We start from the raw sequence: 143221 nt of genomic DNA, 5'->3' as shown, positions 1-143221 counted from the left end.
CTGTTTATCCTCTCTAATCAAGTTGTTTTTTAGGATCTCTAACTGGTCTTTCTCTTCAGTCAGATTGTTGTACCTAAGCTGTAACTGCCCTACTTCTTCAGTTTTGGTGCACAGCCCTATGATGACAGCCAAAAGGAGAATACACAGCAGCCCAAGAAACACCACAGCCAGTTTATAGGGACCTGAGGAGAACATCACATATGAGATACATTGTGCAGAACAATAGAATATGAAGGGACTTGCAGAATAATGTAATGCATAATTACCATGGTTATGACCCCCAGAACAATCCTGGATCTCGCTGTGCTTCATTCTTTGCTGAGACCTTTTCGGAACTGCATTCATGTATATATTTTCTGTGTTGTCGCATGGTCTTATATTAATACTGGAAGAATCTGGATCTTCATAAATGTCTTCAGACATGTTCGTTTCTCTCTGCTATCTGGTCAATGTGGAGTGTTGACCTGCTGTTCTGTACCAGTAAGGAGTGAGTGTTTAACTGTGCAGCAGGGCATGTCTAATATCTAAAGAAGAAGTCACAAGTGTGGTGTACAGTAAAGGAAAAGCAAAAATAACTTGCACCCTTTCTCATGAGGAGTAAAAATAATCTTTCATTTGACAAAGTTCAGCAGCATTGCAGCATTTTAGTTCATACTGTAGACTCAATAACTAGAGTGAAAGATTATGTTCTCAATAGCAACTAGTCAAAGACTATGTTCTATCAAATGACACAATAAATGACCTAATACAAACATAAGATTGAACTTAACAACAAAAATGCATGTTCAGCTTCTGCCATTTGGTCCAAGGTTGGCCCCTCAGTAACTGGATGAACTGTGGCCCCACATTCACTCCCACCACCACCTCCCTGACCAGTCTAAATTTAGAGCTCCACACCTGATAGAGCTTTCAGTGAGGCCCTATGACCAATGAGGCATACTGTTTATGCTTAAACTAGATATACCGCAAAGCGGTACAAAATATGACCACCGCTCAGTGCTGCACATTTTCTCCGTAAAAATAAACATTGATTTTCAACTTATCTCCATCTCCTACTCCATCCTCTACTCTTGCACCGTTTGTGTATGTTAATGTGTGTGTGCATGTGTGCATTTGCTTTTTGTGTATATGTGTGCCTGTTCACTTGTGTGTGTGTGTGTGGGGGGGGTAATGGTGTGTGAGTTTATGTTTGTGTGTGCATGCATCTGTGTGTGTGCATGTGTTGTGTGTTGATGCATGCGTGCCTGCACGTGATTGTGTCTATGTGTGCGTGCCTGCTTGTGTGCGTGCCGTGTGTGTTTGCATGCATATGGGTCTGTGCATGCGTGCCTTTGTGTGCATGTGTGTGCATGCATGTGTATGTGTGCATGTCTACTGTGTGTGCATGTCTGAGCATTTGTATTTATGTGTGTGTGACTGTGTGTTTGTGCATATGTGTGTGTGTGTGTGTGTGTGTGTGTGTGTGTGTGTGTGTGTGTGTTTGTGCTTGCATGTGTGAGCATGTATCTTTATGTGTGTGTTTGCATATGTGTGTGTATGCGTGTAGTGTACAGTCACTAGATGTACAAATATATTAATTTATTGTATTGTCCCCTATGAACCACGAAACTTGGGATACTTTCAGAGGGTGTCATAATGATCCTCCACTTCAAATTCAGCCAAAGACTGCAATTACAACACCTCATTTCTGCTTTTTCGTTTTTAACTAGGTGGCACCATACATCAAATGAGTGAATATGGGATGGGTCAACATGGTCCCTGGAGGCCAACGCACAAAAACATTTGGTCATATAGGCCCCATAGTTCTAGAAAATCCAGCCATATAGGCCAATTGGTGTAATTCTATGGACCCCATTGGAAGTGAATTCCATAAAACCTGGCATGCGTTTTTATGAAATGCAAACCACATAATGAAAACATGCAGTTATACCAATATTTATCACCACATCACAGGGTGTAATGAGGCAGAAATTACTTTTTAACATAGACAGGAACATTGCAAAGGTTTATGTTAATTGAAAGTTCGTCATCTATGATTTCTAGAAGTTTTATGGAAATGGTGTGTCTTGAAAAGAACAAAGATCTGCCTTAACCCTCTCTGAAAAGAATGAGTCTGTCATTAAGAAAGTTATTCAGGCTTGTTGCAGTGGAGTGTACAGTGATGTCAGTCCCAACTTCAGTTAGCTGCAGAGCACAGGCTCTGAGTACAATAACATGTCCAGGATACCATGTGGGTCATGGGACTGATTCTCATCACAAAGATAGCACATGCACATCACATGAAACTGCAGGTCCTGCACTATCCAATGGTGCTGATTGATAAGTGGAGAGTTAGTTACTCTACTGTCTCTGCATATTCTGTAGTTCCCCATTTTTTAAAATGTGTTATGTCTCTATTTAGAGAGGTTGCTAGCTTGTGTTCTAGATTCACACCTCCATGTTAGGAGGGGTGGTCTGTGGGGTTGAGGCTCTGAGAAAAAAGGATATGAAAGGATAGGACCTGGTCGGCTTTAAAAGAGTCATACAGCACGCACGCAGAACAACTGAAAATAGTGATGTGCTCAAGTGAGTGTGTGTGTGTGTGTGAGAGAGAGAGGGTGTGCATGCCTGTGTGTGTGTGTGTGTGTGTGTGTGTGTGTGTGTGTGTGTGTGTGTGTGTGTGTGTGCATGTACTGTAGGGTGAGGATCAAGAAGGGCCTTGACAAAAGGTCAAGCAAAGAAGAGTTTGTAAGAGGCGATGAAGTTGTGGCTCAGGTCTTTATAAATGTTCTGCAGGTGACCCTGCAACTTTATAGATACGTTTTCCATGGTCTCTCCTTAATGTCTATGGCCGCGTTTCCCAGATTCGTTAAGAAGCTCTTACAGAATGTTAGAACGTTCTTAGAGCACTCCTAAGAAGTTCTTAGCACTCCAAGAGCTTCTTAACGAATCTGGGAAACGCGGCCTTTGTTAGTCTACGGTACCTCTTCTCTCTTTCTCTTTAATTGTCCTTGTCAGTTACACACACACACAGTTTTGCCAATAAAATGGTCTAATGATTAATTACCAAAGTGTCAATATCATAGAAGTTAGTTACAGTGTTAGTGTTTTGTACAGTGCTCCCTGCCATAGGGAAACGTCTGTACATCCGTAACAGTAATCTGTATGTTAACCTTTTGCAATCGATTGCAATTAATTATTTCCAGGTCAATAGAAACTAGAAGTACCTCCAACAACCTTGTCTTGTGCTCTTTGATCTCTGACCAGAAGTGACCAGCGACCAACGACGAACACACAAACTGAGTACTAGGCATATCGACATGCACAGCATATTTATCAATACCGAAGAGATAAGTACGAATCCACAGAATCCACTGTCACATATCTTCCCCAATAGGTCAACTATGGGCCCTATTTTTTATGACATGCAAACCGCAGTGCACATTAAATCATCATGCCACATAATGAAAACATGCAGTTATGCTATATTTATCACCTTATCACAGGGTGTAATGAGGCAGAGATGACTTTTTAACATAGACAGGAACATGGCAAAGGTCTATTTTAATTGAGAGTTTGTCATCTATCATTTTTACAAGTTTCATGGAAATGGTGTGTCTTGAAAATAATTAATCTGCTGAAAAATTCCTCTTCAGTGTGCTGACCCAATAGACAGCATGATGTTTTGTGGAATTATGTTAGTAAAAAGATACTTACTGTACTTACTACAGTAAAAAAAATCCCTCAATATGTTGCCAAATGAACTTCAAGCGTGTGCGAGTGGACTTCAAGCGTGTGTCTCTGTGAACATCCGCCGGTCTTGGAAGTTATTCACTTGGAGTTGAGTCCAAGAGAAGCTGTCCCCTCGGACGCTACACTGACAAGAAAGCTACAGTAGCTGTCTGTGCTTTTAGCTCGATTTGCATGCTCGACTCCGATCCAAAGTTTCTGTTTTTGTTTCAAGAAGAAAAACTGACCAATTTCATTGTATACCTGTATGTTGAATAGAATTTGGAAATAACATTACACAAAGTGCAAAGGTTTCATTGTAAATAATACATTTATTGTCCATGTTTATACAGTCTATGATTTGAGCAAATAAGCAAGCAAAATCTGTTGTAGTATATTACTGTAAAAAGGCTACTGATTATGGTGTAAAAGAAAACACAGAAACACTTCCTTTTATTGTCTTGTGTGGTTGACAAGATCTTGAGCTTAAAAACTCAAGCACTGATGTTACTATAAATTACCTGAGCACTTGAATACATTGTACAATCATATAAATAAGCAAATACAAATGGGTTTATGAAAGCGGTGAGATTAATTTGCATGAGATCAGAATATTTGGGGTTTAGCATTATGAAGAAATAGCTAGTTTATTTCTTAAAGACCCCCTCCGGTAAAAATCAAGTTAGCAATCTTCTGTATTATATCTACAAGACAAATAATTAGCAAAGCAAAATAAGCAGTCACTGTCATGACCGAGAATTTCTACTTTCGATTGATGGCCAATCCATTAAAGTATCAGTATGCGACAAATATATAAACCAATTTAAAGACATGGGGGGATTTTCCATGAATGAGAAGAACCTTCTGAGATATGTAAGGAGGAGCAGAGAATAGATTTAGGTGTGCATTATCAAGTGCATTAAGGAATGTCAATGTCAATATGGTTTACATTGAATCTTTTATTTATTAATTTATTGATTTATTTCACATTTCATTTATTTACACAAAAAACATTCAATATGTAGCTATAAAAGCACTCCGAGAGCGCAGACCTCCGCCTGTATTGTTCTTCCTAGGTTGTCATACATTTGAACCTAAACTATTCAGATTGCCACCACGCCAATCCCGACGGTGATAGAAAAATGTCATTAAAATAACAGACAAACAAACAAACAAACAAACCCCGATGAAAACATAACCTCCTTGGCGGAGGTAATAAACTGCTCAATTCTGACTTTAATAAAACATACAGTACACCATCATTATACATTACTTAATAGGGCAGATATGAACTGAGGAGATGATAAGAGGAGCGGAGTTCTTTCCTCCATGATTAAGATTAGGACAGAGGACTGGGTAAAGTTTCTCAGTGAAGGTAACATTAGCATAAGAGTAGAGATGATACCAACAGTCTGCATCATAAAAGGAGACCAGACCTGCCTCATAATCCACAAACACCCCCACCCTCTGGGGCTTCTCTTTCAGGGAGAGGAGAACACGGGTACTGTCCAATGCCTTATACTCAGTCCCATTACGCAGCCATATTGTCCAGTATCCATTCTCAGGGCTCCAAGTTATTTTTCCCTTCCTGATCATGGACTCTCTGCCCACTCCTAAGGTCCACTCAATCTTCCCCTTGACCTGAACCTCATAGTAGAATTTGCCCGTGGAAAAGCCCTGTTTTCCCAAGACATTTACAACAAGACTGAACCTTTTGGGGTTGTCAGCGACATTCTGTCGTGTGTCGCCATGTCTCACTTGTTTCCCATCAGCAGACAGGATGAGGGAGGCATGTGCTGTGTCAGGATCCAGAGTCACATCCACTAAGACAGAAAAGACATGGCAGCTGAAAATGTATTTAGTCTGAAACAAAATGATACATGCTACGAAAAATGTTTGTAAGAAATGTTTTATAGAAACTGTCGTGACAAGTGTAATTTGGAGACTATGTAACCCATGTAACCTGTGTGTGCATGTTCCAAATTGCCATTATTACAGGAAGACAGTGGGCGCGTAACTGAAGCGCTCTATTCACAACGCGTAAATAACTTTTTTAGAAGACTGGTCTACTTTTTTTCTAACGTACGAGCTGCTATTACGTCTGGTGTAGCCAGTTCCATTGATCACAGTGGAAACGTATTGCAGCAGATGCAACGTGAACAGAACACTTCCGTAACGTGCCCAGTGTAGCCTTCCTGTTAGTCCTAATGTGTGCTATTAAAACCCATTCTCTTGTTGTGAGCTTCTTGGATGTCCGCCTCTGGTGCTATTAAATAATTTTCATAGTTTCATAGTTTGATAAGCACATTTAGTTTGGTACCAGATTGCGTAATACCTTCAGTGACTTCTAGTGCCGTGACAAGTTCCCTCATTCACAAAGACAGACATACCTGCCTCGGTCTTCTGTTCAGAACATAGTGATAATACAGGTAGACACCGCTCATTGAAAAAGCCCAAACACATGGAAAATCCCTCACAACAGTTTGTAATTCTATACTCTTTTATGGGTCTTTCTTTTTCTAATTATTTTAACATTGTAGAACAGTGATCCCCAAACTACGGCCCGTCACCTTATTTTTGGGTGCCCCCCAAAACATGTGTGGTATGTAGCATCTGACACCACCAGACTATAATCTCAGTAATTCCCCCATTCGTTCTCTATGGCGAGTCTTAACAGTACTGTCACGGCCCCATGTCGCTGTGGGGTGCAGAGTTCCACCCTGGCACCAGGTGTCTCTGTCTTTGAGTTTCAGGCCGTTGGAGAGGAAACGAGCTGGCTGCTGATTGGCCTGCACCAAGGGCCCGGTGTAGGTCAACCTTTTAAATCTATGGAGCTGCAGTTGTCCGGTCTCTTCTCTGATGCCTGCCTGAGCCTATTTGTTGGAATCGGTTGTGTTATTCTTTATCCTTAGTAGATCTACAACGTTTTTGTTATTGTAAATAAATTATTCATTTGTTTTTATTGCGAACCTCTCGTGTGTCTCCCATCTTTGTCCCAGTTTGTGAGCCAGACTGTGACAGTACACATAAGACTGTTTGGTTGTTTTGGTGCTGTTTCAAGTTAGCCATTGAAAACAGAGTGAAATAGGCCTACTGTATCTGCAAACAATGTAAGATAGGCCTATGCTGACTGCATCAGTGTTGAACGTATTCTAAAAGTTTATCAATTGCTAATAGGCCTAACTTCTATTCAAGTCATATTTCTGGGGCTTTCTGGTATAATTATTTCTATTTTTTATTGACTTGTTCAAATGTTCACACAAAGACAGCAGAACTCACACTGTTCTCACTGGGTGAGTGAAAATTAGAATGGTGGTCATTTCATATGTTTTTCTTCCAGCACTTCATAAAGCTCTCATATAGCCTGACTACTTTATATTTTAAATCCATTTAGTAACTGCAGTTTGAGAAATTAGTTGAAATGTGTTTAGGAGAAGTAGTTCTACAAGCACGGGCGAAAATGATAGTAGCAGTAGTATAAGCGGGATAATCAACTCCGCGCCGTGTATTTATAGGAAAACTGCGGGAAAACTGCGGCGTCGGGACCTTATTATTACCACTTCGAACGTGCATTATTTTCCTATAAACGCACGACGCATCGTTGATTATCCCTTACATAGCCTATCGCTTGTTCACAATTTGAGCTGTACAGTACGCAAAGACACAGTGTTCAGAGTCCACACATTTTGAATAAAATATACAGTAAGTGGGAATGCTAAAGTCTTTTTTATTAGTATTTCATTTGAGCTATTTCAATGTTGAAGTACATTTTATGTCGATATGGCATAATGACGCAGTTACTACTGACAGACTTTGAGTCTCTGGCCCTCTCTTTGAGCCAGACATAGAGAACTGGCCCTCTGAAGAAAACGTTTGGGTGCCACTGTTGTAGAACAAAACTGAAAACTCTTAACACATGGGGTCATGTATTCAACAACAAAAGAGTATGCCTTAACAAAGCAACATGTTTCATATTTTAAACTCTTCAAAACAGCCAACGTTTTCTATGAGGACAGCATTGTACACTCTTGGGATTCTCTCAACAACCTCAGTTAGACACTGGGATTGGTTTTCCATCAGTCCTTAAGGAGTTCTCATACATGTTGAGTACTGGTTGACTGATTTTCATTCACTCATGTTAATGGAGAAGCATTCCATATGACATTTCTTTTACTCATGTCGAGAAGCATATATGACCATATGACTGCTTTGGCATCATCATATCCAGTGTCATGGAATGGAAGGTCATGAAGGTAAATGGAAGCAATTTTGAAGAGTCTAACACAATATATTACAATTCTTAAAAGAAAAGAACAAAGGATGTTTCATGAGTCAACAATACACAATATGACCATTGTCATAGTTTTAGAAAGTACCTGCATGACTTTTAATTCTCTTCAGGTCATCTGATTCTGTGAAAAAATAAGAGTAAATTCATGTCTAGTCAAAGACAAATCTTCTGGATTGAGATAGTTGTATTAGCGAGAAGACAAAGTGCAGAATAAATAAAACAATGCGGTAACACTGTATCAGCGACACATTGAAATAAAGTGTTGCCCAAGATGCTTTTTCAAGTGCAGTGGACCAGGGACATATGTTTGATTTAGAAAGTGGTGAGGACAGAACGTTGGGGGGTCAGTGATATTGATAATTCACCTTTTTTCAATATCCCTTTGGGCCCCATAGGCTATTCCATGGTAATCTATACACTAGCTTTAAAACTCTTACAGTATTTTGGTCATTGTTATGGTTATGGTTATGGTTATGGTTGAATGAATGGATGCAGAGCTGCATGTAGAATGCAAAATGTATTTGAAAATTCAAAATGCCCAAGTACCAAGAACGCAGCTTACAGGAGTGCTACTCCACTAATATACTGTACACTGCTCAAAAAATTAAGGGGACGCTGGTTCATAGGAGTAAAGCATAAAGTCAGTCACACTTGCGGGATGTTGATCGGCCAGTTATGTAACAGAGGTGGTTGTGAATTAAGTTCACCTGCTTTGATCTCAACGAAATGTACTACAGGTGTACTAGAGGGCCAACTATAAGATGACCCCCAAAGTAGGAATGGCTTTACAGGTTGTGGCAACTGGACATTTTTCCATCTTTATCTTTCTTGACTGATTTTTCACGAGCTTTGCATTTGGTTTGGGTCAGTGTTACTACTGGTAGCATAAGTCAGTATCTGGAGCCTAAAGAGATTGCACAGGTAGTCCAACTCCTCCAGAATGGCACACCACTTCCCATTGCCAGAAAGATTGCTGTGTCTCCCACTGCAGTCTGAAGAGCATGGAAGATATTCCAAGAGAGAGTTGCTCTAGGAGAGCAGGACAGGGTGGTAGAAGGTCCTTAACCCAGTAGCAGGACCAGTATCTGCTCCTTTGTGCAAGGAGGAACAGTAGGAGCCCTGCTAGAGCCCTACAGAAAGACCTCCAGCAGGCCGCTGGTGTGAATGTCTCAGACCACACAGAAACAGACTTCATGAGGGCCTGATGGCCTCTAGAGGAACCTGTGCTCACTGCCCTGTTCTGTGCATCCCTCCAAGGGTATGCCTCCACAGACCATTACTGACTCACTACCAAACTGGTCATGCTGAATGATATAGCAGGCAGCATAACATTCTCCACGACATCTCCAGACCCTTTCATGTCTGTCACATGTGCTCAGGATGAACCTGCTCTCATCTGTGAAAAGCACAGGGTGCTAGTGGCGGACCTGCCAATTTTGCTTGCTATGGCAAATTCCAGTTGAGCTCCACGGTGCGTATGAGTAGGCTATGACAGTTTTGTGGATAAGACCTAAACTTAAAGGAAATTGACATTGTTAAAAAACAACTGAACACAAATAAATTCAAACCCCCACCAACACTTGGCTACATACAAACATAATATCCTAGTTCTAATTAATTTATCTCATTTTTATTCATCTCATGCCATATGCATGTACCAATTCTTTCTCTCCTATTGTCATATTGTAAGCTTCGTTCAGCTGTGTCGAGTTGCAACCCAGTCTCACGATTTGTCGTGATCCACAGACAAACACTTACGACACTGTGGCACACAGAAGAACTTAGGAGAAAGGTAAGAAACACTGTTTGACAATCACACAGGTGTAATCACTCAATCACATGAGCAGAAAAACAAACAAAATGTACAACTGAGGATATCTAGTGGCAAAGGATAGTAACTGCAACTGGGGCCTGACAGGTAGTGTTATTTTAGGGCCTCAAGGGATAGGGACAGACTAGTTATGACAGCTAGTTCTATGAACCAGTAGGCCTATAGTGCATTTTGACCAACATTACATCAGACATTGGAAAAAAACAACAAAAAAAACAGGACATGAGAGTGTACCCACTCACTAACCTTTCCACTAAGCAGAACCAGTACATTAGATTTGAGAAACTGTCAGGAACCTGCCTGGACTTTGGCTATCCCGGTGGCCATTCTGTGTACTACCTTGTGTTGCGTCTTGTTTCCCTGGTGCCATGTGTTCATGTTTACTTGTCATGTGCCTTGTTCTTGCTGCTTGTGTATTTCCTGGTTTTGTTGTGTGATTCAGTTCTTCATTGGTTTCCTGTCCTGTCTTCCTGTTCCCACCCCTTGCCATATTTGGACTTCCTGCCCTCCTGTGTGATGGTTGTCACCTGTACCCTGTTAAGTCCTTGTTGCTCATTGCCTAGCTCGTCTTGTATTTAAGTTTTGTGTCTGCTTTTGTTCTCTGTCAGATCGTCGTCTTTACTGTGTGTAGTTGTGCCTGTTTTCCGCGTATTGTAAGATTAAAACCTTGTTAATTGTCCTTTCTGGCGTCCTGCATTTGGGTCCTCCATTCCAAACCCTGACAGTACGATCTGACCATTATGGACCCAGCAGTCGCTAATATTGACGAGGAGGACTTTGCAAGAACCAAGGAATTTCTTGGTAGGCTGTATGCCGAACTGCAATCCGCCTCTGACAATGGCCGCCAGCTAGCTGTCTGCATTGTTGCTGGAAGGTTCATCGCCACCAAGCCTTGGCTTAAAGAGCTCCCAGTGACCTCTGAAATGACCACCCAGGTAACCAGCTTAATGGAGACTCTACAGGTCCTTCAAACTCCCCGAGACTCCCCTGGCTACCCTGAGGAGGTATTAGGAAGGCCTTGCTTGTCAACCCAAGACCTCTCATTGTCTTCTGACCCGTCTGTCCCTGATCCGTCTGTTTCCAACTCGTCTCTTCCTGGTCTGTCTGTTCCCAATCAGTCTTCCTCAGTCTTTCCTGTGGGCCCTGACCCAGTGCCTGTTTCCATCGAGCTCTCTGTTGAACTAGAACAGGTAAACTATGCCTTTCAGAAGCTGTTTAATGTGGTCTGTACTGACCAGGATCTCAATCGCCGGCTAGCAGCCGTTGTTTTGATGGAACAAACTTTTGTGTCCAAGCCTTGGCTGATTGAGCTTCCAACTATGCAGAAGTTTGCCTCACAGATTGGAGACCTGAGGAGAAGCCTGGAGACTCTCCTTGATTCATCTGTCCCTGATGCTGAGCTTAGTATGGAACTGCCCCAACCCCAGCCAGAGGTTCGTGCAGTTAGGGTAGGTTTCCTAAGCTTTCAGCCAGTTCCTAACTGTGTGAGTACACAGTTGGCTGAGACTCCACCATCCAGCCAGACAGTGGACCGACCATCATGCCACACTGACTCCAGTAGCCCCCTGTCCCCTTGTTTGGAGGAGTCCTCTTACTGGGGTACGCTACATCCTGTCAAGCCGCCCTCCCGAAGAAAGCGAGGATCTACAAAGAGTCAGACATGTCCATTGCCAAGCGCCCAGCCCAACGCCCAGCCTGCAGCCGCGTTCCCCGACGCCCAGCCTGCAGCCGCGTTCCCCGACGCCCAGCCTGCAGCCGCGTTCCCCGACGCCCAGCCTGCAGCCGCGTTCCCCGACGCCCAGCCTGCAGCCGCGTTCCCCGACGCCCAGCCTGCGTCCGCATCACCCAATGCACTGTCAATTCCCGACCGTGCTACTGCCTCTGTTTCTTTGATTCCCTGTACCAAATCTCTTCCTGTTTCTGAGACTTCTCTCCTGTATGTTTCTGCCTGTGATTCAGCTAATCGGTCTTCATCTGTTGAATGTGTGTGTGAAACTGTAGTGTGTGAGTCTGACTGTCTGTCTACAGAGAGTATTTGTGCATCTGTGTCTGCATGTTTGGTGGACTGCATGCTTGATGGTTTGCCAAAGGCTGTGGGTGTGTCCGGGAGTAAGAATGAGTCTGTGTTAGAGAGAGTGTGTGAGTATGACCGTAGGCTTCAACGAGTGCATGAATCCTCTGAGCCCGTGTCTGAGTTGGCTCCTAAGCCTTCCCCTCGATCTGTGGTGTCTGAATCTGATGTATGTGTCTCTGCTCCAGAGTGTGGGTCAGTGTCTTGTCCGTCTGCCTGCCAGCCCAGATCTGCACCCAGGTCTACTCCTCTGCCTAAGGCAGGTTCCCCACCTAGTCTGCTTGAGGGTCTGTCTCCATTCCCTTTGCCTAAGCCCACCTCCCAGCCAGAGTCCCAGAGTTCAGAACCAACCTTCATCCTGAAGTCTGTCTCTGTTCCTGTCTCTGTTCCGGTCTCTGTCTCTGTTCCCGTCTCTGTCTCTGCTCCTGTCTCTGTTCCTGTCTCTGTCTCTGCTCCCGTCTCTGTTCCTGTCTCTGATCCTGTCTCTGCTCCCGTCTCTGCTCCTGTCTCTGCTCCCGTCTCTGCTCCCGTCTCTGTTCCCGTCTCTGTTCCCGTCTCTGTTCCTGTCTCTGCTCCTGTCTCTGCTCCCGTCTCTGCTCCCGTCTCTGTCTCTGCTCCCGTCTCTGTCTCTGTTCCCGTCTCTGTTCCCGTCTCTGTTCCCGTCTCTGTTCCCGTCTCTGTTCCTGTCACTGTTCCTGTCACTGTTCCTATCACTGTTCCTGTCACTGTTCCCATTTCCGTTCCTGTCACCGTGCCCATTTCTGTTCCTGTCACCGTGCCCGTTTCTGTTCCTGCCTCTGTGCCCATTTCTGTTCCTGTCCCTGTGTCAGTTGTTGTTCCGTTCACCATTCCTGTTACTGTCAAAGTCACTGTCCCCATTACAGCTCCTGTTACTGTCCCCGTCACTATCCCAGTAACTGTCCCCGTCACTGTCTATGTGCCCATCCCTACGACTGCCCCAACCACTGTTCCAAAGCCCAGTTCCGTGTCCGAGTCTGTCTCTGTCGTGTCCAAGTCCGTCGTGTCTGAATGTGAACCTGTCGTGTCCGAGTCTGTCTCTGTCGTGGCCGAGTCTGTCTCTGTCGTGTCCAAGTGTGAATCTGTCGTGTCCAAGTCAGTCATGTCTGAATGTGAACCTGTGGTGTCCAAGGCTGTCTCTGTCGTGTCCAAGTCAGTCATGTCTGAATGTGAACCTGTGGTGTCCAAGGCTGTCTCTGAATCTGTCATGTCCGGAAGGGAATCTGTTGTGTCCGAGTCAATTGTGTCTGAATGTGAATCTGTGGTGTCCAAGGCTGTCTCTGAATCTGTCATGTCCGGAAGGGAATCTGTTGTGTCCGAGTCGATTGTGTCTGAATGTGAGTCTGTGGTGTCCGAGTCTGTGTCTGAATGTGAATCTGTGGTGTCCGAGTCCGTCTCCAAATCTGTCTTTGGGAGGTCTGTTGCTCTGCCAGGGACCGGTGACCGGCTCACTGACCAGTCTGAGTCCACTGACCGCCCTGAGACTGATGTCCAGCCAGAGCCTGCTGACCAGCGCAAGCCAGAGTCCGTTGACCAGCCTGAGCCTGCAGACCAGCTCGAGCCTGGTTCTGCCGACCATCCCCAGCCTGAGCCTGCTGTCCAGCTCCAGCCTGGTTCTGCCGACCAACCCCAGCCTGAGGCTGCTGAGCGGCTGGAGCTTGGTTCCCTGTCCTGTTTTACTTCCCTTCCTGGACCTGCTTCCCGGCTCTCCCTTCCTGACATGCGCCGCTCTCCTGCCCTGCCTGGCTCACCTGCCCCGCTGGAGTCTGCCCAGTCCTTGTCCGGCAAGCCTACATCTGTCTACCCTGCCATGTTTGTACTTGCCCCTTCCTGACCAGGTCTACCTGCTTACCTGCTAGAATCCCTGTCTGTCTGGTCCCTCCTTCCAGACCCCCTCCGCCCACCCTGGTTGGACTTTCAGGGGACGCCAAGAGGCGTCCATTGAGAAGGGGGTACTGTCAGGAACCTGCCTGGACTTTGGCTATCCCGGTGGCCATTCTGTGTACTACCTTGTGTTGCGTCTTGTTTCCCTGGTGCCATGTGTTCATGTTTACTTGTCATGTGCCTTGTTCTTGCTGCTTGTGTATTTCCTGGTTTTGTTGTGTGATTCAGTTCTTCATTGGTTTCCTGTCCTGTCTTCCTGTTCCCACCCCTTGCCATATTTGGACTTCCTGCCCTCCTGTGTGATGGTTGTCACCTGTACCCTGTTAAGTCCTTGTTGCTCATTGCCTAGCTCGTCTTGTATTTAAGTTTTGTGTCTGCTTTTGTTCTCTGTCAGATCGTCGTCTTTACTGTGTGTAGTTGTGCCTGTTTTCCGCGTATTGTAAGATTAAAACCTTGTTAATTGTCCTTTCTGGCGTCCTGCATTTGGGTCCTCCATTCCAAACCCTGACAGAAACACTATCTAGCTAGTTTCTATGCTCTGATGATGTGAAATATAATGGGCTGAACTAAGAAAGTTGACACTCTGTTTTACAAAAGGCTGTAGTTTCTGGTTAATCTGCACAAAAATCATTACTGTGAGTAAAAACAATACAAATATTCTCTCTGTTATAACAAAGCAGATTGATATCGGTACACTCACTTTTGTGATGTGGATGGAGTCAGATGACAGTCTGCTTGCCTGGCTTTAAGTTTATGGTTTCTGCCCAAAATTGCATGAAATTTGCACTCACCAAGTTTCCAAAGCCGTAGTTTATCTCGCTCGCCAGCCATGGCACTGATGTTAGTTTCTAACCTAAGCCTTGCCTCTTCAGTTTTGATGTACAGCCATATCAGGGCAGCCAAAAGGAGAACACACAGCAGCCCAAGAAACACCACAGCCAGTTTGTAGGGACCTGAGGAGAACATCACATATGAGATACACTGTGCAGAACAATAGAATATGAAGGCACTTGCAGAATAATGTAATGTATAATTACCATGGTTATGACCCCCAGAACGATCCTGGATCTCGCTGTGCTTCAGTCTTTGCTGAGACCTTTTCGGAACTGCGTTCATATAATCTGTGTTGTTGCATGGTCTTATATTAATACTGGACGACTCTGTATCTCCATAAATGTCTCCAGACATGTTGGTTTCTCTCTGCTATCTGGTCAGTGTGGAGTGTGAACCTGCTGGTCTGTACCAGGAAAGAGTGGGTGTTTAACTGTGCTGCAGGATATGTAAAATATCTGAAGAGGAAGTCAAGTGTGTGTACAGCAAAGGCAAAAATAACAGTGCACCCTTTCTGAGGAGTAAAAATAATCTTCAAATGTCAGCAGCATTGCAGCATTTTATCCAACAGACTCAATAGCTGTAGTGAAAGATTATGTTCTCAATAGCAACTAGTGAAAGACTATGTTCTATCAAATGACACACCTCACATAATACTGAAATTATCAAAAATGCTTCAGCTTCAGCCACTGGTCCAAGGTTGGCCCCTCAGTAACTGGATGAACTATGGTCCCACATTCACTCCCACCACCACCTCCCTGACTCACTCACCTGCTGGGGACCAGTCTAAATATAGAGCGACACACCTGATAGAGCTTTCAATGAGGTCCTATGCCCAATGAAGCATACTGCCTATGCTTAAAGATGTACCGCAAAGTGACAAAAATATGACCACTGCTCAGTGCTGTACACCGCAATTATAAATCTCGCTTGTCAACTTATCTCCATCTCCTGCTCCATCCTCTACTCTTGCACAGTTTGTATATGTACTGTAAATGAGTGTGTGCATGTGTGGATTTGCTTTTGTGTACAGTACACGTGTGCTTTTCTGTGTGTCCGTTCGCTTGTGAGTGTGTGTGACTTTATGTTTGTGTATGTGCGTGTCTGTGTGTGTGTGTGTGTGTGTGTGTGTGTGTGTGTGTGTGTGTGTGTGTGTGTGTGTGTGTGTGTGTGTGTGTGTGTGTGGGTGTTAAGCTGGTCTTGAGGTGGGCCAGGACCAGCCTCTTGAAGCACTTCCTGATGATGGGGCTGAGTGCACCTGGACAGAAGTCATTAAGGCTTGTTGCAGTGGAGTATTGTTGCAGTGGAGTGTTGTTGCAGTGCAGTGTTGTTGCAGTGCAGTGTTGTTGCAGTGCAGTGTTGTTGCAGTGGAGTGTTGTTGCAGTGGAGTGTTGTTGCAGTGCAGTGTTGTTGCAGTGGAGTGTTGTTGCAGTGGAGTGTTTTGGCACCAGCATAATGACGGTGCTTATAAAGCATGTGTTGTTGCAGTGGAGTGTTGTTGCAGTGGAGTGTTGTTGCAGTGCAGTATTGTTGCAGTGCAGTGTTGTTGCAGTGGAGTGTTGTTGCAGTGGAGTGTTGTTGCAGTGGAGTGTTGTTGCAGTGCAGTGTTGTTGCAGTGGATGGTGTTGTTGCAGTGCAGTGTTGTTGCAGTGGAGTGTTTTGGCACCAGCACAATGAAGGTGCTTATAAAGCATGTGGGGACAGCTGCCTGGGCTAGTGACAGTGATGGGCAGTGATGTCAGTCCAAACCTCAGTTAGCTGCACAGCACAGGCCCTGAGACGCGTCTGGGATACCATGTGGGTCATGGGACTGATTCTCATCACTAAGATAACGCATGCATATCACATGAAACTGCAGGTCCTGCACTGCACTGTCCAATGGTGCTGGTAAATGACGTACAATGTACATATTTACATTCCATTCCTTTTTTCCTCTTTGCCTTTGTGTGTGTGTGAGGAGTGGACCACTGAAGTAAAAGCTCTGAGTTATTTACTCTACTGTATCTGCATACTCTGTAGTGCTCTGTTTTTTAAATGTGTTATGTCTCTATTTAGAGAGGTTGCTAGTTTGTGTTCTAGATTCACACCTCCATGCCAGAGCTGGTGGTCTGTGGGGTTGAGGTTCTGAGAAAAAAAGATATGACGGCACAGGTCAGCTTTAAAAGAGTCCTACAGCATGCATCAACCAGGATGTGAGACTACAACTAAAAATAGTGACATGCAAAAGTGAGTTTATGTGTGTGTGAGAGTGTGCCTGTGTATGTGTGTGTGTGTGTGTGTGTGAGACAGAGAGAGAGAGAGAGAGAGAGAGAGAGACAGAGACAGAGACAGAGAGAGAGAGTGCATGTCTGTGTGAGTGTGTGCATCAAGGCAGGGGCACCTGCAGGATTTAATGCTATGGTACGCACAACTTTCTTCTCATATAGGATACATGTACAGTAGGAGGAAATCTCAGACAGATCCACAACTCAATGGCCCAATCCATCTGCCTAGGGTTAGTTATAGTACAGTAAGGTCATTTTTAGTGTCAGAAAGTTCAAGTAGTCCAGTGTAGGGAATAAATTGTACATAGGGATTAGTAATTTTCTTATAATAACGGGTCGCTAGGATGCGTGGGCCAGGAATCCGGGCAAGGGTAGGCGATGGTAGGGCAGTCATAGGGATGGGACTTCAGGTGTGATGAGGGTCAAAAAGATGCCTGCATTTGAGTGTGTATTTTATGTTTCTCTGTGTGTATGTTCACTTGTGAATGTGTGTGTGTGGGTAATGGAGGGTGTGTGTGTGTGTGTGTGTTCGCATTTTTATGTTTGTGTGTGCTTGTTTGTGTGTGTGTGTGTGTGTGTGTGTCTCTGTGGATGTGTGTGTGTGTGTGTGTGTGTGTGTATGCATTTGTATGTATCTGTGTGTGGATGTCAGTGTGTGTGTGTGTGTGTGTGTGTGTGTGTCTCTGTGTGTGTGTGTGTGTGTGTGTGCGTGTGCGTGTGCGTGTGAGTGTGCATGTCTGTGCATGTGGATTTGTGTGTGTGTATACATTTGTGTGTATCTGTGTGTTACGGGCAGACGGACACCACCCGCAACATAAATGGGAGAACGCACACAGATCGGCTCGTTGAACAAAGTAGGGGTATTTATTAACAAAACGGGTATCAAAACTAAGGCTTCAGGGATCAAACAATGGCTGGTAGCGGACACGTGCAGCTTCGGGGTGGACAGCTAGACGATTCAAAAGTCTGGGTACCCAGGAGTCTCCCTCATATAGTTCTGAGAGGCCACGCCCAGGTGCGGCTCACCTGCAATTAGGTAAGGGAAACAAAAATGCAGCACCCAACAGGGGTCGCCAAACACATCTGTAGGCGGACACCAGGGCTGGGGGACGTAACACTGTGTGTGTGTGTGTGTGTGTGTGTGTGTGTGTGTGTGTGTGTGTGTGTGTGTGTATTCCTGCATGTGTGACAGTATCATCTTAAACTAAAAAAGCACTCAGAGAGCGCAGACCTCCGCCAAGCATCAGAACAGGCTAATAGACCTACTGGAAAAAGCACCATGCCAATCTCTAGCTATGGTGAAGGGTATGTGATGCTGTGGGGTTATTTTAATTCCAACGGCCAAGGGAACTTCAGCTATGATTTTTACTACTTTTTTTTAATTAAGTCATTAAGATCAATTGTCAAATGACGATTTTAGAATCCTCTTTTTAGGCAACTTTAGCATGGTATCAAATACATTTTCTCCCCACTGTGTGTGTATATCTATATACAGTATATACACACACATACAGTATATGTAATGCACAACACATTTACAAATATTTATTTGTTATGAGAGAGACATTGTAAAAAAGACATTATAAGAAGAGTCTAAAATCTATTTCCTCGTTTAGACCAGGATAGTTAAAGGCATTGAATTTGTAATAATCTTTTTAATAATCTGTTGAGGCAATCACCTCCCCTGATGGGTTTCTGGATGAAATCGGTTGTTTTTTTACTCCATGACTTAAATAAGGTTTTTTTGTTCAAATCTAATTTTTTGAATAACTCCAAGTACTCCCCTTATCTGAAAACAGGACAATCTTTTGTCTAAGCAAATTAACTAGTTTATTTCTTATAGAGAACCTTCTGTGAACAAGTTTGTAACATTGTTTTGAATGATACTACAGTTTACATCACAAATAATAAGCAAGTCACGACAGAAAAAAAAAATCTGCTTTGAATATGGTCGACTGATCACAGCCTCCATATATGAACCATTTTAAAGCCATTCCATGAAAAAAACTTTCTGAACTTATGCTTTTGAGGAGATTAAGGGTGTAATAAACTATTGGAGTCTGACTTTAATAAAAACATCCACCATCATTATACATTACTTGATAGGGCAGATATGAACTGAGGAGATGATAAGAGGAGAGGAGTTTTTACCTCCATCATTAAGCCCAGGAGAGAAGTATGGGTAAAGTTTCTCAGTGAAGGTAACATTAGCATAAGAGTAGAGATGATACCAACAGTCTGCATCATAAAAGGAGACCAGACCTGCCTCATAATCCACAAACACCCCCACCCTCTGGGGCTTCTCTTTCAGGGAGAGGGGAACAACGGTATCAACTAGTGCTGCATAAGTACCATTACGCAGCCATATTGTCCAGTATCCATTCCCAGGGCTCAGATTTATTTTTCCCTTCCTGGTAATGGACTCTCTGGCCACCCCTAAGCTCCACTCAGTCTTCCTCTTGACCTGAACCTCATAGTAGAATCTGCCAGCAGAAAACCCCTGTTTTCCCAAGACACTTATAATAGGACTGAACCTTTTGGGGTTGTCAGGGACATTCTGTCGTGTGTCGCCATGTCTCACTTGTTTCCCATCAGCAGACAGGATGAGATAGGCATGTGCAGTGTCAGGATCCAGAGTCACATCCACTAAGACAGAAAAAGACATGGCAGCTGAAAAGGCATTTAGTCTGAAACTAAATGAAACATGCTACATACTAAATGTTTGTAAAGAATGTTTTACAGAAACTCATGTGACAAGTGATTTGGAGACTTTGTTAGTATGTAACCTGTGTGTGCATGTTCCAAATTAACATTATTACAGGAAGACAGTGGGCGCGTAACTGAAGTGTTCTATTCACAACGCGTAAATAACTTTTTTTTAGAAGACTTTTAGAAGTCTACTTTTTTTGGTTCTGGATATGATGATGCCAATAGTGTAAAAGTGTAAAACAACGCAAAATGTGATGATTGTCATAGTTTAAAAGGTACCTGCATGACTTTTAATTCTCTTCATGTCATGTGATTCTGTGAATGAATAAGAATAATTGAATGAAGTCAAAGACAAATCTTCTGTAGGATTGAGATAGTTGGATTAGAGAGAAGACAAAGTGCAGAGCAAATGAAAAGATGCTTTTTCAATTGCGGTGGACCAGGGGCATACAGTAGGTTTGATTTAGTGGTGAAGTACCTGAATCATCTCTTATGAAATTGTAAGACATACTGTAGGCTACAGAGAGTCTGCATGTTGTCTTTTTGCGTCGTGATGTTGCTATTTTCAGTTGTGGCCTGGTTAATGCATGTTGTCTGTTTTAAAGCAGACCTGTGCTGTCATATTCTTTTGTCAGAGTCTCTAAACCCCACCGACCCCCACTGGTATCTGTCATGAAGGTGTGAAGCTAGTGCACAAACTAGCAATCTCTCAAAATAGAGACATATACAGTATAGAGACTTAAGGCATATCACATTAACAAAAAAAACAAGGGCAATACAGTAACCTGACTCTCGCCACATCCTTGTAGTTCGCTGAGCTCCACACAAGGATCTGGGAATTCTGAATAGGAGATGTATTTCAGAAGGCGGGGCCTTGTAAAACAATCCTTGTATGTGATTGGATTAACCACTTGTCTGTTATCTTGAATGACGTGCTACTTCAATTTATTTATTGATTTTCAAAGTGTTTTTATCCCACAATAATACAGGACATATTAACATTCAGGATTATATCCCATTGGTACAAAATCATAAATGTCATCATACAGAAACAAGTTTTAAACCCCAGGGCCCAGGGCCCTCCCACCCCACTCCATTGACCTACACAGGACTACAACAGGAAATAATAATGACAACAACAACAAAAAAAGACATTGAAGTTACAAACAAACAAGCTAACAAAAACCCAGCAAAAATAAGTAAATAAAACACGAAACAAAACAAACAACAAAACTTGTTCTGGGGGAAAGGGGGGGGGGGTGCTCTCTGCTGAGGGGATGTGACTTAATCTACATCAAGGGGTTCTTGTAATGAGTCATAGAAGTCAAAAAAGGGCTTCCAGACCTTATTAAAGGTTTGTGCAGACCCCTTAAGTGTGTACTTGATTTTCTCTAATTGTAAGAAATATAGAACATCCTTGATCCATTTGGAAAATGAAGGTGGTGTGTGTTGCTTCCAATTTTGAAGAATCAGGCGCCTTGCAAGGAGTGTGGTAAAGGCAATGACTACATAAGCTTTATTTGGTAGATTATCACGGGAATGCTCAGGAGTCAAACCAAAAAGGGCGCAAACAGGGTTAGGGTCAAATCGTGTTCCAAACATTTCACTAAAAGCATTAAAGATATTCACCCAAAAGGATGAGAGGTTCGGGCAAATCCAAAACATGTGTATTAAGTCAGCTGGTTGGCCCCTACATCGTGGACATAACGGTTCAATACTTGGATAAATCCTTGCCAATCTAGCATTGGATAAATGAGCTCTGTGTACCACTTTCATCTGTATCAAGCCATGCAGAGCAGATGTGGATGATGTATGCACCAAGTCTAAGATAGATTCCCATTGGTCCTCTGTCAAGACTATCCCTAAATCTGTGTCCCATGCTTGTTTCAAATGTGCAGTAGTACATGGGTCAATTTTACCTATATAATTATAGACCTGGGATATTAGTCCTTTACAGTCTGAATTGAGCTCAAGGATACAATTGTAGTTTGTGTCTGTGGGCTTATCTGGAAATGAGCCAAAGTTTTTTTGTACAAAGCTCCTGATCTGTAAATAACGAAAGAAATGAGTCTTAGGTAAGGCATAGGTTTGTGAAAGTTGAAGGAAAGAGGCAAACACATCTTCAATAAACAGGTTTTGAATTGTTCTAATCCCTTTGCTAGACCATGCAGCAAATGCTGTATCAGTGCAGGAGGGAGTGAACATATGATTTGACTGGACAGGGGAAAGGGTGGATGCAGTTTGAAGCCCAAAATGTCTTCTAAACTGAGCCCATATTCTTATGGAGTTATTAACTATAACATTTGGACTATGTTTACTGCTAAGTAGTGGCAAACCTGCACACACTATTGAGGTCAGATTGTTTGGGCTTGATGAGATCTCTAACTGTACCCAATCAGGTTTTTCCTCATTAGGTATGTCTTCCACCCAGTGAATTATTTTCTGGATGTTGCATGACCAGTAATAGAAAAGAAAGTTAGGTAAAGCCATTCCACCAGAGCTTTTAGGTCTCTGAAGTTGGGCCTTGCTAATCCGACATGATTTATTTCCCCATATAAAAGGCGTAATATTTTGGTCTAATTTTTTAAAGAAAGATTTTTTAATTAAAATTGGTATATTTTGGAATAGATATAAAAACTTTGGTAGTACTATCATTTTAATCAGGCTGATTCGTCCAGGTAAAGACAGTGGCAAAGAGGCCCAACGGGACATGTCTTGCTTACACTTATTTAACAAAACAATGAAATTCCTTTTGAAGGTAGTTGAAAGATTGAGAGTGACTTCAATGCCCAAGTATTTAAAGCCATCCTGGACCCTTTTAAAGGGGAACAGGTCAGAGGGGAGGGCCGCTGCTTTTGAATTTATCGGTAAAAGCTCACTTTTTTGTATGTTTAGCTTATAACCAGAGACTCCTCCAAATCGTTTCAGAATATCTAAAACATGGGGAAGTGATACAGCTGGGTCAGACATATATAGAAGCAGATCATCTGCATAAAGAGAGACCTTTAACTCCTGTCCCACTCTTAATACTCCCTTAAAGCCTTCACAGAGTCGAAGGGCGCTTGCCAAGGGCTCTATGGCCAACGCAAACAAAAGGGGGGAAAGAGGGCACCCCTGTCTCGTCCCTCTTCCCAGGGAGAAATATCTAGACCTACTGTTATTTGAGACTACAGCCGCCAGAGGGGAGGAGTACAGTAATTCAATCCAGGAAACAAAACTTTCTTCAAAACCAAACTTCTTGAGTGTGAAAAATAAATATTTCCACTCAACCCGGTCAAAGGCCTTCTCAGCGTCTAGAGATATTACTACTTCTGGGCACTCCAACCTGGTTGAGTGGATAATATTGAACAGTTTTCTCAAATTTGTGTAGGAGTGTCTTCCCTTGACAAACCCTGTCTGGTTAGGTGAGACTATTTCTGGGACCACACTTTCCAGACGTTTTGCCAAAACCTTGGATAATACTTTGAAATCTACATTTAACAAAGAGATAGGACGGTAGGATGAGCAAAGTAGTGGATCTTTATCCTTTTTTGCTATCAATGAGATTGAGGCCTGTCTCAGTGTCATAGGCAAAATACCAGATGTGCGTGCCTCATTGAACATTGCTTGGAGAATTGGGGCCAATTGTGAGGAAAACTTCTTATAAAATTCAGTTATGAAACCGTCAGGTCCAGGAGACTTACCACTTTGCATACATTTTATGGCTGCAATTATCTCAGAGGTTGAAATGTCAGCATTTAGGGTGTTATTATGCTCCTCTGATACAGGGGTTATGTTAAGGTTTTCAAAGAAAGCCTCGTTACTGTCTGTACTACATTCAGACGTGTATAGGTCAGAATAAAAATCCAAAAAAGCCTTGTTTATGTCGTCATGGTCTGTCAAAATTTGTCCTCTATGCGACTGAATCTTAGTAATAGAGCGAGAAGCCGCAGCTTGCCTCGCTTGCCGTGCCAGCAGTCTACTCGCTTTGTCCCCAAATTCATAGACATTATGTCTTGATTTCATAAGAAGACGTGTAGCCTCATCAGTGGACAAAAGGTTAAATTCAGATTGTAGCCTTAAACGATCCTTGTAAAGTTCTGAATTTGGGGACTGAGCATATTTTGTGTCAATATCAAGTATTTGTTGGGAAATATCAGATAATTTGGATTTCTTTTCTTTTTTCATTTGGGAAGAGTATGCTATAATTTGCCCACGTATATATACTTTCAAAGTTTCCCAAATGGTTGCGTATGAGATGTCAGGGGTGATATTTGTCTCTAGGAAGAATTGAATTTGGTTGGAAATGAGTTCTACAAATTGGTCATCTGCTAAGAGGAGAGGGTTGAGTCTCCATATTCTATTAGGGGGTGGCCGGTTTGGAATATTAAGATCTAGTAAAATGGCACTGTGATCAGAGATTACAATACTGCTATATGAAATGGTCTTAACCTTAGGCAACAGTCTATTATCGACCAGGAAATAGTCGATGCGGGTATAGGTATGGTGTACATTAGAGAAAAAGGAGTAGGCTTTGGCATGCGGAAACTGAAATCTCCAGACATCTGTGAGGCCACACTGAGTCATGAAGTCCTTAACAACTCCAGATGACCTAGAAGGGTTTTGGGATTTGTTAGAAGACCTGTCCAAAGTCACATCTAGTACTAGGTTGAAATCTCCACCTATCAAGAGAAAACTGTTGTCTAAATGAGGAATGGTGGAGAACAATTTTTGAAAGAAGGTACTGTCATCAGAGTTAGGAGCATATACATTGACTAAAATCACAGGATTGGCATAGAGTTGTCCAACTACAATAATGTATCGTCCATTAGGATCACTAATTATCTCTTTGGATTGGAAAGAGATATTCTTGTTTATTAGGATAGCTGTACCTCTTGCTTTTGCATTAAATTTGGAATGGAACACTTGACCAACCCAATGATGTTTGAGGCCTTTGACACTGTCATTACAAAGATGGGTTTCTTGCAAAAACGCAATGTCTACCTTCAACTGTTCAAGATGTGACATAACTCTTCTTCTTTTAATTATATTGTTTATCCCTTTCACATTCCATGATATAAACTTGGTAGGATAGTCTGTCAACGCACTAAATCTACTTGTCATGACGATCTACAATGAGAGTATAATAGGTAGAGAGCAGAGATGGGGTGGGGGTGGAAGACTAGGGGGGCACACACAGAAAAGGAAAACAAAATAGGGGGAAAAAACAAAAACAAAACAAAAAATACACATGTATTCCTGTGGGACTAGAGCAATCCCTTTTACCATTGTATGTTTGTGCTTACTTTTACTCCGCACTTTGAACTCTGTCTTTTTATATAAAAAACTAAACCATGAAATAATAAAATAAAAATAAAAATATATGTTCAATCTTTAGTCTACAGTGTACAGTGGTAGACCAAACCCTTTAAGTCTCAGAACAGCAATGCAGTATTTTTTTATTATTATTTTTTTTTTTTTAAAGAACATAACATGTCATCTGTATGATATGATCAGCAGCATTGAGCTTATAGCTTACTTGAACTCTGAACGAAGATAGAGGCAATGTGAAAATAAAGGTATATATGTTATTTAGGATTGTCAGATTTCAACAACATAAAATGCAATATATATGTTGCAGTACAAGTGTGGCACGTTTGTTGACAAAATATTTCCATCTGTAAAATGGTTTGGTGAGCTAAGTGCACAACCTATAACAAGATGGCTTCAGAGCGTGGCAATATACTATCATAACTTGCTTCTGGGGCTATTTGCTGCCCTCGCCCTGTTGTTAATGTAAATAAATGTAATACAAATTCAAAAGCTAGAAAAACACTCCCACCAGTAGCCTATTCAAACTCAAATAATAGCGTATTAGCTATACATGTCAAATGAATTTCTGAATAAAGTAGCCTAAGACTGGAGCCAATATTGATACACAAAGAAAAAAAAATATCATATTATCCAGACATGTAGGCCTAGCTATAACTTGCCAGGCTTTACACATACAAACTCACCCAAGAGGTAGCTGTGCTTGTAGGCTATAATGGGCTAATAGCCTAGGAAGGAGAAGTCTCATTTGAATCACTTTGCTGCAGACGTCTGCTTTCCAAAAAGGCTGAAGCTTCGGACGGTGTGTTGAATTCGTGCTTGTTACCATGGACGATCACTCGGAGCTTCGCAGGGAACAGCAGGCTGAAACGCAATCCATCCTTTTTGAGCTGGGCTTTGATGGGGGTAAACATGGCTCTTCTTCTGGCCACCTCGGCGCTGTAGTCGGCATATATGTGGATCTCCGACCCCTTGTAGTCCAGGGAACCTCTCTCACGCGCTAGCTGCCTTATTCGTTGCTTCACCTGAAAGTGGTGAATACACGCTATGAACGGACGTGGCGGCGGTGTAGCACCACTGGTTTGCCTCTTCTGGACGGCTAGCCTATGCGCTCTATCAACGGTCACAGTGCGGGAGAAAGCCTCAGCTCCAAAAACGTCCTGCAGGAAGGATTCTATGAATGAGGTTGGTTGTTTGCCTTCTTCTTCCTCTGGTATGCCGGTTATTCGTATGTTGCATCTTCTGGATCTGTTCTCAAGGTCATCAACCTTAGATTTAAGCTGCTCGTTTTCTTTGGTTAAGCTGCTAAGGGCTGACTCCATTGTAACCATTCTCTCGTCAAAGTCATTCATCGCCGTGTCGATTTCCTGAATCGTCTGGTCGTGTTTGGCGATTGTGGCATGATTAGAGGAAATCTGCGACGTTAAATTGGCAATAATTCGCTCTTCCATGCCAGAGAGTAATTTCTGTATTTCAGTCAGCGAAACCGGGCTGCTTTCTCCGTCATCGTGGCTAGCCTGATCGGAGGCTAGCTCTTTGCCACTGCTCTTGTCGGTTTTCTTGGTTTTAAGTTTGTCCTTACTGCTCATTTCAGCCTACTTTTAGCACTTAGTATGTCCAAGACATATACAGGCGGGTCACCAAAGACTAATAGTGGTTTTGAACCGAATATGTGGAATAAATGTCGAATTAGGGCAGAGCTCTTCCGATCTGCTGCTTACTCCGCCATCAGCCAAACCGGACGACGTGCTACTTCAAGCTCTTGCCAAACCCGGTCAGAAGAAGAGTGAAAACAGCCTTGCCACCAATAAATGCCTTCAAAACTGCTCTCTGTTCATCATTTTAAGAATGAATATTCGATAGATTCAACAAAACAGTTGAAATAGCAGAATCAACTCCACGACTCCTCGCTGTGTGCCGCCATTGTTTTTGAATCAAACAGTCGCTTCGGCGCTACGTCACATCTATGAAAAATAATGATTGGTTCATTATTTTTTGCTCCCTTGAAGGAGTTTGCATTGCCCTCGGTCCCAGACCCTTGTGTGGAGCTCAGCGAAAGGCCTCTGGTGGAGCATGGTGGAACTACATGGATCTGGTGAGAGTCAGGTTAGCAATACAGTGGCTGGCCAGTGTGCTGTGTGTGTGGGGCAGTGGTATACTGATGATCAGAGGGTGGTGGGCAGTGTGTTGTATGCAGTGTTAGGGAGTAACGCATTACATGTAATTGTGTTACGTAATTCAATTACAAAATAAAAGTAACAGTAATATATTACAGTTACTGGAGAAAAATGTGTAATTTAATTACAGGTACTTAATATTTAAAAAAAAAAAAAAAAAAACAATTTCAATTACATCTCAATATTGTCAGCAAAACCTTGCAAAGAATATTGTATATAAAAAGAACTGTTTGCCTCCACAGCCATAGCTTGATACAGACCTTCTGATAGGCTCTATCACGTCTACAGCACCATATAAAGGGGAAAAAGGGCTGTGACCTATCTGTATGTCAACTCAGATTGATTTTACAGTAGAATTTACTGTAAAACAGTAAAAGTCTGACCTTGTGGTGATTATCATTATATCATAAAAAATGTGATGCTAATTCATGTATTAGAAGGGGCTCAATATAGCCTGGGAATGCCCATGCTGCCTTGTGCGCTTGTACAGAACTGCTCTGCAGACTGGAGACCAAGGCCAAAATCTTTGCATGGATTTGGGGACTATCATTAAAAAGTCAGAAAAGTAATCAAAAAGTAATTAGGTACGTTGCTCAGATAAAGTAATTCAAATAGTTACACTACTAATACATTTCAAACAGGGTAACTTGTGGCTATATTTACCCTTGCTTTTGGCTCTGTCTATATAACTCTCTGGTTTTCTTATCCTTACCGGTCCTATTTTATTTTATTTAGATTTATTTGTTATTTGTTGATTTTAGTATTTTCTTATTTTGGACTTTTTAATATATATATATATAATATTTATTTGTCTATTTATTCATTTATTTTATGTCTTATCTCTAGTTTATGAGCATTGTAACCTTTATTCCTGGCTTGTGCCTTATTGCATCTTAACATTTTTGCTGTATATCTTCCCTTTTTTATTTTAATTTTATCTGTTGAATCTCCCTCTTCTGCTTTTTTGTAAGATAGCTTTACCTGTGAAGCACTTTGGGTCAATGGTTGTTGTTTTAAATGTCCTACAGTATATACATAAAGTGACTTTACTTGACTTGACTATACATTCTGACGTTATATACATTCTGTCTATCACATATTGATATGCTAGACAGACTATGACAACCAGTTATGACAGATAGTTCAGGGAACCATAGAACATTTTGATCAGCCATGGCATTCAAAAAAAAAGAAACAGCATCTACAAAATCAGTTGCAGGGAAACAAAGCATTGCTATTTATTCAAGATGGGGAGAAACTATGTGCACAAGTGATAACATGATATGGACTGTAGATGATTTGTATTTTCCAGTTGAAATTTCTGTTGGGCCAGCGTGATGGCGTGTGTCTCTGTGTCATTTCCTGGTTCTCCTTGTTGTACCTCTGTAACTGAGAGTTCTCAACATGCAGGTTACTGAAACTCTCCCAGATGGTCCAAAATAAAGTTGGGCATCTGATCCACTGATCACCAACTGATCATCAACCTCCACTGACCTGAATCAAGTGCCCTTGAGCAAGGCACCTAACCCCTCACTGCTCCCCGAGCGCCGCTGGTTGGGCAGGCAGCTCACTGCTCTGGGTTGTGTGATTCACCTCACTGTGTGTTCACTGTGTGCTGAGTGTTCACTAATTCGGTTAAATTGGGTTAAATGCAGAGAACTGAATTTCCCTCACGGGATCAAAAAAGTATATATTCTATTCTATTATGTTCTATCAAATTCCATTGACTAATGCTTGCCTCTACAGTGACTTCTGGATCTCTTCCTAAAGAATATGCGGAGTAGGCTAATGGACAGGGTATTTTTAAATAATGCACACACATCACATCTCAGGGAAATGTATATAGTCTAATTTAATGCTAGTGTCGTCCATGTCTGGAGGCTTTGAAACCAAGGGATGTTTTTTGCAGGGTTTACGGTGGCGTACAAGTGTCTAGCCTACACCCTGGACATTATGAGTAAACTCTAGACTATTGCTATTCTAATATATCATTCTGAAATGTCTATTTATGTATTGTACGTGGTTTCTCAAAAGCAACTGAGCAATTGGGTTATACTAACTCAACACTTCAACCATGAAATCGACTGATATATATATTGACACTAAATCAAGTTTAGAGTGTAGCACAGTAAGCACACATGTGCATCATTTATAGTGGCTAGCATAGAGTGTAGAAAGTGGCAGAAAATGTGAACCGTGGAAAAGTCAAAAGATTACATAAGATAGTTTGCTAGAAAGAAGTCTAAATATAACTGCTTTATTCCAGCTTGCTCTAAACCAAATAAAAATGTGCAAATGCGGCAATGATGGATAACTTGTGTGAAAATTTACTTAGACTAGAAGAGTGATTTTACGTAAAGCTTAAGTGTGGTTTTGTTTAACTTTAGAGTGTGTTTTTGCTTAATCCTTTAAAGAACGATTGTTTAGCCTTTAAAGTGTTTTAGTCAAGCGTATAGAGTAATGCTGTGTTAGAGTTTTAAGTGTAATAGTTTCTGCGTAGAGCCATGTATAGGCAACATCTGCGTGCTGTGTCGGAATTTTAAGTGTGAAGAGTTGTGGGAAGCCACCAGAAAAAGAAACAAGAGATAGACAAACAGCTGACTGTGATAAAAGGTGATAGATTGAGGTTCAGCTGGGGAAATACAAAAGCGTCCCGTTACACACACAGAGCTCTCCATCACCCCTTCGGGACTTCACCTACTTCACCTACCTACTTTATTAAATAAAGTCAGAATCCTAACCCTTGGTTAGGGATTCTGTTAAAAGGCAGCAGTCCTTTTGAGTTTTCTTTGCCTCCCCTGTGTCAACGAGAATGCTGAACTTCTTGCAAGAGGTGCACGCCTACAGAGGAGACCAGGCGAGAAGCTGGTAAGATTGTCCATTTGAGGGCTTACTTTCTAAGACACTGTCAATGGGCAAACACTTACTGCGCAATGCACTGACTTACACTGGAGTAGCGAACTCAGCTGTGTATTTAGGAAGGAAAGTCCTATGCACCAATGTGGTCACAAAACCAACCAGACTTTATTTAGCGGGCGTGTTTCTGTAAAGAATAAGGTTCGGGGGCCTTACAAGGTCCAAATGCACATCACACAAGCAAAGATACGGAAATCTGTTTTTAGTAACTAATGTATGTCAAAATGGAGTACAAATTATCCATTAGATCTGTTATACTGTATGCCCTGAGTGCTATACAGATTTGTCCTAGGAAAAAGTCCATATTGAATCACTTGGCCCTGTGAATAGAATTAGTCTATAGACTAAGTTTGTTGCATGTTTCCGTTGGGATAAGGGAAACTGTTTCCCCCAGCCGTGTCACACAACTTACAATTAGGAACCTAGGACTCCCTTAACCAACTATTCACCCTCGTCACGAGGAGGAGAATATTATCTGAATTCCCAATCCCAAATTAGATTTACTAGTTGTTTTCTATATCATAGAAGTCTGTCACTAGAACAGTTATGGTTGAATTTTTCTGTGACCACGAGGAATAGGTCCCCTTTGTCACTCCATTGATGGGCGACAGCCCTTGTAACAGGAGTAAGACTTTTAGAAATCATTGTCACAGATTAGCTTATGCAGTAAATAGCCCAGTCCCACTATAACAAGAGAATCACATAATTACAAGCACGATTGCAGGTAATAGGGTTAACATGAAACAGATATATGGAGAGCCTCCTATATAATGTCTACTTGTTGACCCTGCTTAAGGATTTTGATTCATAAACAGAGAGAGCCTCTCCCTTGTATCAGTCCTTTCGTGCATCCTAAACCCATTGAAAAGGGGCCTTTGCAACAGACACGACACTGATAAATACTTCCTCTTTGTTCGCAAAGCGAAAGCCTCGCCGAGTCAAAAAAGGGAAGTAGCAAGGTGAAGATCTCGCCGAGTCTAAAGACGGTGGCACCCACACCCCCCTCTCAGCAAAGTGAGAGCCTCACAGAGTCTAAAAGGATACATGCACACACCCTGAGTAGCGATCTCAGCTGTGATTATAGGAGCCCTGTAGTCACCAGAAGGATACCAAACGCAACATGGCGCCCAACGTGTAGGCAATGATTGAATAAGACGAACAAGTCACCACACTAGCTTAAGCGCTCGAACCCACAATAGCTGGAAAAGTGTATAGGGTACAAAACATGGGGGAGTTTCTTTTTTCAGAACTCAGTAGTGGCCACGTTGGCAAAATCTAAAAAGGCTCACAAACTGCACAGGAAAGTCTAATTACTGGCCCTGAATCACTTAAGCCAACAGAGGCTGACTGTCAAAGACCTTTCAAATATCTCTCTGAGATCAAAGCAGATTTATTTATGAACAGTGTTACAAGTTACTTCAAAATCGTAATACATTATGTATTACTTGTTACTTTCATTTCAAAGTAACGTGTTACACTACAATATTACTGTCTCTGAATTGTAAAGAATTACACTACTACTCCGAGTCCTGGACTCGAGTACTACAACACTGTTATAACCTAAAGCCAAAGACCTACAAGATACACTTTTTTTGCATTTCTATTCTTCTTGAACCTCAGGAAGTAAGGAGACTTGTGGCAGCTACTATTTATTGCTAATGTTTATTGTGTTTAACAGACATTTTTGTCTGGATCACAGATTGACATGATGTTGTTATTTAGGGTAGAACCTGTTGAGGCAACAACACCTTACCTTGTCATTGCTAGTCTGGACGGGGGTCTTGCTAAAAGCTGGAGACTCCACTGCTGACAGCGGATGCATATCTTCAACCATAGGCCACAAGTCTCCTTACTTCTTGAGGTTCAAGTGGCATCGTGGAACGGGATAATTTAGCTGCTTTGTATAGTCTCCTCTTGTCCTCAGTTTGCTTTCTTTTTACTCACGTATAATGTTAGCCTGGTATCGCTCTAAACGTTTCGTGAAATTACTTGTGCTATTGCGGTAGATCTTTTGGTTTCGCACATAAAGTGCACTATGTCCCATCCTCATATCTTTGTCTCTAACAAACTGAAAATAATGAAAGTATGTCCATCTTGTCCTGGCCGACGTCGAGCCTGCTTCAGCTTCAGCCATCTTTTACAAATAAGAAAAAAACGTTCTAGGCCTTTATTTGAGCGGATTGTTTCTCCTCTGCTGATCTCGCGTGGCGATTGTATAAAAACAAAACACCACTTAATTGCAATGTAACTTGCGTTACTGACCTTTGTACCGAGTTCCATATTACCCATTTCGATTTTGGAATGCCTTACATTACCACGTTACAGCAAAAAGCAATACATTACAGTAATTACATTACTTTTGTAACTCGTTACTCCCAACACTGTTTATGAATATTCTCACTTATTGTGAAGTCCAAGTCCCATGTCAGTGTTTATGTTTTCATGCATGCAGTGTGTGGCTTAGAGTCAGACGACAACTGGCTTTAAGTTTCTAGTTTCTGTCCAAAATTGTATGAAAATTGTACTTACCGAGTTTGCAAAGACGTGACTGTAGTTCATCCCGCTCACCAGCCAGGGCACTGATGTGGGTTTCCAGCGCAGATTTCTCAGCACTCAATTGTTTATTCTCTCTGATCAAGTTATTAAGGATCTCTAACCGGTCTTTCTCTTCAGTCAAGTTGTTGTACCTAAGCTGTAGCTGCCCTACTTCTTCAGTTTTGGTGCACAGCCCTATGATGACAGCCAAAAGGAGAACACACAGAAGGCCCAGAAACATCATAGCCAGTCTGTAGGGACCTGAGGAGAACATCACATATATAGTAACTTTTGCGTAGAACAATAGATTAGAAAGAGAACAGAATACTGTACTGTATACTTACGATGATTATGACCCCCCAAACTGTCCTGGACTTGGTTTTGCTGAGACCTTGGCGGAATTGAATATATATCTTCTGTTTTGTGGCATGGTCTTGTATAGATTCCGGCAGAATCTACATCATCATACCTATCGTCAGACATGTTTGTTGCTCTCTGTTATTTGGTCTAAGTGGAGTGTGAACCTGCTGGTCTGGACCAGTAAAGAGTGAGTGTTCAGCTGTGCTGCAGTGCATGTGGAATATCTAGTGAGGAAGTCACAGGTGAGGTGAGATGTCAAGATAATGAGTGTATCAGCCCACTTATTATTACACAACTTCACAGGCCATTTCAGTTACAGTTGTACTGTAGCACTGTAGCTTTATTGCGCTCATTTTTAGCTTTTCAGCATTTTAGTCAACATGGACCAGGGCTGGATTAAACCTCCAAGGGCCCCTGGCCACACAGAGCTCATATTCATTTATTTTGTATTTGGCTTGTTATGAAATCATGTATTGAAGAATTGTGAAACGTAAAGCCCAAATTGGCTGCAAATTCAAAACCAGATTACTCTGATATATATATGTGTGTGTGTGTGTGTGTGCGTGCCTGTGTTTGCGTGCCTGCGCATGTGTGTGTGTGTGTGTGTGTGCGTGCCTGTGTTTGCGGGCTTGCGTGTGAGTGTGTGCGCATGCCTGTTTGTGCATGTGCATGTGCGTCTGTGCGTACATGTGTGTGTGTGTGTGTGTGTGATCAGCAGATTAGTAACATCGTTCACTGACTGTTTTTTTTTTTTAAGGTCTTCTTTTCATTATCTTTTCCCTTAAAACTGCTCATCTTTTTTGTTTTAACCTGTAGCACTTGAGATCTATGATGAAAAGGGCATTATAAATAAAATGTATTATTATCATTATTATTATTTACTGTATTTATGTACCTGTATGTATGTATGTATGTATGTATGTAGGTATTAGGGTGCATCAAGTGCCCCTCTTTCTCTCGAAAACTTTTCTATGGTGGATAACTGTGCGTTCAGACCAAAACCGTCAAAAGCGTCAAAGTCGCTGGTGAAGCTCATAGCCCGACACTCAACCCAGTTCAGCGCCGAAAGCGTCAAAGCCATGACGTGAAACATTTGGACAAACCACAAGCAGCAATCCTGCGAGTTTGACATTCTGATTAGTTGACGCCGAACCGTGTCATAGCTAATTAGCATAAAGTTAACTGAGGCTCAACTTCTTTTTGACGCCGGTGAAGCTCATGAAGCCACGCTCACGCCCAGAACGCTTTTGACGCCGGTAACGCCGACTCTTCATAGAAAATGAATGATTTCCGGCGCTCTTGCCGCTTTTGACGGTCTTGGTGTGAACGCACAGTAATATGTAAGGCATAACGGCCGACGAGGTGACCGGTTCGATGGAAATAATGGCTAGGTGGAGGTCTAGAACTCCGGCGACGTGCGAAGCACGGAGACGGAGTTACCTCCGCCGTGCCATTATTTCCATCGAACCGGTCGACCTCGAAGGCCGTTATCCCGCTTATCTCCCGTTTGTATTCATAACCTGTATATTTATAACATAGTTTTATTCCACCGTTGCGTCCGTAAACATCGCTAAAACTGTCTTGACTGTGGGACTACTTTCCGCCACATATCAACTTTCTACTTGCAGGACAAAACTGCCGTTGCTAGTTCTAAATGGATGGTTGCTATGGCCAAAAGCCAGTCGTTAGTTCTAAATGGCTGGTTGCTACAGCCAAAAGCCAGTCGTTAGTTCTATCTCTCCCGTTGTCAAGCGGGCATATCCCAGGATTCTGATTAACTTTAACTTTGAAAGATCGCTACTTTTATAGCCTACATGGCATCCAATCCACCTCCGTCATATGCTACAATGTTACTATGGTTCTGCACGTCTGTATTTCAGCTTGGATGCAACGTGACAGTTCATTTAAACTTCGCAACGAGTTTGGCGAATTAATATTCAAGTGTGATACGGGAACTACTTCAAAGGTAGCAGGTTATGTAAGGGATAATGTATAGAACGCCGGTCATTATCGGAAAATAATTCCCGACAGGATGAACTGAACCCCGACGCGCAGCGGAGGGGTTTTGCTTCGTCCTGAAGGGAATTATTTTCCGATAATGACCGGCGTTCTATACATTATCGCGCTTATTAAACGGCTACTTGCCAAAACGAGAAAAGAAACTCATCTCAATGTGTCTTTAGCAATGACTTGGCTACGGTTTCGTGGCTTCCGCAACAACTAGCGGAGTGAACCCGTTGCCATTGTCATCTATCAAGAAATAATGACCGGTAGAACGTTGGGAAATCCCATTCATGTCAATGGGCCGTTCTACTTGCATTGTGAAGAGCCGTATAATAAACGAAGTTAATGGCCACCCCATCAGCCAATCAGAGAAGAGAATTCCATTGTTGAGGGAGATAATATGCTAATTAATATTATATAATGTGTGTGTGTGAGTGTGTGTGACAGTGAAAGTGATTAAACATGTCAGTCCAAACCTCAGTTAGCTGCACAACACAGGCCCTGAGTACGCGTCCAGGATACCATGTGGGTCATGCCACTGGTTCTCATCACAAGGATAGCACATGCATATCACATGAAACTGCAGGACCTGCACTAAACTATCCAATGGTGCTGGTAAATGACGTACAATGTACATATTTACATTCCATTCCTTTTTTCCTCTTTGCCTTTGTGTGTGTGTGAGGAGTGGACCACTGAAGTAAAAGCTCTGAGTTATTTACTCTACTGTATCTGCATACTCTGTAGTGCTCTATTTTTCAAATGTGTTATTGAATGTCTCTATTTAGAGAGGTTGCTAGTTTGTGTTCTAGATTCACACCTCCATGCCAGAGGTGGTGGTCTGTGGGGTTGAGGCTCTGAGAAAAAAGGATATGACGGCACAGGTCAGCTTTAAAAGAGTCCTACAGCATGCATCAACCAGGATGTGAGACTACAACTAAAAATAGTGACATGCAAAAGTGACTTTATGTGTGTGTGTGAGTGTGCCTGTGTATGTGTGTGTGTGTGTGTGTGTGTGTGTGTGTGTGTGTGTGTGTGTGTGTGTGTGTCCGTATGTGTGTGTGAGAGAGAGAGACAGAGAGAGAGAGTGCATGTCTGTGTGGGTGTGTGCATCAAGGCAGGGGCACCTGCAGGAATTAATGCTATGGTATGCACACTTCTGACCACCCCCACCCCAACTCTTGCGTGCAACGATGACAATATTTGTCCTTTTTTTTACTTAGGTTCGTGCATTGGTCTGCTAAAAAGTAGCCTTTAGTACTAACAACATCCACATGCAATATCTTATAATACAACAACAATGCCTAACTAGGACCTATTCATTAGCCTCATACAGCCCTGTAAAGGCTAAAGTTACCTTTAGTTTTGTTGTACTGTATGGCGTACCGTTAACATCATTTCAATTTCAATTTCAATTCAATTTCACCTAGAGCGGCAAAACATTACACATGTCTCATGGCGCTTTACAGAGAGTTAAACATTCAGACAGGGCTCATGAGTAACAGCGGCAAGGAAAAACTCCCCAGAATTGGAGTTACATATAGGAAGAAATCTCGGACAGATCCACGACTCAAGGGCCCAACCCATCTGCCTAGGGTTAGTTACAGTACAGTAGTAAGGTCATTTTTAGTGTCAGAAAGTTCAAATAGTCCAGTGTAGGCAATAAATTGTCCATAGGGATTAGTAATTTTCTTATAATGGGTCGCTAGGATGCGTGGGCCAGGAATTCCTGGCAAGGGGACCACGGCAGGCGATGGTGGGGCAGTCATAGGGATGGGACTTCAGGTGTGATGAGGGCCTGGCACAAGGCTGATGACTGGTAATGGTTTACCTCACAGGTGAGGTATAGGGGAAAAAAGACATATAGAGTGGGTTAGTATTACTATAAGTCATGATGGTTAGTATTAATAAGCATATCAATGGTGACCACACCACACCACCACCATTTTGCACATTTTGCACAACTTTGCACGTCTGTTCTGAAATTGAAAAACTAAAGAAATTAAATTGGTTAACTTGTTACTGTAAATGCAGTGTCTTGTCTGCTGATAAAAGTTAGTTTATGAAAGCGATGAGATTCATTTGCATAAGATCTCTAAAAAAAGGACAGGACAGGGCTTATGAAAAATAACTTGTTTATTCTTAAAGACCCCTTCCGTTGAAAGCCAAGTTTGTAATCTTCTGTATTATATCTGCTACATTTTACAACACAAATAAGCAAAGCAAAATAAGCAGCCATGACCAAGAATTTCTACTTTGGATTAATGGCCAATCAATTACAGTATCAGTATGCAACAAATATACATATAAATTATTCTATGCTATGAGGGGATTTTCCATTAGAAAAAAAAAAAACCTTCTGAGATATACTAAGAGGAGCTGTGAATATAATTGTAAGGGGTGTAATAAACTGCTGCTGACTTTAATGAAACATTCACCATCATTATACATTACTTGATAGGGCAGATATGAACTGAGGAGATGATAAGAGGAGAGGAGTTATTACCTCCATCATTAAGACCAGGAGAGAAGAATGGGTAAAGTTTCTCAGTGAACTTAACATTAGCATAAGAGTAGAGATGATACCAACAGTCTGCATCATAAAAGGAGACCAGACCTGCCTCATAATCCACAAACACCCCCACCCTCTGGGGCTTCTCTTTCAGGGAGAGGGGAACTGGGGTACCAACTAGTGCTGCATAAGTCCCATTACGCAGCCATATCGTCCAGTATCCATTCTCAGGGTACAGAGTTATTTTCCCCCTCCTGGTAATGGACTCTCTGGCCACCCCTAAGCTCCACCCAGTCTTCCCCTTGACCTGAACCTCATAGTAGAATTTGCCAGCAGAAAACCCCTGTTTTCCCAAGACACATACAATAGGACTGAACCTTTTGGGGTTGTCAGAGACATTATGTTTTGTGTTGCCATGTCTCACTTGTTTCCCAGCAGCAGACAGGATGAGATAGGCCTGTGCTGTATCAGGATCCAGAGTCACATCCACTAAGACAGAAAATAAGACATGGCAGCTGAAAATGTATTTAATCTGAAACAGAATGATACATGCAAGTGTAATTTGGAGACTATAACCCATGTTACCTGCATGTTCCAAATGGCAATTATTACAGGGAGACGACACTGGGCACATAACTGAAGCGTTCCGTTTACAACGTTGTAAAAAAAAAAAAAAAGCATATGCACTGCTCTCGTCTGGTGTAGCCAGTTCCATTGATCATAGTGAAAACTTATCGTTGCAGCAGACGCAACGTGAACAAAACACTTCAGTAACGCTTCACGTGCCCAGTGTAGCCTTCCTGTTAGTCCTAATGTGTGCTATTAAAACCCCATTATCTTGCTGTGAGCTTCTTGATAAGCACATTTAGTTTGGTCCGGGTTGCCTAATACCTTCAGTGATTTCTAGTGGCGTGGCAAAGTTATCTCTGATTCACAAAGACAGACGTACTGTACCTGTCTTCTGTTTAGAACAGTGATAACACAGGTGGACACTACTCATTGAAAATAGCCCAAGCACAATAAAAATCCCACACGACATCCTCAGTCAAAGGTTTGTAAATATCTACTCTTTTATGGGTCTTTCTTTTTCTGATTATCTGATGTTGTGGAACAAAACTGAACACGCCTACAGTAATGTCATGTGAGGTTATCTACTGTATTACCGTAAAGAACAACAGAGTAGGCCTTAACAGAGTAACATGTTTTATATTTTAAACTCTTCAAAACAGCCAACCTTTGCTGTGAGGACAGCATTGTATACTTCTGCCATTCTCTCAACCACCTCAGTTAGACACTGGGATTGGTTTCCCATCAGTCCTGAAGGAGTTCTCATACATGTTGAGTACTTGTTGACTGCTTTTCATTCACTCATGTTAATCGATATATTGAAAGAGGACATATAATGCATTAATCAAGTATAGACTAAAAATAGACTCACCCTAGCGGCCAAAAGTATTTTTGCCTAGCGGGATGGTCTAGGGTCGCACCGTTGAGGCCAAGCCTGCGTTCGACTCCAGGCCAGTCGGCCTATTACGTGCAGAGGCAGTTTGAAAGACAACTGTTCATTCCACCCACAGGCTTCAGCTCTGTGAATGGTCCGACCCCAGACTATACATTTCTTTATAGTTTGGCTTGCCAGGCTACAAGTATTGTACTGTGTTCTTTGATGTTAAAATAGTATTCAACTTTGATTTCAACTCAATTGCATTTTTACAAACCCAATTAAAACCTTATATTTAGGCTGGGTATTAAAATGGTCATATGAAGGAGGGCACAACCATGCCTCATGTAGCTTTTTGACTATGCGCAACCTCCCCTAATTCATCAAAACAAAGACAAACATGGTTTCCGTTCTATGTCACCTTTAAGAATCTAATACAATACATTATGTTTTTTAACAGAAAAGAACAAAGTATGTTTGATGAGTCAACAACACAAAATGTGATGATTGTCATAGTTTAAAAGGTACCTGCATGACTTTTAATTCTCTTCATGTCTTGTGATTCTGTGAATGAATAAGAATAATATAGTCAAAGACAAATCTTCTGTATGATTGAGATAGTTGGATTAGAGAGAAGACAAAGTGCAGAGCAAATAACCTTTGTACCTGGAACCATCACTTAGAACTTATGAAATGGTAAGACATACAGAGAGTCTGCATATTGTTTTTCTATGCGTCGCTATTCTCAGTTGTTGCCTGGTTAATGCATGTTGTACAACTCTGTTAAAGCAGACCCGTGCTGTCATATTCTTTTGTCAGAGCCTCTCAACCCCACAGACCCCCACTAGAGCACAAACTAGCAACCTCTCAAAATAGAGACATACATGGCTGAAAGTGTTGGCACCCCAAGCTAAAGTTGACTAAAAAGAGGAATATAAAATCATCTTTTGGACATTGATCTTAATGCCTTAAGTAAAAAAATGAGGATAAATCCAACCTTTAAGGACACCAATCTTTGTGAATGAATATATAAATACATACAGCGCCCTCCACAATTATTGGCACCCCTGGTTAAGATGTGTTCTTTAGCTTCTGATAAATTCATTTTTTTTTTCCAAATAATATAGGACCACAATGAAAAGAAGTGTAAAATCCAACCTTTAATACAAGTGCATTTATTTAGAAGGAAAAAAATCCCACATTAAGAAATAATTATTTTACATCAAATCATGATGTGTGCCACAATTATTGGCACCCCTGATGTAAATGCTTTGTACAACCCCCTTTTGCTAATAAAACAGCACCTAATCTTGTCTTATAATGTTTCACAAGATTAGAGAAAACAGAAAGAGGGATCTTCGACCATTCCTCTTTGCACAAAATCTCCAAATCATCCAACGACCTGGGTTCTCTCCTCTGCACTCTCCTCTTCAACTCAACCCACAGGTTTTCAATGGGGTTGAGGTCTGGGAACTGAGATGGCCATGGTAGGAGCTTGATACGGTGTCTGGTGAACCATTTCTGTGTAGACTTGGCCATATTTTTAGGGTCATTATCTTGCTGAAAGACCCAGTGACGATCCATCTTCAGCTTTCGGGCAGAGGCCACCAGATTTTGATTTAAAATGTCCTGGTATTTCAAAGCATTCATGATGCCATGCACCCTAACAAGGTTCCCAGGCCCTTTGGAAGAGAAACAGGCCCACAGCATCACCGATCCTCCCCCATACTTCACAGTGGGCATGAGGTGCTGTTCTGCATACTCATCTTTTTGTTACGCCAGACCCACTAAGAGTGTTTGTTGCCAAAAAGCTCTGACTTTGTCTCATCTGACCAAAGCACACGGTCCCAGTTGAAGGCCCAGTACCGCTCCAGACGTTTGTGCTTATGATTTTGAGTGAGAATTACTAATTAAATGTTCCTACATACTCTGATTGACTTTGTAAACTACTGTAGAAATGACAGAAATGACAGAAATACTTTAATTACATTTATTTCTTAGAAATTGTTAGGGGTGCCAATAATTGTGGAACAGGTGATTTTATGAAGAATAGTTATTTCTTAATGTGGGATTTTTTTTTCCTTCTAAATAAATGCACTTGTATTAAAGGTTGGATTTTACACTTTTTTTCATTGTGGTCCTATATTATTTGAAAAAAAAAAATAATTTATTAGAAGCTAAAGAACACATCTTAACCAGGGGTGCCAATAATTGTGGAGGGCGCTGAAAATGTTTTTCCTTAAAATACTAGGGTCATAAGCATTGGCACCCCTATGTTAACCCTATGTGCTCAATTCCCATAGAGGCATGCAGCTTTTTATTTTTAAAGGCCACTTATTTCATGGATCTAGGATACTATGCATCCTGATAAAGCTCCCTTGGTCTTTAGAACTAAAATTGGCCCACATCATCACACACCCTTCACCATACCTAGAGATTGGCATGGTGTTTTGTTCAGTTTTGTTCAGTTAGCCTATTAGCCTGTTTGATGCTCATTGAGCTCAATGCAAGTCACATAATAATGTAAAACCCTTTGTTATGTGACTTGCCATTTTTAAAGCCATATCAACATTAAGATTACTTTATTATATCCCAAGTTTGTTGTGGACAAACAGGCTGCTACATCACATAACACCAGAAAGTGCTGACAGTGCAAAGTGCCTACATACATGCATACATTGCATTACAGTAGCCTACAGGAAACCTCTGCTGACGGCCTGAAGTCAACAGGTTAACAGAGAGTGGAATAAATGAGAATTTGTACCGGTTCAAATACCTTTTCTTATTTTTAACTGGATTGTTGTAACGTCTGCCAGAAGATAGCAGTTCATATTCTGGGTTTCAGACATGAGAGGGATCTGCAATAGCTTTTATGGCCGGATGTGTACTCCTCACCATTGCATCTGGTCTACTGTAGGCCTAAGATGGGGTGTTCATGAACTATCTATTTTTTTTTTTCTAACAACAGCCTGTTCTAGAGACGGAAATGCCTCTTTGTTATGAGTAAGTTATGGCAGTTTTGGGGAAGGCTTTTTTTCACCCATCACTACCAAAAACAGAGGGCAGTCAGGTCAAAGTCCATTTGAACAGGTCAGCCAAAAATTCAAAGTAAAAAAACCTCAGAAAGAGAAAGATTAAAAAAAAAAAAGTTTTTCCAAGAAGTGGCTCAAGTTAAAGGGATTATCCGGAGTAAAATGTACTTTAGATCAATTTACGGATGATTTGGAGTAGATATGTTGAGTTGACATCAAATCATGTCATTCTGATGTGTTTTGACAAAGTTCGATTTTACCGTTTTTAGCCAAAACTTGTTAGCCTGGAAGTGAACGGGGCAGGTCCTTTCGCTGCTACAAAACGCTATTTTTATACCTCTTCTACTGTTCCAAACAACATTACACTTACGTGGTAGTGAGTAGAGGGTCCCTAAAGCCAAAATCGAAGTATCCCCAGGTCTTTATGTGGTCGGATAGAGAATCCAGAATGAATTTAATCGAGTCAGTACCTTTCCGGAAATGTTGCTGAAGTGTTTCTCAGCTGCAGCAGCGACATTTCCGGAAAGGTACTACATGATTTGATGTCAACTCAACGTATGTACTCCCAATCATCCGTAAATTCATCTAAAGTGCATTTTACTCTGGAAAATCCCTTTAAGCGTACACTTACCGCACGGGTGGCACACAAAATAACTCAACAAAGGCACTAACATACACATGCTCTTTAAATACCCTGACTCATTGGCCCCAGCCGTGGCGCAACTGGCTGGGGCACCTGCACCGCACGCCGGCGACCCGGGTTGGATTCCCGCCCCGTGGTCCTTTCCGGATCCCACCCCTCCTCTCTCTCCCACTCGCTTCCTGTCATTCTCTCTACTGTCCTGTCCAATTAAAGGCATAAAAAGCCCAAAAAATAACCTTAAAAAAAAAAATACCCTGACTCATTAACAATCACAGAGTATCACTCAAACACACGAGCAGAGGAACTGTCCAAAAATGAGAAACAGACAAAAATTGTACAAATGAGGATATCTAGTGGCAAAAGGCAGTAACTGCAACTGAAAACTCCCTGGGGCCTGACAGCGAGAGTGTTATTTTAGGGCCTCAAAAAACCTGTTTGGTCTCTACTTCTCCTGCTAGTGCTCTTCTGAGCATGAACATCCTTGGGTCTCCTGCTCATCTATTCTATCACTCTCTCTGGCTCTTTCCTTCCCATTTCTCTCACTCGTTCATTCCAGGGTTGGTTTTCTTCTATAACTCATGCATTCAAGTTTCTGGTGGAGGCTTCATATAAGCCAGCCTGGGCTTACTGCCTCTTCCTGCACTGAATTGGTATTTGTTTTCTTCTTTGTACTCTCTGACTAAGCGCTAAATAAAAAAGTAAAAGTAAAAAAAGTAATCTCCATCACAAGACTGAAGAACTGGTCTTCTTTGCCAGGCCTTCATAACAGTTGTTCTCAACTTGGGATCCTTACTGATTGACCAAAGTAATTGCAATCTGGGGTGCCACTCAACTCTTTGTATATGCACTTGTAATCTCTTGTCTTGACTATTGTGCCTAATATCAGCTAACAACTAGGGCTAGTATGGCCCCGCTGTCACTCCAGCCCCAGCTAGTGGCGTATAATTGTAGGCTTTGTGGATAATTGTGGAGCTCTGTAGGCCCTATGGCTTTAACATTGCTCGCTTTGTGCATGCTCTATTCTGTCCTTAAAACACCCCTAAAGGTTAGTTTTTTAAAGTGTGCAGCTCACAGAGTGGTTACTGGTCTTCAACGATCGTGGTCGAACAGAGAGTCCAGAATGAATTTAATCGAGTCAGTACCTTTCCTGAAATGTCGCTGTTGCAGCTGGCAACGCTTCAACAACATTATAATAACATTTCTGGAAATGTACGGACTCGATTAAATTCATTCTCGACTCTCTATCCGACCACATAAAGACGTGGGGATACTTCGGTTTGGCTAAAAACGGTGACCTCGAACTTTCTCAAAATACATCTGAATGACGTGATTTTGGTGTCAACTCAACGTATGTACTCCCAATAGTCCGAAAATTTAATTTAAAGTGCATTTCACTCCGGATTATCCCTTTAAGTTTAGAGTGTAGCACATAAGCATACAGTAGCCTATGTGTGCATCATTTAAAGTGGTTACAGAAGTATAGAGCAAGCAATATATCATTAATGTTTGACAGTGCCTATATCTTGCTAACTTTTACAGGCAGGGCTTGAATAGCCTACTATGTTGCGACCAATGGCAAAGCTAAATTTGAAGGAAACTATCTTCTGTTAATAGGGAGGGAAAGTGAAAACCAGCGCCCCAAGTGGTTGCGTTCCAATCGAAGAGCAGCTCCAATGTTAAAGGGATATTCCGCCATTTTTGGAAATACGCTCATTTTCCACCTCCCCTCGAGCAAAATAATCGATATTTACCTTGTTCCCGTTCATCCAGCCATTCTGTGAGTCTGGCGATACAACTTTTAGCTTCAGCCTAGCATAGATCATTGAATTGGTTTAGACCATTAGCTTCTCGCCTGCTAGCTTCATGTTTAAAAGTGACTAAGATTTCTGGTAATTTTCTCATTTAAAACGTGTCTCCTCTCAAGCTAGAAAGTGCAATAAGACCAACTGAAAATGAAACCTGGCGTTTTTCTAGGCTGATTTGACATGGAACTACACTCTCATCTGGCGTAATAATCAAGGCAACTTGCACACTACTGGCACTACTACTGCTTGTTGTCTATGGGGACTATTTTCAGATGCTGCGTACGATATCACTGCGCCTATGGTACGTTTGGAAGTTGCCTCGATTATTACGCCAGATGAGAGTGTAGTTCCATGTCAAATCAGCCTAGAAAAACGGCAGGTTTCATTTTCAGTTGGTCTTATTGCACTTTCTAACTTGAGAGGAGACACGTTTTAAATGGGAAAATTACCAGAAATCTTAGTCACTTTTAAACATGAAGCTAGCAGGCGAGAAGCTAATGGTCTAATCCAATTCAATGATCTATGCTAGGCTGAAGCTAAAAGTTGTATCGCCAGACTCACAGAATGGCTGGATGAACGGGAACAAGGTAAATATCGATTGTTTTGCTCGAGGGGAGGTGGAAAATTAGCGTATTTCCAAAAATGGCGGAATATCCCTTTAAGTCCCATAGACCGACTTTTCAAAAAAATACTACGCAGCTATACCAGCGATCTTATCCACCAAAAATATTTTTCAGTCTGCATACTGTAGTAATCTACTAACTGTGAAAATATCAGACCCTATTTCGCCTTATTTTAAAAAACCGTAATTGCTCGTTTCATTTCATAAATGGACTACAACTTCAAGTGACGTGACACCCTTCGACGACGTTACTCACCTAGCATGGTTTGTTTATTAGCCTGTTAGCTAGTTGGTTAGTTAGTAGACAATCACACTTACTGCCAGCTCTTGTGTGAGTAGGAGCACAACACAAGTTATCCCAACATAAAGGTAATTACCACGCGGTTTACATCGCTCTCTGTTATTACAAAAATATGATAAGCCAGTTAAGCAAATTGCCGTTTTGATCAGTTGGAGATGAAGCGCCCAAACTGGTGATGTCAAATGCTACTGTAGCTAGCTACTGTAGTTCGTTATCACCATGTTACAAACAAACTCAAAACAATTAAACTGATCCTAAAAAATAAAGTATGACCACTAGAAGCAATAGAGCTGACCTACATGCATGGCATATTGAAGGCATTTAACTAACTTCCCATCGTGGGCCGAGATACATTTTTTCTAAAAGAAAATCCCATCCACTCCCGCTAGCCTCTAGGAACGCAACCACCAGATGACGATGAGATTACTTTCCCTCCCTATGTGTCAGCAGATGAGACAGGACGTGAGTGCCACCACCCTTCCACTAAGCAGAACCAGCACATTTGCTTTGAGAAACTCTGGCTGGCTAGTCTCTACCCTGAACAGATGTGAAATACAATGAGCTGAGAAAGTTGACGCTCTATTTACAAAAGGCTGTAGTTTCTGGTTAATCTGCAAAAAATAATTTCTATCAAAAACCTTGCAGATATTCTCTCTGAGATCAAGGCAGATATTTCTTTGGATGTCTTCACTTATTGTGATGTTCAAGTCCCATGTCAGTGATTATTTTTTCATGCATGCAGTGTGTGGCTTGGAGTCAGATGTCGGTCGGCTTGCCTGGATTGAAGTTTATAGTTTCTGTCCAAAATTGCATGAAAATGGCACTCACCAAGTTTGCGAAGACGTGACTGTAGTTCATCTCGCTCACCAGCCAGGGCACTGATGTTGGTTTCCAGCAGAGATTTCTCAGCACTCAAAGTTCTTTCTCTTGCCTGTATGTCCATTCTCTCTAATCAAGTTGTTATTACGGCTCTCTAACTGGCCTTTCTCTTCAGTCAGGCTGTTGAACCTAAACTGTAGCTGTTCCTTCTCTCCAATCAAGTTTCCATTACGGATCACTAACTGGCCTTTCTCTTCAGTCAGTTTGTTGTACCTAAACTGTAACTGTTTATCCTCTCTAATCAAGTTGTTTTTTAGAATCTCTAACTGGCCTTTCTCTTCAGTCAGATTGTTGTAGCTAAACTGTAAATGGCTTGTCTCCTGCGTCTTAATGCACAGCCCTATGATGGCAGCCAAAAGGAGAACACACAGCATCCCAAGAAACACCACAGCCAGTTTGTAGGGACCTGAGGAGAACATCACATATAGTATGAGAATATTTTGCGTAGAACAATAGAATATAAAGAGACTGACAGAACAATGTACTGTATACTTACGATGATTTTGACCCCCAGAACGATCCTGGATCTCGCTGTGCTTCAGTCTTTGCTGAGACCTTTTTGGAACTGCATTCATATATATATTTTCTGTGTTGTTGCATGATCTTATATTAATACTGGAAGAATCTGGATCTTCATAAATGTCGTCAGACATGTTTGTTTCTTTCTGTTATCTGGTCAATGTGGAGTGTGAACAGAGTGAGAGTTTAACTGTGCTGCAGGGCATGTCTAATATCTAAAGAGGAAGTCTTAAGTGTGGTGTACAGCAAAGGAAAAGTAAAAATAAAAGTGCAGTCTTTCTCATGGGGAGTATAAAGATGTACCGCATAGTGGTACACATTATGACCACTGCTCAGTTCTGCACGTTCTCTCCACAAAAATAAATGTTGCTTGTCAACTGTCAATTGTGCAGTTTATATGCATATACATTATGTCCTACTCTTGCTGCTCATGTGTAAGAGTAAGAGATATATGTGTTCATGTGTGAGTTTGCTTTTGTGTATAAGAGTGTGTCAAAAAAATCTTCCCAATATTAAGACACAAGAACCACAAACAAGTAGTATAGTTTTCAGCAACGACTCCCGGCCGAGAGGAGAGAGTGACCAGAGAGGAGAAGTCTCCCCTCTCCAAAGCAGTCTCTGAGCTCTTCGACACAAGAAGGTTCTTTTATTAAAGAAAAGCACAGAGTAGAGCAAAACAAGTCAGCATGACCTTGGTCGAAACCTCCCTAAATTCTTCCTCTCGCTCATCCCTAGTTTCTTATCTGCAGGTGCATAGCGTTCCTGTGAGGCTCCCATGTGAAACTGTGTATAACAACTTTGAACACACATATATGAAAGTGTGGATTATAACTTTGACGCACACAAGTGAAGTTCATAATGATAAATATGTTTTATGTATTTCTTTGTCAGAGTGTATGTGTGTGTGTGTGTGTGTGTGTGTGTGTGGATGCACGTGTGTTTCTGTGCATGTGTGTGTACGTGTGAGTGTGACAGTATCATTATTAACTGCAACCCTTCGCTTAGTTGCACCATCTGCAGGCCGATGGGTGTACACTGTACAGTCACTAAATGTACACATAAATGAATATATTTTATAGCCCCCCATAGATGAAATTCCACAAAACTTGGCATACTCCCAGAGGATGTCAGGTTAAAGGTCCCATATTATGCTATTTTTCCAGAAGTTAAAATGGGTCTATGAGTTCCAGAAAACATGTTCCTGAAGTTGTTTGCTGGAAATAACTTGTAGGAAAACATTATTACCCACTTATAATATCCTCTAATTCAGGCCCTTTCAGAGTGTGCCGTTTCTGCTGCACATTACATATTTATGAGCTGCTGCTCATTTAGACACGCCCCACTAATTAACTGTTAACTTGGTCATTATGTGCCCAATCAACAGATGCCTCCCACCTGGCCATCTTGGATTTGCTTCATACTTTGTCAATAATGCTAAATATTACCCAGCACCTACTGTGCAAAGTTTTAACCTTGCATCCATATTATTTTCTTTATTATAATGAATTAAATTCAACGTTATCGTCATTGGGGAGAATAAAAGTAAAGACAACAAGTAGAATATTTTCTTTTCAACACCCAAGTGTGTTTGAAGTTGGACTACTTTCTACTGTTCGCATGATGAGAGGCTGGTCACTTTGAAGTTATTTTACAAATATCAATTACCTATTGAAATTCACAGCCATATATCAGCCACTACAAATCAAAACGCATTGAAATAACACATGAACTAAGGAATAAAATTGATATTTGAGAAAAAATGTTCTAAATGTCTTATAGAATCTGCTATAACTATTTGAAGACTTAAGACATCATAGTGATGATGCTGATCATCACAATTATAGCTTAACTGATTTTGTCGCAAGAGTAGCTTTACATGCTAGACTTCTCCATCATGGTGACCCATCTCATAGCCACACCCACACTCACAGTTTGCATTGCCCCAACCAAACAATCATCACCCAACCAACAGAACCAGTTAAGATACATTTTAAGATTCAAATTGTTGTTATACTGATCATTTAGATATTTGTTCATCTAAATTATATAATATAAGATGTGAAGAGCTTGTGTACAGTGGCTTGTTTATGTTGGCACACCCTCTCATCACCCTCATGAAGAAGTCTAGCATGCAATGTCAAGAGCTCCACGTCTCCTCTTGAAGATCTAGATTAGCCTACTGTAATTGAAGCCTGTAAATAAACGAATGTGTGATTACAGCTATTGATGCTGAAAGTCTTCACCTTCTGAACTAACTGATAACTGCAAATTGCACATCCCCGTATCTTCCATAACTTTTATTAGGCTACAACAATGTTACACATCACTATACTTAGAACTACATTTTCTCAAACGAACTTAGTTATATCAAAATAAGACTAGGGGCTTCTAAATATGCCTACACTGACTAAATGGCATTAGCGTTCATAATGTAAACAGGTGTAAACAATCTTCAGATTCAGGTGGATTCAATCATCAATCAGATTCATTTCAATCAAAACAAAAATGTCCATGTAAACGTGGCTATTGACAGCTAGTCATCTAGCTGGCTAATCTCCAATGTAAAACGATTAGCTTGCTAGCTAACTGTAACTGTTATCTCACTTAGTTGTAGGTAATACATTTGTATTACAAGTGATGGAATTATAATTAGTCCCAAGAACACACAGATAACTCTTACACCAACCTTATTTTGTGCCTTTTATTCATGTTCAAAGATCCCCACTCACTTCGATGCACCTCCATTGAATTCCATTGTATGCAAAAGTTATCGAAATCTAGACGCACCCTAGCGGCAGGAATTGCAATTTGCAGAGTTTATTGAAGTGGGTCTGGCTCATTAGGCAATCCAAACGTAATCATTCCCTAAAAGGACGTGGTGGGTGGGAATATTTAAATGTTTATACTTGTGACGTGTAAAACCTTGACGATTTTGAACAGCTCACCTTGAGGGCTGAAGGCAGGATGCATTCAGAAACACCTATCTCACTCAAAACAGCATGGATCGTTTTTTCCCCAAGTTTTTATGTGTGTGGAAGCACCAGAGACACACAATAACACATCAAATCCCAACAAAAGTGATTTTTTCATAATATGGGACCTTTAATCATACAAATACAATTTGGTGCAATTCATAACATTTCGTCTGAAGATAGGGGTGATTTAAACAATATAATATTGCATTTTTATTGCAAATCACAAATGACTGGTTAGAAGCTAAGTTGGTACCAACTTGAGACCAACATACCATAAACCAGGCATCACCCTTGAGATTCAATTGGCCACCCCAGGTGCCACCCCAAAATCCTAGTAAAGTAGTTACTATAACTAGAAATGCAATTCCAAGGAATTACCAGTGCATGAAAATGCAAAAATAGATAGATAATGTAGATATGGTTACTAAGGTGTAGCTAGGGTAAACATGGTGGTTGCATAGTTTACAGAGTGTTGATAGTGTGAAGGTAGACAGTTTAAAGATGAAACATTCCAGTTCTAACTTAACTAATGATTTATATTCATGTTAAAATGTTGATTAGCTAACTTAGCTAATGATTTCTAGCAGTTACGTAAAAAATGCTAATTATGCTAGCAATGCTAACTTTACTAACAATTCTAACCAGGTTGATTAGCTAACTTAACCGATGATTTCTAGCAGTAATGCTAAAATGCTAACTATGCTAACAATGCTACATTTGCTAACAATGCTAACCAGGTTGATTAGCTAACTAAGGTGATGATTTTTTGCAGTGATGCTAAAAATGCTAACTATGTTAACAATGCTAACTATGCTAAAAATGCTAACCAGGTTGATTAGCTAACTTAGCTAATCATTTTTAGCAGTTATGTTAAAAATGCTAACTATGCTAACAATGCTAACTATGCTAACCATGCTAACTAGCTAACTTGCTAGTGAGGACTTTTATTTTGAAACATTTGTTGCTAGGGTATCCATGGTGGCCACTATCAGGAAACAAGAAGTTACTGCAGTATAATGATGTTGGTTGCTATGGAAACGGTCATAAACGCTTAATTTTAATGGTTGCTATGTTGGTTGCTAGGTACATGGAGGTTTCATATAGTTGACCGGAGGCATGGCTGATGATAACTGACAGTGGGAATGGTTGAACAGTTAAATAGATTAGTAGTTTCAATGGTTAAATGATTTAATAGTGTATTATTGCAGTGAGGACTTTTATTTTGAAACAGTTGTGGACAGAGGAAACAGTTTAACAGGTATATGTAGTCTTCATAGAGAATGTATGCTTAAAGCCTGAGAGAGAGAGAGAGCTGCTGCAGCTGGCCTGGCCACCTGGCAGAAGATTCTAATTGCCCTATTATGATGTCATAATCACAATGTTAAGTCTATGGGGAAATTGTCATTTTAATTTATTAATAGTTAAAAAAGTATAAAAGTTACAAAGTTGAAAAATACAAAGCCCGGATGGCCTAAGTAAGACCTACGCAGCGCAGTTTGAATGAAGTTTCTACGTTAAACGGTTGAAGCTCCATTAAGTGCGTTAGAAGAAGAAGAATAATAACTAGAAAATGTAATTCCATGGAAGGAATTACCATTGCATGTAAATGCAAAAAGGTTGATGTGTAAAACATTGGATTAGTTAAAAAGACAATGATACATTAAATAAATAACAATAACCCAATTACAGTCCCAGTGTTTTGACAGCAAAATTGGACCGAATAGCGAAGTTGTGCCTATCATGAATATGATAAACTCATAAGCATTTTTTTGCTGATGTAAAAGTTAATAGCAGTTAATATTAATAGCCTTGATTATACATTATGCAAGTGAAGGGTGTATGTAAATACTGTAGTAGTCTAATGAATTTAGCTAACTCTTTATTAACCTTTATGTCTGACAATTAAACATTAAACCGCCATACGCGCAGTTTACCTTGAGATTATCCACTTTTAGTTATATCACTGTTTTATTAATACCATATTAGCCCTATCTTGATCAACAAACTTGAATTGTTTATCAATGTCTTATTTATACTGTTTGTCATTATCATGTTTAGAAAACAACATTAAAAACCATTTTGAAATTAATGCTACTATAAGTATTTAGTAAGGTATTAGATATATTTAAGCTGTTGTCATGACTTACACAATAACATTTTCATATATCCAAAATGGTTTATTGGAAATGTCAATAAAAACAGAAAATCAGAAATCAGAAATCAGAAAAACTTTATTATCTGAAATGAAATTATCTTCAGTGTAGCTCAACAATATCAACAACAAGGACACAAAGACCACAGACAAACTGACACAAAGAAACAGCATTCCTGAAATAGTGGAAAGTGGCTGGTGCAATCAATCAATACTGTATGTGCAATAAATAAATAATACATAATAAAATGGGCATCTAAAATAAGGGAGTGTGTGTGTGTGTGTTTGTGTGTGTGTGGGTGGGGGGGGGGGGTCAATAAATACATGTAAAAATGTATATATACTGTACATTGTTTGCAAACGAGGCAATGACCATGTTGCATGTGTAGTTACAAATTTATCAACTAATAGTTATGTAATGGATTAGCTTAAAGAGAAACTATGCAGGATTGTCGATTTCATCTCCTGTTTTGCTTTCGCTTTTCGTTTTCGCTCGTTTTATGCTTTTATGCTTTATGCTTATGCTTTTATTTAGGCTATATACTGTATATATTTATAAGTATATCTTAACTAAAAACTTATTTTTTCTTTTGACCATAAATATAACTATTGTATATCCTCACTCAAAATGTTCAGTTTATTTTATATCAGATTTTGTTTTCATTCTGTAGTTAACTCTTAACATACAGTATAATAGGTTACAGCAAGACAGGTGGTGAATTCAATGATCAAGTTAAAATACAAAATACAGGATCATGGTAACTGTAGTATGTTTGAAGGACACCTGAATGGGCACAATGCTGGGGATCAGAAATGAAGATATTGTCCAACAGTGTATTTTTCTCAGTGGTTGCGGTGGTTATTAGATTTGTGAACCCTCTAGACTGGAACAACTCAAAGATTGGTTTCCTTCCATTGGCCAGCAGGTCCTCGTTGAAATCCCCACAGACAATAACAGGGCCATCAGCTATGACATGTAATGAGTCCAACAGATGACAGAGATTTCGCATGAATACGTTTGTGCTGTAATCTGGTGGTCTATATATCACTGCAATTAGTGCTGGAACTGGGGTCGTCACTTTCACTACCAGGAATTCAAGGTCAGTTACACCCTGTATGTATGGCACATGATGGGCTTGAACATGGCTTTTCACAAACACAGCAACTCCCCCACCATTCTTCTGTGCTAGATGAGAAAGAGTAGAGTATGACATGTGTCTGTTGCGCTTATACATACGATAGTTCTCCAACTGGATGTTTTCTGGGACAAATGTGCCAAAAAGGTGTGTCTCAGTAAAACACAGTATATCTGCAAGGCACATTTCATGGTGTTTCTTGACATCCTCAATATGAGCTGACAGTCCCTCTGTGTTATGGTGAATAAGTGTCAGACCTGATGATGAACTGTTTGATTGAACATGGTGGAGAAGGGGCATAGCATTTCCAAAATCTGCTCTCGGCATACTTTCCACAGAGATTGATATTTCTGGATCTGAGTAAATCTTTTTTTCGTCAAAATCAATTATGCGCAGTCCATGCAATGAGGTAGTTCTGCTTAGACCCACATATGCCATACCTGGTTCAAAGATTCGGTGCAATGACACAACGGCTGAGGCACGAGACATTCCCTGGCATTTGTGAATGGTCACACTATAGCATAAAGAAATCCCAAACATAAATCTAATGACACCTTTTTTGCTCAGACGTTCCTCCATTCTTTCAATATACACCAGGTTGTCTGATCTGCCCGGGACTTTGTTGCGATGTCTCTGGCCTGCGTTTGGATCATCTAGTTCAATGCCTATCATCTTCACATCTGTTTTGCCATTTTGGACCTGGTAAACGATTTTGCCAATCTTTCCAAATGAGCCATTCACGAGTCCATCTTCTACATCTATGTTTCTGATGAGCATCACTCGGGCACCCTCAGTAATTTGCAGTCTATCAGGTAGATCTCCTTTACGTCCTTCAAAGGGTGCTTTCTGCCTCTCCATACGGCCAGTTTGAGGATCTTTTCTGTAGTCATGGGCTTCAACATTGACCAATTCTGAGAATAGACCAGAGATGGTGTCTGCATTGTGTTTATTCACTTCTTTGTTTGTAGCAAAAACATGTAGGACGTCTTTGGGACAATTCTCAGCTTGACATATGGCCTGGGAAAGTAGAGATCTGTCTGCTTCAGTCAATGGCTCATCCTTGCGTTTCACTCTGATTCTGTTCAGCAGCTCAGCAAATGGCACATCATCTTTTTGGCGCATTATTTCTGTGAGAGTGACCATTTGGAAGTGATCCTTCCAGAAATCAATAACATGATCCTCGTATACGCAGAGTGGTTTAGCTTTACCTGGCGCAGGGAGTTGGTAAAAATCGCCAACGACTAGCACATTCACACCACCAAATGCCTTTCTACTCCCTTTTATTTCTTGTAACCTCCAATTGACATATGCAAAGAGTGGTTTTGATACCATGGACACTTCATCAATGATAATAATCTCAATGCTGGATAAGGTTGCTCTCAATTCATCCAGACAGTTTCCAAGGCACTGGTAAGGTGGCTTAAGGCTTCTTGGCAGTTTCAGTACAGAATGCAGTGTCTTGCCTGATATGTTAAAAGCTGCTGTGCCAGTAAATGCTGTGAGAAGGACAGTGGGCATGGACATGTCTCTTTCCTCTGTGATGCGGGGTAACTTGCGGAGTATCTTTGATGCCTCTGTGTAGATGCATTTGATGAGGTGAGATTTACCAGTTCCTGCTCCACCAGTTACAAAGTACAAAAATTGTTCAGCACTCTGTCCACACACACGTCTCATGCACCACTTACGCACTGTATAGAATATGGATGCTTGCATTTGATTTAGATTTTGGTACATGTTTCGGACAACAGTGGGGTCTATTTGAGGAGCCTCAAACATTGGTACCTCACTTCCTCTGCTTGTGGTACTTGTGCTGTATTCCGGAATATCATCTTGTTCATTGATATTGTCTGAGGTTATTTCCTCGCGCTCTGAAATGCACTCAAGGCGAAGAAGCTCTGTCTCAGGAGCGAGGGTTGTCCATGCATCCTCTACAGGCCCATTTTCTTCCAAACTCTCCATGGCTTTCTCGATGGCCTCACTATTTTTTTCAAACTGTGATCTTCTCTCTTTCACAATAGAAAATACATTCTCTGGATCGTCTTTTCCAGGAAGCCTTACAGAACCTGTTTTGTAAAATGACTCGTACGTTGGAAAACCTCTAGGTTTCAACTGTGAATCTGATCGGTAAGGGAGGTACAGTTTGAGCAACGTGCCATAGAATTTCTCTGGAGTTTTTGTCTCCGAAAATCGGGCGTATCTGATGATGGCAGTTCTACCAGTTCGCTTCTGGATAAATCCCATCTCATTCTGGAGAGGTAAAACTTTCTTTCCTTGTTTTTGCCTTCCGTACGCCACTCTGTATGTGGAAGCAAACTCAGCCAAACACATTGTTGTAAACTCTTCAGTATCGGGCCTGTTTTTGTATTTGTCTGCCAATCCAGACATCCAAACATTCTCTGACTCTGGAATTCTGTCATTCAAAAACCTTAAAGGGACGCTCATTTTCAAAGCATTGTCATCCGTGGGTATAAATATCACATTTCGTGTGCAAGATTTCAGTTTCAAGCAACAGCCTCTTGAACACTGACTTCTCTGTTTTTGGAGTATGCTTGCATGATCTGTTTCATTTCGTCACAATCAGATGTAGTGGATTGAGAGGTGTCCGAGACAACTCGTTTCAGATACTCACTCATCTCATGTTCAGCTTTGGAGATATACGACAAGATGTACAACAGACAGGAGTAAGGGTTTAGGATGAACTGAATATCCATGTTTGCATTCCATGCCCTCAGCAAATGTGGGTTGTAGCCATTTATCCAGCAGTCTTTTGGTTTACGCTTCATCACCAGTGTACTAGACGTTGTTAATGAACTGACACAGTTTAAGTATTCTTCATAGTTTAAGTTGCATTGTGCAAGTAGCTGTGGAATGCTTTCACATGATGTTGTTGGATCATTCAGTAATTCCCACACAGGCTTCAGTTTTCTTTTGGCATCTTCAGGAGACATGTAGGGACGGTCACAATCTGTCTCATCTTCAGGTGACATGAAGGCATGGTCACAATCTGCCTCATCTTCAGATTCATTCACATGCTCAGCTGGCATTGGTCGTGTTATGAATGTCTTCTCTACCGGCTGTTTAGGAAATCCAAAACGACAGTGCTTATTTCCCTTCTTACATGACTTGGAGTGCCGTTTGCTGTGGGTCTGCACTTCTGTAACTATTTTAAAAAGCTCAGGGTCTGTGTTTGGATCAGGCAGCTGGCATGTTATGTACTTGTCAACAAATTCACACACTCTCTCATCTGGGTCCTCCTCAAATACAGGTGCATTCTTACACCAAACCAACATATGTATATGTGGTGAGCCTCTAGCTTGATACTCCACCCGGAAAAAGTAGTCAACAACCTCGCCAATGGCCTGTGCTGGTGACAGGATCAGGTGTCTGAGTAGTGCATCAACACGTTTGTCAAACATGCGCATGGTGGTGACAGGGTTGCTACGCAATATCTCACATTTTGAGGCCCAGTCAAGCTCAGAAAAGTCAACATGCTCTCCTTGCTGTGCCTTTATTGTTTGTATGACCTCTGGCCATCTCATTTCGGCAGCACTAAATGTACAGAAGAATGTTGGGGTACCCAGCTGTCGAAGCATTGCAAAGAGGTCTCTGAGAGTCTTTTCCCAGTATGCAGGTGTCCCCCTCAAAGGCTGCATGAACCGTGTTGCATGTCTGCTTTGCACCAATTTCTCAACCTCCCGTTTGTCTTGTAACATTCTTGCTGTTATTTTGCGTCCATCTCTGGTCATGGGTTTTCCTTTACGGAGTTGAATCGACATAGAAGACTTGGCCAAATGCATTTCTGTGACAAACTGTGCAAAGAAAATGTAATTGGAGTCGAGAGCGAATCGATTGTCAACAGAAAAAAGACGTGCATTGAAGTATCTGCTTGGCGATAATTTGCTGAGTCTATGTGTTTCATCTAAAGTGTTTGTTCCGGTGGGGAACTGCACAGGGAAAGCCATTGCCTCTAGTTTAGGAACTCTGAAAAAACTCACTGGCCTGTTTCCTTCAGCTGGTGCCACAGTGAATATGCCCTCTCCAAATGTCATAATTTCCTGTGCAATATCAGCTGGCTGTAAGCATGAATCTATTGAGCAACTACCATTCTGCTGACTTGTACCCTGCTCACTGTTGGGTGAATCTTGGTCATCGTTTAACTCCTGGTTTTCAATATTGTGCTGATTGTCTTCAATATTTCTCTCCAAAGGTCCCATTTCAGTCATGTCACAGTCGTCCAATGCATCTGTTTCCATCACACTGAGCTCATCATTGATGTCATTCTCATCTGTCATGCCACTCATTCTGTCCTCAAAGACCAGTGTATCATCATTTATACTTATATCCCTGTATTCAGAATGAATCTCTTTCAGTTTTGATAAGGCGTGTAATACTTTGGTCATGTCAACAGTCTGGAACTGGTAATGCCCTGTGTAGGTCATTCTTCTTTTCAACTTCACTTTCAAAAGCTGCGACTGGCTACTGGGCCTCGGCAAAGCATTGACCGTTGATTGTACCTCTGAGGGAACACATACAACTCCACCATGTATTAATTTCTGTTGGCCTTTGGGGAGACTGATTATTTTCGCAAATGGTATGTACTTTGCTATTAGGTGCCTCTCAAGTATATTCATATTGCTTAGTTCTGGGGGAATTGGTGAGAGTTCTAACATATTGATGACAGCAATCGGTGGCATTTTTCCTATTTTCAAGTTCTCATGGCAGCTATAACAAATCCACTCTATCTTTTTTTCGGGTGAACAACAAGATTCAAGGGAACTGCACTGATCGCTACACGTGTGTACATATTTCCCTGTCAAGCATCTCTTCACCATGTCTGGGTTCCTTTGATAAGATTCATGATTGCACTTTCTCACCTGATTATAAAACAAAGCTCTGTGACATACTGTGCACACATGAGTAGGGCCGTTCTGTACAGCCATTCTGAAAGATGCAATACTTGAATGCAAAAGGGGGCTTTCTGTCGGTGTTGACTGAGTAGGCCTAGTGTCTTGCTCAGAACGATGTGATCTGATCTGATGGTACTTGCGCTGTATATGTAAAGCACAACGCATTTTATGAAGAATTCTCTGGTCATTGACAGATTTATTTCTCTGTAGATAACGATAATATCTGAAATGGGGATCATTTCTGTATCTTTCAGTAAATGTTTCTCTCTTTTTTTGTCTGTAATTAAGGACGTGTGCATAATGGCTTCTCATGGCCAATTTCTGCCTTGAGCGGAAATCACTTTGTGAATAACGCTGCTTAATGTAAGCTTGTTGCTTCAAACGGTAATTTTCATCACAGTTGTAATGGTGCTTCATGTAAGCTTGTTGCTTCAGACGGTAATTTTCATCATGGTTGTAACGGCGCTTTATATAAGCTTGTTGCTTTGATCTGAAAATGAGATCCTGAGCGTAACGACTAGTGATGTATGCTTTCTTTTGCAATTTATAGGTAGGGTCATGCATGTATTGGCGTCTGTGGTGACTTTTCTTACGCTGATTGTATTCAATGTTGTTTGCATATCTGTTTCTTGCATACTCCAGCTTTTTTGCCCGGTTCTTTTCATAATACTTTTGATGTTTTGCCCTATTCTTCTCTTTGCATGACATTTTTCTTTGACATTTCAAAGCTTTACTTGAACTTTCCTCTCTACTATCTTTGTTACGTTTACATTTAGTTGACGAAACAGTAGGCTGCACATTGTTATTAATGGTGTCTGTCTGTTCATTGTGGATAGTTGACGATACAGTAGGCAGCACATTGTTGTTACTGGTGTTCGTCTGTTCATTGTCGATAGTTGGCGATACAGTAGGCTGTTCATTGTGGATAGTCCTATCAGATGTGAACGATACTGGCATCAACTCATAAATCCATTCATCACTTGAATCAACCAGGGCCCAGAACAAAAGCAGCCGGTCTACCATATCTGTAAAATTACTAAAGGTCAACATTGCTGCAGTACCATTCTCAACTTGGAGTCCATGAGCTGTCCTACTGTGAGGATCAAACCACCCATATCTCTCACAGTTATCTTTAAACAACGCAATCGTAAGACTTCCTACAGTTAGTAATGCATAGTTGACATCATTTGATAAACAATGCAGTCTGTCAGCGAGCTTTAAGAAGTCTGCAAGATCAGGTCTCTCTTGTCTAAGATAACCATACCGCGATAGGTTCTTGTGAACATGATAGACCTCTCCGTAGATTTCAACACTGTCAGGTAGCTCATCCATAGCTAAATGAGCTGGTGCCATATTGCCACCTCTGCTTAACGTTATATGTACATCACTATACATTGAGTTACCTCTCTGCAAAGCGTAGTCAAGATCATCACGATTCAGCACAGATCTGTGATGAAGAACTGCAAGAAATGTCAAGGAGTTGCATGTGCACTGCTTGTTGGCATTAACACCATACCTGTTATGAGCTTGGCTATGTGATGCCATTACACAGAAAATGCCATTCTGTTCCATCTCCCTTTGGGCAACACTGACCTCTTCTCTGATCTCCAACTCATGTTGTGTAAATGAAGACTGACCGGTTGTTTCAACTTCAGTGAGGGCCAACTTTTGCCATCGTCTTTTTTGAGCTTGTGAACGGCGGCCTTTTCTTGGCATGCTTGCTTCAAAATAATATTTGTACTAATATGCTGTACTATGCAACTGAATGTATTGGACAAGTGTGTAGGCTGAGTGACCGTATACTCAAAATACTATAATATATATATACAAACACACACTATACAATACAAAATGGGTAGGCTATCCAAAAGTCAGCTTTACAAATTACTTACAGTATTGTTAGATTACATAGGCCAACAGTATACTTGAAAACCACTTACTAGTTTAGAATATATGATAGTCAGTACAAATAAAATGTAAATTGAATACTGATCAATATCCTTTGTTTTAATACATGTGCTTGGGCCCAGAAATGAAATGGTACTTTCGAAACAGCAGCACAATGACACTCCAGAATACACAATGAAGATACAGAATAATTTAATGGTCAGGGAGAGATCAGACGGTCAACAGAGTTAACAGAGGTCTTCGTTAATGGTATTTGATGTAGATGTTAAAATCTTAAATCCTCACACAGTTCAGGTCTAAAAGCAGAGGTTTAACAACACAGCTAAATTTCACAGATTTCACAACAGTCTCAGAGTATGAATCTCAGTATCAATCTCAGTATCAAATCTCAGTATCAATCTCAGTATCAATCTCAGTATCAATCTCAGAATCAATCTCAGTATATCTCAGTATATCTCAGAATCAATCTCAGTATATCTCAGTATATCTCAGTATATCTCAGTATATCTCAGTATATCTCAGTATATCTCAGTATCAATCTCTCAGTATATCTCAGTATATCTCAGTATATCTCAGTATATCTCAGTATATCTCAGTATATCTCAGTATGTCTCAGTATGTCTCAGTATGTCTCAGTATGTCTCAGTCTCAATCTCAGTATCAATCTCAGTATCAATCTCAGTATCAATCTCCGTATGTGCTCTGATATGTGCTCTGATATGTGCCCAGCTTTTGTCTCAGATATTGTCTCAGATATGTTTGCAGGTATGTATATTAGTAGGTTATGTTGTTATGTTGTCAGTGTGTGTTGTGCAGACAGACAGGCACCCAGCCACCAAATTGATCTGGTCTGGTCTGGAACAAGCCTGAAAGACAAAAGCCAACAAACAAGTTAAACACTTCTACAGTACCAAAAACAAAGAATGCCTACAATTGTTCATAAGAACTTAAATATCTAAAAGTAATGTTGTTGCACCATCAAGCTGTAGTGGTAGTTCAATATACTACAACATTTCATTGCCTCTTCATTGCTCAGTAAACAAAGCACAATTCTGTGTATAATTCATTTCAGTTTAAGGCAGGTGTTGATGTAAAGATGTAGGTCAGCGAGATGAGCAAGGCAAGGGCAAAACTAGCTTAAACAGCTTGCTAGGTCTGTCAGTCACATTATTTTCACTGATCACAATACACAAACAATGAGTGGGAGAATGGTAATGAAAAAGCAGCTTTAGGTCAGGCCAATTACATACTTGTGGGAGCACTCTAAGACTAAAATAATTTGTTTAGAGAGTTTAGATACTTTATTGATCACCAAGGGGAAACTAATTATGCGCCACTGACAAAGTATAGACAAACAACACAGTAGGTCTAGGTGTTAAAGGTGAAAATATTTTTTTTACTTCATACCTGAAATTCAAGTCTGCAACACACACCCAATGAAGACGTGAATGGAAAGAGTCTTGAAAGTCTTGAAAGTCTTGAAAAAGACTATTACTCTGTGCTGTAAACAAAGACATGTGAGAAATTGTAACATTTGTTGTAATATTGCAATGAAACATTACATTATAGTTCAAACAAAATTGGCATGCAGTATTTCTGAAGCTGCCACAAACTGGGACCACATTCCCATCAAAGATGATTCTCTGGTGGCAAATTTGAGGCGAGGCCAGTTAACAAACTATCATGTAATTGAGCTATTGATCCTAAATATTTTGTTTAACAAGCTGAATGAGATGTAATGCGGATATAGTAATAATATATCTAATAATTAACTTCTTAACATACACCTTCATTGTCAATGCATTACAATACAGGTGAATAGGATTGAAAATATATCTCAATTAAATATATCTCCACCTAGTTTACGACTACCTTTTTGTGTTAGCAGCTACAGGTTCTGAAAAAAAAAACATGTTGAGATGTAGCAGGCTGTAAATTAGCCTACACAATTCAAAATACGTAGCCTAAACGTATCGGTCAGAATGATGTAGAAATATGAGTAGCTTATAGGCCAACTGAGTATTCTGTAGCTATGTTGACAATACTCCAACGTCTGTATCGTGTGTATTTTACCTTTGTATTCATGGCTTTCATCAGGTCCCTTTACACAGGTGTAGAGAATCAAGCACCTTGATAATTGAAAACTGCATAGGCCTAGGCTAGTGCTTGATTAATTACACCTGTGGCGAGGGACCAAATGAAACCCATGAATCACTAACGTTACCAAATGCCGACCGAGATTTGGGTCGCACTAACACTTCGGTGTTAAATAAAAATAAAAAAGGAGCATATTTGTTGGCTTTTAGGCCTAAGCATGTATATATGTCTATGGGCCTAAGAGTCTACACGTCACGAGGAAATATCAATAACGAGTAACGTTTCTAGCTTCTAGGCTTGTAGCAGCTAACTTAACCACAGCCAGAGTAAGCATGTTATTTGGTTAACGTTAAACCACTAACAGCTAATGGGTAGTAGCCTAGGCTTAATGAACAATATAGTGCTAACGTTAGCTATCGTTAGGTTTGATATTAGAAAATAATCAGTTAGCAGTGAAATAGCCAATCAAGTTTAGCGTTAACGTGATAGCAGTGCTAAAGGTTGCTAGCCTGTCAAATTCAACCCGCATCGCGATGAAATGTGTGAAATAGGCTACTATTCCGACCTTACATAATAGGCTATACGGCCACCCATTTCACATGATACTAACTTAACGACATACATAGGTCAAATACAAAAATATGTAACACTTACCTTCTGTAATTACAGAAACCCTCTCAAAGTTCAGCAAGTAGCAAGGAGTATCCTACGGCAGGCGACAAGACGTACCGTTCAGGTTTAACCGCAGCTGTGAATGGTAGTTCTACTTCAACGGTAGCAGCTAGAGATTGCTTCTAGTGTTGAAATGTTGACAGCTGTTAGGCTTAATTAGCACAGGCGCGTAACAATTATTCTTTGCCGCCAAAGCGTCTCAACGTTAAGTCTATGGGATTTTTGAACTCTTTTATCGTAAATATCTCAAAAAGTATAATGTTCACAAATGTGAAAAACAATAGAACAAATCTCCATATAAAGACCTTTGTAGGAGTGCTTGAATGACGTCAAACGGTTCAGTGGTTCTAGAGCCTTTGATGTTTGATTTTGGTCGGAAGCAGAATAATAAAGATAAGAAGAACAGGGATAACAGTACATTGCATTTGACATGCAATGTAATAATAAGAAGTTTTGGAATAACAGTACAGTGCATTTTCATGCACTGTAATTACATTGCATGTTAAATGCAATGTACTGTTATCACTGTTCTTATCGGGATAATTATTCTGCTTCCGACCAAAATCAACTATCAAAGGCTCTAAAACCACTGCACCGTTTGACGTCATTCAAACACTCATACACAGGTCTTGTAACGGAGATTTGTTCTATGTATTTTTCACATTTGTGAACTTTATACTTTTTGAGATATTTACGATAAAAGAGTTCAAAAATCCCATAGACTTAACGTTAAGACACTTTGGCGGCAGAAATTGATTGTTACGTATTAAGCTACAGCTGTAGCAAAGAATCCTTAGCCATCTGCTCCGCTTTAACCCTCTCTGGCTGTAAACACTAGTGACTAGGAGAAGCAATCTAACGTTGATACCATGCCACGGAACGTCTTCGTCTTGTCTCCTGCAGTAGCCCACTCATATCTTGCTTCGTTGCAGTAGGCTAACCGGTTAGCTCTTACGTGACGTTGGGACCATAGTCAAACCCTAACGTAAGCACTAGGCTATATTTAGCTAACGACAGTCAAATTTAACGTTAGCTTCTAGCCACGCCAGTCTTAACTCAGCGTCCAACCTGATAGACATGCCAGTTGTAGGCTACCATTTAGGTTTAAGCCTTCTCAGTCGTTTGTACAGTAGGCTACAAGCTACATTGTTATCATTCTCATCATTGCCATCATGTTTGTTGTTAGCAAGCTAGCTAACGTTATATTTGCTATATCATTTCCTCAGCCTACCTGTTGCTGCATACATCATACGTTGGTGAACTTCAGTAGGCCTAGGCCTACTAAACAAAGTGTCAGCGCTTGCAACTCGTTTGAAGTTGGCAACTTTGTTTCAGTCTATTATTTTAATAAATGAAGATTTATTTTCCAAAATACTATCCACAATTTTAATGCATTTTCATGAATCACTTTTTAAATGTGGGTTTCCAAGTAATTTCAGTGGAACTGTAAAGTGAGTTGTTATTCATCTATTCTTATTGTCATACAGCCTGTGTCTTTTTAACTAATAGCCTACAATGTTTTACACAGCAACCTTTTTACATTTACATGCAATGGTAATTCCTTCCATGGAATTACATTTTCTAGTTTTAATATATAATTTTAAACGGAAGTTGGCTGCAACCCTGAATATTTGAAGTATGCTAGAATATTAACTTAAATTGAGGACAAAATAAGACAGAAGCCCTAGTGTGGGGTGCACATGAGAACATAAAACCATCTAAACTAAAATGCCACATGGAAACAAGGCACCCCTAAGACAAGCCTGTTGAGTAGTACTTTGAAAGGTAACATCAACAGTTGAAGACTTCACTCATGTAATGCCAAACATCTCCATTTTCCAAACAAGTAGGCTAGGCACTTTGCGTGTCTTACCATGTAGGCTAGTTCACCATATATGTCGGCTTGAACGCTAAAAATATATATACCGGTATATACTGTATATTGGTCGCAACTTTATGAACATGTGAAATTGTGGGTTCCAAAACCAGAGCAGTTAAAAACCACTGGCAAATGAAACATTTCACACTTCCACTTTTGCTCAAATAGCCTATAGTTTGTTCAAAGCGGAAAATGCAACTGTTTTTTGAGGACAGATGTAGGTTATTGCTAGTGACAATATGTTAGCTTTCAATGTGGTACAATCTGTTTGTAAATGACGTGTAATTAAAAAGTCTTTAAATCGTCCTGGCTGTCACCTAACCCAGTGATAATGTTATGGTTATGGTTATGGTTATGGTTATTTAGCAGACTAATAATGTAGATAATTAACTTTGACATGTTTGTTTATTTGTATTCACATTTTATCCAAATATGTCCTTCAGTTTATGTGTAGCCTCTGCTGTTTGGTGCAGGGTTTTACTCAAGCATGTGTGCTAATTTAACAACTTGAGCCTGTTTCTGTTTATCTAGATGGCACCTTTGAATTAATCAGTGCCCCACTAGGGCCATCCTTGTTAAAGGAGAATTCCGGTGTGAATTTGAGCTTAACTGTACCGAAACATGTTAAGGTGTACTCACACGTGTTGTAAGACGCACTTTCGCTCACCCCCAGCATTCCGAACTCCTCCGTTTTCAGCCTAGCTTGCAGTAGGCTTGAATCTATTAGATTGGGCAACACGTAGCCCAGGGCTCTTCAATTAGCGGCCCGCGGGCCGGATCCGGCCCCCGAGATACTTTGTAGTGGCCCTTGAAGTGTTGGCTGATGTTATATAAGCAAATCCTTATATTCGGTAGAGACGTATATAGCTGGTGGAAAACACAATAATGGAGGTACAGCGATAGGCTACACTGCGAGTAGCGCCTATAAATAATGTTCTGTGTGGTGCGTTGCCGTTGTAGGCTACTGTGTGACTGGGTATTATGCAAAGACGTTACTTGTGCCTCGCTTCGTTTTTACGCAGCGTCACCAACATGTTGACGTGCGCCAAGTTGTTTTCCTCAAAGCATGAAGCATTTTTGGTGCATGAAATCTCAGCGGTAGTGTGCCTCTCCAGTCCAAGCATATCCTCGCGAAAACATTCGCCACTCGTAATGTAGCTATTGAGGCAAATAGGAGTCGGTTTAAAAGTTTAACTTCGGTGGCATCAGTTCTGTTTCATGCGCTCACTCGCTCGGAAGTCCTGCAGCCACTGCACCTTAGCCAATTGCACGTAATGTTTAGAACGAGTTGAACATAAGTTCCATTTTAGCTTAGTTTCAAGGTAAATTGCCACTACGTTGGAGTATATAAGCTACTAACATTTTAACGGGTTTGACCACGCAAATAGTTTCAGGGTGAATCTGTGAAAATACACATCCATCACCTTGATGTCAAGTCCACTGTAAGTAACATTGATTTGTGAACACGCTCATCCAATTTAAATGGTGGGAACGTTAAATGTACACGTATGTTGAGAAGAGTTAAATATGCGACCGATTACGCACATTTATTTCTTTTGAGCACCGTTTGAAACCTGGTTGTAGGCCTACCCATTGGAAATTGTATGGACTTAGCAGTTACTGCGCAAATCTCAGATTCCATTGCTGTTAATGTTATCACAGATTTCATATTAGCCATATTAGCAATGTAGATCCAGTGTCACATTCCCAATGCCTACCACTGTGGTAGTCTGGGCCTGTGGCAGAAATATTCCCAAAACACAAATATAATAAATAACCACCAAAAAACGTTATTATGGTTTTACAAAATGCAACATATTAGCAATATAGATCCAGTGTCACCTTCCCAATGTTGGCCAACCACTGTGGTAGGCTGGGCCTGTGGCAGAAATATTCCCAAAACACAAATAACCAAAAAAAAAAAAAAAAAATTTTTTATTTGAACACCCATATTGGTGCTGTTGTAGTTTATTGTATCATTTGTACGTGATTACTCATATTTCAAGCGGTATTTCTCCGGCCCCTCAGTTGTGAGACTTTTCATGAACTGGCCCCTATTACAAACTAATTGAATAGCCCTGACGTAGCCTATGCAGCTAAATCGCTATTTTTAAACCATTAAAAAGGTTCAAAGTAACTCCACACTGCATTGGTAGACTTCTGAGGGCAGATGTAGGTTATTGCTAGTGACAATATGTTAGCTTTCAATGTGGTACAATCTGTTTGTAAATGACGTGTAATTAAAAAGTCTTTAAATCGTCCTGGCTGTCACCTAACCCAGTGATAATGTAGATAATTAACTTTGACATGTTTGTTTATTTGTATTCACATTTTATCCAAATATGTCCTTCAGTTTATGTGTAGCCTCTGCTGTTTGGTGCAGGGTTTTACTCAAGCATGTGTGCTAATTTAACAACTTGAGCCTGTTTCTGTTTATCTAGATGGCACCTTTGAATTAATCAGTGCCCCACTAGGGCCATCCTTGTTAAAGGAGAATTCCGGTGTGAAATTGAGCTTAACTGTACCGAAACATGTTAGGGTCATTCCACCTCAATTCAACAAATGCCTTCTGCTTGACCATCTCAGATTTCCTTCAAAATTTTACCACCTGAAGAGTAACCATTTAAACTGACTTAGCCAAAATATTAGATTGGTATACCTAATACATCCAGAGAAAAACGTTTTTGAACATGGTACCCCCCTTCTGATTTTTGGCACATTGGCGCCCTCATCTAAATCTGCAGCAACGTTCAGATGTCATTATCTCAAAAAGTGTTCAAGCTAAAGACTTCAAATTTTCTGGGAATAATGATTGCTACCTATAGATTCCACATATTCATTTGTAGGCCGTATGTATTGATACTGACTGTGTTTCAATCTTGTGAAATCAGAAGAAAAATGGCAGATTTTATTTCAACCCCCACATTGGGTGCTCCATTACACAATTTGTAAACAAAATGTTTGACAAATGGTTATGTCTCTCTACAGAAGTGTTTAAGCTGTCTTTGAAAAAGTAATTAAGAGGTGTCTATATTGCTTTTTTGTTGGAAGTATTGTAACACAAAACTGAAAAATAATCAATTTGGATGATATTGTATCTCCCCATTACAGAGGTATGACACGCTATACCAATGAATTGAACACATCTCCAGAAAGAGTATGAAATGGGCTTTCAGACTGTGAAATTTCAAGATGGTATTATGGCTGCAGTTATTAAAAAACATTTTTTTAAATATTGGTCTATTACAACAATTAGCGTTGCTTTTTTGTGCTATTATTTAATGATTTCATATCCTTGTCTTATTCCTGAGTATCAGATGTTTATGTCTCATACTGTTAAACATTTATATTTTCATTTACTTGCTGAGTGATGAACTAATAAAATATTTCCTGTATTTCCGAAATAAACTGCTGCTGTCACTATTTAATGCCACTAGATGTCACTGTTCATGGATATCAGCAATGTGTTGTTATAGTAGACCAATATTTCAAAAATAACATTTCAATAACCATAGCCATAATACCATCTTGAAATTTCACAGTCTGAAAGCCCATTCCATACTCTTTCTGGAGATGTGTTCAATTCATTGGTATAGCTTGTCATACCTCTGTAATGGGGAGATACAATATTATCCAAATTGATTGTTTTTCAGTTTTGTGTTACAATACTTCCAACAAAAAAGCAATATAGACACCTCTTCATTACTTTTTCAAAGACAGCTTAAACACTTCTGTAGAGAGACATAACCATTTGCCAAACATTTTGTTTACAAATGGTGTAATGGGGCACCCAATGTGGGGGTGTGAAAGAAATCTGCCATTTTTCTTCTGATTTCACAAGATTGAAACACAGTCAGTGTCAACACATACGACTTACGAATGAATATGTGGAATCTATAGGTAGCAATCATTATTCACAGAAAATTTGAAGTCTTTAGCTTGAACGCTTTTTGAGATAATGACATCTGAACTTTGCTGCAGATTTAGATGAGGGCGCCAATGTGCCAAAAATCAGAAGGGGGGTACCATGTTCAAAAATGTTTTTCTCTGGATGTATTAGGTATACCGATCTAATATTTTGGCTAAGTTAGTTTAAATGGTTACTCTTTAGATGGTAAAAGTTTGAAGCAAATCTGAGATGGTCAAGCAGAAATTTTCTCTAAAATCCGTTGAATTGAGGTGGAATGACCCGTTAAGGTGTACTCACACGTGTTGTAAGACGCACTTTCGCTCACCCCCAGCATTCCGAACTCCGTTTTCAGCCTAGCTTGCAGTAGGCTTGAATCTATTAGATTGGGCAACACGTAGCCTATGCAGCTAAATCGCTATTTTTAAACCATTAAAAAGGTTCAAAGTAACTCCACACTGCATTGGTAGACTTCTGAGGGTCCTGACATTTAAAACGAGATACTTAGAACTTTGGAAGTGCACAGGAAGTTTATTTAAAAAGACTGTTTATTCAAGCAGTACTATAGAATCTCTCCGCTGGGCGCCATCTTGTGGTGAAGTCGCGATAAGTCGACTGACGAGCACAAACGAACAGGAAAGACAGGGGGACATATTGCAAACATTTTGAGCTTTGTTACTCATCATGCTCATGTAGACAGTATAACTATATATTTCCTATGGAATTACTTTAGCAATATGTTCCCCTGTCCTTCCTGTTAGTTCGTGCTCGTCAGTCGGCTTATCGCGACTTGATTCCAAGATGGCACCCAGCGGAGAGATTCTATGAAGGCACTGCTTGTAAACAGTCTTTTTTAATAAACTTCCTGTGCATTTCTAAAGTTCTCAGTATCTCGTTTTAAATGTCAGGACCCTCAGAAGTCTACCAATGCAGTGTGGAGTTACTTGGAACCTTTTTAATGGTTTAAAAATAGCGATGTAGCTGCATAGGCTACGTAATGCCCAATCTAATAGATTCAAGCCTACTGCAAGCTAGGCTGAAAACGGAGGAGTTCGGAATGATGGGGGTGAGCGAAGGTGCGTCTTACAACACGTGTGAGTACACCTTAACATGTTTTGGTACAGTTAAGCTCAATTTCACACCGGAATTCTCCTTTAAAAATCTCTAGAACCGCCACTGTTTCACGGGCCCCGGTGTTACGGTGTCACAGGGATCGTTGACCAAAAATTCAGGAAGGACTGTACAGGACGGGAAAAAAGAAGAAAAAAACAACTTATGACAGCTAATCAGCTATGCTAACGGCGATCATAATTAATTTCTGACAGCAAAAATCTTGCAAATATTCTCTCTGAGATCAAAGCGGATTTATTTACAGATACCCTTTATTGTGATGTTCAGGTCCCATGTGAGTGTGTGGCTTAGAGTCAGGCGACGACCTGCTTGCCTAGTCTCTGTGTCTGCTTTTAGTTCTGTCTTTCCAAGTTTTGCTGTTACTGCTACTGCTTTTGGGGCTGCCTTGGTTCCATCTCTCCACATATAGGGCACTAATCTCTATGCAATCATACTGCCATCTAGTGGCCAAGACCATGTAGTTCTCCTGTAAACCACACAGTGAAAGAGAGCAGCAGAATATAACCTGCTATAACCATAGCATCTTATGGCCTTTGGTGTGCAGTCAACACAACTACAGCTGTCTATGCTGTCTTTCAAAATGATGTCTCTCAGAATACATGCAGGGCAGGAAGCTCTTGTGTCTGGCATTGCACTGATGTCTTTTGAGGTGGGTTTCAGGATGATGTCTGAGTTGCTGAACATTGGACGCTGGAACATATCATTTTTTAAAGTTTCTGTTTTCGTTTCTGTTCCTAGCAAAACATCAAACGTTTAGTTTTCATTTCGTGACCCGGTTCAAAGCCTTGGTTGAGATAGTTGGAAATTTACACAAAACATAATATGCTATTATACAAAGAGTAAAGTAGAGGGATTATGTCAAAGCAGTAGGTTGCAACCTCTCTCTCTCTCTCTCTCTCTCTCTCTCTCTCTCTCTCTGTCTCTCTCTCTGTCTCTCTCTCTTACCAATCGACCTCCAGATGGTCTCTTATGGTAAATGTTGGTGGTATAACCAGAGACACTATATATGCTTTAAAAAGACTTTGGCATAACTGAAAATTCTTACAATTATGCCCCAAAATCCCACCAATCGACCTCCAGATGGTCTCTTATAGTAAATGTTGGTGGTATAACTTGTTGGTCATGTCATATAGCTCTACATGTTCACTCACAAGAACAACTAGTTGTTCGGCTGGCATCTTTTTTCTTTGTTTTGGTCGCCATTTTTTCTCTGAAAAAAAAACTTCAGTAAAGTTTTCACTATGACGCAAACTCTCGTTCATTGGTCAGCTGTCAAAAAAAAACACTTGACGTGGAGTGTTTTTTCTTGGAGAGTAGACATTTTTCAACTTGAAAACCACGGGTAGGGGGGGGGAGAACGTGAATATAATGTAATACATCCACCCGCACCCGAGAAAAAAACACCCCCTTATGTTTGTTTTGTCTAAGAGTAATGTCATTCATATTGGTTGGTCCTATCTTTGTATTATTTTATTAGTGTGGTATTTTGTGTAATTGTATTGTTCTCTTGCATATGCACGGAAGAGCAATAGGGCCACTGAGTGAAATATTTATTCTAAATCTCTGAGAAAAAAAGTCAAAAAAAGTTTACCCGAAAAAAAAAATTGAATAAAAAAGTCAAAATGTTCGAGAAAAAACACGAAAATTTAAAAAGTCGAAAGTTTTGAGAAATGAAGTCAAAGGTTTTGAGAAAAAAGTCAAAGTTTTTGAGAAAAAAAGTCGACATTTTCGAGAAAAAAGTCAGAAATCTGTAGAAGGCGGCTACATTTGGAATATTGTCCATTGGAGTAAACGGTGTCAAGTGGCGCAACGCTAGCTATAGGCGCCATTTCTACTTCAGGCCTATAGGGGCAGTAGCATTGGAAATTGGGTTAATGTCAATTGAGAGATTAGAATGGAGGTGAAGGAGAGGTCAAAGCATGGTGTGAAGATAGGAGCAACACCTTTTCTGACCGTAGCATAGGCTATTAGGATAACCTCAAGTATTTAATTTATAAGATTTAAAAGATACAATAATTTTGTTTTTGGTAATAAGATGTGATATACTTTGGAACCTTTTTTGTTGTTGGAATAAACCTTTTTTGATTTTTCGAAACTACTGCACGAGTCAGGAACCTTCTTGAACACACCAACTATACACTAGCTCTCTCGTGTAATCGTTCGACCGGGGTTCAATACCTGCCATTAGCGGAATTTTGTAGCTTCGGCTAATAAGTTGTTTAGCTTACCAGGAACAAGTCATTCAGAGCTGGAGCTGACAAAGACTTTGTCTCCTGGCATAGTGCTGCTGTAATGGACAATTTAATTAAATTTTATTTCGAGATTGGATTAACTAACAAAGAGATCTGCAGTCTTAGCACAGAATTACAGTAGGCTAGGCCCTATTGTGATTTCTATCCGGACCTTGAAGAGGCGGTGTCGTGAACTTGGACTGTAGGAGGCAAAATCAGTCGGACATAGACAATGTGATAGCCTTTGTGCAGGAGAAACTGCATGCGGACAGATGCAGGGATATTGTTCAAGTACAGCTCGTCCCGGCCCGCGGGAAGGCGACATGGAAGGCGAGGCTTGACATCAAGGACAAGTCCATTCTGGGACTGTGATCTGTTCTGAGCACGCGCATAATAGTAGCAGGAAGAGGGGAGATTTGCCTGCCCGATCGTTTGTGACAATCTGTTGGACTGTTTATTTTTCTTTATTTCAAAATGTTTGTCTATTCATCTGTTTATTTCAGATAGTTTGTTATTAAAAACCATTAACGAAAAATAATTGTTCGTCGTCGTTGAAAAATGGCCATTGAATTCAGCCAACATGTAAGCTACAGACACTGGTTCATGACGGGACTTGAACCCGGATCCTCTGAATGAGAAACGAACGTGCTAGCGTTGCGCCACTTGTCACTGTGTAGTTTCCAGTTTAATACCTGAATTATAACCTTTACCGCCTTCTACAGATTTCTGACTTTTTTCTCGAAAATTTTGACTTTTTTTCTCGAACATTTTGACTTTTTTTCTCAAAACTTTTGACTTGATTTCTCGAAAATTTAGACTTTTTAAATGTTTGACTTTTTTTCTTGAAAGTTTCGACTTTTTTCTCAAAAATTTTGACTTTTTTTCGTAGAGATTTAGAATAAATATTTTACTGCATGGCCCTATTGCTCTTCCGTACATATGGCATGTGTCTCTCAATCACATATTCAAAGCAGATCATTCATGGAGATGAGGTGAACAAAGCAATGAGGAGGAGTTTGGAACAGTCCACAGGTATTTTAGCGCCTATTCAGACCGTCAACGTGTCAAAACTCAAATTTTATGGCCAATTGTGGTAAATTCAAACAATTTCATTGTGATTTTACTGCAATTTGGCCGTAAAATTACAGTCAATATACATGGGGGAAAGCCATAGTTTTACGACAATTCCTTGTATGGTATTTTACCATAACTGGTTGGCAACTTTTGCTGCCGTGCCTTTTATCGTTTTTTTACTGATTTTTTTTTTTTTACAGTGTACTCATACTCGTCAGAGCTAACTGGTTAAATGAATAAATTGATGGATAAAAGAAGCCTGTACTGTGTAACTATCTTTTGCAAATGGCAAAGATTCTACTGCATTGCTATTTCATTTTAGCCTGACTCTCGCCAGACCCTTGTAGTTCCGCCATGCTCCACCAGAGGCTGAGCTCCACACAAGGGTCTGGACGCGAGGGCAATCCAAACCCCTGCCCAGGGGGTCAGGATTTGGAGGGTTAGCTTCAGCCAGTTAGCATGTCATTTGGCCGCCGACATCTTTGAAAAAATGGCGTTGCAAGGTTGTAACATATCCGGCACCAGCGCATGCACGAGACAGCTCATGCACGAGTTTGGTGTTGAGCACGAGCGTCCTCGAGCGTCCTCGCGCGTCCATGTTGATAACGCATTCTAGAAGACATAAATAAAATGACTGACGACTAGGATTAAAGGGATAGTTCGGATTTTAAGACACGAAGTTGTATGGGTTCCCTGTCAGCAACGTAGTGCATCAGCACTGACTTACCCCCGACAGCGTCCTGTGAGCCGAGATCCAGCCGGTTTTAGATCGTTTTTGATGCTGAAGAAAGTAGTCCGGCAAGTTTCTGGGGTCACGAAAGTAAAGTGTTTTTCTTCTCAAAACCATATGCGTTCAACAGAGTGATATATTTGCACCACAAAAACGTTGTCCAGGAAAAATTCAAACCTCGTTATCACTTACTTATTTTTCGCGATTCCTATCACTGCGCGCTACTGACAGCTGGACAACGTTTTTGTGGTGCAAATATATCACTCTGTTGAACGCATATGGTTTTGAGAAGAAAAACACTTTACTTTCGTGACCCCAGAAACTTGCTGAAGAAAATAGTCCGGCATCAAAAACGATCAAAAACCGGCTGGATCTCGGCTCACAGGACGCTGTCGGGGGTAAGTCAGTGCTGATGCACTACGTTGCTGACAGGGAACCCATACAACTTCGTGTCTTAAAATCCGAACTATCCCTTTAAGCTGCAAATTCACACTGGGTGCAGCACAAATAGCATATCGGGTATCCACACGTTTCTTACATCCCATGTCTACTTATTACGAGTCATTTCGTCGGGTAGACAGCCTATTGCGCACATAACATCCTATACCTACAGTCAGTTCAAAGCATTTACTGTGGGGATCATAATATTAAATGTGTATGCTAAGTGAATTCTTGCTCAATATTGACTCGCCATGTTTATTATATCATGACATATCAATATCACATTATTGGATTTCGAGACAAGGGGCAAACTTCTCCACCACCATCCCAACTCAAATAATTAAATACATTTACGCCTGTAACGATAGGAGCGCGTTCACGAACACCCTCTCTCACTCTCCAATCTTCATCAACGATGTAGCCTACCTTATGTTGTCTCGTTGTAACGTGGAACCTAATTGGCTCATTCTAGCTGGTGATGGAAATAAACACCCATGGAACGCCATTTTCTCAAAGATGGCTGCGGCCAATTTCAAACTTTTTTGGCTGAAGTAGCTAGCCTAGCATGGGCCATTAGGTGCGTTTGACTTGACGAAAATCTGCGCAGATCTGACTTGATGTGATGCATGCTGGGTTAAACAGAGTGCATACTGGGACAGACGAAATGCAAACTGGTTAGAAATCATGTCCGACTTCTTGCAGTCGCGGTGGGAGTTACCCCCGTGACATCATGTCACTTGTCCTTACAAGATCTCGGGAGACTGCGTCTTAGCTCAGCCAGCGCAGTTCAGCGCAGTTGGTTTTTAAGCAACTGCGCTGGCCAAAACCCACCCCAATGACGTCAGTTCAAAGTTGTGATAGGGCCGTTTGGAAGAATCTCCCCATGACGAGTATGACAGGTGTCTCGTTCTGCCTCCTTACCCAAGACACTAGAGCGGACCAAGACGAATCAGTTCAACTGCACTAAAACCAGCATCTGGGATGGCGTTGGAGCTTATCCCTGTGATCCATCTTGCTCTGTTCTAGAATCTTTGTTCCTTATGTTAGAATCTGCTAAAATGAACAGAAATCGAACGGATACCTTCTTATTTGTGATTTCTGGAACAGCGGTAGGCTAGCCTACTGAAAACGTGAGGATACTCTGCTATTTTATGCTGTTGGTTAAATATATACACACGGAAAACACTTGATATTTAATGAATGTGCTGCAATGCAGGCCTGTTAACTGTATGACAACAGTGGTTTATTTAAACACATCATATCAATTTATTTCGTCAGTCACCATGCTCATTTTAATGAGTAAGAATAAAAGTTTTACTGTATTTAATATAAAATCCCGCGATATCTACCGCGAGGTCTCCAGCGAGGTCTCTCGCGAGTAATTTCTGGTACGTAAGCTCAGTCAGACTGTCCGGGATGAGCTGCGTGTGCTAGTCGCCCCTCCTGCTAAGACTCTGCAGCTCTCGTTGACGTATGAAGCCAGCCTAACGGCGGAGATCCACTAGTCACGTCAAGTATTCTTGCGTCGCGATCGTCAATTCATTTCTAATGGAGCGCGTCAGGACGTTAACGTCACCACCGCAAAGCATCTCGGGAAGGTAGCGCGGCTGTTTCACCTGCGCCGTCACGTCAAGAAGTTGCGTTACGTGTCCATTATCGCGGCAAAAGCCACCGCGCCGCACATAGCCCATTCATTTCCTATGGAGAGCGGCACGGCGTAGTTAACGCCTCCGCAAAGCACCTTGGGAAGGCGGCGCGGTCATTTGAACAGAGGCGATGCGTCAAGAAGTTGGGCTCTGCTGAACTTTATGCAAATGAAAGCGGTAAACGCGAGGCAGCTAGCCAATGAAAGTACGTCTTTGGTAAACAAGTGTTCTCCTTTGCTCTAGTCCTCCGGTCCGGAACCTAGCCTGCTAGAAATATTTGTTCCGCCTGCTAATCGTCTCGGTTTAATGAAAATATATAAGTTATATAGCGGCTAAGCCATTAAGTTTAGAACAAGTTTGCCACTGCACCCTATCAAAATGACATTGTTGGCGACTTGAACCAAGACAGAAAGGTGCTTTGGAGGAACATGGCAATGACATTTGTGAGTATTTCAACAACATATGTTAAAATTACTTGCACTGGCTAATAGTGTTACGTATTAAGTAGCTATCTTCACTTTAGTTGCCTATGTGTGCTGGCATTGTGTATTTCGATGTAATAAACTGCTTTAGCCTACTACACGATCACAAGCGGCGACGAAGAGAGGGTCTAGGCGTCTGCAAGCGTCAACGCGCCGCAATAATGGACATGCACCGTTGGGCTCTGCTGAACTTTATGCAAATTAATCCGTCGGACGCACCGTCATTATCCAATGAAAGCAGAGATCTTCTGTTACTAGTTCTCGTCCAGTTCGCCACTTCTCTCGGTAATTCATTTTAAGCTCAAAATCGAAACTGAAGTAGATGGAGGACAAATTAATAATAGCTGTGTCCAGCCCTTTACAACCCCTCCTTGTCAGCCTACTGATACACGGATCTACGAGAAGACTGTTGGAAGAAGGTGGCGGAGATTGTTGGAGAAAATGGTCGGTTGAATGCTTAAATGTTGACTTTGTAGTCATGCTATTGTGGCTGGCTAGATAGCCAGCTAAATGTCACACACAGGCACTCATTTTTTCAAAAAACAACACACCCCATGCCGAAACTTCGGTCACGCCTACTCTGCGTCCGTTGGAGGGATGCGTTTGCGTCTGCCAAAAAAATCGCTAGATGCAGGACGTGACTAGTGGATCTGTACCGTAAGTCAGCCGCAGCTCATCGCAAACGAGCCTATTGAAATGAATGGGGGCGGGACTTAGTCCCTCTCTCCAGTTCTTATAATAGGTGCATTCGAGTTCGGAAACGGCTGACTTCGGCTGGCTGCATACGTCAAAGAGAGCTTGAGTGTCACCGGGAGGGGCGAAAGTTTTAGAGGCAGATGGTCCCGAACATGATTTTGCAAATTTGACAGACGTGATTCGCGTGAGACCTCGCGGGAGATATCGCGGAATTTGTGTGCATTAAATACAGTAGTTAACTTTCATTCTTACTCATTAAAATGAGCATGATGACTGACGAAATAAATTGATATGATGTGTTTAAATAAACCACTGTTGTCATACAGTTATAGGCCTGCATTGTAGCACATTAATTACATATCAAGTGTTTTCCGTGTGTACATATTTAACCAACAGCATAAAATAGCAGAATATCCTCACGTTTTCAGTAGGATAGCCTACCGCTGTTCCAGAAATCACAAATAAGAAGGTATCCCTTCGATTTCTGTTCATTTTAGCAGATTCTAACGTAAGGAGCAAAGATTGTAGAACAGAGCAAGATGTATCACAGGGATAAGCTCCAGCGTCGTCCCAGACGCTGGTTTTAGTGCTGTTGAACTGATCAGTCTTGGTCCGCTCTAGAGTCTTGGGTAAGGAGGTAGAACGAGACACCTGTCATACTCGTCATGGGGAGATTCCTTCCAAACCTGTTCCAAACGGACCTATCACGTCTTTGAACTGACGTCATGGGGTGGGATCCAGCCGGTTGCAGGCGTTTGAAACCAGATGCGGAGAATTGCGCAAAGGGACTGTTCTCGTCTTCATCCCGCGAGTTTTGAGTGACGTGGTCGCATTTTTGTGACATGTTCACAACTTTTCTTCAAGTCGAACAACACGTCTAACCAGCATGCACTGCATATGACTCAAATTACGTTTCGACTGCATGCGTTTGCAGCCGACTTGACATGACAGTGCACCTATTACCTCCATGCCCCTGCCAGTGATCAAAAAATGAGCAACCAATCAGGAGCGCCGAAGCGAGTGTTTGATTCAAATAACAATGGCGGCATGCAAGGAGTCTTGTGCTGACATTGATTCTGCTATTTCAACCGTTTTGTCGAATCTATCGAGTATTCATTCTTTAAAAGATTAACAGAGAATAGTTTTGAAGACATTTATTGGTGGCAAAGATGTTTTTACTCTTCTTCCGACCGAGTTTGGCAAGAGCTTGAAGAAGCCTAGCACGTCACTCAAGATAACAGGCAAGTGGTTTATCAAATCACATGCGAGGATGTTTTACAAGGACCCGCCTTCATAAATACATCTCCTATCGAGAAGTCCCAGATAATTGTGTGAAGCAGACAGCGAACTACAGGATCTGGCGAAAGTCAGGTTAATTTCACTTATCAAAATACCAGAAATGTGGGCATTCTACAACTTCTCTGAGCTGAACGCTTACTCTGGCTGACTTGAGCTTGGGCGTGTAGGGTGCGCAACTCAGAGGCGTCGTTAGACCTGGGCATTCGGGGCTATAGCCCCGTATGTATTGGGGATAGCCCCGGATCTCCGTGCCTTACAAAATGATGAAAATCGCCACAGAGGTTTTTTTTATATAAGGTTCAAATTGAATGCCACGGTCAGCAGCCCCTAGCCTGACGTGATTGCCGCTAGTGGCGTCTAGATTTCTAGGCTATTTCTTAGTAGTCACAACTTAGCCTGAGAGCCAGAAACACAGGCACAACTGCAATATTGTTACTCTTGTTCGCTGACGTTCCATGGAGTCGGAATAAATTGTTGCAAATGCGACATCAGTGTTCCATGCTTCCCCCCTCTGTCGGGCTGACTGCCAGCCTCTGTAACTCGCTAACTTTAAGACCGTTCATTTGGATAACAAAGAAAGAGATAAACTTACTCACCTATCCTAACGGCTCTGTAGGATAGATTAACGAAACGTTCTGCACAAGCATTCGTTTTCAATGAAATTGTTCCATTAAGTCAACAATAGTAAACACGTAGCCTACAACAACAGCAGTAATTATTAGTGTTTAAACACTGCTAATTGCCACAAAACGAGTGGAAGTGCCAGGCTGGCCGTACGTAGATCTCCTAGGCAATTATACCAATGATTTCCATGCAAACTGAAAATTAGACGAGGAGTTGTGTTGGATTAAAGGTATACTATGCAACATTTTTCAGTTAATCAATTCGTTTCATACTGTTATATATGATTAAATGAGTCAATACCGGCCAAACAATGTTTTTTTCGGCCGCCCTAGTGGTCTATAGCCGTAGAACCACACTTGCAACTTCAGGAATCCTCGGGCACGCACCCATGCTCTACTCCAGGAAGTGTCATGTAAAGTCTCATGAAAAGGCACGGCAGACTGACCGATTGAGGAGTTTTGTAAAATATACACGCTAAAGCTGTAAGGGAAGCTCTGCAGAGAAATATGCAAGCATAAAACGAGCGTAAAAAAAAAGCTGAGACAGCTCGTGCATGCCAAATGACATGCTAACTGGCTGAAGCTAACCCTCCAAATCCTGACCCCCTGGTTTGGTCAGTGTTTTCTTTCATCTGCAATTAATATCAAAATAATTGCGGATGTCAGTGTTGTGTTGACCCTTTTTTATTTACTTCTGTTTAAGCTACAAATGCTCTCCAGTGCTTACTTCCAGAGGTGCCACAAATATCTGCTGGTCCACTTTGATGAAGAGAAGGTAGACCTACCTGTGGCGCATTTCCACTATGGGGTAAAACCCCAGTGTTTGGGGTAAAGCCTCGGGCTTGACGTCTTTCCATGATCGGGGCTGGCCCAGGGCCGGGGCTCAAATGGCCTCAGGCCGGCCCCGGAGTTGGACAGGGCCGAACCGAGGCCAGACCGAGGACTTCGAACGGGAGTGGGAATGGAATCAAACGTAACAATGTTTTTAGCTTAGCCAGCTAGCTGCTACCGTTATTTCAATTATTTGTTTTGAGAAAGTAAAAAATAAATAAAAATGGACGCTAGTTTTCACGTCATCTAAAGTGTTCTTTGAAGTGTTGTACCACTTTGCAGCATTCCTGGTCACCCCGTTTTGAGTCAGTGCTTGATTTGTTTAGGTAGTAATAAGTTGCCAGCTAGTTCTCAAACGTCCGAGTGAGGGGCTGCTGAAGTCAGCCTTTATGCAGAACCATTTAGCCTACCGTTAATATTAGCCTATGTTGGTGTAGGCTACATTTTAGTTTCAGCACTAATGTCGGAGGTTACTTCTGCTACGATAGGCGGCGATATGCATCTCTCGCGGGAAATTAACGTAGGCTGTTTGTATAGTGAACATTCCAAGTTCACGTAAAACCCCGGTGTTTAACTCAGTAGTGGAAATACAACACTGGGGCTTGGCACCGGTGTTTAAGACCGGGGTAAAGCCTGGGGCCAAGCCTGGGGCCAAGCCTGGGGCCGGCCCAGGACCATAGTGGAAATGCGCCACACTGGTGAAGATTGGAGTGCAGAAGGAGCAGGATGTGGGTATGTCAAAATTATCTCCGGTTTCGGTTTCGTTTTTCGTTTTCGCTCGTTTTATGCTTGCGTATTTCTCTGCAGAGCTTCCCCGACAGCTTTAGTGTTTATATCTATACAGGCTATATATAAATATATACATTGCAAGCGTGGTTCTTCTTGTTCCTTACGCGTCTCAGCCTTCCAGATGTAAACAAGGAGCGATCGCCTCCTGAACAAACTGCAAGGTTGCAATAGCGGGCAGGGACACTGGGGGCGGGAGGAAATATTACTGTTTTCGATAAAACTGGTCAGTCAAGCAAAACAACGATTTCTAAGCGATTTTAGGATTATGAAAAAGTTGCATAGGGTCTCTTTAATGGTTAATGGCATTACACATATTTAGTGATCCCACTTTACCCTCTATCAAAAGGCCAGGCACAGGTTATTACGTATATGCACACACAACTCTACAGAAACACACACATGTCTTGTTTATATAGTTTAATAAACAATTATAAATACATGACACATTTTTACTTTTGTCTTTGTTTTTATCCATGGTTGGATGACATTACATTGGAATGGACTCAGCACATGCTGCACTTCCCTAAACTCCTTTTCTTTAAACTCAAGAGATATAAACCTATAGCCTAGCTCTCACAGTGTGGGACTTTTAATCTTTGACACATCATACTCCAAATGCTTGTGTAAAACATTTTCTATTAATTTTCTAAACATTTAGTATTCTAAGAGTATTCCTAAGAGATAATTCATGCCCTGTTTATCAACTATCAATGCCAAAATGAAATGGGCCTATACATGATAATCATGGTATTATCTAAAAAGATGTATTGATAAGTACATTAGCTGGCTATACTGTATACATATTGATCATGAAATAGGCTAGTATACAATTTTGATTATTGCAAACAAACAAATGAACAAACAAAATGTGTTATTGGCTGCAACCTTTACACTTTGTAGTCTGTGGCTGTGCTTTGGTAATGAATAGGCGTACTATACATCACAATGTAATAAGTGGAAATTATACTAGAAACAGGAAGTCTAGCATTACCAATGTGTAATCCTCAACTGGATGCTGGAATTTAACATTGCAAGATAGGAATGAGGGTGACTATTTCCCCATTGTTTTGCAATAGACATTTCTATGATGCACATAGCCGGAAAGAGAATCAATTCAGAGGATATTGATAGATAGGCTCAAAAATGGTCCTCACAAATATATTGAAAGGCAGTTGAGCACGGCATGTCATTCCAAGCTTTTGAAAAGTCTGTAGCATCTGAGGAGATTTCTGCACAGTCTTCACTACCCTTTTTGTCTGTGTCATCTACATCATTAGGTTCACCAGGAGCCCAGTACCTGTAGATTAAATAGGCTCTGTCAGTGAGCACTCCAACACATGCTTCCACCAGAAAAACAACACTATAGTTCAACAATACTGTATGTTGAAATAATACAATTTGTGGATTTTACTTACGGGTTTGTCAGTACTGTGCCATCCACCCATCTCCAGACACCCTCCTCTTCTGTATCCGAAAGACCAATCCAGTGATTCTTGTATGATGCTATGAAATGCTGAGAAGTGACATGTGCAATACAACTGAGATCAACTAACCATACTCTTGAATGATAAATGTTTTTAAAAATAATTTTTCATGATCAGTAAATTATCTTTCAGTCTCACCTGCTCATCTTCATCATTCACAATCACCAGATCTGCCCCCATTTTTAAACAAATCTGTCGGCTTTCATTCCAGGATTTCTTCTCAACACTGATTTTATAGAGACTTGTATTTCTGCGAATCCATCCGTCCTTGATGCGCCTTGACGCTATAAGGAATGTTTACATTGGTACACTTTGAGACATTCTGACCAGAGGATTAATAAATGAATTACATCATACATAATACGAGACATCCAACAATAAGGAAAATGTATTGCATAATACCTTATACTTTCAAAGCCATGGTACCCTGACATTAAGGCGGAACTTCAATTTCACCACCTCGAAGGACACTTGAATGAACTTTTTGTTCAAGATTCTGACAAACATTCCATTTTTACCAGTGCCACCGCTGGAATTTCATCCATGGGGGGCTATAAAATAAATACATTTATATCTAGTGGCTGTACACCCATCGGCCTGCAGATGGTGCTATGGAGCGAAGGGTTGCTGGTTAGGAATGATACTGTCACACTCACACACACGTTAAACACACACATACACACACACGCACAGATACACACACATCCACAGATCTACACACACACGCACAGACACACACACATGAACAGAGGTCATATTGTGTACCGCTATGTGAGAAAGTGAACTACACTTCTCACTGCTCCGCACACCCGCATAGACTTTGAATGGCGTTACCGCCGCATTGACTTTGAATGGCGTTACCCAGGGCTGGTTCTTCCTACAGGCCAACTAGGCAACCGCCTAGGGCGCCAAATTGGTCAAGGGGCGCCCTAAAGCATCTTTCTTTCTTTTTTTTTTTTTTTTACAACATTGATTAACGAAATAAGAAACGCTGGAAACAGAAAGTCATTACAAAGTTAGCCTGATTACCATCGACTTTCAAAGGCTCTGCGAGACTTTAGTCTGACCAACAGCCTGTGCTAACATGGTTTCTTGCAAGCGCTGGTTGACCCGCCTCCTTTAAGTGCCTCAATTTGCTACTGGTAGATGTCAGAAAGCGGTTTGCCGAGTTTAAACCAATAACAACACTCTTTCCTCTGCCTTGAACACGCCTCTACCCAGAGCCGTTGGAGCTGCTCAAAGTTGATTGGTTCTCGACCAAAGGGGGCAGTTCCGCAGATTTCGGGAACTCAGAAATCCTTCTCAATGAGCAGTTGACCAGACCAGCAGCAAAAGCCTGAAGGCGTTGCGTCACTGGGAGGGCGTGCCAGGCTATTACAAAGTAGCCTGCAAAGCGGAGCTAGCGTCTTCAATTGTAACAAAAGTGTGGTCTCATTATAGCCCGATAACTAAACCCATGTAGAAAGACGCATCATATCCGGCATATGATTTCGACAGGCTGATGTGTGTGTGAGCATGTGTCAGTCAATCGTAACAGTCTGCATAATCTTTGCAACGTTACATTGTAAACATTGTTGCAATGTCATATCTGCCTCGTTTTAACGGAACTACAATGCTGAAGAGAAAGTCATTGTAGGTCCGGTTCCAATAAACGAAACTAGGCCTATCTAATATCTAACAGGCCCTGGCGTTACCCGCGAGAACGGGAGAGCGACTTTGGACATTTACACACACGCATACATACACCCACACGCTACTATAAAAGGACTTGTTATATATGCACGATATAACAATGTATGTAGGCTACTGTTTGTGAACACGGGGGATTGTGTTTACAGGGAAGGGTAAAGTAGCAAAGAGCTATGCGCCACTAGCGCGGTCAGTCCGCGATTTCATTCATAACACTCAAAACTCATTTGTCACTTCCCATAACTTCATACTTTACCACCTCCATGACATGTAGTGCGGTACCCACTATTTCATGTCCCATTTACTCGCTGTTTCTGTCTAAAATCCCAGTTAACTCATACATGCTCCTACTCACAGTCACACACTTCCTGCTTCCCGGTGAAGCACCCGATTTGGTTCCCCCCCAGTTCGTGTTTCCCCTATAGGTCTTTCTGCAGAAGCTCTAGTCGGCTACCGTAGCTGAAAACCGGAAAACGCAATTCAGTACTAAGAATACGTACGGTAACCTAGCCACAACGCAAGAACTTTAGTATAGTGGCGTTAAGGAAACACGAACTGGGGGGGAACCAAATCGGGTACTTCACCGGTCTGGTTGACTGTGTCTGCGCGGCTGCGCGCGCCGTTGTAGGGGCAGTATTTCTCCCTGTCCCGGGGCAGAGGGTGCAGGTGATTGTGCACAGGGGTGTCTGTTTGCTGTAATGTTTCTATGTATACGTGTGGTGGAAATGGGATGTGTACATATGGTATAATATGGTTATGATAGCTTAATAATAATATTTATTTTGTCATATAATGTTTATTTTCGATTTTTGTTATTTTCTTGCCCATAGAATATTGACAAACCCTGATGGTTGGTACATTCCAATTATCCCTGAATGGGCCAATTTAGTTTAATGCCTTGCCCTAAGAGGGCTTCATTCTGCATTGGAGAGAGAGAGTGAGTACTAGCTTGTTGCGAGGCTATGTACAAGGTACGGTACTGTTGCTTTGAGATTGAAGCATTGTGCTATTTTGATTTCTTGCTGATTATTTTGTTTTCTTTGAATTCTGAGTTAAAGATAAATAAATATAATTATATTTTTGATACAACTCTATACTCCGGTTGCCGTGTTTTCCACCTCCACCATCTCCAAGCCAGTGAGCCTACACATCCCAATACTAGGGGTGACGCTCGGTCCCTCACACGCTATGCGATGCATCTAGTTAAAAGTAGCTTTACTACAAAGTGCTTTTCATTCTTGTGAATGTTTACAATGTAGAAATGCAGCAACATCATTCTACAGCATACATGATGATGATATGGGTCCTCTCAGTCTCCACTATGCAGCAGATCTACAGTAATTTGAACGTTACAATAAATTGGGTATCCGTAAATAAATCCGCTTTGATCTCAGAGAGAATATTTGCAAGATTTTTTCTGACAGAAATGAATTATGACCGCCTTGAGCACACGCGAAAGAAAGGGTATAAGAGAGAGAGAGTAGCTGAGGCAGGTTCCATGGCAGAGGGAGAGTGCAAGGAGTGCCCCAGAAAAACGAAAGTATAAGACACAATGTCACGTAGCCTATGCAGAAAGATGGCCGTATCATGTTCCGTTTAATCTAAGTAAAAATAGCCGACGAGACAATTATCCTTGCCTCAACGCACCGTCAGGTGTCACGTAGCTCAGTTGCAATCCCACGGCCGTATCTACCATAAAGGACACCAGTATTTCTCTCTTTAAGTTTCGTTTCATTTATTAAGTAAAAATAGCCGACCAGACAATTAGCCTCAACGCACCATCACGTGACACGTAGTTGCACATAGGCCAAAGCGACCTCTGACATGTCAAAAGCAATGAGAAAGCTAATGGTTAAATACAATAAAGATGTGATAAGGCCACTGATGAGATGCTTAACTGTACTGGATATGTTAGGCTGAACATTTCTAGCGACGCCCTGGCTCCACGGCCTTGACTGCGAGAGGGCACTTTAACAGGCTGCAGTCACTTGGAAAATGGACTAATTTTAAGAGTGGCGCTTTTGAGTAATGGAATTAGTGAATCATAAAGCCATGCCATTAAAATCCCATTTTTCTGTTGTTTTTGAACAGGAGGAAGGGGCCATCCCTGAGCTGGGCTTGGCCCCTTAATTCCAATGAAAGGAAAGGTCCACAAAGACATGGATGACAAAGTTTGGTGTGGAATGGATGAACTTGGTGTTGGTGTTTGGTGGAAGAATGGTAAAAAATATAACAATGGGAAATGAAAGTTGCAACCGCTTTCACTAGGCCCGAGTGTAACCCACAAGTTCTGCTTTGTTATTACGATCTGAAGTTATGTTCTGTTTAGAAAATTCCGTTGCTCTTTTACATGTCTGGCTGGAGAAAAACCAGAGTGCAAATGTCATGCCAAGTAAAGAAGAATTGTAGTTTCAAACCATGTGAAAATGTATGGCAAAGTACAGTCAGAGATTCTGCTTGTGTAAACACATAACAGGAAGCACCATTTTATGTTGTATCATTCCCTCTTTTTGTAAAGATAATAGGCATGTGTTGTCATTAGGGATCACTGGTTCTTGTCTATATTTGCGTAAAAACATACAAAAATATGTAACAAGCTGGAGCTATACTCTTCACTAACCCCATAGAACGCCCATTCATTTATTATTATTATTATTATTATTATTTTAATCCCTTAACTTTTATCCTGTGCCGTCTTTGTAGCTTAGTTTCTATTGTTTATGTTTTCTTAGTTTCTACATAAACAATAGAAAGCAAAACAGGCTCAACTACATCGTACGTAACATTGGGTTCCTGTAAGAAGAATATTTAGCATGTCCGGTTGTAGGGGAGCTAACTTTGACGTAGCCTAATTAGCCTATTAGCACGGAGTTGGAGTGGCCCCCGGGGACCAAATGAAATTTTCCGTAAAACTCTACTGGGGCTGCCCACTAAGTTTCATGTGCCCCGGTGTTACGGTGTCCCAGGAATCGTTGACCAAAAATTCAGGAAGTAGATGACGGGAAAAAAGAAGAAGAAGAAGAAAAAAACGTATGACAACTAGGCTACGCTAGCGGCGGTCATAATTGATTTCTGTCAGTAAAAATTTTGCAAATATTCTCTCTGAGATGAAAGCGGATTTATTTACAGATACCCTTTATTGTGATGTTCAAGTCCCATGTCAGTGTGTGGCTTAGAGTCAGGCAACGGCCTGCTTGCCTTGCTAGGGACACTTCACCGATTAGCATTAAGCTTTGTATTTTCAGAAATTCATGTTTTTGAATGGTCGTGCGTGCATCATTCCCTCAGTTTGCCCTGAGATGGGAGAAATACGGATTTCAATGAAACCCATGAATAGGACTTCCTGCTTTCAATGATGTAAAATGATGATTTTTACATCATTGAAAGCAGGAAGTCCAACATTGAAATCCTTATTTCTCCCATCTCAAGGCAAACTGAGGGAATGATGCACAACCATTCAAAAACATCACTGGTTTTCTAAAGATACAAAGCTTAATGCTAATCGGTGAAGTGTCCCTTTAAGTTTCTGTCCAAAACTGCATGGAAATTGCACTCACCAATTTTCCAAAGACGGTACTTTAGTTCATCACGCTCACCAGCCAGAGCACTGATGTTGGTTTCCAGCAGAGATTTCTCAGCACTCAATGTGGTGTTTCTTGACTGTAACTGTTTATTTTCTCTAATCAAGTCGTTATTAAGGATCTCTAACTGGTCTTTCTCTTCAGTCAGATTGTTGTACCTAAGCTGTAGCTGTCTTGCCTCTTCAGTTTTAATGCACAGCCCTATGATGATGACAGCCAAAAGGAGAACACACAGTAGCCCAAGAAACACCACAGCCAGTTTGTAGGGACCTGAGGAGAACATCACATACACTGTATGAGAATATTTTGCACATACAATAAAATGTGAAGGGACTTGTAGAATAATTTAATGTAATATAATATTTACCACGATTATGACTTCCAGAACTATCCTGGATCTCGCTGTGCTTCATTCTTTGCTGAGACTTTTCCGGAACTGCATTCATATATATATCCTCTGTTCTGTTGTAAGGTATTGTATAAATACTGGACGAATCTACATCTTCAGTAATGCCCTCAGACATGTTGGTCTCTCTCTGGTATCTGGCCAATGTGGAGTGTGAACCTGCTGGTCTGGACCAGTAAAGAGAGAGAGAGTTTAACTGCTGCAGTGCATGTCATCTAAAGAGGAAGTCACAAGTGCAGTGCAACAAAGGACAGGCAAAAATAAGTGCAACTTTTTCATATTATGTTTCATGGTATGTAATTTTTTGGTAAAAAGTAATGTACAATTCACAGCGCCTTATGCTCTAGTGCGCTCATCTTGGGCTTTTGCATCATTTAAGTCAGCACTGACTCAATAGCAACTGAAAGATATTGAGGAGGAGCTTGTACTGCAGAACAGATACATGCTAGGAACAGCTATCGGTGAGTGCAGTGAGTGGTAAAAAAGTGTTCAAAATCTTCCTAGGATTTAATTGCATAGGGTAGTTGTCGCCTCTGTGTTTATTTGAGCTGAATTATGTTTGTTAGCTTTTGTTTGTCTTCCTTTCCTATCCTAATCCCATATTCTACACTGTACAACACCTTCAAGAACTTCAAGAAAGGAGCTTCATTTGCTGGTTGGACTAGGTCTGATCCTCTGAAATTCAATACATTGAAGCCCTGTGCAAACTCTGAAATGTCAATGAATTCCTTCAGGATGAAGGTTTAATAAAGTGTAATAAATGTGCAATGCGGTATAGCCTTCAATCTCTGTGACTTCTTTTAGTCCTGTGTCTTTGCGGTTTTTGCTGCTACTGCGGCTGTCTTGGTTCTATGCAACTATGCTGCCATCTAGCGGCCAAGGCCACGTAGTTCTCCTGTAAACCTCAGTGAAAGAGAGCGGCAGAAAGAGGGCAGAGGCAAATAACCTACTTATTGTGCTTCTCCTTTGGTGTGCAGTCAATACAACGTCAGCTGCATACTGTATTTAAAAACTGTGTCTTTCAAAATGCACAGAGAAGTAAAAAAAAATAATAATATATCCATACAGTTACAGTGCAGGGACCCTTGTCTGGCACAGATGTCAGTTTTACTCGAGAATAAATTCTAGTAAATACTGTAGAAGTCAATAAATTACTTGAAAATAAATTCTAGTAAATAGAAATAGAATTCCAGTTTCCAACATCTCTCCTAAAAATGAGTGAGGAAATGCAAAGCCGTGGCAGAAGAGGAAACGGTCCTCTTGACAGTCTCGCCGAGCTGAAGGTCCCCACAACCAGGGACTTCACAAGACTTGTATGCCCCCTCAGAATAGCTACATAGAGCACGGTCAGCATCTCCACCATGGGCAGACCTACCACTATTGGTGATAGTGAAGATACTGCCATTACCATCTATGACAAGGGCAGACACACCTCCGATCATCATTACTGATATCTCTGATGATCAAGATGAACTTCAGGACATCATTTTTGTTGCCGAGCTTGGCCCTCCTTATATTGAGTTGGAATTCAACCTGGTGGATGAAGTTGTGACCATTTGGGAGATCCACAACCACCTCCCCCTGAATGTCCCTTATGATCTTCCCACCATGATCCACAACCCCGAGAATGCAAATGGACTATTATGGAATTAAATTAGACTCATAAGACTATGAGGAAGGAGAGGAGCTCACAATTCCGCCCTGTAGCCACAATTTCCACATCAATTGTGTGAACCCATGGCTTCAGCAGAGCCCCACCTGTCCCATTTACAGAACACCAGTGAATTAGAGCACCGCAAACTGAGGGACTATAGTTTCAGCCATGACTACTTCTATTTGACTAAGATATCTCACATAAGATCACTGCTGTTCTTTTTTCGTTCATGCTATGTCGGTCTAATTTGATGTAAACTGGTAAGCTGCTATATAGTTATTCTGACAGCAGCTGATATGACACATGATGATAAGTATCATATTCATCAATGTTCCTCTTGTACATTTTGTGTGGCTTTTTGGACCTAGAACACATAGCAGAGCTTGGCCTAGGTAGCTGGTGGGAACCACTGACATGCAACCCCATATCATCACATTGTTGTTTTCCCCAGGCGGTCAGTTTTATTTTTAACTTACATTTGGTTACAGTGGGCTAAAGAGAAGCAATTATGGATTGTGGCTGATTGGAAGAAAGTGATATTTAGAGACGAATCACAAATCTGCATAGGGCAAGGAGATGATGCTGGAACTTTTGTCTGATGCATGAGAGAAATGTAAAGATGACTGCCTGAAGAAAACAAGAATGTTTCAACAGTTGTTTTGAGCTACTGTATTTCACATAGCCTGAATGTTCATCTCTCTCACAGTAAAATGTTTTTGCGAGGGGTTGTTGTGTGGGTACGCTACTGCAAGATTGACAGTGGCCACATTGTGGCAGCACAACCTCCTTTATGTGATAGGCCCCAAACTAGAAGGCCCAAGTGTGACTTCTCTGAGAGCTCACATGCCACCATAACAAAATCCTGCAATAATGGCTCTCATATCTAATCTCAAATATAAACACAGCTGTCATTCAATTTGAACAAAGACCTGAAGCATCCACATTTGTGGTGAATATTGTTACACTCTCAATAAGAAACCTCTTAAGCTTGGTGAAGAAATTCTCAACAAACAAAGCTAAACTGCAACTTGGGATGCAGTGTGTTCATAAGCGCTCTCAGACTACAGTCCCCCGAGTTACCTTGTTTCTTGAAACCTTTGAAAATTCAACACTGCCAAATTTTTTTTTTTTTTTTTTACAGTAAACTGCATTTCAGTGTGTGGACAAAAGAAGGCATTTGAGGACATACTCTTCGGCTTTGGCTTTTATTTACATTTTCCAACTTTCATCGGTCATTTAACCGATCAAACAACAAGATTGACTGACTAAAATAATCTTATTTGCAGCCCTAATGCCTTGGCAGCATGCAGTAAAAGAAAAAAATGCTTATGGGGGAATTCTCCCATGCACGTAAGGGGGCGTAAGAGTGTGTAAGGGTGCGATAGTAAAAAAAAAAAAAAAGCGTAACTACGAGCATTTCACTCTGCACAAATTCTTCCCGTCACTTAAATCTGTCATTTACGCATGATAAAGGGAGTTACGCGCTTTGGGTGGAACAACCCAGAAATCTAATAGGCAAAAAGTTCCAATTCTTCTGATGCCCCGCTGAAATCCTTTTTCTCCATGCTCTGGTATTTTGTGATGTTGGGTGTGCTTGTGTGTCCAGTTGGTGGTGAGTGGATGGACACTGGAAGAAGAGAAATGGATTCTTCAACTGTGAAATAGAAGCAGAGAATATAAATCATTATACTGGGTGTTGTGGCACTGGCAGCAGTTAAATGGACACTTACTCATCTACTATCTAGCTTACCTGTCCAAAACCAAGTCCCCACTGACACACATTCTATCATCCTAGAAGGGTCGTCGTGTGCTCTTTGTGCGCCCAGACTGACGTCTGATAGCACAGGTGTCACGACTGTCCCTTCCTAGGTGCCTCCCTACGTCGGTAGGTGCTGCTGGGGGCTGTGGTGTAGGAACCGGTCCCAGGGGTACGATTCGGAGCGGCTCTTCCGCAGGGACCGCCCCACCCTGTGTGGTCTGTTTGCCACGCCTACCCGTTTTCAGGCGCTTGGATCTGCTGGGCTCTTTGGGCATCCTGTCTGCAGGAGGCTGCGGTTCGAGCGGCAGATCTCTGGGAGGCACGGCGGACGTAAGGTAGCTGGTGGTGTGCAACCTCGGGAGGCGCCCGGATGAGAAGGAGGTCATGGAGTCAGGTGCCGGGCCCGTCGCTGGGCCATGTGGGGTGAGCCCTACTTGCAGCTCCGTCCCAGTCACCCCATTCCTCACCAAAGACAGCCGGCAGGGCGTGGCTGTGAGTGAGTCTGTTGGGTGAAGCTTCGGGAAATGTGGGAGCTTGTTTGCCGTGGGCCTCACACGGCTATTTGCTGCAGGAAAGCTGTTCTGCTGCTCCGCTTGTGGGAAACGTGACCTCGGCTCCCACTCAGGAGGCCACCAATCCCTACGGGCGCCTGGATAAATGGTCTCTGGGTCCTTTGCTGGCTTTCCTCTTTTTTTCATGGTGATTTCTTTGACAGATGGAAGCATTAGAATTAATTGAATAAGCCTAGTCTAGGCTATATTTCTAATTCAGATGTAAGACAGTCTATTCTCAATGTGAAATCAAGATAAATGTAATTAGACTATCTATTAGACTTTTAACAGATTTAATCTTCAGATTATTACGTTTTTACAGAGTTGTCGGAAACTTACATCAACTGAAATTGGATGTGTAGATTGGTCTATTCAAAAACAAATAAACTTATCACGAAAACCAGAATTTCTCTTGACTGATTACCTCTCATATGGGAGAATAGTGCAAAATAGCTGAATTTATACAAAATGTAACAGTGACGTCACAAGAATGCATCATGACCATTATGACGTTGTCATAAACTGCGCCTGAAGATTCACCGATCTGAACAAACGAATCTGAACGCGGTGTGTCCTGGGTGTGCCCGGGTGTGCCCCACTGCCTGTGCGTCCTGACTTGAATTGGGCTACACCGTTTCTTCACCGATCTTAACTGTTATTCCAAGCACAGAACACTATAATGAAATGAATTATCAGGCAGGAATTATCATTCCACTCCGTGATATAGGCTATAGCCTAACTGGCATACTTTTTTAGAAAAAATCACTCTTTCCAGCCGTAAATCATTATTATTTCCTCAAACGCTAACATTAGTTGATAGCCTTATACTCAATTTAAAGGCAATTGATATCAACTAACACTCCAATATATGGCAATGAAAAGGTGATTTTGAACCTGACTTTCAATCTTCAGTTTTTTTAGTATTTAATTGGATGATAGACTACCTAATTTACATGTCGAAACATTAAATTATAGATTGTAATACATGCCAGTATTACAGTAGCCTAATGTAAGTATTCATCTGGGAACGTTATAGCCTATAGCCTATCCAGCATATTAGACAGGAAAGGCTTATCGAGAAATGCCCAATATCACCGAGTGCTCTCTTACCTTATTGAGTTACCTCTTGGCAAAGAAACAGCAACAAACCGACCAGGTAGGCCTACATCTAAATTACAGCATTTGGCTGCAAGACTAGCTGGCATAGGAGAGGTCTACGCAGGCCACGCTTTCCCTTTCTCTCACGAACATCTCTCTAGTCATCAACCAATGGCATTCAATTAACGTTACGCTTGAGGAGTAGAACTTCGACGGTAGGACGTGCTTGAGCGGCAAGTTGCACTTTCTCCTTAATTTCAGAGAATTATCGGTGAAGGTAAAAGGCAATAATGGCTGAATTAATTTTTTTAAATGAAAGCTTCTCTGAGTCAGACTGTAAAGGTTATCGCATCAGATAATTTCTGGATAGCTAACGCAAGTCACATTAGCCCGCAGTCATGTTTTAGCATTGCATTTTCGATGGTATTTTAGCTAGCAAATTACAGATAACATTAATAATTAGGAACACAATCACAATAGTCGAAAAACTTGAAAAGTTGTTGTGACATAAAGAGCTTATTTAGAAAACAATAGCTGACTAGTCATAACATATCCTGTCAACAGCCATGGTAATGGGAACGGAATAGCTAACTAACTTAGCCCATGCTTCAAGCTTGATGCACTGAATGCTCACAGTGCTTACAGTGCTTACTTACTTCCTCTCTTTGCAGTCACAACAATCTTATTAACACGACAGTTAATTATCATATTGCGGTAGTGTATCATCCCAAGTCGTTAGAACTACATAAAAATACATTCGTTTTTAAATATTTTACTAATGAGTGATGCACTTCGGCTGAGGTCCAACGGTCTGTATGCTGATTTCCTTTTGGGGAACTATATTGCTTTAGTAAGAGAATGTAGACGCCATAAAAGTGCATCAGGAATAGTTGAACAGAGGTAAAGTGACAAACTTTGACATTCATGCCATGCTCCTGCAGAAATCAGAATGTCAGATCTCAGAGATAGCTGCGGAGACAGTGGCACCAAGAGGAGGATAGCTGCCACTCTGGTGATGCGCGGAGCCTCGGAACTCCAGCCCAGGCGACTGATGGGCCGAGGGGCCCTGTCAGTGGTCCACACCCCTGCCACCTCCACCAGGCAACCTGCCAGTGAGAGCAGGGAGGAGTATGACGCATTCAGTGGCGCAGACTGCCCCGTGCCCATGTCGTTGACACCACTCCTGGACCTCCTGGAGCCAGAAGCCCCACTGATGATGGAGGAGTCGGACTCCACGGGGCAGTGTTCGGACACGGCTAGCGTCAAGAGCCCCGAGCTGCCGGGCTTGGTATCTTTGGAGGGGAGCCCCAAAGCCCCTCATTGCCCAGTCTGGCCGGATGAGGAGGAGGAGGACTCAGACGAAGACTCCGGCGACAATTACTCTCTCCCGTCCCCCTCATCTCCTGTGAGAGTGTATGAGCAGGGTGATTGCCCTGAGCAGAAAAGCGCCATTGCTTTCTCTCCAAAGGGAGACCAGATCAGTGAAGGTGAGCAGGTGATTGTTCCCCCCCCCCCTTTGACTTGGACGTGTTAAAAATGGGATGATGATGCTCATCATATCAGAATTTTAGCTTTGCATGAGAGGTATGCATCACCTCTGTAGCTCACTGTTACAGACACATAATCTAACACTGTAGATGAGCATCTATGTGTATTAATAAAGCACATATTTGCCCTCTGTCATGATCATGTGTATTGACATGGGTGCTATACCCTCTTCTGTATTCTCGATTGTTTGTTGAATTTTAGGGATGTCTCATTCTATCATTTCTTTGCCTCCAGTGAATGTGGCTGACTGGCACAAGAACCGCGTGGCGGCGGTGTGTAGCGTGTGCTTGGACGAGCTTCTGAAGAACCACGCAGAGTACAAGAGCACAAAGAGTTGTGTGGCCGCCTTCGTACTGGAGAAACGTCAGTCGATGCTCGTTTGTCATTCCATTGTCTACTCTATTACATGGCATATCATGCATGACACAGGGGCGCCATAAGGCAGGGAAAGCTAGAGCAAATCCTAGGGCCCGCATAGAACATATTGACCATTATCTTTGGGGATGGGGGGGGGGGGGGGGGCAGGCAATGTTTCAAGCAGCATGCCTGTTAGGAGAGGGAGGGTGTGTTTACATTGATGTAGATTTGTGAGCGTGTTAGAATGAAAGTGCATGTGTTTGCCATGGCTGTTATGTGTAGAGACGAGTCCAGCAGGACACCAGTGCAGAGTCCAGTGTGAGGGGGAATCTGTGTGTGTTTTTCTAGAAGCTAGTGATGCATGAAGCCAGTGCAGCTGGCTTTTAGAGAGAATGTGTGTATGGGGGGTCATGATGTGTGTGTCTGTGTGTGTTTTAGAGGTTACTGATGCAGAACGTGTAGGCAATGAACCGTAAAATGTGTGTGTGTCTTTTTGGGTGTCTATGCCTCAGTGAGAGAGAAATAGAGGACGAAAGAAAATTGGTGAAAATATGCATTGAGCTGTAAGCGGTGTGTGTGGGTGGAGGGTGTTGGTGACAGAGATAAAGGTTTTGTGTGTGTGTGTTGTAGAGGTTACTGATGCAAGAGGCCGGTGCACTGATGTGTGCAAAGTTTGTGTGGGAAGTAGATTGATTGTGTGTGTGTGTGTGTACATGTAATATAGAGATTTGTAAGTTTATTGTGTGTGTGCGTGTAAATAAAGTATCTGTACGTTTATTGTGTGTGTGTGTGTGTGTGCAGTGGTGACTGACGCAGGAGGCCGCCAGAGTGAGCTGTACGAGGTGGTGGCCCTGGGTACGGGGCAGAGCTGCAGCTCCGGCTGGCTGTCCTTCACCGGCACCCTGGTGCACGACTGCCACGCCACCATCATCGCACGCCGAGCTCTCAAAAGGTAGCGCCTCCACTTCCAACCTCGTCTTCTCTCTCTCTCTCTCTCTCTCTCTTTCTCTCTCTCTCTCTCTCTCTCTCTCTCTCTCTCTCTCTCTCTCTGTCACATGCCAAGTAATTACAGCTTTTCAGAGGGTCATTAAAATCACTTGTCTCGAGGTAACAAAGCAACAGACAGATCAAGTCGCGAGCCTAAAGTGGGGAAAGGAGAGATGAATGAGTGTTGAGGTGATTGAGCATTGAATTGAACATGATTTGTTTATTGATTTGTTTCCAGATATATATACAAACAGCTCCTGCTGTTCTACAGTTCGGATCCGCATGTGAGTCGCCATTCCATATTCGAGAGGCCAGCCGATGGGATGCCCCTTCAGCTCAAGCCAAAGATCTACCTGCACCTCTACACCAACCAGACTCCTAAAGGAGCCGCCCAGTGCCCTTTGATGTAAGGCCCCAGTTTATGCAGTACAACTATACTCAAATTCTGTGTCTCAAACCACATACTTTTTGTCTGTGCACTGAGCACTTACTTGCATTATTTTGTCAGTGTACAGTGTGCACTGAGCACTTACTTGCATTATGGCCACTTTTTGATGCTTAGTGTTGTCCCAATATCTGCATTATATACTTGAACTAAGTATTTTAAGTGTGTAAGTAGGCGGTTTGTGACATACAAAGTCTCTGATACAATACAGTTTAGTTATGCTGTAGAATAGATACTGCTAGCCATCATAGATAGCTACCATAGATACATGCTGTTACCAGTTCCTGTAAACTGCCCCCTCTATATTCATACGTAGTATTATGCACATGGGAAGTTATTGGCATACAAAGATGCTGGACTCTTATGAAGTATTTAAGAATGTCTCTGTTGTTTCAGAATGTGTTGATATGTTTTCCATGAAAATATATCTTCAGATTCTAATTTAGAAGCCCAGGAGATGTTGCATTCTTATAAACATAATTAATATATGGCTATTTGGATGTATGATGTTATTTTTAAAACGATATTACCTACATTAGCTGTAACACAAATCAATCTGTTTCGACTTTTAATACGTTTTCTCTCACTGAGATATCTGCAGGAGTTGGTTACTCTTTGGGGCCTTTTCTCACCCAAGTAATGTGTCATTGGTCCGCACATTGGTCCACAGGAAGCTGAAGAGTGGCAACTACGAGTCCCTCAAGCTGAACTGCTTTGCCAAAGGCTCCCTGGTGCCAGCGTCGCTGGTGCCCATCAGCGTGTGGGCGGCCCGCATCTGCTGCATGGCCGACAGCGACAAGCTGACCCGCTGGACCGCCACCGGAGTGCAGGGGGCGCTCTTGAGCCACTTCATCCAGCCACTCTACATTACCAGTGTGACCCTCGGTAAGACCAACCAAAGATCCTTCATTACTGACAAGATAGAGCAACATAATGCATCTCTACGGGGAAACATTCAAACAGTTCCTGTCTGGCTCAACTCATGTCTGAGGCAAAAAGCATCAGCCTATAGGAAGCCTGAGCGCCTGGTGACGTGTTTTAAAATTGAGACACTGATAATGGGCTAGGCCCGATACGCTTGCCGTTTTTTGTTTGTGTTGTTATGGCCTGTAATGCTCTTTCGGCACTTCCAATACAGTTTTGTATACATTTATGCCCCTGAGAGCGGTCTCTACTTTTCCACTACACCGGGCATAACCAACATTTTTAGACAATAGGCGCAGACGCCATCTCTACCTACGTGAGGCAAAAAGCATGAAATATATATGACCACTTCCTTTGAGAATGTTTAGGGTCTTAAGGCTCTAACTAACCAATGCTGTGTTGTAGAGTTGATGTTAGGATGTGAAAGTATGAAGTCACTCAAATGGCAGAGTAGAACTTGGAGTTTAGGGGTTGGGCAATAATGCAGTTCGATTATATTTCGGAAGTTTTAGTGTATTTGTTTCAGTTATAGTATTTTGGTATGTGTTACGATGTGATGTGCTGCCTGTGATTTGCACTCAGTTAGACAGCACACTTTCACAAACACATCCTATCCACAAGGGGGCACCAGCTTGCTTCTTTGACCTGGTAGCTGTAAGCTAGCTACAAAAGCCATGAAGCAGCTTTAATGGGGGAATCTTGGTTTGGCATGAGGACAGGCCTGCTCGGGGCCTACCAGCACCTCATGGTTTCCACCCTGGACCTGTTGTGCATTTCCCTTTCTTCCCCTTGGATGTATTTTGTGTTTGGGCCCATTTTTCGTTGTTTTGTCTTTGTTTTGGGGTTTTCCCCACTCATGAACATTGTGGGAAGTAGGAGTAATGCGTGGGCTGGTCGCCTAGAGGAGGCAATGCGCAGGCTGGTCCAGGACGTGGCGGTAAGCTGGTGTCCTCTTGCATTTCATACACTATTAGCTCGTACACACTGACTGCCACATTAGTGCACACACTTAGGTTAGGGATGTTGGTCTGGGCAGCACATCTAATTTCCCTAGACTTGGTTCGAGCTTGTTGCCAGGCTACAGCTTCCTAACATATGCCACTCAGCTGGTTATGCCTGAAGAGCTTACCTAACTAAAAACAATCTAGGTAGACTGTGTAAACCCAGTCTGATCTGCAGGCGATTGGATTTCGCCCTGCAGCTCAGACAGGATACCTTCACATTTACAGTATCTCTCCTGCCTCCTGTCCACGTTTGCTAGAACCAATCACAAATTGGCTTATCCACCAAGTGCTTCCGGATGGATAGTCTAATTGGTCGAAGGACCATCCAAATGTGTCCAGAGTCATTTGAACTATGCCCATTGATCATGCCTCTTGTGCAGCAGAAATACAGCACAGACTCCCCAGACTATTGTTCAATCTTAAAAGACTTAGCTTAGTCTGGTGATAGCCAGGCTACAATATAGGTGATTGGATGTCAGAATCCTTGGAATGTTAGGTGACGCTGTTACGCAGCTGGTTACAGCACCTATACCATTATTTCTGGTCCATGTACCCATGAGGACCTGGGTACGCGTCTGACCCGGGTCATTTTCCAGTCCTGCCCGCTATCCTGCCTGATTAAAAGAATCCTTTGAATGTCTTAACCTGGACCTTGTCGTCATTTGCACAGCGGGGGCGTCCAGCAGCTACTATGAGCACGTGTCGGACACCATCAACAAGCGCCTGGGCGACGGCTGGCAGGACGCGCTGCCGCACCCCTACAAGGCCAGCAGCATCTTCTTCCTGCCCGGAGACAACATCGGGCCCCTGCTGCCCTCGGACAGATGCAAGGACCTCAGCATCAACTGGAGCCGTGGCGACAGCAGCATCGAGATCGTGGACGGCACCGTCGGGCACATCATTGACTGGTGAGTGACTGGGCTGCTTCTGAAGGGTGTCTGGCGGAACTTTCCCAGGACACTGAATACTAAATACCTGGTGTGTATCAAATGGGCACGGATGGAGTAACTCCAATGCTTTACTCAAAAAGATGTAACTCAGAGGTTGAATGTATGCATGAATGAATGGATTCAACTGATGAATGAATGACTGAATGGATTCAACTGATTTGAACATTACATGAGATGGTGTCAGCCGTCATGAAATCTCAACTGTAGTGAACATGTGGCTTTTTGACTTAAATAAGTACCGTATAAATTGTACAGATACTGATTAAACATCAGATTTTCTTTAATGTATTTGGAGACCTGACATCACAGCCAAACCTATGCTAGTCTAAAAATGGCTGAAATGTGCAGCGCTTCTCTATCCTCTCTCAGTCTAAAAAATGACTGCCACCGTATGTGTTATGGAAAAAGAAATATGAGTATTTTGTTTTTTAAAAGTAACAAAACTAGTGTTTGCCACCTGATAATAAAGACCCATACTTTTTCAAGGTCAACATTTCCATAGCTATTAACCACAGGCTGCCAGATCGGTTGTACTGTGTCCATTATGCGGAGATGCGACTCGCCACATTCAAACAGCTTTCAGAAAGTGGGTCAGGTACAAAGAGCGATGGGATGAAAAAAAATCATCAAATTGAGCTTTTTCCTCAGAAGTGAAAAAGGACCTGCAGGGCCCTATCTGATCTGTCAGCGCTCTGTTTTTGATCTCTCTATCCCTCGTTCTCTCTCTCTCTCTCCCTCTCTCTCTCTGTGTGGTCCGTCAGCTCTCCGTATGTGAGCGGCACCGGCCTCACAAGCCGACTGTGCAAGAGAGCCCTGTACTACAGCTTCCGCAAAGTGGCCTCCCAGGCAGGCCAGCAGGACCTGCTAGCATTCGCCTCCTACAGCAATGCCAAGGTATGTATGTGTGTGTGTGTGTGTGTGTGTGTGTGTGTGTGTGTGTGTCTATGTGTGTGTGTGTGTGTGTTTGTTTCAATCATAAAGCACAGGAGACATGCTACCATGCTAGCCTTGTACACATGATCATGTTCGATAACGATGGTAGAGCAGATTATTGTTCAGCAAAGAAGGTTTTTGAATCAATGCGGGGTAAGCTGTACAAGTCTGTTTGGGAAATGCTGTTATTGTTTTGTGTGTGTAATATGTATCATATTACGGCTCTGAAGGTTTACTGTATAGGTGTGTGTGTGTGTGTGTGTGGCTTGCACCAGTGTTAACTTGAGCTCTGGGTGTGTGCATGTGGAAGTAATGCAGAGGTGGTATTTTTAGATGGCTGCTCAGTTATACCAGGAGGCCAAAGCTGTGGTCAGCCAGCAGTTCCGTACAAACGACGCCGGACCATGGAACTCCAAACAGCTGGTGGACAGCTTCAAACGCTGATCAGTTTTCCATCTTTCGTATGTAGGAGAAGGATGCCTCTTTGTATACCTTGCTTTTCACAATGTCTAAGAGGACCATGTTGATGTTTTGCATTTATGATTATGTTACATGTTCAGATCCAGCTTTTCTAAGTTCTCAACTAGCGGAACAATGCTACATTTTTAGTAAGGTCAGTTAAGTTTTATGTTGTTTTATTTTTTTTTATCTTTTTAAACCTCAAGGAAGGAAAACAAAAAAACCAACAAACAAAGCATCCAAGAACTGTTCTTTTTTTATTATTTGAGAGATTTGAGATTTGTAAAAGTGCAATTTTTTTGTACCATAACCACTAGATCATGCCAGGGGACAGCGATAAATAGGCAGCTATTGTTATTTTGACTCCCATATGCTCCGATCCCATCCTGGAAATGATCCTCTGATCTGCACCAGTACTTCCCTTGGCCTTGACCCTACCCCTGTACAACGAGGCCTTTGGAGAACCCAAATGCTGACTCGAGGTTCTTTCCCATAATTCCTTTTTTTTTTTTTTTTTTTTTTTGAAGCCCACAGCAGCTGGTGACTCAGTATGTGTCCTGCTGTACCAGCTCTTGCACCTCAAGACAGTTCACCTCATTTATCAACATGACACGCAAACACAAACATTCACTGGGTGTGGAAAGCACAGCATATATTGGCTCATGTATGGTTGTTACGTCAGTGCTAACTTAGGTTTGTGTCTGACTTGGTCAAAGAAAATAAAAAAAACTGTTTATGGAAGCTCTAGTTTGTGTGGTGTAGGAACTACAATTGCACACAGAAGCATGACATCCAAATGAAACAACATTTATTTGGCAAGCTTTTTTGCATCGATATTGTAATATACAGCCGTACAAAAATTGTGGTTGTATGAAAACCACACGAGTAAAATCTACTGTAGGCTTTCAATACAAAATGTCAGTGCAAGAAAAAAATCCATCCAAAAAATAACCATATGAAAACAAAGGTAAACAGGTCAGCATCAGTGAAGCAAGCTTAAAAAAAATAGTCCCTGCCAGGAATACTATGAAGATTAGTGCTATGTTAAGCCCAAATATAAAGATGTGTTTGTGACGATTGCATTACTGCTTGGTATTTTTATTTAAAGCAGAACATTTGAAATGTTTATGCACATATGCTCAAATTTAAAAGTTCAAAGACAAAATGTTTGCCAACACTGCCAAATTTGAATTGGCTTTAGGCTCTACATAGCATTAATGTCATTTTGTAGTACACACCCCTCTGGTCTCAGAGAATCAATGAAGGCATCAAGGGAAATTGCTTGTTATTGCCTCGGTACTTGGGTTAAAAGCATATCGCACCTGGAGGAAACATAGGTTTCCAATTGAACATAGTCAACAGACCTGACAATAATTTGACCATAATATAACCATAATTTTTAAAGAGAAAAAAGAAATATGACTGATGATGGAAATCAATAGTTTCAACGTGGGCCATTTTATTTGCCCTTCATTTTAGTATTATCTTCTTTTCTCATCTCATGACATTAAGACTCTTCACACAAGATGCTTGATAAGACTACCTTGGCATCAAGAGAACGGTATGTGAAGCTCACTCAAGGAGAAGAAGGAAAAAAAAAGAAATCCTGACCACACCACTGGACTGTTGCTGGACTGGACAGCAGGGGGAGTCGTTAATCAGCCTATATGAAATATTGAACGTACAAAAAAACATGGCAGGCTGACGTTAACATGAAAAGCACAAGGGAAAAAATAATTGGTGCACCGTCCTATATAATTGGTAATGGAGTCCTGTCTTCAAAACATGTCAAATTCAAGGTTATGTGCATCAGAAAATGCGCGTATCAGACCACGGAGAGTTACTCGGTGTGTATGCAGTTGGAGGTTATTGTGCAGAGCGCAAACCCCAGACTGACCGTATGGTAATAATAGTTGGGATTTTTTTGGGGGGGGAAAGGAACTGATTAATGACTTTATTGGACTTTATTTTGGGCCATATGGAAATCTGCCGACATCAGAAAATGTTGACGTAGTACCATTTAATAACCTAAATTGTTATGGAAATACAGATGAGTACTAGCTGCCATGTTTCAATGGAATGGCCCTTCTTTTAAAAAAATCACTAGTAGTATATCAATGATGTGGTGTTTTTCAGTATATCAATGATGTGGTGTTTTTCAAAAAAGAGCACTGAAATTGTGCAGGGTTTCCAGTGAGCTTGGGTCAGTGGAGAGACAGAGGGCTGGCACTCAGCTAAGGTGCACTGATGCCGCCAGCTATGCTCACTGCCAGCCCCAGATCAGTAACTATGGCAACAGGCCCTAGTTTGGCAGCGACAGCGGGGGTGAAAACCGGAGAGATGTCGGCTGTGATTCAGCCGCGGCCTGTGTCACATTAACCCCCTTCAAGCTGAGCCCGCGGAGACCCCCGCCACCGTAGAGAAGAGATCTGCGCGAGCGTCGGGTGAGCACGGCGATGACGAGCCGTTTGGTGCTCACGAAGAGGGGGTGGGGTTCGGGGGGCGAGGAGGGAATGTCACTGAACGAGGCTCAGGTGGGGGGTGCCGGGGGGGTCACTAGGGTCGGCCAGGGCGAGCCAGGAAGGGCTCGGTCTCGGAGGGGGTCGCCCCGGCATCCTCTCCGCCGCCGCGATACTCCGCGCTGCCTTTCCTCCGCTGGAAAAATGTCAGGCCTCCGATGATGAGCCAGAAGAAGAAGTTCACCCAGACCGATGTCTGATGTAATGCCAGGACAGGAGGGGGGGAGAGAGAGAGCACAACAATTCTACTTCATACGCAGTTCATAGTTGCTCGTATTGAGGTGAAATGAGATGTAATTGAATCAAGGTTATGTAGTAATCCATTATTTCTTCAGGCAACACCACATACAAAATTATATATGTGATAATTATATTTTGATATCTTCCTGAACATACCCAACAGATAATATGACCATTACTAATATCTGTCAAATTGAGCGTAAATGAACAGTACACACTCAGACATGTCTAATATGACCATTACTAATATCTGTCAAATTGAGCGTAAATGAACAGTACACACTCAGACACGTCTAGCATTTAATGACCTAATAGGAAGTTGGAGGGATGGACGATAAACTCAGAAAGAGAACCTGCAGAAGAAAGGCAGGAAGGAAGAAAGAAAGGAAATACTAACTTGGCACAGGAGGAAGGGACATAGAGCAGTAGAACAGGAAGGAAGAGACAGGCAGAGTGGTTGAAAGATAAAAAGAAATAAATGGCAGGCCGTTGAGGTGCATACAGTATTATGATCTTCAGCTCAGTTCCTGCTAGGCTAGGGTGAGTCGAGGGCCATCCACCAGAGAAAGAACTAAAGAGTGCCCTGCCATAGCATAGCATTAAAGTTCCTGTTCGACGGGGTTAGTGAAGGGTCAACAGACAGACAGAACTCAAATGTGGCATACTCACATATTAAACACTGAATAATTTAGAGGAAATATCCGCTAATTATATATTTTTTCTGACAGACACTGCGATTTGATGTGCAGTATCATCAAGCCAAGCTTCAGTTCAGTATTAACTGTTATATGTTGGCTCTAAAAGGCTTACTCTTGTCTTATTGGGCAACAACAGCACTACTTCAGATAGCCCTGTTTTTTTTTTCCTTCGATCATGCTGCCTGTGGTGCTTTTCCAAGTTGTTATGTGTTTATTGTGGCATGCCCGCATATGAGACACAGTTCCTGCTTTGGCTGCAGGGTGAGTGTGAGGACAGGAGGCCGAGAGAGGTAGATAGCGTGTGCATGCTGTACTGTACCTCTGCACTTTGCAGGTTGCTGTAGAACTTGCTGCCACTGTAGGGAGGGGCCCAGGGGTAGTCCTGCGCCACATCACACCTGTAAAACAGGTATACACATGCGCATTTACGGGTGAACAATTGAAGAAAGTAATTCATTTAGATTCTACATAATTGCACCACTGTAGATAGATTTTTTTTACATTATGCTCAACATTTGGTTGTTTTTTATTTACTATGTGTACAGTATTTCCCGAAGGTGATGGGATTGTAAATGCATCTGTTGGACATGTTCCTCTCCATGAAATGTTTAACGAATAGCTTAGAACAGCATGCATACTGGTATCCTGTGGGAACAATCGTTGTGCAGGGAATAAAACTCCACTCCTTACACCATAAACCATTTCTGTAGTTCTGTATTCTCAAAAAACGCTTCCTCGATATTGCCCACCACGCCAATACATCGTTTTGATATCTCATCTTTGCAGAGATGGGACACCTCTTTTTAAATGTATCAGTTTTCTATTTAACGCCAAACATTATCAAATTATAAGAGATGGAGTTAAAGATATGGTTAAGTGTTATTCATCTTAAAAAAATTAAATTGTCATTCTTAGTCAACTGTTAAGGGGATAAATCTTTCATTCATTCATTGCTCATAACTGCCTGTTATTAATCCTGACCCTACTGCCAAAAAAGAAAGACGGCACATATAAAGTAAACTAAAAAAACGTCCCTATAGTAACAAACAGTGTTTCAATCAAACCGTACTTTCCACACAATAGTTTGAACAGAGTTCCAAAACTACTCCGATGGGAGTCCAAGTTCACCTGTTAAAGAGGGGCTGTGTCAGAGATTTGCATAGCTTGTCTCTTCCGATCTTCAGGACGCATCCGCTGATGAGCAGGAAGAACAGGAAGACTCCGCACATCCCCAGGGTTACGTTCAACCACAGCCGCTCTCGACTGCCGCACAGTTTAGAGGAAGGTTAGATAGACAAGACATCCACCTCTTCTTTACTGAGCAACTTGTGAATTGACTGACTTCAGACCTTGACCTTGACAAACTTCAGTGATTAAACAAACTTTGTGCATTCAAAAAATACTTGGGCATGTAAATGTATTCCTTGCAACTATATTAAAACTACAAATATATACTGCAGATTACAGTTCATAGTACCTAATTTAAATGATGTCCAATGTGTAGCAGTCAATGCTAAGGCTTTTGATAGTTACAGTATGAATGGGCAAAAAACAGAGGTGTTCGGCTTTAGAAAGTAAAAATCCTACCATATATTGATTCTACCTATGATCTTAACACAGGTAATTTCACTAATTAAAAGATATATCTGGCTTAAGAATTGCTCTCATTAAAATCGGCTGATTAAATGAATGGTTGGAACAGATATGTGGTATGACCTTTACTTTGTGAAGCTGGACTTTTACACCTCTGGCAAAGACTGTAGGTTTATCTGACATAATTAAGGACACATAGACATAGCTCACATGTCTGAATTTGACGGGGAAAAGCACACTCACCTCCTGACTTCACCATCCACACAGCTGGAGTAGACCCAGTAGAGGGTGAGGGAGAAACAGAAGATGGCCACACACACAGAAATGGCCGACAAAAAGTAACAGAGAGAAGGGTGACTAAAGGAAGTCACATTGATAACCTTGCCTGATTCGTTGTACGTTAGTTCACCATACAGCAAGCACTTCCCCTCGCTGTGGCCCTACAGAGAAAGATAAGAGGATTGTAAAATCATTAAAGCCTGGTATTGAAAACATTCATTGGGAAGGAAGTAAGCTGTAAAACTGCTTGTCTGCTTTTGCCTTGACAAACAGCATCGTATGTGTTGCTCATTTACAAGGAAGGGTGCCACAAGATAAAGATTTTGGTCCCTATACAGTAACACTACTGCCAACCTAGACACTCCCATATCTGTAATGGCACCCAAAACCCCAAATTTTGCCCCCACCGTGATGCGGCGCCCTAGCTCATTAGTTTCATAAGGCTCCTGTTTCAGAGGGGTGCTTTCCTGTGCATGGATTGAGCCCAGTCCTACACTTAAAGCTTTTCCTATGTATAGTTCTTATTTGAAGTTTTTTAATTTTTAAAAATGTACTTTTAGTCCAGGACTAGGGCTTAATCAAGGTATAGCATTTTGGCTCAGAAGTATAGGCCTACTTGGGCCTTGGCCATGTTTGAGGGAAACTAAATGGCAGAAAAAATAAAAGCTTTAGTTTGAGTTATTCTAGACTACCCTACAAACATGACTTAAGAGAAAGGTGAACTTAAAAATGCTTATTTGGGAAAAATTCCTAGGCTATAATTGCTCTGATCATTTCCTTGTCTTTATGTAAAATGCCGTGCGTAAGAGTGGATTTAAGCGTAAGAATGCTCCAGTCCGAAAAGAAAACTGGAATGGTAGACAAAAGGAAAAACATTTTTGGTAATCCCCTGCGAAGCTGCTGACACGAACATGTCATCCTTACACTTTCGCCACTTTCCCCGCTCCTGTCTCATCTGACTCCAATAAGAGAAGCTAATTGGGCACGAGGAGGTATCTAGTCACATGACCGAACATGAGCGCGGAGTCACATCAGGGATGGAAGATAGTTCCACATTTGTTTCCCTTACTCTCGAACTTGAGAAAAACACCTGACAATAAACCACTTCACGGTTGTTTAGACAGGCCATCTCTCTTGTATCATACCGACCCTTTTAAACGTGAGATCACGTTGCTTTAACCGAATACCGGGACTGGAGAAATGATGGTCCGAATTGTCCTCGGCGATTGACAGCGTCGCTAGAGTATGATCTCCTCTCCCTCAATAGCAAGTATCTCATCAACCCGAGCACATCAGATAGTGAGGCTCATCTATTACTGTCATCTTTATTTTATCTCAAGTCTATTCAGTAAAGTGGCAAGTTCCGTGTATTCCCAGATGGAGTTTCGGTTAACCATCACAGCTCCTGTGTCACGTTATTTAGCGCGTAACATGCCAACAAACTTAACTAAGCTTAGACTATAAGTGCAAAGCTTTGATTTTAGTTATATATCTAACTTGACATGACATTGACGTTCAAATTTCGCCTACTGGACAGTCACGATCATGTGCAGAAGTTGAAAGCTTTCGTCATCAAGGTACCAAGTCACCAATGCCTTGACCAACTTTCAAAGAGGAAGTGCAAATATAAAAGGATGTTGGCCTAAATAAAAAATACAACAAACAGCAGTGTTTTCGCCTACCTGCACAACTGTTACCAAAGCTGCGGTAACAATCCCGCAAATGAAGCAGCTGGCGTACAACGCGAGTTCCAGTAGTAGTAACAGCGGAAGCGCCATTGCAGGACAGTGGGTCACATGTATGCGCGCACTTTCTCTTATTCACACCATAAACAGTCGCGGCGGCGCGCTTTCGACACAGTTTTCGTGGATGAGTTAACCCTCCAAACCCCTTCTGTTGACGAGATTGCCAAATAACTCGTGTTATAGGCTACTTCAGATTTTCAATTTTACTTATTATCTTGTGTGTAGCCTAGGCCTACTGATTTCAGATACTCTGTAGCCTATGTATGCTTATAGGTATTTTTTTATTATTATTATTTTAATTCAAGGATGGAAAGTAGGCTAGTGTATGTGTATTTGAATTCCCACAATTTTTGTTGTTGAGTTAATTGGCTGTGTAGGCCTAGTATAATCTTAGATCTTCAGTCAAGGACAATTTTAAACTTTCATTTATCAGACATTGCCTCTATATGAAGAGAGGCTGGTCTTTCATCTGATATATGCAGCTTTCACTGTCAACTCGTGTTCACTGTCAGGTGGTTAGACTTAGTTCACTAGCCCCTGTCACGGATTATAGCTGAGTCAGGTGCCCTGACTTGGCTGCTCTTTAGTGATCTCCATAAGGAGTTTATTCATAAGGGGTCTAGTCTCGTTAGTCATAGTGAAACTTGTAGCGTGAGATCGTGTTCCATCAAGATAAGGCCATGAATAACCTATTATTTATGACCTGTGGTTGCAAATGAGGTATTGGCTGTACTGACATTATTACAAGGGGCTACATGCTTACTCTAGGCCTACATGGTCATATCAATATTTAAGTGAGAATATACATTGAAATATATGTCTACATTAAATTCTGGCTTAAAAGGCATGTTCATTTACATAATGAAATGATGGCACACAAAAAACTCTCATAGAAGCCATACACTTTAAAATGTATGTTTATTACACAGACATATCACATCAAAGTTCACAGAAATAAATCAAGGCTCAAAAACTTGGAATAGAAACACCCAAACATTTTTTGACAAATATGACAAAATGTGCTTTTTTTGAAACATACAAAGCCTGCCAAATCACAAACTGCCCTTAATATATGCAACTATCAGACAGGCGTCTTTTGCTGACGTGATGCAAAACAGCATACAACAACTTCTTTCCCCTCCGTCCACTGAAGGTATAGAAAGTGCAAGCTCAAATTCTGAGGACCACAACACTCAACATATGAATAAAAGACCATTATAGCAACACCATAGCTCAACATTCAATACTTGGGCCCCGTTTGTAGTTCTTATAGCAGGGCTAAATGGAGAAAAAAAGCTTCACTGATTTCAGCATTAAGCTCCTTTTTGTTTGTTTGTTCATTTATATTTAAGATGGTCATAAGCTTGTTTTGGAGAGATACTGAGTCAAAATGTCATTTGACAAAAGGGTTACGTGTGTGGGTCTGTGCATGCCTGTACAGAGTGTGTGTGTGTGTGTGTGTGTGTGTGGGTGTGGGTGTAATGATACAAGAGAATGAGTGATAGTGTTTTTGTTCCTAGAAAACAAGTGCGTGGTTTAACACGGCCCGGGGGTGGTTTGTGTACATTCCCACGCCTCACACCGATCGATGCGTGTCTACTGGGCAGCCAGGCAGGCGGAAGCTGTCAGGAATGGGGCTGTCCAGTTTACAGATGATCTTATAGATGGATTTCTTCCAGCAGGGGTCAGTGTCACGTCCACCCTGGATGGCGCTGAAGAACTCCCTCAGTGCCAGCTCGGACACCTCCACAAACCGCTCAGGGACCTGTGGATGAGTGGGAATATGACCATATTAAATATTGGCCAAATATTTATTTATTTGTAAATGTACATACTGTATTTATTCCTTTATTGTTATACATAACTTAACCCAATTCTTTTTTTTTTACTGTTTTTTATTATGTTATTGTTGAGTGTTGTACTTGAGTGCAAAGATTAATCGGAGTCAAATTTTGTCTCAGCAGTAAAGTATAAGTAAAATACAATTCAGCTAATGTCTAGTTATTTGATACTGTAGTAAACTGTAGTAAAAAGTTGCCTTTACTGTAGTACAAAGTACTTAACAGCACGGGCTCACATACACAGTAAGCACGTACCTGATAGTCATTGCTCTTGTTGTAGTGCATGTTGAGGATGCGGAAGAGCTCGGAGTTGCGGCCTAAACGCAGCCCCCCCTCCCTGGGTGCTACCACACCGTCTCGGACGGCCTGGCGGGCGAAGCGCTCCATCTGGATGTAGAAGAACTCTCGGAAGTTACTGAACCACTTGATGAGCTGGGAAGTGACGCAACGGTTGAACTGGGAAAAGAAAACAACAGGTCAGTTTAGAAAGAGACGTGTCAGTATTATTAATTATTATAAAGTGTATTTAAAAACGTTGTGAATTTAAAAACTCAAAAAAGTTACATATTTCTAATGTCTTACTGACCAAAATTCACTTCATAATCATCATAATACAGTACACTAGGTATTTGAGGTGTTATCCCATAGGTATTCGTTTCTTTAAGTGGCATTTTGAAACTAAAAGGGAAATGATCATGGATTTAGCATCACAGAGCTAAATCTGAGCAGTTTATTGTGATAGTAAATCTAAGAGATCATGTTGTTTTACGTCATGTTGCTCAGCCGTAATAAAAAGACATGTTATGAAATGTTAAAAAGGGAAATTGCTGCTGTGTATACTGAAGTTAATTTAAAGCATGTAGGCCAGATCATGTGTCATTACACTAAAAGGTCATCAATTAATAGATAATAAATTGATAATGAGGTGGTAGCTTGTATCTGTAATATGTAAACTGTGCAGCGTTCGCATGAGGTTAACTTACTACCTTGACATCTGGAAAGTAGGTTTTGAGTGTGTTGGAGCTAGGGTAACGTGCGTAAAAGAACATCAGCTTCGCTTTCTTCAGGTGGCATGGGGACAGACCCTCTTGAGAGTGGAGACAGTCAAGGACTTTCAAAGACAGGCAAGTTGCATTCATGAAATTAAGTACAATCCTAACATAGACACAAACATCTTGGATCGAGCATGATTGTGGCCTTTTGCCTAATGGTGATTTTGGTTATTCAGTGGCCGAGGAGGACCAGATCCTAGATTAAACCAGCCAGAGCTCCACAAAAGAGTTCTGACTAGCGTTTGGCAAACGTTTTGCTCCCAATCCTATAATCATAATAATAAGCCCTCAGTGCATCAGTACATCCCAGTATCTCCTCCCAACCCCATCCCAACCGCTTCCGGAAAAAAAAAGGATATGGATGCAGCGCCGAGGTAGAGGTCACCACCGTCCATCCCTCCCATTCCTCCTCCGCCTCCCCTTATCCCGCCGTCTCGCCCGCGGCCGGAGGAGAGGGGGGGCTCGAGCTGCCCCAGCCCCAGGGGCAGCGGGGGGAACGAGGGGCCGTGCGAGCGGAAGTCCAGGAAGGGCTCGGGCGGGAGGGAGTCCTTGTGCAGCGGCAGGTTGGACAGGGAGCGGGCGAACAGGTGCTGCATGGTGTAGTGGAGCAGGGGCAAGGGCACGGCCGGGGGCGCGGAGGGGAAGCCGGACAGGAAGTGGTCTTTGGAGCGCGGCGGAGGGGGCAGCAGCGCCGGGAGGCCGGGGGCCTGAGAGAGGTGGGGCAGGCTGGGGCCGGAGTGGTGCGGCCCGCGGTGGCCGCCGGGCGGCAGGCCCGAGTAGCCGTTGGTCCGCTTCTCCTGGTGCCGGCCGACGACGGCGACCAGCGAGGAGGCCTCGGCCTGCTCCAGAGACTGGGCCTGGGCCGCGCCGCTCGGCCTCCGCCGCTCGTCGCCGTCCGCGTTCCGTCCGAGCCCGGCGCCGCCGCCGAGCCCGCCGTGACGTTGGTCGTGGACCACCAGCGCGGCCAGGCCGGCCGGGGCGGAGTTCTCGCCGTCGGCGTACAGGCGGATCACCCGGTCGATGACCCGCGCCACGGCGCTGCCCAGCTCCTGCTTGAGGGCCTGGGCGAACTTCTGCCCGCCGCTCGGACCTTCCCACTCGCCGTGGATCAGGCCGCAGCCGACCCACACGCTCCCCCTGTCCAGGCCCTGCTCCAGGTCCACGTCCAAGTCCATCTCCGTCTCGTCCGGGGAGAGATCTCCGGCCCCGTTGACGTTTTGCCGGGCGTTTTTCTTGGAGGAGAGATGGCCCTGGGGAAGAAGGTCCTCCGAGTTAAACAAATGATCGTCCCCTTCTCCGTCCTCGAAAAACATCTCCTCCATCTCCTCCGCCTCCATCCTGCCCTTCTCTCCTTCGCCCTTTCCCTTGTCCCTCCTTTGGTCCTCCTGCGTCTGCTGCTTGTCGTAGGCTTTCCACACCCTCTTCTGGAGCTCCAGAAGCTTCTCCCGGGTCTCCTGCAGCTGAAGCTTCAGCTCCTGCCGCTGCCTCTTCCTCCCCTCGCGGCTGCCTTTCCTCGGCATCGGCCCGCCGCTCCGGCCCTCGTCTTCGTCCGGCCTCTGCTGCAGCAGCAGCGCGCCCCTCGCTCTCCCTCTCCTCTCGTCCTCCCCCTCGTGCGCCTCTCCGTCCCTCTTGCCCCCTCCTCCACCGCCCCCTCCACCACCGCCTCCGCTCTCCATCCGCAGCCTCTTCACCTGGAGGACGTCCTGGCTCCACTCCTCCGGCTCCAGGGCCACCCCTCTCCTGGCCCCCCCGGGGAAGAGGTGCGAGAGCAGGGTGGGCCCCCCAGCCATGGCCGCCGCCGCCGCCGCCGCCGCCGGGCCCCCCCTGACCAGCAGCTCGTCGTCCTCCTGCTCTGGGTCCTCCATGCCGTCCTCCTCCAGCTCCTGCTCCAGGGACGGCGCCTGGAAGAGGCCCGGCCGCTGCCGGTAGCCACCCCAGCTCTGGGAGGCGCTGCTGGGGTGCAGCAGAGGGGACATGAGGGGGTAGGTCGGCGGGCTGCCTCCCGGGTAGCGAGGTGCTGACGGAGCGCCGCCAGACGGACTGCGGTAGAGGCCGAAAGGGCACACGGGGGACGACTGCTGACAGAACAGATCAGAAGGGGAATCCATTGCCCCTCCACTTCTCAAATTCCTGGGGAAGTACATTGTGTGTTCACGGTTGAAAACAGGCAATAATGGCATGAGGCATGTTCAAGTTCACTGTGCTAACCTTTTCAGCATTATCAAGCTCATCTACTCTTTCTGCCTTTTTTCCCCTGTTATCAGAGTGTGGACAGCTGTGTCCACTGTTTATTCAGATTGTTTATTTTATCACCTTCTCCCCATGGCCCCCCCTTCTCTCTCACTCTCTCTCTCTCTCTCTCACAGACACACACACACACACACACACACACACACACACACACACACACACACACACACACACACACACACATACACAGATGGAGGGAGGGAAGGAGAGTAAATATTTTTAATGAGATTATTGTAGTCCCAGAACACAGACCACTAGTGTACAACTGTTTGATATTGTATGCACTACACTCGTTCTGATGAAAGTAGCCGACAGATTTGCAGTGACCATATATGATCCGACCGCTGAAGTGGCGATAAAAAGTACTGAAATGCGCAGCCATGGGGAAAAAAACCGAACGGCAGTTCAGCGATTAAACACTGTTGTGCATCTGCATGCAAACAAACAGCTGAGTGGCTGAGTAGGTCATTCAGATACGTGAATGGGTGAGGATGGTTGGGTGACTACAGACGGACAGACACAGGGCAGATAGACGTCCTCAACCAGGCAAAAATGATAAAAAAAAAAAAAAACTGGCTGTAAGTTAAATGCTTCACAGATAATCACGGTGCGTTCTTTTGGCACTTCAGCAAAAGAGGAGATTTAGACATATGGGATTATTCCGTTACAAAATGAACTCAATAATCCTGCCCCAAAATAGATTAATATCAATTATTCAAACATCATCTTCTTCACATTTAATACAACGCAGATGGCGTGCGATTACGAGTAGATTACCAGCAATGTCGGACGTGAAAAAAAAATCAGATGCACGCGCATTACAATCGACCATATAAAAAAAAACAATTGAGATATGAAAAGTTCGAACTATGTTTTTCATGGGAAGGTGCTACCACAAAGTTGTCTTAAACAGATTATAGGTTTCCTCACTCGCTGTCACATCTGCGACGGAACTCCGATGCCGTTCATCTGACGCAAGGGTATTCATAAAATGAAAGCGCAGCCTATGTCGCAGATGGATAGATAGCCAGAGACCGATAACCCCGTTTTAAGCGCAAAGACAAAACAACGCTAAAATAACCTTCACAGAAACTAGAAAGTAGATTTTTTAAACTCACATGTGGTCTATAGCAATCCGACAAGAAGTCCGACAATCCAAAGCGTGGCTAAATGAGCTTTATAGTCTTCTAACCTAAACTGTCACCCCGACCCTCTCGCTGTTGGTTCCTCTCCCTGGTGGTCATCAACACGGAAAGCGCTGTCGAGTTTCCTGTTATTGCTATCTGTCCTATCTCTCGTTATCCATCTCCCATCCTCGTTTACTATCGCGTTGTAACTGCAAAGTGGGCGAGAACATGCGTAGAGGTGCGGACAAGGGATGTCTGTATCTGAGTGTGGCCCCATCCCACACCGTACATCACAGGAACACCCTCCCTCCGAACACGGACACAAACGCAAACGCACACAAACACACACACACACACACACACACACACACACACACACACACACTATACGCTCTCGCTCACACACACATACGCGCGCACACACACACACACGCTCCACGTGGGGTAACAACCCGGCAATGGGAAGCCTCCTCCAATCAGAATCAACTTCATAAAAATTTGCTTTGCCACCGTTGCTCCGTCACAGCGTGGCCGGTCATGGTGAATCGCCGAAGCGGACGCTTCGTGGCCCCGCCGGCGGTGCATTTAGGAAACAGAGACCAATTTCGCTTCTCGCTCCCGCTGTCCACCTCATAAACTAGGCGGGGGTGAGCCAGGTGAGAAGACTAAAATGTTTGTGCAATATTATAATTCGCTTTCCCCTCAACAGGCCTAAACACAGTGGGATAACAATTCGTCATATGTTGTTATGCGGTCTCGTGTAAACGTGCTCTTCGTGTGAACTGAAGGTGGCACAGGACCCTACCCAGGCTATTTTAATTTTCAGCACCGTGCGCATCCGTCGCGCGTGCGTGTGCGTGCTTGCGCGCGCGCGCGTCCCATCTCCCACTCCACAATGCCCTCTCTCGCGCTGGCACAATACCTCACTCTCTCCCCCACTTCGCTGAAACAGCTACCCCCTCGGAAAACAACCAACCTGCGATAGCCAAGAGGTCGTCGTTGTTATGGAAACAAGAGATGTAACAAAGCCTGTTTAATAAAGCGACAGAGGGCTGACAACTGGGAATCTGGATAAACAAACATGTAAATGGACAGAGACTGTCTGAAGGTTGAACGGTCACTGCAAAATGTTGCCTGTCCCTTTCATAATGCAACTCTCCATCCAGTTGCCACTCATTTATGTAAAGGGGAACTGTTAAAGGAACTTCAGTTCATTTTGGGGATGTAGCCCATTTTAATTCAACCTACAGCAAAACCACTAGTAGGCTATAATGTGCAGGTGTGCCTAAGCTACTCCTTAACTGGGAACCTTCATGAAAGCAAGATATGTATATATGGCATGGACATAGATGATCTGCAGTTGAGGATCGATTAAAAATATTAAGTCCAATTATGTGAATCAAATGACTAAATGCTACACCCTTCATTGGCTTTCGTGAGATTTCAGCGTCTAAAGTTATGTGCCTGAGTGGCCTTGGCACGTTGTGATGGAGCTCCAGGCTGGTGATACTTTCACATTTCACAAATCGTCTCATTTATATGTGTAACGATTTAGCATATTTGAGCGATTCAAAATGTGGCTGGAATAAAAATTTGGCCCCCAAGAGGAAAGGGACAGAACAGTAGGGAGGAGGAGGATAAAAGGGGGATAGAATGGCCAGAGAGAGAGAGAGAGAGAGAGAGAGAGAGGGAGAGACAGTTGAAGGGATCGATGGGCAGCAAAAGTGTTTGCCCATTGATTTCATGTTAGAGAAAGTGTGTGTGTTTGTGTGTGTGTGTATGTGTGTCAGGGAGGGAGGGAGGGAGGGGGAGAGAGAGAGAGTGTGTGTGTGTGTGTGTGTGAGTGTGTGTGTGTGTGTGTGAGAGAGAGAGAGAGAGAGAGCAGGCAACTCATACAGCCTTGGGCAAGGTGACAGTCAGAGAAAGGGAGGCAGAGAACTATAGAGATTAAAAGTGATTGAGGGAAAGGGTGAGGAGAAGAGAATGGCAGAAAAAGGCAAGTTTATTTATAGTGCATTTCATGCACAGGGGCAATTCAGTGTGCTTTGTGTAAACAAAAGCAAATAATAGTAAACAATAGATAATAAAAACATAAAATAGCAATAGTAAACAAAGAAAATCAAATGCATAAAATACTGTATAGAATATAAAAAGACAGAGTGCATCTAATTAACAGGATGTGCATTTGATCAGTTGAGCAGAAAGCATCTGAGCACAGTTGGCTTTTAAGTAGATTTAAACTGACAATAGTTGGGCCATTTGGTTCCAAAGCTGATCCGCATAGCAATAGCCACGTTTGCATGGACACTTTGAATCCAATTTGAAACTGAATAACAGCTCAATTAGAATAAAAATTCTCACATAAGCACCTCAGTTGGAATAAAAATGGCTGATCCAATCAGAATCCCCATGTAAACACACACTACCCATGTAAACACACACTACAATTTTTCGGAATACCGTTAAATCGAAATGACAAAAAAAACAAAAAAAAACTGTCCATGTAAACATTGCTAGTTATTAGCTGCTACCTTAATCATGTTCAGACAGCGTATTTTACCAACAAATATTTCTCCTGTGTCCTCAGAGGTCCAGACGTTGTGCTGCTGAAGCATGTCTCATGATTTAGTTCCCTCTCTCTGCAGGTTCCAGATGTTGGGTTAATAAGATGTGGTCAGTCTGATTTGAAAAAGATGCAAACTCATTGCATTCATTAGCTGAGAGAAGTTTGTACTGTAGTTGTGAGGGGGGATTTGTTAACTTCTCGACAGCTGAAAATAGAAAGAAAGACGGTCTTGCTTTACATAGTTCAGAGTTGTGTGAGTGGAGCATTTTTTTATGGATTTCATAAAGGATCTTACATTTGTATGTGTATGATATTTCTTTCAGTCTTCCTACACTCTCTTTTTATGATTTTAACAGCTGAATTTTGTTTCCATGGTGCTCTCTATTTGCCAGTGACTGTCTTGAATTTGTATGGAGCAATGCCATCCATAATTTGCCATTTCTGAATTAACACTATCCATTCAATCATCTACTGAGTTTGACAGTTGACTTGAGGTCTGTAAACATGCTTGCTTAAAGAGAGGAGTGTGATCAGTTATGATTCTCCTTCTTGTCATAGATGTTCTGAATGTGTGGGGACATAGACACATCAAAGGCCACACAGAAAGGATCAGATGATACTGTAAGTCCGTTACAGTAGAGACATTTGGCCCTTTGTCATGATAAGGTTGAGGGTATGCCCAAGAGTGTGTTGGCTCCAGTGCATGCTATATTAGGTAGGGGGCATCAAATAATGCAATTGGTTCCTTTGTAATGGTTTTCTGGATTATCTGCAAATTTATATCCCCTGATATAATAAGACAGTCAGACTCACTGTTCAACTTACTCTTGAAGAAAGACTGATGCGAAGTCGCCATTATTACTATTTGCACTAAACAATGTTTTTGTTTGTTTTTATTATTGTGGCTACTCCCCCTCTTCATTTATTAGTTCTGGTAGCACTCAGAGGAAGAGAGAGACATTTGGGGGAGCTGATTCATTGAGAGTAAAACATTGTTTGCAACATTGAACTCCAAGGTTGTTGAGGTACAGGTAGGAGATTTAAGACTTGCTTAAAAAGAGGATGTTTATGACTAAACAAGAGAGCATGAAAGGCACCGTATATACATATATATATATATGCTATATATTACAGTATATGTAGAATCTATGGACATGCTTGCTTCTAGCTCACATGGCTGGGAATCATATTAATCCAGCATGGTAATGCATTCATTTCATATCTATTTGGACGCAGTTACCTATGAACTAGCTAAAATACAAAAATGGCAACTACATATACACTGTTATGGAATGATGATACTATATGAGACAAACCTTGTATCCTGTTGTCGAACAATGCTACATTTTGCATAATAAGCTGTTTAAAAACGCACCCTTTTTCAACAGTGCGACTCCATAAGGCAGTGTTCTATGTACATAGATGCATTCTAGATGTGTTGTTTACAACAAAGGTGTCCCTTTGGGTGTGTGTTATGCTAGATGCCCTGATGGATGCCATGTGACTAATACAGCTGTCTTGTGTTTATGCATTTTCCGAATGAAAAAAAGATGAGATTATGTGAGTAACGGAGGCAGATGGAAAGACAGGGAAAGAACGAGGGAGAGAGACAGAAAGAGAGAGAGAGAAAAAAGAAAGGATGTATGGCATGCAGGTTTATTAGGGAGGATCCTGGAGCACTCTCAGTAGAGCAAACAGCTTCTTTGAACTCTGACCAAAATGACTGTCACACAGGTCTGGAGAACCTTAACAGCATCATACATATGATGATGTGCGCTCTCTCTCTTTCTCTCTCTCTCTCTCTCTGTTCACTTGCAGACACACACACACACACACACACACACACACATGCACACACACACACACAAACACATACACTGTCTCTCTCTCTCTAGCACTCAGGTTGCAATTATCCTCTTTGACTGGAGTGTTTTGATGGCATAATTGCCATGGACACCGACGAGAGGGAGAGATAGGAGGGATGGAGAGGGAGTGAGAGAGGGGGGGAGCGAGGGATGGAGAGGGAGTGAGAGAGGGGGGGAGCGAGGGATGGAGAGGGAGTGAGAGAGGGGGGGAACGAGGGATGGAGAGGGAGTGAGAGAGGGACACTGAGCACTGACACTCTCAGCATGCTAATACCATAACACTCTCTCCTCCACCACCTCCCTCTCTCTTTGTCTCACACTCTCCATCTCTCTGGTTGAAAAATACACACATACGCCCACGCAGCAAAACCACACACACACACACACGCACACACACACAGACACAGACACACACACACAGAACCCTTTCAGTTTCCAAACTCTTTTATCTTCCTGTGGCCACACTCTCTTTCCATCTCTCTCTCTCTCTCTCTCTCACACACACACACACACACAAACATATAAGCACGCACAGACACAGACACACACACACACACACACACACACACACACACACATACATGAAAAACAAAAAACAGTGGGAGGTGAGAGGGGAAAAAAAAGGGAGGGGATTTTTTTCCATCTGCGGACAATGAAGAGATCATCCATGCTTATCCTCTAATCACCTCTTTTCGCTTTCCCCCTCCCTGGGCCTGGTCTGTTATCTCTCCCATCAACACCCTCCATCCATCCTTCCATCCATCCACTGTCTCTGGGTCGCCACGGCAGCGGGAGACCGCGAGGGAGAGTGGCTTTAGGTGTCTAAGTACTCTCTTAAGTATAGGTTTGAATGGCAATGAGGATTCATCCATTTTTGATGTCTTGATCACAAGTGAACTAATTTGGCCTACCAGACACTTTCGCTCCACAGAGACACCTTGTGGCGCGTCGAGGTAACAACAAGCCCGACACAAAGCCTTTGATCATTCCAGTCTATTTCTCTTATGTACAAAATACCTTACAACATAGAAACAAGACATTATTTACAATGGCATCATACATGCGCGTATGAACATTTCAAAAGGGTATATAAATTAAAGTTTAGATAAATACAGAGGCTGCAAGGACACTCGTTAAGGCGTTTGTGTTTTTTTTTTAAGAGTATGTAGGTCACAGTAGATTTTAGTTTCTAAAATACTGGTTTCCAGTCAAGTCCTTCTTCGTATACACAAGGAGTCCTCCCACTTGTGCTTTAAAGTGTCTGCATAGTGATATTTATGCCGTGGAGTAGGTGCCGTGAGTGTCCGTAGGTGTGCTGAAGAGGCACTGAGAGCTCGGGAGGGGGGAGTCATCGGGTGTGGGTGTACGTACGCACTTCGGGCGGAAGAGCGCGAACGTACCGTGGATAATCTGAAGGGGCGCGCGGTGACTTATGAGTGTAAAGACGTTTCGAGTTTGTGTGAGCTTCGTGCGAGCTTGCGTTCTCTTTCTCTGTGTGCACCTGCGTGCGTGCGTGTGTGTGTTTTAGTGTTTGTTTGTCATCTTTGATCTAATGGCGGTTGATTAATCTCGCTGTGTCCATCCACCATATATGTGCTTTGTGTGTGTGAAAATTGTTTTCATAGAAAATAGGTGGGAGTGGGTTTTTTTCTGGTTTAAACCTAAACAGGTGTGCCAATGGTCCCATTAGTGGCTACATAACAGTGTTTACAAGCTATATTTAGGTGGCTGTGTTGGAAATAATGGAGTCGGCACATAGTATGTCTATGTGTGTGTGTGTGTGTCTGTGTGTAGAGGTGTGTGTGAGACAATGTGTGAGTGTGTGTGTGTGTTCAAGTGCCACAGTTGTAAATGGGGTCTGTAGAAGAGCGGCTCTATGTATTCTGGTGCTGTGTGTGTGTGTGTGTGTGTGTGTGTGTGTGTGTGTGGAGCGGCTCTATGTGTTGCTGAGTGTCTGTGGGAGTGTGTGTGTGTGCGCGTGTGTGTGTGTGTGCGTGCGGAGCGGCTCTATGTGCTCTGGTGCTGAGTGTGTGTGGGAGTGTGTGCGGGGGAGTGCAGGTTGAGCAACGTCTCTGCGTGCTGCAGGTACTGAGCTGTTCGCTTCTTCACAGAGTCCCTGCGATGAGGGTCTGGGTCTCCTGAGAGAGAGAGAGGGGGGAGAGAGAGAGAGGGAGAGAGAGAGGGAGTGAGAGAGTGAGGGAGAGAGAGAGAGAGAGAGACACAGGGAGTGAGAGCCATGCAAATGAAGATGAAGTACAGCAGTAGCACAATAAGGAGACAGAAGGGGAACACATTTGAAGGAGGAGAAAAGGGCAAAGGCCATCCGAAGCACTTGGGCAGCAAGAGTGAAGGCAGGGAAGGACAGAGTGAAGTGAAGCATAGGGTGAGCTAATAAGAGACAGATTTATTTGTCTGGGGCATCAACACATTAACTACCGCCCCTGCCCCTGCCCCTGCCCCAGAGTAAATGCATAATGAGCTCATGTCTGTCCACCAGCACAGAGGCTCTTCAAGGAGGACCCTTGAGGGACCCTCCAAACTCGCTTCTATTCTACACCATCTGTTTGTTTTGTTTTTCTCTCTCTCTCTCTCTTTATCTTTCTCTCTCACCGTGTACACCTTTGATCAGAATATCGACCGCTGTTCTGTATTGCAGGATGGCCGCGCCGAAGTCCCCTGCCTTCTCCTTCTCCAGGGCAGCGTTCAGCTCATTGGCCGCCTGGGCCAGGTATCCCGCCTCCCCGGCCGACTCGCCGCTCTCATTGGCCACAGCTGTGGCGAGCAGCTCGGAGTTGTCAAACGAACCGTAAGGTTGGTCTGTGCAGGAGAAGAAACACTTTGTCAGAGAACCTAATAGCCTCGCGTCATTACATTGGCTGTGGTTCTTCTCTGCATAGCAGCATCGATATACATTACAAGGTTTTAAAAATGGCGTCCATGCCTCAGTCACCCATTCCCCCTTCCGGTAAGATCAAAGCTTGGGCATGATGATAAGTGCGGCAGTCAGCCAGGGAAAGAGACCTATCGGAGTGCACAATAACAGCACTCTCCAACTGACTATCCGTCCTCTCATGCCAACCCAAGCTGGCAGCATCACATGGATGTGTTCATGGTCATCTCAGATAACCTACCTGCCCCCTCTTCTGGCTGAAAGTTGAAACTGCATTAAGAGGTAGTGATGTGAGTTGCAGTTTACAGTTCAGATAATTCAACAGAGGTGGACATCCAGAAAGTTCCAGGAAGTAAAAATCCAGCCATATATTCTTTCTACGTGTGCATTTAAAACGGGTGATATCACTAATTATCTGATCTACCTGCCTGCTAATTAGGATGAGCTGGTTTACTAAATGGTTGGGTCAAATACTTGGCAGGACTTGTACTTTCTGAACCTGGGATGTCCGCCTCTGTAATTCAATAAACTGAGGGGATTAGAAATATTTGTTGGTTGGTTGGTATTGAAGTGTACTGTAATGTGAGAGACTGTGACCCTCATTTGGCCCAGAGCAACAATAGGAAATATGAGATGAGTCACACCTTCTTTGGCACATGGATCGAAGATAGCCAGGTCAGTGTCAGAGAGAGGGGGCGGGGCGTTGTCCACAGGCCCCTCCCCTGCCGTGTCAAAGAGCAAATCAAATTCCTCCTGAGATTCATCAGGCTTCTCTGTGGTGGAGGCCGGGGGTGCGGGAGAGGCATCTGGAGTGGACGACAGACACGGTCAGAATCATTCGATTTTCAAATGATATTATATGATCGTATGACCGTGTGCAAGTAAACAAGCCTAAATGAGTGCAACAACACCCTTAATAAGTCTTCTGCTATCTGAAAAGTATGATTCGTTCTTTCTGTGGGTACATTTTGTGGATAATGTCCCTACAAATGTGTCCCTTACATTTCGAGAGCACACAGGCTTAAAGGAATAGTTCGGAATTTTGGACATAGGACCTCATTTCCAACTTATTAGTCGGGGTGATATAGGTCGGTGGAGACCATTTTCAGTGAATTTCTGCCCTTCCTTAAATTGCAGTGTTCATCTGGTGCTAATCTGGCTAATCTGGTGCTGAGTTGCAAGGTTAGTTTGAATTATTTCTAAAATGATTCTATCAACACGGACATGTACATCGATAGTCTGACGTTTTAATTTACTTGTCTCGGGTGTGATGTGGAGTGAGTATGACTGTTTTGGATGTTGGATCGCTCCTGTCATCAAATTACGTTCTGGTAACTCTTACCAAACGTTAACGTTACTGAAACGTCAGACTCTGAAATCAGGTTGTTAGGTTACGAAATTAGCACTTGAGTCCCTTGTGATAAGTTCTTTTGATTGTTTTGGTTGGCTGTCAACAGTTCTGTTGTTTGGCTGTTCTTGAGTTACCTCTGGCAGATGGCGGTTCTTCTGTTCCGTTGTTCTCCGCTTCCTCCGTTGTTCCGGTGACTTCCGGCGACTCTGCGCGCGTTTCCGCCAGCTCCTTCGCCGGGGAGGCCGGGGACGAGCCGCTCTCCATCTCCCCGTAGGCCTCCACCCCGACCTCGGGCTCGTCCCCCTCCGAGCCGGCGTCCGAGTCCAGCTCCTGGGGCAGGAGGGGCGCCTCGTGGCCCTGCTCCTCCTCGGCCTGCAGCGTGGTGGACGAGCCCTTGGGCAGCGGGATGAGCGGGGGAGGGAGATCGGTGGAGGACACGGACGAGGGGTCCAGCGGCCGGGTCACCTCCCCACCCTGAGAGAGGGAGAGGGGGGGAGAGGGAGGGAGAGAGAGGGGGGGAGAGGGAGGGAGAGAGAGGGGGGAGAGGGAGAGAGAGGGAGGGAGGGGGAGGGGGAGGGGAAGGAGAGAGAGAGAGAGAGAGAAGAGGCGTTTTAAAGGAGATTTTATATCACATCATATATCGTATGCAGGTTTATCACATGGCACAGGATTTGAACATCGTTCGAAACGGCAACTAGAACAGTAGCAGTAGCAGTAGCAGTAACTAAGGGGGTATTCACACCTGCCTTGTTTAGTTCGATTAAAACGAACTCAAGTTCGTTTCTTGCTTGGTTCGGACCTTTTTGACTGGTGTGAATACAATCACTCGAACTCTAGTGCGGACCAAACAAGCGGACCGAGACCCAGCTGAGGAGGTGGTCTCGGAGCGGTTCCTATCGAACCCTGGTGCGGTTCGTTTATGGTGTGAAAGCAGACCGACCTCGATCCGACCCAGTTACAGAAATCTACCTTTTTTGGATTTGACGAGCTCCCGTAGTTTTTGCGCATTATGGGAAATGTAGGATAGCTCCGTGACGCACAACAGCTGTAAGCAGCAGTGGGCTAACGCTTTTTTGCCAACAATAATTTCATTTTGCATCTCCTACCCGTTCCGTCTTCCGTAGGGCTGCTTTTAGCATGTTGGACACACATGAGCTCTTCTCAGCTGTTTTGTTGCACGTCTTCGTCGTTGCCAAATTACGAGCATGATATTGTTAAACTTGCATCAAACGATCTTGACGCTCAAGCACTTCTGCAAAGCTGTAACTGTATAAACTATATTGCTAGGATAATAACGAGTACAGTACGCAAACAGAGTATTTACGTAGGCCAACTTTGACTTTGGCTTCCTATTCTTCACCCCACCTACACGTTTACCAGCCAATGGTTGAACGACCTTAGCACATGTGCTTTTGTTTATAAATTCTGGTCCGGTTGCAATTAATCACGGTGTGAAAGCGAACAGCACTAAAAAAGAAAAAAAGAAAAAAAAATTGGTCCGGACCAAATAAGTGAACTAACGGACCTTCTTGGTGTGAATACGCCCTAAAAGTAAATGGTGGGCTGCCTGGGATCCAGTATATCATACAAGTACAACTCATTTGTGCTTTGATGAACTCCACCTCATTGGTGTCCTCCTGGAGTCTGTAACGGCAAATTACTGACTATAACTGTAGCTGTGAGTGCATATACTAAAGGTGTATGTTTGTATGTGTAATTGGTGTAATTTCCTGGTTGTGTCACTGACAATGTATTGCAGTTTTGTAATGTAGTGCAGTGATGTTTTTGGTTGCCGCAGTGTGTTTGTTTTTATTGTTAAAAGAAAGTACTTGAGCTGAAAGGTGTTGCAGTGTATGTGTGTCTCAACATAGAGATCTCTGCATTCAAGCCTGTTCTACAGAGAGGGAGAGAGAGAGAGGCTGACCCTGAAAAAATCTTTGAGCTGAGGGCTATTGTACAGTGCTGGGATGTTGGTGGTGAAAAGCAGCATGGCTTCAGCAGCCTTCATCCTTTCCTGAATAACCGCTTCATCAAACCGCCCTGAGAGACCGAGAGGGAGAGGTAGAGGTAGAGAAAGAGAGGAGGTAAGGTTAGTCAGCTCAGTTCTATTCAAACATAAGATCCATGCATGCAGGTTATAATTGCTGTCTCAGGAATGGTGGTACACAGCAAATATGGAGATATTGTCCATCAAAGACATCTCTGGGGCCGGGTGAATGGATTTACAGTATGCAGCACAGAAGTTTGTCGAATGAGCGTTGTTTGCTTCCTGGACACGTCCAGATATGACTGATCATACTCAGCTGTGGGTCTAGCGATTATATCTCAGACTTTTCATCACCTCTCTCTCCATTGTCTTCCATTTCTGTCATAGCCACTTCTGAAGCACAGCGCTAAACATATTGAAACAGACTCTGTATTTTGTAGTGGGCTCCATAGTGCATGACATTCCCCCTGTGCCAACAAAATATAGTGTTTTTATAAACAGTACATAAAGGAACCACTGTTTTATCTTTCTTGTTATACTACGGAACAGTAATGGGCATTTGTCCTTCAGGTTGCTATGGAAACATGCTGCGGCTAACAGGACGGGACATAATACAGTCTCCCATGTGACCCATCAGCTGCATGTGTACACATTGTTTTGAAACCTCTGGAACAAACGGAAGCCATTAAGGAGGAGAAAAACTGAGGACTTCATGGTGGCCAATGATGGCCAACAGAGGTGGGTCTATCTACTATCCACACAACTTCAGAAAGTCATTTTGATAGAAATACTGAGGGACCTCCATGAAAAAAGATCCCTGGTGTCTCTCTAAAACAGGTGAGGTCTAGCATCCCTCTGGACTTCATTACGTGTTTGAATCTGACATTGAAGCCAACAGGTTTTCCACTGGAACGACACATACTTTTCATTTCAACATTCTACACATACGTTACAGCTCTCCGAGGCATCTGGTGGGACGTACCAAAAAGCTGTGCGCGGGGGAAGGGGGGGAACTCCTCTTGCCGTCGGAAGAGGTTCCTGTGGGTGTAGGCGAGTTCCCCATGCAGCTTTTTCAGTTCTGAGTACCTACGCCATACCACCACCTGCCAATCAACACACCGGCACACCAATACTCCTCAATATATCATCAACATCAGAGTCATATGTGTATTACACATAGTATATATACATGTACAGTATATTCAGACGAACAAGTTATTAAAGATTAGAGGTATCTTTATATTTTGGAATCATATTTTATGGAAACTTTCAGAAAAGCAGGTGTCTTTGTTTTTTTAATATATATATTTCTGGAACAAACTGCCATATCGGTGCCTTTCACACACTTTTCAAAATCATACAATATCAACATCAGATATAATTTTTTGTTGTTTCCAACTATTCAAAACATCTCTCTCTGGTCAACATAAACTGAATGCTACAGTAAGTGTAGACTTATTCAGGTTGCCCAACTGGTAAAACGTGTTGACAACAGTTTTGCATTTCTTTCTGGAAACCATTTCATTAAATTGTGTACAGTAAACCCTTAACTCTACTATGTAGGCGGTGTTGTGCTGTGTACTCATTTGGTTAACAAAACACGTTTTGTAAATAATAATAATAATAATAATAATAATAATAATAATAAAACACGCTTTTTAACTCACCTCTTTCACATTTTCAGGTCTTCTCTTTGACACAAACTGTGAATAGAGATGGTGAAGAGTTAGAGTTCTGAGAAAGTTTGCTGCAGGGTAGCAGGGATGCAGACCCACCCCCCACTAAACAGCAGTGGGGGAAGTCAAGCTTCGGGGAGGCATCACGAGGTACAGCAGATCATGCCAGAGAACAATGCGTTATTAAGACCGACTTCAAATGTCAACCTAGGGCTATGTGTGAGGCTTAGTATTTACCATGTAAATGCGTGCAAAATGAAAGATAGGTAATGCAATTATGCAGGCAGAAAGAGACAGTGTTATTGTACTCGGGTTGAGTTCCAGGGTCATAAACCTGGGAACCTGCCTGAAAGGTTAAGTTATCCGACCATCAAAGGAAACATGACCTGATATGACTGTTTAGGAATGACAGCCCCTCACTCTTACACATGTCACGACAATACTTTATGCAACGGCAATAATGTCAAGACGTCAGTTAAGTGAAAGTTAATAGCTAAGCGCATCGGTTATGTTAGCAGTAGGTTGATAGCTAGGTAAACGTTAACGTTAATTGACTGGACTGACCCTTGCCATAACTTTGTATTCCGTATGTCCTTTCTCGTGGGTGCGTGTATCAGTCACGGAAAAGAAACGATGATATTCCTCCTTAACCTTTCTGGACATCTTTGATTATTAGGGATATGCGTTCAGCAACTACACACAGGCGTGCGTTTGTGGCTGACTGTCACTGGTCGTATGTTTGGGTTCTCGGTTACTTCCTGCTTGGAGAAACGCATGCGCAGCTCTTGTTAATCTACGCCCCTTTCAGAAGACAGCGAACCGCAGTGGCTGTGGGAGAAGTTGATCCAGTAGCAATGTGTTATTAGCTGTGGCAGAAGTTGTGCTTAATATGTTCAGTTTACATAGTTGAATAGGTAGCCTACCAAAGGGGTTTCGAAATTTGTTTCTGATCTTCCCTATCTTTATCAAGAAATTATTTTCCAGAAATGTAGGTTTAAGTGAGTGAGTGATGATGGTGATTTTGTTGTCATAAAGACAAGCAGTAAAATTGGAATTTCAGCACAGCAATTTTTAGGTTTGGTCTATCACAGAAACTGTTGAATTAAGACAGGAATAGCTGAAGAAACAAACAAAAAAAACATGTATCCAAACAATTAGAAATAGGTTTATGGCTATATTGAATTAAAATATAGAAACTTGATTGCACAAAAAAAAAACACCGAAAAAATACTACACCTCAGCCCTAATGTTAAAAGGGAATTGTTGGCTCCCTCGTCCTGTTGTATTCAGTAATGACCATAGAGGGCACCGCAGTCTCTAAAATGCAAATACTGTACACAAGGACCCCTTTATAGTAGGCCCGTGGGAAGAATAGTGAATTGGAGTGATGTGCTTTTCAGGAGGGGGTGGGTGGAGCTGTCCAAACACAAATGTTGCTCAAAAGAGGAGGAGGAGGGGGGGGGGGGGGGGGGCACACACAACTCATGAGCTCACTGTAGCATTCTCCTTTCTCAGTTGGTCATATACTACTCTGCTAACTCGACCCCTAATATGCTGTATTTATAAGATCATAGACTAGGTAATTTACAGGGCCTGCTGGGGGTGAGAGAGAGAGAGCGTATTTATTTAAAGCACTTTTGTGAGGATGTACATCAATTTAATTTTAAAAACAGAAAAGTCGCTCCACCAGCAGTGACCAGTATGAGGATAATCTCCTTGTCTAGCCACACAGTCTCTTAGCGGCTACATTTATGTATACAGTATGTGCTCCATGTTATTTGGGGTAAATATGTTGTGTTTGTGTTCATTTGGGTCAAGAGTAACTGTTCTACTGAAGTAATAACTTTGGAATTAAACATGTAGACCAAATCGCCCTCTTCCGGGCCCTTTTATGCTAAAATAGCAGCCTGGGGGTGGTGTGTCTCCCATGGAGGAACTCTAATTGTAATCCCCATGGCCCTGCTGCCCCTCAGACTGTTTGAAATTCTCCTCACTAAAGTCGCCACAGGGGCCAACATTCTGTGCTCTGTCACGCGAGAAAACACTCCGACATTGTTTCTGTCCTGAGAGAGAGTAGAACAGGGAGTGTGTGTGTGTGTGTGTGTGTGTGTGTGTGTGTGTGTGTGTGTGTGTGTGTGTGTGTGTGTGTGTGTGTGTGTGTGTGTGTGTGTGTGTGTGTGAGAGAGAGTGACAGAGAGAGAGAGAGAGGGAGAGATACAGAGAGAGAGAGAGAAGAGTAGCAACTGCTCCACTGCCTAGATCCAACTTAAAATGAGGGATGAATATTGAAAGGGGCAGAGCCAGGACAGGAACACACTACTAAAGAGTGGACATGACATGAGGCAACAAAGGGAGAGGTGGACGCTGTGAAGAGAACAGTGCCGTTTCCAACTGTAATGCTGGAGGTGGAGGTGCAATGGTCAGTTAGACAGGCAAAGTCATAAGATAAGGACAGGGGAGTGACAGTAAGTCAGATACTGTATATTACACAATCTCATAGTCAATGAGTGAGCTTTAAGGGGCCTGTTGAACAGGTTTAACAAGTGACTGTTGTTATCAGATGAACACTTCCCTTGAACCTTTTGGAGAAAACTACACAGAAACCGGTGAGGAGCTACTGTAGCTCAGGAGTTACCTACAATATTCATGGGTTTCATCAGGTGCCTTTCTACAAGTGTATTAATCAAGCACCATGCAGGCTGCATTCATAATCTAGGTGCTTGGTTTTGTACACCTTTGGAAAGAGGCTTGATGAAACCCATGAATTGGAGACACCTGCTGAACAAAATGAACGGATTTCAACTCGTATTTAATATTCAGATTATAACATGTAAGGCAGCACCAACGTTAGCGTGATATCTGTAAATTGTGTGTATCATGGTCAATGCATGAGGCTGAGTCCCATTTAGGTTTACAAAAGTGACTGAACCTTTTAAGGAGCTTCTCAGAAACAGGCGGGAAGCTGTTTAGCTCGCAAGCTACCTGTTGGAGACCTAAAAAAATTCTTGAATTGGTTGGAATTACTTATGACTCAGTTCGAACCACTTTTGTTTTCCATTAACAGAACCAGGCCGTTTTCAAGAGACAATAATGTAGTGGATTATATATGTTATGAACTGCACCTTGAAAAAATTAATCATGTTTTTACATCATTAGACCCAAAATAGTAACAGTGACATCAAAGGTCGGCAACATGAAAGCTCCATAGCAAATAAAGGACGGAAACTCTCTCACAGAGACACATTTCAAACCCCCCACTTTGCTAAAATGTTGTTGTTTCAGTGATTTTTTTTTTTTACATGTGGTGGTCTTTGAAAATGAGTTCACAGAGGCGGATCATCCCCCACCACCCCTTAAGCGTGCTCTGCTCTCCACGTAAACCCAGCACCCCCCTGCTGCACTGTGGGGATGAAGAATAGATTGGATGGACTACTTCGGCTCAGAGACTTTTCCCTCCCTAAGCTGGATGGTTACTGTTGCTGCTCACTTGGGCCGAATGGGGAAGTCGGTTAGAGGTCGTGTGTGTGTGTGTGTGTGTGTGAGAGAGAGAGAGAGAGAGAGAGAGAGAGAGAGAGAGAGAGAGAGAGAGAGAGAGAGAGAGAGAGAGAGAGAGAGTGTGTGTGTGTGTGTGAGAATGTGAGCGTGAAGGAGAGTCAGACAGATCGAGAAACAGGGAGAAAGGTTGTTTAAATTGAGGTGCTTCCTTAAAATATAAACTAGATTTAAACAGACCCAAAATGCACAACACTGCTTATAGCATGCAAACTATGACAAACTATATACAGTATAGAGTGAGAGACTACATCTGGCCATTTCGGGGGCTAAAGCTGTTGTGTTTGAGGACCATCCATAATCAATTACTGTAAGCTTAAGAGTGTAATAGCTGTCTGTGTGTGAGGCAGTGCTTCACGAGCCTATCAATGCTGTACATGGAGGAAGCCGAAACATATTGTTGGGTGTTGGCCATTACATGTGAAGATGCTGATATCTATATCCCAGAAGCTTCTGTGGTGCTCTTTCTCTCTTTGTTTCTCTCTCTCTCTCCAGCTTCAGTGAGTGTGTGTGTGCGTGTGTGTGTGTATGCGTGTGGGTGCGTGTGCGTGTGTGTGTGTGTGTGTGTGTGTGTGCGTATGCATGTGTGTGTGTGTGTGTGTGTGTGTGTGTGTGTGTGTGTGTGTGTGTGTGAGTATGTGAGGGAGATATTCTTCAGATAGATACCCTCCACCCTGCTCAAGCTGATAGTATAAACAGTGTGCAGGTGCTGTTTTATGGACACAGCTGGAGTACCAAGAGGCTCATGGATGTTGTAGCAGGATGTTGTTTCAGACCAGTGTCTTAACAGACATGCAGGAAACAACTGAAAAGGAAAATCAACTGTATGTTGCTATATTTTGTTGAGTAAGTCTCCTTCATGATTAACTACATTTGTTGCCAGTGCTGCTGCTGGCCATTTGGGTGCCCTAACTGAACTGCTTTGTGGTGACCCCCCCCCCCCCCCTGTTTAACTCATATGGTGCACTGTTACTTTAAGGGCATTAAGTCCACATAATGACCTTTTAGACTATACTACTATGAAAAGAAAGATTGCAGGCTCTGGATATTCCAGGTTAAGTCAGGGTGTCACTAAAAATGTCTCTCTCCTGTCTCCTTTGTTGTTTTTAAAGCCACATGTCTAAATAACCAATAACTGATATCATTTGACAATGTTTGGGCCGTGCTTAGATGATATCCTTCCCAACATCAAATATCCATCCTATTTAACAGTAATATGACATGATTTTCAGTGCAGGTTAGGTGCATCTCGACTGAATTTCAGCATAACATTTCCAGTTCAGAAAAGCACCAGTATTGGCCCTATTGCATCTTTAACCATAAGCTTTCTCATTGGTTTTGACATGTCAGAGTGTCATAGAAATGTATAAATGAAATTATCATTGCAAACATTATGTTCTAGGGCATGGGTGACCACAAGAAAACCACAAGCAGTTAGATAGAGAAGAACACGCACTCGCTGAGCAGAAAATAATACATGAAACCATTGAATAAGAAACCCACTGGCAGGAAATCAACAGGGTGTATGACCTGTATTGAGTAAAGATGCTGGCAAATATATTAAGGAACTTGCTATACGCGCTTGAGTGGAAAGAGACTGTGGCTGAGCCGGGGAACTTCTACCACGGACAGTAACGCTCTCTCCTCTGAGCAGGCAACTGAAAAGTTGTTGAACGTCTTGTGAGATTTTTCCAGTTCTCTACCCCACCATCTTGTGTGCACTCAAGATGCGTTCCTAATTAAATGGAGTAACATCATGTATATCTGCTGCATAGTGGAGATTGAGAAGATCCATATCACCATGTATGTTGTTGTTGTATTTTGACCTTGTACACATTCGGAAGAATGAAAAGCAGTTTGAAGTAAGCTATATGTCGGTGCCCTGACGCCCCTTGGTGCCCTATACGCACAATGCGTAATGCGCGTGGTGGTAGTGGCGGTACTGTTTGTTGCAATCTGAACTCAACAGCAAAATCTATGATGATTGTTTAACCAAATGGTAACTCAGGATATCGTTTTGGAAATCTGGCACAGAGCACTGCAGGCTTATTCGAAACCGGCTGCCAGGTTTTTCTGGTAGTCCATGACCTTGTCCAATTTTCTTTCTTTTCTTTCTTTTCATGGTTGGTTGACTTCATTTATAATGATTTAATCTTGTATTAATGGAAGAGATCATGTCGTTCCACTATAGCCTGAAGAAGCCCGAATATACTGTACCCACCCACAAAATTTGAATTTGGGAAAATGCATATGGCAATTACATGAGTCTGTTGTAGGCCTCCCTAAGCCCTACAGTATAGCATTCTGGATGATACAAAACGACAGTACTTGTGTGAAAGGTTATGTTCTGTTGATAAGGTTATCTCATAAAAAGATGGAGCTGATTCAGGATATGAAGTTCTTGAACTTTGGCACTTTTTGAACTTTTATAGCACTTTATGACTGGTTACATAAAATGTGTATGTAGTTGCGTTTGCTTGCATCACAGAAATAATCAGAAAAGCTTTTCACCACTCCTAAACTGTGCGTAATTCGATAGACTGTGGCACATACCCTTTCAACACGGACTTGATATTTTTCTCACTTCAGTATCAGTTTGAAACATGTTCGTTTCTAGCCTTTTGCTTGTTTGAGACATTCCTGAACTCTGCATGAGAACTGACGGGGGTGGAGGGACCCGTTGAGAAGCTTATAGCCTACTGCAACCGTCTATCAATGTGTGAGCTTATCTGCCGAACGCAGTTTTAGAAAATTATTATTTTAAAAAAATCTACAACACATTGTGCGTGTACAGTTCTCCAGCCTAATCAGAAGTGACCAGAGTGCAAAGTGTTAGTTATCATGATAGTCTATACAATAGTGTAGCAGTAGGCGGAGCGTTGGTGAATGTGCGTTGGAAGTTTATAAATTGGACAGTTGTTTCACCTTGTGGTCGCAACAGAGGACTAACGTCCAGGGAGCGCACGGTCGCCACGGGAAACTATCTTCAGACTGTCCCATTTTAAAAAGGTGAGTAGTACATGTGCATTGTCGTTTTCCCCTGGTTTGGATTATTTATTATAGCGGTCGATACTTTCTTTACATCAATAAAACTGTAGGGATTAGTGGGGTGGTTAATGAGAGAAGCCTAGAATGATACAAAGTGATGAGCAAATGCAGGCTACTTAACGCTATCTCTTAAGTCGCTATAGGTACATTGGTTTTGATGACAATTAAGAGGGATAAAATATATGACTAATTTGCAATATCCGAAAATTAAATCATCTTTCATTATTTAGACTTTCTTTTGCTATGAGTAAAGACGTCGAGATGAAGGAAGTTGAGCTCAACGAGTTGGACGAGAAGCAGCCAATGACCGGAGATGGTTCGGCCGAGAAAAACGGCTCCGTGAAGGTGAAGGTCCCAGAGGACTCGGAGGTGAAATTCACCGGCCTGTCGAAAGAGGAACTTATGCGAGTTGCAGGCACCGCAGGGTGAGTCAAAGCAGCCAAAATTAAAGTGGAATTGAAATGTACTTCACAGAGTATAGGTCTATATTTTTTATTCTAAAAACGCAACAAAACCCTGGAAAAAAAAATTCTCCCCGAAATAGATGGGTCCGGACTCGATGGCTCTTGCTGGTTTTGTTCTGGCTCGGCTGGGTGGGCATGTTGGCTGGCGCTATCGTGATCATTATCCAGGCCCCACGCTGCAAGCCGCTGCCCGAGATGAACTGGTGGAATGAGGGACCTTTGTACCAGATCAGAGACGTAGAGGCCTTCGCTGGCGACAAGGGCCTGGCAGGTTGGTGCCTCTCCATCATAGTCTGAGTTTCCCAAGATTCACTGGATGTTCAAACATAGCCTATTCTAATGGAAAAATGAAAAAAAATCCCTGTAAACTGATGCAAATATTAAGATATACATTTCTACAAGGGAAGAGTGAAAGAAGATGATGTTTCATTTTGTGAGAGATAGGCAACACATGCCTTCCAGACTTCTACAGACTCTTTAAGAGGTCATGTCCATCGTGACAGGTTTTGAAATTAGAACCAGACTTGAGTCATAGCTAGCATTTCCCTTGTCAGATTTGACCGCTTTGAAGGGCCAGTGATAGGCCTACTCCCTCACTGCAGAAGGGAAGAGCACAGAGCTTGGCTAAGCATGTCTCTGTGAGTGCCAGCCAGTCATATTGGGCTTCAAGCCTGTCTTGTGACTACCTCCTGCTCCACATACCACGTGGACAGCTGACCACTGGTGCTCATCTCCTCCCTTATACCAGCACCACACCACAGTCTCTCTGTGTGTGTGTGTGTGTGTGTGTGTGTGTGTGTGTGTGTGTGTGTGTAGGGGGTGTTAGTCATTGGTTTGCGGCTGATTGGAAGGTGGAACTAAATGCTGCAAATGCCATTTTGTGACTGGATAGTGATTTGTCCTTGGGAACAGTGCCATTAACCTGGTTTAATGATTGAAAATAATTGGCTTATGTGTTGTTCACTATCCCCCCCCCCCCCTATCTCTCTCCCTCCCTCTCTCTCATTCTCTCTCTCTCTCACTCTCCCTCTCTCCTTTGCCCTCTTTTTCTCTCCTCCCTCACACACTCATCTCTACCCTTTCTTCTCATTTTTCTCTTCTCTTTTTCCCTCCCACTTCCTTTTTCTCAGGAGTGGAGGAGAAGTTGGATCAGCTGAATCAGCTGAAGGTGAAGGGCCTGATCCTCGGCCCTCTCCACACTGTTCAGGTCAACGAGGCGCCTACGCTGAACCTGAAGAGCATTGACCCCAGCTTCGGATCAGTGGAGGATTTGGACAGTTTGATGGAGCGCGCTCACAAGAAGGGTGAGCCCTCCGTCTCGGAGATGAAGTCCATGAACTGCACCAGCAGTTGTCATTCTGCACACAGTAATCATGAGAATGAGCATAATGAGAACATACACACACACACACACACACACACACACACACACACACACACACACACACACACACACACACTGACACATGTACAAAGTTATATGACATAAGTTTGGGAGATACTGCTCAGTAATCATGAGTATGAGAATAATGAGAACACACACACACACACACACACACACACACACACTGACATGTCATATGACATAGGTTTGGGAGATACTGTTTGCTCCACAGAAAATGGATACTCAAATATCAGGACAATGATCTTGAATATGAAATGTACTGCATATAACAACACCCTTCAGTCAGTGGAACATAGCTTGTGTTCACTCTAGTCTGTGGGCAGTAACCTGAGATTAGAATGGTGCTTCTGCCCATCAATATTGCCTGTTTTTTAAATGGAAATATAAACCCATGTTTAAAACACATTGACTAACACTGATGTGATGCCATATCATTTCATTTTCATCGTTCTTTTCTTATCATTTATCCTATCTTTGTGTCTTTATCATTCATTTCAAAGTTATTTATGTTGTTGCATTTCTTTTGGTCCAGGTATGTCCATTGTTTTGGACCTGACACCCAACTATGAAAGTGACGTCAATCAATGGTTCGGAGGATTCAGCAACATGGCCCAAAGTCTCAAGGTCAGTTATAGATATAAAGATAGTGAAACCAGAGGACAAGATGCTAGTCCAAGGTCAAGGTTAAGACGAGTGTCGAGCTGTAGCGTCACCTCATCGTCTGACCACTGTGTGTTTGTGTTGCTAGGAGGCCATGGAGTTCTGGGCGGCCAAAGGGCTGGACGGCGTCCTGCTGTACTCGCTGGATGCGGTGTTCCCTGCCAGCCCTGACCAGTGGGCTCCACTGTTGGCCACTCTGGAGGTGGAGGAGGTGGAAGGGGCCAAGAAAAGGTAGCATTCTCGTCTCTGTGTGACGGGCCTTCTCTGGACTTGCATGAAAGAACCACACGTTGACCTTCAGCCTTTTTGACAAGAAATGTTCTATTATCATAAATGACAGTCAAATATCCAGGGTTTTTTTTGTTTGTTTGTTTGTCTTTGACAGGCACCCTTCTTGCCTTTAGTGAAAAAAAGTTGCTAATGGAGATGTGTATTAGATAAAAATGGAAATGAACAGTTAACAGCGACCTCTGCTGGTCACAAAGTAGTAGTGCTACTTGTGACCAAATATTCAGATTTCAGAATCAGTAATGTAATGTAAGTGTGTTTTTCATAGAAAACAGTGTTAAAATCTTTTTGTCTTTCTTTCTCTTGCTGTTTTTCCTATCTCCTGTCTATTTCTTTCCTATCTGGTCACCCTGTTAGAGCTCTCATCGGCGTGGCCGACGGACTCACCATATCCGACGCGGCGCAGTTGCTCAACAGCACGGGCATGAACCTGCTGCTGCCCGAGCTGCAACCGGCGGCCAGCGGTCAGTCCTGGGCCAACGTCATCCAGCAGCTCTACTCCAGCCACCTGCAGACCAGCCAGGGCTGGTGCCTGAGCCGCCCCAACGTGGGCCACCTGGCCTCGCAGGTGACGCCCAAGCTGCTGCGCCTCTACCAGCTCCTGCTGTTCACGCTGCCCGGCACGCCCGTCTTCAACTACGGCGACGAGATCGGACTCGAGGACCAGGTGAGGGGGGGGGGGAAGACGGAGGGGAGACGAGTGTGTGACTCTTAAAAAAACGAACGTGTTGGAAACGACACAAACTGTGTTGTGGCTATGTGGACAATGGAGGTGTTGTTAAAAATGACACATTTGTTTTAAGAGTGCGTGAGTGAGTGTGTATGTGTGTGTGCGTGTGTGTGTGTGTGGGGCAGAGGGGAAATAAAGAGAGAGAAAGAGAGAGAGGGGGGAATGAGGAGGGGGAAGGTGGAGAGGTACGCCTGTCTTCGACAGTCAGGATTAGAGACCCCGAGGACCAGATTAGGAGTTTGAGGTGGGAGAGTGGGGGGGGGATTGAACAGAGTAAAAGGAACGGGGCGGGGAGGGGGTTGGGCTTGAGCAGAGGTGCATCTGTGTTCAACTACAATAAGGCCAGATGAACGGAGGGGAGGGGAGAAGAGAGGTGGAGGCATGAAAATGATATCAAGGAGTGTGGAGAGGCCCATCTGTGTTCAACTAGAGATGAGCTTGGCCCTGAGGACTAGGTGAGGAAGAGGTGGATGAACAGAGAGGTGGGGGGGGGGTGAGAGGGGCATCACACATCATGTTCCTGTTCAACTACAGTGACACGGTTGACCTTGAGGAGGCAACTACAGTGACACGGTTGACCTTGAGGGGGTGACGTGAGAAGAGGGGATGAAAAGAAAACAGACAGAGAGGGGATGGTTGTTACAGGCAGGCGGAGAGATGAGGTGAGCGAAACTGAGTGATGTATGATGTGGGAGAGAAGCGAGGTAAGGGTGGAGGGGCAGGTGTGGGGAGGGGGGGGGGCTGAGGGGGTCTCGGGGGGGTGGGGGGTGGGGTGTGAGATGAACGGTGAGAAATTATGCTGTGGGCGAAAACGAAAACATGAAGTCGAGAGGTTTATGAGTGACGCGAAAGTGTGTGCTCTGTTGCAGCCTTTGTCTTCAATTTATAACAGAAGGCTTTTACATTAAATCACTATCTTCTCTGTACATTTTTGTCATGGTGTGATGTTCTTTCCCTAGGATACTAATATTACTCCTGCTATGGTGTGGGACTACGAGGGGCCTGAAGATGAGAAAAATACTACAGCAAAGGTGCTTTAAGTGTACTTGTCGCCTTAGTAACCAGAAACTGTCACTGTCACTCACATTTTGAAATACTGTAATATTAGTAATGGTTACATTTGTCACTATTACCACATTTCTAACTCCATATTTACACTCTCTCTTTTCTGTCTCTCTCTCTCTCACTCTCTCTGTGTATCTCTCTCTCTTCTGCTTTCTCTCTTTGTCTGTTTACGGCCTGATATTGAAAACCACTTCTCTCTGTAACTGTCCCACTTACTTTCTTTCATTCTCTCTTTCTTTCACGCTCTCTCTCTCTCTTTCTCTCTCTCTCTCTCGCCCGTAGGAGCTGAGAGAAGAGCTGAAGTCTCGGCGGGACTGGTTCCGCTCGCTGAGCGACCTGCGCGGCAAGGAGCGCTCGCTGGCGCACGGCGACTACGTGGCGCTCCACAACGCCACCGCCTCGCTGGCGTACGTGCGCGTCTGGGACCAGAGCGAGCGCTTCCTGACCGCCGTCAACTGGGGCTCGGCCGACGCCAAGCTCCGCCTCGCCCACCCGGAGCTGCCCGCGCAGGCCTCCGTCCGGTACAGCACCGACACGGAACGCCACGCGCAGGGCAGCTCGGTGGACCTGGACGTCCTGGAGCTCGGGCCCGGGCAGGCTCTGCTGCTGTCCTACCCCTTCTCGGCGTAGAGTCCAGGAGACGAGCGCAACACATAGACACACACACACACACACACACACACACGTAGATGCAGCCTAGAAATGTGTGAGACACACAGGCAGGCACACAGGGACGGTAGACTCTGGAAAAAAAGCTAAAGGTTATCTGCAAACAGACACATACAAGAGTGAGCATCTACTGAACAATTGCCATATCCACACTAGGCCTGTTCAAGCTCAGAAATATTTCCTCAGAGGGTGAGAATTTGTTTGTGTTTGAGCATTTGTTTGAAAGTGTTATGAAAGGTAATTTTTAAAATTTCAGAACAGAGTTTTGAAACAAGAGTTTAATTTAACTGCCTTTAAAAAAGAGACAAAGTTACGATAGAGGGGGAAAGTGGTGCAATGTGAACGGCAGACTTTTTTTTTTTTTTTACCGCTCTGTACTTTCAACTTTGCCTTGATACAAAGTTAGCAGGAAAAGACCTATGTGTCATCAAGCTGAACCAGAGGAAATAAAAAACACCCTCACTGGCACAAAATACCGCTGTTGTTCTTTTTCGCCTTGCTTTCCTGTCGTTGTTTGTCACTAATATCCGTGTTGATTTTGTTGTTTGTGTGTGTGTGTGTGTGTTTTTCTGTGCATGTGTTCAGTGCGTTTTCGGGCATACAGAGATAAGATAGCGTGCGTGTGTGTGTGTGTGTGTGTGTGTGTGTGTGTGTGTGTGTGTGTGTGTGTTTGTGTGTGTGTGTGACACTGGCTTAACGCCATGTGCCGTTATCTCTCATCCCCTCCAGAACCGGAAGAGAAGAGCTACAATATACAGGTGTGTTAAAGTGTGTCATACACACATAAACACACACACACACACACAAACACACATGCATATCAGATTCAAACCTTACTATAAAACTTTGAGAATGGTTGGCGCTCAAACAAAACTTGGCATCTGCACATCTGAACTACTTGAATTATGGAAGTGTGCATCCTCCATGTTATGTGAATAGTTTGATATCAAATTGCTTGTGATAAGCGTAGCTTAACTATTGATAAACATGCTTATCTATTCATCCGTTTACTCAGTATTAAGCACCCCTTTCATTATAAAGTTAATAATGTAAGAACTTTGTTTTTATTCAACAAGATGTCAGATTTTGGTTCATAGTACAGTGAAAATCCCATCGAACCGTAGCACAATTGAACTGTGAGATCATATGATACACTAGATGTAGGCTATAAACCCGTAGTTCCGGTACATGTGTGTTTACCACGTGTGTTTCAGGTCGTCGCTCTCCGCCTACCAGTGCCGTACCCGTGTGTCGTCGCCTGTGTTGAGTAATGTTATGTGTGTGTGAACTTTCCCAGTGTCGTGTGTAGGCAGAGGCCCTATCAGCCCCTAATAGGCCTACTGCATCTGGAGGAGACAAACAAGTGTGTGTGTGTGTGTGTGTGTGTGTGTGTGAGAGAGAACTTTCCCAATGTCGTTTGTAGACAGAGCCGCTATCAATAACGGGCCTAGTACATCTATAGGAGACAAAAAAGTGTGTGTATGTGCGTGCCTGTGTGTGTGCGTCTGTGTGTATGAGCGATAAAAATATATGAAATATACAAAGTCTTAGCGTCAAAAGTGAATTATTAGCATATGTGTGATTTTTTTTAAAACGAAAAATACGATTCAGATGTTTGCTGTGTATCATTGTGTGTGTGTGTGTGTGTGTGTGTGTGTGTGTGTGTGTGATCACTGTTGATGTTTTTTGACATGCAAGTCTGACTGCTCCTTTAGTCTTATCAGAGACGTTGAGAAAGGATCGTTGGTCTTCTACTCAGTGATATTTGAGGTAAACGGCATATGGTGACTAATTTTAAAAATCTATACTGCAGTCATGTGTGCAGACACAAAATGGGTGAATTGCCCTTAATGACCCACTTAATGATTGTAGATCAAACCCTCTATTTATGGGCCTCTGCTGGGTAGGCTAAATAGGTTGTTGGTTTCATCGCCGGTGTAGGTGAGTCTTTGATAACCTGAAATGTCTTTTGTTCTTGAGTCGCTAAAAATGTCTCTCATGTGCACATGACTGAAAATGCAGTTCAAAGCTCTTGTGAACTATTGGATTATGATTATTTTTAGAAGCGAAGAGGACAAATGTTTGTATGTCCTATTGTCCTACAATATTATCTCCCGGTCCCATATTGCTGTACCTAGTTGTACTGTAAGTGCACAATTTATCTCGACTTCTCGAGGTCCATATTAGATTATGTGCTTATAAATGGTACAGATTAAGATATCAGTGTTGGTTGAATTACTGAATAGAGGACATTTAGACTAAATTCATTTGGACTGTTTTTGACAACAGGACGTTTTGGATTTGCCCACACATTTTCCCTCTGTTCTTCTATTGAAAACATGTTTACGTGTCTTTATCAGTTCTTCAGATTGAATGTACAGTATACAGGCATGTGTGCCACATGGTTGTTGCATGAGGTTGCATGACCGTTCCTAAACACACTAACGCTGTCATCTGCGATGAGCTTGTTTCAAATCAGCATGTCTCCCCCCCATCGACTGCACAGATTCAGTCACTTAAAGAACATTTAATGACACGTACCTCGACTGCCCAGACAGCATATTCATATGGAACAATGAAAAATGTTCTTTTGTTGAATTAGATTTATGTCGAACCATGATTGATTGCATCGCTTTGAAGTCCCTCAAGGTATTACCTCATAAGCTCTCCACACATTGTCAGCTAAACTTAATACAAGTAGCCAAATACTTTTAAGTGGAGATGAATGTCAGTATGAATTCAGATGAATTCAGATTAATTCAGTATCCACTTACACTTTAAGCATGAAATGTTTTTTGATTGATTGATTGAAACCTTTATTTTCATTCTCGGAAAGTACATTGAGGGAAGTCCTCTTTTACGATGCAGCCGAGATAATGTGTGCACCTTCTTTTAAGCGTTTAACCATTAATACTGGCTCTGTATGTTTATATTGCCTTTATCACTATATCTTTGTGTGTGTGTGTGTGTGTGTGTGTGTGTGTGTGTGTGTGTTTATGTATGTACTGTATATGTGTATATAATTTAAAATATATGCAGGAGAGATGTTAAATTCCTAGAGATATAGCCTAGCCCATATGAAAAAGAAATAAAAAAAACTTATACTGCCAGCAATGTGTTTTATATACAAAACTTGTATTATTTACTCTTGAAAGTGGCCCCTTTCTCGTTTTCCTCATACATGTCATAGCCCTTACAGCAAGGTTTTATATGTTTCAGGTTACACAGATTTACTAAGGATCTTATAATGGTCTTTTATGGGACAAGCTTCCAACCCATATGGAAAAGAAATAGACAAATCATACACAATTTTACCATGTTTTATCTGAATCCTGATAGATTTTTAAATGACAGTGAAACCATTATAAGATCCTTAGTAAATCTGTGTATGACATTGTATGAGGTAAATGAGAAAGGGGCCACTTTCAAGAGTATATAATATGTTTTGTATATAAAACACATTGCTGGTAGTATAAGTTTTTTCTATTTCTTTTTCATATGGGAGGTAGTGGATATCAGGGGAACAGCCAAGTCTATTTGCCAGCAAAAAAAAATCTAAATCACTAACAAATCAACCTTTGTGTGCATCCCTCTTTCTCTCTCTCTCTCTCTCTTTCTGTCTGTCTCTCTCTCTCTCTCTCTCTCTCTCTCTCTCTCTATATATATATATATATATATTCTCTCTATATATAATATACAGTATATATACTGTACATATGTGTGTGTGTGTGTGTGTGTGTGTACTGCTATATGTGGTGTACATGCTGCTATAGATAAAGTATCCCTGTTTTGTTTTGGAACTTCTTTTGCTTGCCAGTAATGCACCTCAGTCTATTTCATACCGAAATTTCTATGTGAATGCAGTAATGACGCAAGCATCTAATGGGTCAATTAAACTCCAAATTAAATATAATTAAAATATACAGCCACAAATGCACCTTTTGTACAGTAAGCACCTTTTTTTCTGTAATCGGATTAACCTTTGTTGAGAATGTTCAAGGTGGATGATATTTGAGACTCTGGGGTACACGGTAGGGTTCTGGTAAAACACAGTTCCGCAGTCTTGCTATGACAATATGTGGTCACGGCGCATGCTGTCTCTCTCTCTCGCGCCTGCTCTTTCTCGCTCTGTGTTGTGTTGGAGTGGGTGTTTCAGTATGACTTGCGCCCCTTTTGACGGCAGAGAATTGTTCTTTCCTTGTTCGTTTTACCGAGCATGCGCTGTTTCCCCCAAAGAGGTTAGGCTTCAGTGTAGCCTACAACCAACAATGTCCACCTGTTTATTTTTTCTTCATTTTTTTGCGTAAACCTCCACATCTTCAACCACATCTAAGTTGACAGCCATGAATTTATAAAGAATTCTGTGGAATTAAATCTTGTTTGTCACATCAGTAGTAAACTTTTATCAGGTGATGATATCTTGTGAATGCACTTGTATATATCTTGTGAATGCACATATGCAAACACACACACACACACACACACACACACACGCATGCACACACACATACTCTCTCTCTCTCTCTCTCTCTCTCTCTCTCACACACACACACACACACAATATACTGTATATACTTATATATATGTGTGTGTGTGTGTGTGTGTGTGTGTGTGTGTGTGTGTGTGTGTGTGTGTGTGTGTGTGTGCGTGTATGCGTATGCTTAAAGAAGACAAATTGATGAGGTGAAAACTTCTTGTACCTTTTTCTTTGAAGTCATGGGACATCAGATGCTGTCCTGTAGGACAATGCTTTTTTATAGAGGTCTGTCAATGGCAATATTCAAAATGTAAAGCCATTCATATCAGAAAGGAGGCCTAGTCCTACGGTATGTGTCGTTTTTCTTTTGTGGTGAACGTTGAGGAATTCCTGTGTTGCTTTTGTCCACGCAGTATTAGCGTAGTGGAAAATAGGTCACCGCATGTGTCTTTGTTCTGATGCCCATGCCGTGTGCGCTATAGCAACAGTTGCAGTTAACAGCTATTCAGCCGTTTTCTTCTGACTTCACTACGTTAGCATCATGAAGTAGTTGATATTGCCGAATTACCTGGTTTTTGTTTTATCAAATGTGCACAATTCATTTGGTCAAAAACACAAAAGCAACTTGTAACAAAGCAACAAGCAAATGTTTGTTTTCTCACAAACAGATAGGTGACGTCGTCTGTAAACAAAACTGTGTTTATTGAAATCACACAGTGGGGGTGTTTAATCCAATCTGCGAGAGCAAGTCATTTTTGGAGAATAATACTGTAAAATGTTTAGAACACCGTGACCTGAGAGACCATTGCGTGCAAATATGTTGCAGTTGAATAATGCATGTTCGCTTTGGTGAAGATTTAATGGGGATTTTTTTACTACACCTGAGAGAGTATGTTTTTCATGTTGTTGATGCGCTGTACGTAACTGAAAATCTATTTTCCAGTGTAACTACTGTACGTTTCATCTTTTCTTCACCCAGGTCTCTGAACTGCCCACTATGGCCTGCATTCGTGTTTTGCATGCTAGAGGCGCTTTGCAGTTTTGTCAGCTGACTACAGAAGGACGTTTGAAGTGAAGGGTCTGGCT

At 42.5% G+C, this 143221-nt stretch overlaps 9 protein-coding genes across 12 annotated transcripts; 2 read left to right on the top strand and 7 right to left on the bottom strand.

Moving 5' to 3' along the window:
- Positions 1–4902: 4902 nt before the first annotated feature.
- LOC134059503 (erythroid membrane-associated protein-like) lies at positions 4903–14988 on the bottom strand. Its single transcript, XM_062515938.1, has 4 exons — positions 14841–14988; positions 14595–14756; positions 8085–8120; positions 4903–5531 (listed from the first exon to the last, which is right to left on the bottom strand). The coding sequence occupies exons 1-4, from the start codon at positions 14917–14919 to the stop codon at positions 4978–4980; spliced, it is 831 nt and encodes a 276-aa protein (XP_062371922.1). The 5' UTR covers positions 14920–14988; the 3' UTR covers positions 4903–4977.
- Positions 14989–18993: 4005 nt separating this feature from the next.
- LOC134060518 (zinc-binding protein A33-like) lies at positions 18994–19563 on the bottom strand. The gene has a single exon (XM_062517248.1). The coding sequence runs from the start codon at positions 19561–19563 to the stop codon at positions 18994–18996; it is 570 nt and encodes a 189-aa protein (XP_062373232.1).
- A 17796-nt stretch (positions 19564–37359) lies between these two features.
- LOC134060517 (tripartite motif-containing protein 5-like) lies at positions 37360–57227 on the bottom strand. Its single transcript, XM_062517247.1, has 3 exons — positions 57047–57227; positions 53481–54134; positions 37360–37910 (listed from the first exon to the last, which is right to left on the bottom strand). Exons 1-3 carry the CDS (start codon positions 57225–57227, stop codon positions 37360–37362), a joined length of 1386 nt encoding a protein of 461 aa, XP_062373231.1.
- Positions 57228–80750: 23523 nt separating this feature from the next.
- On the bottom strand, positions 80751–91540 carry LOC134060516 (C-type lectin domain family 4 member F-like). Its single transcript, XM_062517246.1, has 5 exons — positions 91078–91540; positions 87000–87224; positions 81892–82037; positions 81685–81782; positions 80751–81566 (listed from the first exon to the last, which is right to left on the bottom strand). Exons 1-5 carry the CDS (start codon positions 91538–91540, stop codon positions 81407–81409), a joined length of 1092 nt encoding a protein of 363 aa, XP_062373230.1. The 3' UTR covers positions 80751–81406.
- Positions 91541–92609: 1069 nt separating this feature from the next.
- adad2 (adenosine deaminase domain containing 2) lies at positions 92610–100896 on the top strand. 2 transcript variants are annotated; one of them, XM_062516309.1, is made up of 9 exons: positions 92610–92724; positions 93433–93978; positions 94274–94402; positions 95198–95348; positions 95622–95789; positions 96499–96713; positions 98427–98664; positions 99468–99600; positions 99973–100896. In XM_062516309.1, the coding sequence occupies exons 2-9, from the start codon at positions 93441–93443 to the stop codon at positions 100081–100083; spliced, it is 1683 nt and encodes a 560-aa protein (XP_062372293.1). In that variant the 5' UTR covers positions 92610–92724; positions 93433–93440; the 3' UTR covers positions 100084–100896. The 2 variants fall into 2 exon arrangements, with proteins under 2 accessions (XP_062372293.1, XP_062372292.1); XM_062516308.1 differs by having other exon boundaries at positions 92647–92768.
- tmem179ba (transmembrane protein 179Ba) lies at positions 100890–107212 on the bottom strand. The gene is made up of 5 exons (XM_062516310.1): positions 107110–107212; positions 105392–105588; positions 104684–104818; positions 103875–103953; positions 100890–102813 (listed from the first exon to the last, which is right to left on the bottom strand). The coding sequence occupies exons 1-5, from the start codon at positions 107203–107205 to the stop codon at positions 102655–102657; spliced, it is 666 nt and encodes a 221-aa protein (XP_062372294.1). The 5' UTR covers positions 107206–107212; the 3' UTR covers positions 100890–102654.
- An 861-nt stretch (positions 107213–108073) lies between these two features.
- On the bottom strand, positions 108074–113746 carry prox3 (prospero homeobox 3). Of its 2 annotated transcripts, none has more exons than XM_062516321.1 (5): positions 113434–113746; positions 110426–112195; positions 109997–110108; positions 109269–109469; positions 108074–108937 (listed from the first exon to the last, which is right to left on the bottom strand). In XM_062516321.1, coding segments are annotated over exons 1-5 (2274 nt in total). In that variant the 5' UTR covers positions 113436–113746; the 3' UTR covers positions 108074–108748. The 2 variants fall into 2 exon arrangements, with proteins under 2 accessions (XP_062372305.1, XP_062372306.1); XM_062516322.1 differs by having other exon boundaries at positions 110000–110108.
- A 5105-nt stretch (positions 113747–118851) lies between these two features.
- snx15 (sorting nexin 15) lies at positions 118852–126493 on the bottom strand. The gene is made up of 8 exons (XM_062516323.1): positions 126342–126493; positions 125769–125804; positions 125084–125204; positions 124039–124154; positions 122249–122588; positions 121408–121569; positions 120484–120690; positions 118852–120011 (listed from the first exon to the last, which is right to left on the bottom strand). Exons 1-8 carry the CDS (start codon positions 126438–126440, stop codon positions 119881–119883), a joined length of 1212 nt encoding a protein of 403 aa, XP_062372307.1. The 5' UTR covers positions 126441–126493; the 3' UTR covers positions 118852–119880.
- Positions 126494–132230: 5737 nt separating this feature from the next.
- LOC134059822 (amino acid transporter heavy chain SLC3A2-like) lies at positions 132231–138131 on the top strand. Of its 2 annotated transcripts, none has more exons than XM_062516329.1 (9): positions 132231–132338; positions 132608–132802; positions 132922–133112; positions 133972–134145; positions 134779–134870; positions 134995–135137; positions 135552–135861; positions 136884–136955; positions 137272–138131. In XM_062516329.1, the coding sequence occupies exons 2-9, from the start codon at positions 132621–132623 to the stop codon at positions 137617–137619; spliced, it is 1512 nt and encodes a 503-aa protein (XP_062372313.1). In that variant the 5' UTR covers positions 132231–132338; positions 132608–132620; the 3' UTR covers positions 137620–138131. The 2 variants fall into 2 exon arrangements, with proteins under 2 accessions (XP_062372313.1, XP_062372314.1); XM_062516330.1 differs by having other exon boundaries at positions 132246–132338; positions 132631–132802.
- Positions 138132–143221: the final 5090 nt, after the last annotated feature.

Source organism: Sardina pilchardus, chromosome 16, assembly GCF_963854185.1.
Source record: "Sardina pilchardus chromosome 16, fSarPil1.1, whole genome shotgun sequence".
Classification (NCBI taxonomy): domain Eukaryota; kingdom Metazoa; phylum Chordata; class Actinopteri; order Clupeiformes; family Clupeidae; genus Sardina; species Sardina pilchardus.
Note: the sequence above shows the minus strand (reverse complement) of the source record. Positions and strands in the feature narration are given on the sequence as shown.

Coding starts and splice junctions, on each gene's coding strand:
- LOC134059503 (XM_062515938.1), bottom strand. CDS start 14,919: ATGAACGCAGTTCCGAAAAGGTCTCAGCAAAGACTGAAGCACAGCGAG. Junction 8,121..14,594: donor ACTACGGCTTTGGAAACTTG/GTGAGTGCAAAT, acceptor ATTTTTTCACAG/AATCAGATGACCTGAAGAGA. Junction 5,532..8,084: donor GAGAATTAAAAGTCATGCAG/GTACTTTCTAAA, acceptor TTTCTGTCTTAG/TGGATGTGACTCTGGATCCT.
- LOC134060518 (XM_062517248.1), bottom strand. CDS start 19,563: ATGTCTTTTTCTGTCTTAGTGGATGTGACTCTGGATCCTGACACTGCA.
- LOC134060517 (XM_062517247.1), bottom strand. CDS start 57,227: ATGAGTGGCATGACAGATGAGAATGACATCAATGATGAGCTCAGTGTG. Junction 54,135..57,046: donor TTCACCCAACAGTGAGCAGG/GTACAAGTCAGC, acceptor TCCCTGCGCCAG/GTAAAGCTAAACCACTCTGC. Junction 37,911..53,480: donor GGAACGTCTGAGCAAAAAAG/GTGTCATTAGAT, acceptor TTTCTGTCTTAG/TGGATGTGACTCTGGATCCT.
- LOC134060516 (XM_062517246.1), bottom strand. CDS start 91,540: ATGAAAAAAAGAGGAAAGCCAGCAAAGGACCCAGAGACCATTTATCCA. Junction 82,038..86,999: donor GTACCGTCTTTGGAAAATTG/GTGAGTGCAATT, acceptor CATTCCTTATAG/CGTCAAGGCGCATCAAGGAC. Junction 81,567..81,684: donor GGCACAGTACTGACAAACCC/GTAAGTAAAATC, acceptor TTTAATCTACAG/GTACTGGGCTCCTGGTGAAC.
- adad2 (XM_062516309.1), top strand. CDS start 93,441: ATGTCAGATCTCAGAGATAGCTGCGGAGACAGTGGCACCAAGAGGAGG. Junction 95,349..95,621: donor GCACGCCGAGCTCTCAAAAG/GTAGCGCCTCCA, acceptor ATTTGTTTCCAG/ATATATATACAAACAGCTCC. Junction 95,790..96,498: donor GCCGCCCAGTGCCCTTTGAT/GTAAGGCCCCAG, acceptor ATTGGTCCACAG/GAAGCTGAAGAGTGGCAACT.
- tmem179ba (XM_062516310.1), bottom strand. CDS start 107,205: ATGGCGCTTCCGCTGTTACTACTACTGGAACTCGCGTTGTACGCCAGC. Junction 103,954..104,683: donor ACACAGCCCCTCTTTAACAG/GTGAACTTGGAC, acceptor CCTGTTTTACAG/GTGTGATGTGGCGCAGGACT. Junction 102,814..103,874: donor GCAACCTGCAAAGTGCAGAG/GTACAGTACAGC, acceptor GCATTACATCAG/ACATCGGTCTGGGTGAACTT.
- prox3 (XM_062516321.1), bottom strand. Junction 110,109..110,425: donor CTCTACCTCGGCGCTGCATC/CATATCCTTTTT, acceptor TGACTGTCTCCA/CTCTCAAGAGGGTCTGTCCC. Junction 108,938..109,268: donor ACAAGAGCAATGACTATCAG/GTACGTGCTTAC, acceptor ACTCATCCACAG/GTCCCTGAGCGGTTTGTGGA.
- snx15 (XM_062516323.1), bottom strand. CDS start 126,440: ATGTCCAGAAAGGTTAAGGAGGAATATCATCGTTTCTTTTCCGTGACT. Junction 124,155..125,083: donor CCCCCGCGCACAGCTTTTTG/GTACGTCCCACC, acceptor TCGGTCTCTCAG/GGCGGTTTGATGAAGCGGTT. Junction 120,691..121,407: donor CGATCCATGTGCCAAAGAAG/GTGTGACTCATC, acceptor TCTCCTGCACAG/ACCAACCTTACGGTTCGTTT.
- LOC134059822 (XM_062516329.1), top strand. CDS start 132,621: ATGAGTAAAGACGTCGAGATGAAGGAAGTTGAGCTCAACGAGTTGGAC. Junction 132,803..132,921: donor CGAGTTGCAGGCACCGCAGG/GTGAGTCAAAGC, acceptor TCCCCGAAATAG/ATGGGTCCGGACTCGATGGC. Junction 136,956..137,271: donor AGAAAAATACTACAGCAAAG/GTGCTTTAAGTG, acceptor TCTCGCCCGTAG/GAGCTGAGAGAAGAGCTGAA.